Raw genomic sequence first — 144,179 nt, forward strand, 5'->3', positions numbered from 1 at the left:
ACTGTACCACCAGGAAAGTCTGACAGCTAGTTTTGATGAAGCATTAATGAAACCTGAAGAGTCTTCCATTTACAATTTACAATCATTTGTGATGATTGTAACAGTCTTCCCTAAATTGACTTCTGTTCCATTCATTATATTTTTTATTTTTATTTTTTTTATCATTGGTGACCAGTCATATCACTGCTTTTATTTTTGTGTGTGTGTAATCAAGTTTTATTAAAGTATAAAAGAGAGAGAGAAAGCTTCTGAGATAGACATCAAAAGAGGGCAGAAAGAGTGCCCCCCCCCGCTAGTCTTTTTTTTTTTTTTAATTTATGTGTTTTAATTGGAAGCTAATTACTTTACAATATTTTAGTGGTTTTGCCATACACTGACATGAATCAGCCATGGGTGTACACGTGTTCCCCATCCTGAACCCCCCTCCCATCTCCCTCCCCATCCCATCCCTCTGGGTCATCCCAGTGCACAGCCCTGAGTACCTCGTCTCATCAAACCTGGACTGGTGATCTGTTTCACATATGATCATATACATGTTTCAGTGTTGTTCTCTCAAATCATCCTACCCTCACCTTCTCCCACAGAGTCCAAAAGACTGTTCTATACATCTGTGTCTCTTTTGCTGTCTCGCATATAGGGTCATCGTTACCATCTTTTAAAATTCCATATATATGTGTTAGTATACTGTATTGGTCCTGAGTGTTCATTGGAAGGACTGATGCTGAAGCTGAAACTCTGGTACCTTGGCCACTTCATGTGAAGAGTCGATTGGAAAAGACCCTGATGCTGGGAGGGGACGACAGAGGATGAGATGGCTGGATGGCATCACCGACTCGATGGGCATGAGTTTGAGTAAACTCTGGGAGTTGGTGATGGACAGAGAGGCCTGGCATGCTGTGATTCATGGGGTCGCAAAGAGTCGGACACGACTGAGCAACTGAACTGAACGGAACTGATACTGTATTGGTGTTTATCTTTCTGACTTACTTCACTCTGTATAATAGGCTCCAGTTTCATCCACCTCATTAGAACAGATTCAAATTTATTCTTTTTAATGGCTGAGTAATAGTCCATTGTGTATATGTACCACAGCTTTCTTATCCATTCATCTGCTGATGGACATCTAGGTTTGTTCCTTTCATTTTAAACCTTGTTTCTCCTCCATCACTGACATGCTTCTGGGGTCAGTCCACAGGACACATTCACCTGGGCCTCATAATACAGCCTTTGACCACACACCTTTGGGTCATGATGCCCTAGTGCATTGGCACAGTGGTCAGTGGGAGAGTTGCTGGAAGCCACTGCCACACAGAACACCTACTAGTAACCTAAAGATAAATGTAAATGGCAAATTTTACAAAAATATATTTCTGTGGGAATACACTGCTAGTCCCCTTCCTATGACTTATAAAAGAATTGTGTAAGCAAGGATCAGGCATTTAAGCTTCTTCAGCTTCCCAGGAAATCACCCTCCATGTGCCCAAGAGTCTTTGGAAGTTCTCTTTTATTTTCTTCAGTTTTCAAGGTGAAATAACAATCAGGATGGATAACCATAAGAATGAGGAATGAGGTTGGTAGTTTGGGAAAGAAAATAACATATGAAGTATTATGAGAATGGAAATAGACTAAGGAAATATAATTGTTGAATGGCATTAGGACCTACTTCATGTTCTTGGGGAGGAATTTATAGAAAAACCAGTAGGTGTGACAGTGTATTACACTCTGGCCATGTTTAGTCACACAATTATAGACCAAAGAGTGGGTGGAGAACTGGATTTCAGCAGGGGCATCATTGCCAAGCAGATATTGCAAAGTAAGAGGGATCAAGGGGGAAGAAGATGATGCAGAGAGTGATTTTAAACCTGGCTTATGAATTTTAACCTGTGTAAGGAGAGGAGAAAGGTTATCAGAAGTTGATGGTTAGTGAAAAGTGGTAAAATCAATAGGTTGAGAGGGCTCGTGGATCAGAGGATTGTTAGAATTGAATGCACGAGGGAGTGAACTGAAAAGACATAGAGTGATGACAAGAAATGGGATGCATGGAATTGAGATACGGATGAGTCGCTGTTAAGGGCAGTGACAAAGCCTACGGGGTACCATGAGTGGGTAGGGTGGTGTTGAGAACTGGCTTACTAGGAGAGACATTTCAAAGACCTACAAGGACAGGATATTGAAAGCATCATTTATATGTGTATCAAATTCCCAAGCATTAAGACAGGAGTACAAACGAGTTGGGTGACAGTGAACCTTGGTGCTCATACCAACAAGAAATGAAGAAGAACATGGGAGTTAGTACAGGTAAGTAACAGTGAACAGCAATGGGTATGTAATCTGATAAAGTGAGATGCAAGTAATTGGGGGAATTAGGGAGTAGAAAAGAAATACCCAGAAACAGCAATGAGGAGCAGATAACCCACTTCCAGACCCAGTTACGGAAGAAATACAACCACCACCTGAAAGGGCTGAAGAGGCAGTTTATCCTCAAAAGAGAGCCTCATTTTAATTTGGAAGAAAAATTTCTAAAAGTACACTGGATTTTGCTAAGTATGGACTGGAATTCCAAAGGGCACATGTTCTAGTACCATGTCTGTGTCCAGATATAATTTCTGGGCTATGGTAGGGGGTAGGGGTTTATGTGGGCTGATGCACTGTGTTACACATTCTTCTAATAAATGGAAAGGGGAAGGTTAGAGATTATAGTATTACATATAAATGTATATACACAATATTTCTGATGGCTAACAAGAAATAAGTTTTTTCCTCTGGAGGAACTAAATAATGTTGGAGGGGCAATTTTACCTTTATTTCATACTGAAATACTGCAATGTACTGGGTCTTTGCTTACTATTTATTTGGCTGAAGTGGGTCTTAGTTGCGGCACATGGGATTTTCGTTGTGTCATGTGGGATCTCTCATTGTGGTGCAGACTCTCTAGTTGCGGCTCACTGGCTCAGTAGTTGCGGCCTGTGGACTGAGTCGCTCCGTGTCATGTGGGATCTTAGTTCCCCAACCTGGGTTTGAACCCATGTCCCCTGCAATGCAAAGCAGATTCCTAACCACTGGACCACTAGGGAAGTCCCTTGGGTCTTTGGTATTAAAGAATTATTACTTTCTCTTAAGTGTGACAAGGGTATTAGGGTGATGTTTTAAAAAGTCATAATTTAGAGATGCACATATATTTACAGATCAATTATTTGTAGGTATCAGCCTAAAAATAATATGAAAGGGGGAGTGGGTAAGAGGAATAAATAGGAGACAGATAAAATAAGATCATTCACAAGTTGAGTAAGGTTTAAGCTAGGTTATGTTTACGTGGAGTTTCATTACACTGTTCTGTCTACTTCTGCATATATTTCAAATTGTCTACAAAAAGTTATAGAAAATAACTTATTGAACATTGCAATAGGTAATATCTAATCAGATAAAATTTTGTTTCAATTCCATACTTTATTATTTGCATTAAATTTGGAGAATGAGTGAAAGTCGCTCAGTTGTGTCCAACTCTTTGCCACCCCATGGACTATATGGTCCATGGAATTCTCCAGGCCAGAATACTGGAGTGGGTAGCTTTTTGGCTCTCCAGGGATCTTCCCGACCCAGGGACCAAGCCCAGGTCTCCAGCATTGCAGGTGGATTCTTTATCAGCTGAGCCACAAGGGAAGTGCAAATTTGGAGACTGCAGTGATATAAATACTCAGCCCTAGTCTTTGTGTTATTTATAACTTAAAGGGGAAAATAAACTATTAGCAAACTTCCCCACCCCCCTGAAAAATTATGAGATGGGTCAAGGAGGGCCTTGAAAACAGTGTTGAGTTTGGGTTCTCTCCTAAAAATAATTAGAAGGCATCTCAGTGTTTTAGCCAGAGAAAAATATTATCTGTTGTCGCCATATTATTCACTCTAACAGAGAAACTGTTTGAAAAAGTGCTCAGAAGTTGAGAACTGTGATCAGTTACAAGACTATTATGATCTAGGCTTATATTGATGGACATTCATAATGTAAAATGTGAGTAGAGAGAAAATCAGCCAAGAAATTGAAAAGAAATGGTGGGTGAGTAAGTGTTCTGTCATAAAGCTGGAGGATGGTCTCAAGAGTCAAGTACCAACTAGGGGTTAATAAGCAGGATGATTATTTATTGCCTAAACCACATAAGCCATGGTGTCTGATCTTGCCATTCCATCCTTCTTCTCAGAAATATGCAATGGCTTACCCTAAGAATAATATGACTTTCTTGTTCTGGTATCCAAGGCTCTGCTCTCATCTCACTGTATACCTCTTTATGGGTTCCATGCTCAGGACACAACTGATTTGATTTGATGGGACAAGCTGAAACATTTTACAACTACTTGCTTTGGAAAACACTAAACAGGCTGGGCATGATTCTTCTTCTTTATCAAAATCTGTCTCATCCTTGTAAGTCTTGGCCCAAACGCCAACTCCCCCATAACTGTTGCTGGTCTATCCATTTCTCCTTCCTGCATGCTGCAACCATACTAGCTGGACCTCAGTTTTGCACTTAAGAAGTTCCTTCACTGTGGCTTTATGCAGTCGAAGTGGTTTTCATATCTTCTTGACTTCTCTCATAGCTCAGTTGGTAAAGAATCTGCCTGTAATGCAGGAGACCCGGGTTGGATTCCTGAATTGGAAAGATCCCCTGGAGAAGGAAATGGCAATCCACTCTACTATTCTTGCCTGGAAAATCCCATGGACAGAGGAGCCTGGCGGGCTACAGTCCATGGGGTTGCAAGAGTCAGACACGACTTAGTGTCTACACCAACCTCAATGAAGTTGGAAACCTCTTGAGATCTAACAATGTGTGAATTCAACTTTACCTTCTTTGATTAGCTTACCTATCTTTCTCAGTTACCTAGCCAATACATATTTATTGGAATAAGATGATTTGTTTTTAATCTTTCTTATTGGAATAGAGTTGACTTATAACGCTGTTAGTTTCCGCTGTACGGCAAAGTGAATCAGTCATACATATACATATATCCACTCTCTTCTCGACTCCATCCCCATATAGGTCACTATAGAGCGCTGATTAGAGTTCTCTATGTTACTCAGTAGGTTCTTATTAGTTATCTTATTTTTAAACTTTTTTATTTTGTATTGGAGTATAGGCAGTTGATAATGTGATAGTTTCAGGGGCACAGCAGAGTGACTCAGCCATAAACATACATGTACCCATTCTCCCCCAAACTGCCCTCCCATCTGGCTGCCACCTAACAGGGAGCAGAATTCCCTGTGCTTTGCAGTAGGTCCTTGGTGATCTGTTTTAAATATAGCAGTGTGCACATGTGGACCCCAAACTCCCTAACTGTCCCTTCCCCACGGGCAACTCTAAGTTCCTTCTCTAAGTCTGTGAATCTCTTTCTGTTTTGTAAGTTCATTTGTATCATTTCTTTTTCGATTCCACATGTAAGGGATGTCATATGATATTTCTCTTTCTCTGACTTCACTTAGTATGACAATCTCTAGATCTATCCATGTTGCTGCAAATGGCATTATTTTGTGGAATAAACTGATTTCTTATCTCCTTGTGTGCATATCACAGCAAAATCCAGATTGATGTTTCCATAGGAAAAAAACTGAGATTAGCTTAAATGCTCAATCAACCACATTATGAACATGTGTGATAACCTTAAGATATCAAATCACAGGACAACTTTGAGTGCATAAAATTCTTTATTTAGAACAATAAAGTATATGTATATATAATGTAATTTCAAATTCAAACCTGTATAAAAAAGGGTCAGGACATATACCTATTTTAAAAAGTACACATACAGTACATACACATACACATCACATTTTACAATCTTTTTTATTTAATTAAACTTCAGTCATAATAAAACTATAGAGTAGTGTTGAAAGACATTTATATTACAATATGCAAACTCCAATCTATGACTGAACTAGCAATATATCTATACATCCATCTAAATGTCTGAATACTTTTAAGTCCATTGATTAAAAAAAAAAAACAGTGGCAAGTGGACACTATAATCACACATTAACCCTTAGAATATAGGAGAATAGGATATTTTGATTGGAAACTTTTATTGAGTCATAGCTCAGAAATTAAGTAACTGAAAATACTATGGTTTTTAGTTTAAACAATGTTATTTTTAAAAAAGCAATATAATTAAGATGTAATTGTAGATGGCACTTATAAATAAATTTACAATGCTTAGGAAACATTTTTAGGATCATGAATATCCATTATAATATGGATTATTTCTAAAACAATACCTTGTTAGGAAATGAAAGTACCATTATTTTATCTTCACAAAGGGCATTTCCAGCAACACTATAAACACCACAAATGAAGTGGTTGGAATTTCAATCTGAATGTTTGTATTTTAATGCCAATTTCAAAATAATACTGTTTCAAAACAAGCTGGCTTTCTTTAAAATTCTTATCCCATTTTCCAATTTTAAAATTTAATTTATGGTTTACCCATCTCCAAATGGATTCTAAAGTATCTTTTGGCACTTAAAAACTTTATGAGCATCTTACATTTTCTGCCCTTAGCTTTTAAGAAAATGAGAGATTTAAATGCTTAATTTGGTGCACTTCCAAATGCTACACACATCTTATAGTATCTTTTCCTGGATAAAATATACTCTTGGTTTTCATTCTTCAGAGGTAATCCAAAAATGTTTATTTAAGCAAAGGAAGAAGCCATCTCTTGTGTAAATGGTTATCCAATTCAACCTACAGTAGACTGGATTTCACTTTTAAGAATGGACCATATTTACATTACAAACAAGAACAGCCATAGCTTTTTATGTTCAAATTGCTTATTCACAGAGATCATAGTTGGATATTTTGTATGCGATAGCTTCAGCTCCATTTTATCTATCATCTTTGTCATTCACATATCAATAGGTTTCCCTCACACCTATGGTGTGGACCTGACTTCACCACATAGATAAATACAAAATTGAGATCCAAAGAAGGGCAGTGATTTATCAATACAGGTTAACAGCAAAGTGGAAGCTTCTGACAATTTTCCTAACATCCATCCCACTATGTCAAACTGCCTCTTTGAAAAATGTATTTTTTAGTTAAGTCAGAATAGGTAGGCAATGGCTAAAAGCCCTATACTGGAGTTACATTTTGAAAGCAGAAACTAGCTGCATAAAAACATGAAGATCTATCTACGAATTCTGAATGGATTTTTCTATTAATTTAAAATTTCATCTGAACTAGAATATCAAAATATGCCACAAAGTTTCTCGAAAGTACTTTAATTCTTACTGAAAGCAAATGCTTTGTTGTGAACATACTTTATCATAAATTGTCATTTTCACATAGTCATTTTTAAAGAGAATAGGGTATTGTTCTATTAAAGTGTTGAAAAAATCAACGTCTCTGACTCATTACAAAGTGGCAGTGTGGTAAACACAACAGACTACAATACGAAATCCAGCAACACTTTGATGTCACTGGGCAGGCATCATTCATCATAGAGCGTCTCTCTGCAGACCTGCATTCTACCAAAGAGGTACAAAGCTTTTAGTGTAATTTAGAATCTGAAGACTTCTGAAATTATTTTAAAAGACAATTTTAAAACATTACAAAAGAAGACTATCAGATACATGGCACCAATTTAAAGGGTGATTTCACTGTTTAAGATGTCAGTTGTGAGTTTTCCATGATTTATGAAGGCTATTCAGAACACATATTGGATAAAATAAAGCAAAGATATATATATATATATTAATCTCCAAGCGGATATGACAGTTAATTCCCAAGCAACTACAATCCAAAGTAATGCTCAGCATTTTTCTACTGTTCGTGTATTTTATTGAATTTTAGTGTTTTAAAAATTGGTATCCATACAACTGTCAATGAACCAATATATTTAATTAGGCAGAATACATCTCCCCTCACCCTACCATGCCAGATTTCATAACTTGCTGAATTTATTTATTTAACTCTATTGATTTAGGACCATGTCCTTGAGCGTTAAAAACCCAGCTACCAGTTTGGAGAACAAAAGTACATTTATTGTACTCTGAAGCTCATTAAGCAGCATTTTCACATACCTATGAAAATCGAAACCATTGCTGAAATAAACTATTAGATTGAGATGTATCAATCTTCTCAATCTATACGTGACTTACACATACTCATGTTAATCTATGTCTATTCAAAACAGTATCACACACTGAGACAGGTCCTGACAGCCATTAGCTTGATCTCTTTTATTATACACATCATAGCTGTACCATGGGATATCTGAGGGCCTAAATAAATTAATGCAGCTTCCCAAAGCACCTGGGTTGTATCTTAGAGAAATGACTAGTATTTGAGGAACCACAGCACTTTAGAGAAGACAAGGGTCATAGAAATCATCTGAGCTCTTTGGTATAAAAAAAGAGCAAAGGCCACTTACTGGAGTTGTATTCTAATTAGCATTGAACATAAGCTAAAATCCAACTCTACTAGAAATTCTTGGACTAGTAAAGTCAAATAAAATGTAGCAGTTTTTCATGCCCTTCTGTGTCACTGCATTGAAGGTCATCTGATGGTGGTAGGATATGGCAATAATGTTATCACAAGGATGAAGTTAGAAGGAAAGCTTTGGATTCCTTTATGTTCATGACATATTGAAAGACTCTTCATCAAAACAAACCATAAGAAATCATTCTTTGACGTTAGTCAGATGTTCCTTTGATATAAAAAAAGAAAACTGGCAAGGGAAATTCACTTAATGTCTTTACAAGTTCTGGTTTAAAAATGCAATGTCCATCTTGGGAATTCCTGCCAAATTCACTTAATATGACAAAAACGCTGTCGCATATTTTAATAGCAAACTGACATGCATAACTACATAAAGCTCTCTTTTTATTTTTAATTCATAAACCTTAATGAATATAGAGTGCCTGATTTTAAATAAATGGATCCTTTAAACAGATAATGGTGATTATAGTATAAATAACTAAAGTTACCTGATTCCCTGCATTCTTGTAAAAGCCAAGTCACCTAATTTTCAACACCCATTATCAGCATGTGAGTGTGGTTTTCTAATCTTAGATACTAAATGTCGTAACTTATTTTTCCTCTCTCCCACAGCAGAAATTGAGAATGGGGCCTCCGTACATTCAGTGATTCCTCCTAAGTCCCTTTACATAAGTCTGTAGTAGTAGTTTTGGAATAGAAACACTTTGTAATGTATTTTGCAAGCACAATTTATACACTCTAGAGTCAAGGGCAAAGGCCGGCTTCACTCGGGGTGCCAGATGTCCTCCTTGGCAGATCACTAGGGGTGCCAGATGTCCTCCTCAGCAGATGGTTCTGCTGATCAGTGTCCACAGCTTCTTCATGTGACAACTCTCTAGGAGTCTCTTCTCTGCAAAGGCATCATGTCGTCATTCAGCACTGGCTAGCTTGTATGGATAGAGCCAGCCAACTATGTCCATTTGTCTCGTGGACAAATTTGCACCTTCTATGTCAGGAAGAGACCCAAGTTCAGACCCACATCCCTCACTGATCAGCAGGTATCAGGCTGACCTGCACCTACTCCCACACTGTTTCCACTGCTTTCTAAGTGCACAGTGGATGATGCTATTGAGTTTTTGTTTTTTGAACATTTTCTAGATCCCTTTGATACACATGATGACCCCCACCCCCCACCATCCAGGCTGAAATCTACTTGCAGACCAAGATAACTATGAACTGCAGGTTGTCACTGTAAAATAAAGCTATGTGGTTTTTCAGCAGTTAGATGCTTCTAGAGCCATGCAAAATTGTATGTGCAATCTGGGATACGTGCTTTCTCTCCTAATATCAGTTTGCAAGTTCTAATTGAGACCACAACTCTCCATAGGTCCTTAAAATAGAGTCCTGCTCCATACAAGTTCTTCTTTATAGATGATTAATTCAGTGCCAGTTTCACAGTAAAACACTTTGTTCCAATTTCTCAATCATCCGTAGAGAGTCATGGGTAGCAAGAACAGATAAAGATGCGGTCTGTCACTCCAGACAGAATAGGAATTTGTTTAAAGCTGCTTCATTTATGAAGCAAACATGAACTGTTACCCGCCTAGAGGAGAAAGGAAAAAGAGAGAAATTATATAGCATTTCTGCTTTCTGCCTTCTTTTCATTCTCAGTAGCTAAATCCCTGTGCCTAAAGAATGAGTAATAGATTTACAATGTATGCTTCACAGCCTAAAATAACTTGACAAATATTTTCCTAGATATTAGTGATCACTCTCTGATCTCTCTAGTAACATTTTACAAAATCTGAAATGATCTTTTTACTTAGTACGTCTTCCCATTAGAATGTAAGCCTTCTGAAGACATGGAGCTTTGTTGATCTTTTTCACTGCTGTATGCCAACAACTGAAACAGGGCCTGGTACAAAATCCATACAGTTATCCCCTGCTTTTTCCAAGTTCCCTTTACACTACTTTGCTTTTTACAAAAGACCTACATTAGTACCTGTTTTCAACACACGATAGAAATCTGAAGAGGATTTTTGCTTCTGTGAAAAAAGGTGAAAAGTGACATAGCATTCAGGGTTTGTTTTGCAATAAGCCTATCGGTAAGCGTGCAGCCCCATCAGTAAGAGTGACAAAGTTCTGGCGCCAAGTTCTTTCCCCAGAACTACACTTAGAATCTCAGCATAAAGCTACTGTATCTTTGAACTGTGTCTATAACCGTCTGTGCTTCACCTCAATTTATTTCGTGCATCCTGTTAGTAAGATGTGTCCTAAGATGATCCTTCTTTGCTTTAAGCCATTTTGGCTTAAGAAAGATTTCATAGGAATGCTCTGCTCTTGGATAGTGCTGGAGTGATCTGTTTGTGCATGCTCAGCCATGTCCAACTCTTGGTGACCCCATGGACTGTAGCTCACCAGGCTTCTCTGTCCATGGAATTTTCCAGGCAAGAATACCGGAGCGGGTTGCCATTTCCTTCTCCAGAGGATCTTCCAGACCCAGGGATTGAACCCATGTCTCTGGCATCTCCTGCATTGGCAGGCAGATTCTTTACCACTGAGCCACAAGGAAAGTCCCACTTATATTTGCTAAATATGTCTTGAATATGGAGTGGATGGATGAATGCCCTGTGGCTTTCCTATTCCCAGGCACAGCACGGATTAGCTCACTTTGTGATGAGAGTTATCAATCTATGTAGCCGTGAATTTCTCTAACGAGGCTATGAAAAGGCTGTAGACAGGCAGTGAGGTATGAGGGACAGTGGCGGTGTCAGAGTGGACAAGTGGAGTGGCATGAACTAGATCAGGGATCTCACAAATGGCAGCCTCCCAGCCACTGAGCAGCACCAGTGTGATGACTGCCCACCAGATTCTAGCAATCACTTCTACGAACCAAGGAAAGACCAGCAGCAAGATCTCCAGTACTGTGAGCCAAAAAAGAAACAAAGACATCCTATCACCATGTCCCGACAAAGCCTCTGGGGAAGTTCATTTGGCCTCAGAGCAGCTTATTGTACTTGTTGAATCATGAAAGCCAGACTCTGTTCTAGTTTTTCAGTGCTGGGGTTAAACCGCTGAGCTGTGGACTCAGCGTTCAGATTTTTCAACTTTTTATTGTTATTTTAATTAATTGATTTATTTTTGGTTGTGCTGTGTCTTCGTTGCTTTCTCTAGTTGTGGTGACTGGGGGCTAGTTCACTGCACTTCATTGCAGGGCGAGGACTTCTCATTGCCGTGGTTTCTTTTCTTGAGCAGCACAGGTTTTAGGCTCCTGGGCTTAGCTTCTCCATAGCACATGGAATCTTCCTGGACCAGGGATTGAACCTGCCTTGGCAGGTGGATTCTTATCCTCTGTGCCACCAGGGAAGTCCCAGGTTTTTCAACTTTCAACTTAAGTGTTTGTACTTCCTTTTATTTTTTTAAATTACAGGCAGCATTTATATGTTATCTTTAGTCACAACCCCTAAATAAATGTGTATTTTGCATTTAGTTTCTTCCCTGTGAAAAGTTACAGTGTTAGTGATTCTGTTGTGTCTCACTATGGACGACCCCCTTGGAGTGTAGCCCACCAGGCTCCTCTGTTCATGGGATCTTCCAGGAAAGAATACTGGAGTGGGTTGCCATTCCCTTCTCCAGGGGATCTTCCTGACCCAGGGATGGAACCTGAGTCTCCTGTCTTGTAGGTGGGTTATTTATCATCTGAGCCACCAGAGAAGCCCCCTACTCTTTACCTATTTTTGTCCTTATTTATCAATCCCAGAATCAGAGGTCACTGGTTTTAAAATGTTTGAGATCATTACATAGGCTATATTAAAAACTTTATAGTATGAGTGGTAAGATGTACAGTGTTTTTTCCAGTAATATACTAGATGTATATAATCTCTAGATGTAATATATTTTGTATATTCTCTAAATGTAATTTACTAAGAATATAAATATATAAAATGTAATAATATACTAAAAACTGTATTATATGACAATTTACCAAACTGAAAAATAGGAAAATTATATTTAGGAAAGCAGAATTAAATCCTGAAGGAAAAATTAACAGACATTAAGAGAAAATTTCAGAAATACAAATTACCAAGTTTGAAAAATAAAGCTTGGTTAGAAAAGCAGAAGGGACTAACAAAAGGCAAATTTTTTTAAAAAGCTATGAAGATTTCGAAATTCTAAACTTAAGCAGAGAGAAACAAGATTGGAAATCTCTTCTGACTTTGTCTTTGGATCATTTAAAAAAAAAAAAAAAAAAAAATTTAAAGCCAACAGCTGGTTTTCTATAGAACAAAACTACTATTTTTATAATGATACTCTGGGTTCTTACAACAACCTCATGAAATAAACAGGGTGAGCATTATTATCCTTTCAGTTATATTTGAAAAACCAGGGGTCAAAAACAACTGACTCATCCAGGAACCTATAACTAGTTAAGTTGCAGCTCAAGGTTTGAACCTAAGTCTAATTCCTTCTAATCCTCTGCATCACAATGTATCAACAGAGAGCAAGCTCCAAAACCAAACCTTCAAAGCTCTAGAAATTCTTAGGAAATACTTGGTAAAGAGTCACAGATCCTGCCCTTTGGTAACCAACCATTCCTGAGTCCTGTACATTAACTGTCTCAGCATAACTTGCCTCATCCCTATTCCAATTCTAGGATCTCCCTTCTGTCTTAGCTCAGATCCACTGGAAACTTCCAACTTGTGTTTCTTTTATAACTCTCTCTGCCAGCCTAATTATAATAAGAATTACTTTTTCCACTTACTATGCTGGGATGAGTCTACAAACACTGCTATCTGTGTGTCCACGGACTCATGCTGTTTACCCCCAACCAAACTGGGCTTTCTCCATGACTATGCAGCCCTTCCCCGAAGGTCTCAATTAAAATTCTTTGTAGATGACTTCCCAATCCCAAATCTACTATTTCCATCCCTGACTGTTCACTGAAGTTGCAACATATTTGGCCACTGGTTAATAATTACTAACGTCTCCTTCTCCCATTTTTTTCTAATGGTGCTGAAATCTGGTTGGTCTTATAGGCTCCAAATCATCAAGAATCCATGTGCCAGTGCAGGCGATGTGGGTTTGATTCTTGGGTCAGGAAGATCTTCTGAACAAGGAAATGGCACCCTACTCCAGTATTCTTGACTGGAAAATTTCATGGGCGGAGGGGCCTGACAGACTACAGTCTATGGGGCTGCAAAGAATCAGACATGACTGAGCACAGCATCACTGAATGCTATAATATCAAGCCTTACCTCCCATCAGGAACTAGGACTTGATTCTTTTACTGCTGTGTCTCCAAAATGGCCTGTGCTTTCCTATTTCCACGGCTGTGACCCTAGCTCAGGTTGTCATTCTCTCACATCTGTTTTGAAAATCCACTCCTAAGTGGACTTCCTGACTCCAATTCACCACCCCCATCCATCCAGCCACATCAGCAACTGATTACTTTCCTAAACCTCTGCTTTGACTGTATGACTCACATTTTTTCTAAACCCAACAACTTATGTGGCTCAATAGTGTGTAAGCCCTGTATATGGAATTCAGACCCTCTTTCACATGGATGTCCATCCTTTCTTAGCATTTAAACACTCTGTGTGTGATCTCCAGCTGTATAAACTCTTGAATACAGTCTGTACTTTTGATCTTCTGATTTAGCTTATGCCATTTGCAGTACCTTCCCTGCTGACAGTAAAATTTTACCAATCATTCAAGACCTAGCTCAGTACAAATGCCATCTCCATCACTTACACAATGAAGCTTTTGTCCTAGTTAAATAAGACAACTGTATCAGTTCAGTTCAGTTCAGTTAGTCATGTCTGACTCTTTGCAACCCAATGGACTGCAGCACACCAGGCTTCCCTGTCCAACTCCTGGAGCTTGCTCAAACTCACATCCATCAAATCAGTGATGCCATCGAACCATCTCTTCCTCTGTCATCCCCTTCTCCTCCTGCCTTCAATCTTTCCCAGCATCAGGGTCTTTTCCAATGAGTCAGTTCTAAGACAATTGTATGTGGGTGGTACAATTCTAAGGGGTGCCGTCCATATCATTCATTATCTAGAGTTATGTTGCGAGAACATTCTCTACAACCATAAGCAGTGGCTTTGCCTTTGATTCTTTACTGCATTTCTCTGTCAGCTCCTTCTGTTGATTTTTAACTAACACCTCCTTTGGTGCTTTTAAAAATAGATTATTTATACATATGTCTTATCTCCTTTTGCAGGCCATAAGCAATCTGAGGATAGAAATAGGTTATAGTAAGTTTTGCTATACCAGAGCTTGTTGGTATCACATCTGTGGTTAGAATGAAGAGGAATATGTGCTATGATCTACTCTATTTCTCTCTCCTAAACTGTGCTACAGGCAACCTAATAAATGAAGAATTCTGGGATGTCACATACGAATACTTGTCATCAGCTAGTTGACTAAATACATTTTTAACTTTTCACAGTGATAATTTCACATTTGATGTCAAATAATCACAGCTTTAGTATATTTTCTCCTAGAGGCAACTTCTTTTTGTTTCTGGCTCATTATCTACATTCCTTCCCTGTATTTAAAATATCAAGCCCTCCTCTTCATTTTCCAGTTATAGGTTGGAGATCTAACTATTCCATATGTTTTCTATTTTAGTGTTCCAATATTTGTCCTGGTTTAATTTGTTTTAGGCAGGGAGGAATTTTTGCTACAAACCCGAGTCTTTCCTTATACTTTCCCTTTTTTTGTTAACCAAGAAAATGTCTGTAATACAAATTATATCCAATTTTTAAAATATATAATTACAAGTTCACATTTCACTTCTATTTTGATACTTTTTACTATGGTTATTCTTATTTCTTGGAAGACTTCCTCTCCTACCATGCCCCAGCCTATCCTCCCTCCACCACATCCCTTTCCCCAAATTATATTCAAATTTCCTTGGCAGGTTTTAAACCTGTACTGTTACAGAGAACAAAGTTTTCTCTATGTAATGGGTGCTCAACAAATGGTCACAAATGATACACACACATTTTGACTTTGGGGTTTGCAGATTCATGATAATGAGCTGCTTTTTACTTCCTTTTATATCTATCTTTCCCTCAACATTTGAATTCTTATTTACTTCTACCTACACACATCTATTTTTACTGCATAAAATTTTACTACATAAAATTACTACATAAAACTCTCACATTATTGTAATTCTTTGATGCAGTCATCCATCTCTTCATTTATTCAACAGATACAGTCATCATCACTTGCATGTGCAAAGTATAAACTATATAGTTTAGTGGGATTCCATAAAGAAATTCAGAAACGAGTCGGATCCTCTCAGAGCTTATGGTTTATAAGAGGACACAAAACGTGTATGTAAGTAAATATGATGCCTTCCTAATTTATTAGTATGGTAAGAAATGTAATATAAAATATAATTGCGTGTGTGTGCTCAGTTGGGTCCCACTCTTTGCAACCCCAAGGACTGTAGCCTGCCAGGCTCCTCAGTCCATGGGATTTGCCAGGCAAGAATACTGGAGTGGGTTGTCATTTCCTCCTCCAGAGGATCTTCCTGACCCAGGGATTGAACCTGCAACTCCTGTGTCTACTGCATTGGCAGGTGGATTTCTTTACCACTAAGCCACCTGGAAATCATAGAGGTTACTTTCATTTGGAAAGTCAGCTTTTCAGAGGGGTGGTTTCTGACCTGAGCCTTGAGAGAGCTTTGCCGAGATAATGATGAGTAAGGTCACCTATTTCACACCAACTCCTCAATTATTATGTGATGAGTTTATTTCTAAACAATCCGGGGCTTCTTTAACCTGCTTCATTTTCATTCGTTTAATTATATCAGTAATATTTCAGATTCTAAGAAAATAAGTTAGCCGTTGCCTATATGACTATCTTCCCCTTGCTGTACACACTTTGCTGTCCTGACCAAAATCAGCAACTTAAACATACATGTATAAGATAAAAATAAACCTCACTGCACTTTTTAAAAGATTCTTCATCTTACTTTATTGCAGTAAGAACACTTAACACAAGATCCACCCTCTGAACACATTTTTAAATACACAATATAGTTTTTTTTTTTTTAAACTCTAAGCATTATGTTGTACATCAGATCTCTAAAACATACTCATCTTCTAAAACAAAAAACCTTTTAAAAAAGGTCATTTCCCAAGAACTATATTCCTTACCACTTAATAAGCTTTTCATTTAGGGTTTGTTTATTCCCTCAGTCACTCATTCAATAGACATCAACGGAGCGCCTACAATGCTTAGGCAACAAGTGAGGTGCTCGTGAGGAGATACAGCAAGAACCAGACAGCCTCGGTTCCTGTCTGCTTGTCCCCTGACTGGTAGACGTGTGTTAGATGCTTGACTACAGCCTTTAAAATGCTATCTTTTTTTTTTTTTCCCTCCTAGGCCAATGCCCTGGGCTTTTCATCAAAATCCATTCTCCAAATGTCACAGGACAAGTACCACAATTAAATACCACATGACTTGTGTACAAAAACAGGTTCCCAGTGATGCCATCCAAAAGCAAACCACAGAGGACATTACTTGAACCTTGAAGGATCAATTAACCACTTAACGTGGATGTCTGGCTTAAGGGAACTGAAACGGCAGATAGGGAAGAAGCAGTAGGTTTGTACTGGGATTCAAGGGCAGAGAAATTAAGTTTTTAGGAATAACAATTATTTCAGCTTAGGGAATACTGAGCCTGAAAATAGAGTCAAGTGTTCCTTTACAGTATTTGATAGGAAACATGAGTCTAGAGAGGGCTAGGATGGGAGCAGAAAAAAGAGAGAGTGCTATTCATGCACCAGACGTGGTGATCAAGGGCATGATTCAAGGTAAAAATGAAGTCTGCATAATAGCAGGGTTAAAGTGTGAGAGGCATATACGACATAATTACTATTATTATATGATGCTATTTTGGGTTTCTAAAAAATGATGTTTGATAAAAAGAGAGTTCCTGGAGGAGACAAGAGACTCTGCGACCCAGTTTCCCCAGGGAAGATTCAGTAGAGAGAGAAATCTCTGAATCTGGGACAGAAGGGAGAGCTGGAAGGACAGTGACATGAAAGTAAAAGGCAAAGCTCCCCAGAGACCGCGTCTGTAATAATCTGGGCAAGTAAATGATCCTCCAACCATGAGGGGGTGCAGGGGAAGAATGGAAGCTTTAGAAAAATGAAAGAACACTCATACCCCACTGGAATACATGGGAGTTCATGGGCAGAACAGATTTAATAGCCAGTTGGCAGCAGTAAAATGGGAAGAGCATGCATGATGATGGATCAGGTTAGTGCCATTCAGGGTGCGCCCCACACCATGTCTGCAACTATTTTGGAAGCTAAGGCAGTAGACAGGAGAGGGGAGAGGAGATGTAAATAACAGCGCCCTCCCAGTCCTATCCTCCTGGTCTTCCTTCTCCCCGAGCCCTCCACAGACCCACACAACCCCAACCTCAGGTATCTGTCCCTGGCTTGTATTCAGTGCGTCTGGGGTTCTAGACTGTGATGAGGCACAATGAGGACCAGTCATGTGGCAGGTGGCACCTTACCTTGATGCTTTCCCTCTCCTGACTACAAGGGATTTTGACCTCTACTCCTTTTCCTTAAAATAGCAGGGAAATGTTTTTGGTTTGCACTTGATTGAGCATTTAACAAATGAGATACGTTTCCTATCATGTTACAATAACTACAGTGAATTGAAATTGGTTTTATTTATACTTCTTCTATTTTATTTTAGTCCTACTTTGCTCTATTCCCCTTGTTTATTTTCTGGCCTCAAATATAAGCACTCAGGAATTCCCTGGCGGTCCAGTGGTTAGGACTTTACACCTTCACTGCTGAGGATGTGGGTTCAGTCCCTTGTTAGGGACCTAAGATCCCACAAGCCATATGGTATGGTCAAAAAAAAAAAAAAAAAAGGAAACACTCAACTGTTAATGTTTTGTATAACTCCTATACTAGATGGATCCACTAATCTGGAGTAACACTGCTTGCCTTTCAAAACTTGAGAATGCACAATTCAATGTAACAGTTTCAGCTGACATACTGACATCAGCTTGATAGAAGACAATAAATTCTGGCATCTAGGATGCTATGTAGTTCCCATTATATCTTTTAACTTGAATTCTAAAAACTTACCAATGTACAAAAGTAACAGTGTTGATAGAAGCCACAATTACACTTCTTGAAACTCTCTCTCTTTCTCTTGCAACATACTGAAAACCAAGAAACATGCTTATTTGCTTTAAGACAGATTCTGAAGTATATCATGATCTGGGCATTGTAAAGGGCAGTTTTTACTTTTCTATAAGTACAGGAGCATAAAGCTTACAAAATTGGGTGGGAAGTTTACTTTCATAATATTACTATAGGGAGGACTTCAACACATTCTCTGCAATTAGTTAAATTCTCTATGCATATGCAGATACATATACAAAAAATGCTTAAATGTGCTTAATATGTGAATGCATACACATGCAACATGATATAAGAGAAAATAACATGCCAAATGGAAAAACCATAACTGAATGTAAAGTCAAAGTATTGGTCCTGGGCAGTATGTGGAAAGAGTAAAATGGTGATCAGAAGACAACTATCATAAGAGGAAAGGTATCTTAAAACAAATTTTGTATCTGGCTTTAAAAAAATACTGAGTAAGTTGAAATATGTTAAAGGCTCCAAAATCCAGAGTGAGGTCAAATATATGAAGTGTGAAAGAGAAAAGCACTGAAAATATCTTGACTAGGAGGTGATATCAAGAATGGGGTTTATAGAAGGAGACGAAGGTGGAATTTAGAAGGGCCAAGGAAGGTTCTGTGGCAGCAGCTCAGAGAAGATGAAAATAATCACTGCTGCTAAAGAAGGAACTAGGCATGTCTTGGTTATAGTGTGGGAAAGAGGAGGGGAAATGTGCCTCCCGAGCTCCAGGACCAGGAACACAATGAGCAAGATTCTGCTGCTTATAGGAAAAGAGGGCGCATACCCTAAGAAGGGTCAGGAAGACAATTACAGGTAAGTGGAGATGTGGGACTGAAGAGACAATGGGAGATCAGAAATGGAGCTAAAAGTGGGAAGACATTGATTAGGAGCTGCCATCGTGAGGGTGAAACACTTCTTAAAAGATGTTATGAGCACATGCATGGTATGCGAAGTGGCGAGGCCAACCTTACTGATGAACATCTCTAGTAAAATGAAGTACCTTATTTCATTATCCTCTTCATTAATCTGTCTGTTTTCAACTGTCCTTGTAAGATTTGGTTGTTTCTTCTGGGAAAAGAACAAGGATATGTATTATAAAATTATCATGTCCTATTTAAGAGGTAAATAGTCTCCACTTCCATGTTTTTGTCAGCAGGCAACCTATGAAAATACTTCTGCAGTAAGGAAATTACGAAAAATGCATGGTACTATCACTCAAAAGTTTTCAGGATGTTGGAGATGAAAGAGGAGTAAGGAAACTGAAAGATCTAAATAGTAATCAAATTAAAAAGACATTTCAAAAAGGGGACTTGCAATCATTTAGCACATTTAAAAATTTCAGACAGGCTTCAATGAGAAGAGAACATAAGAGTAGAAATCCAAAAATAGCAGATCATACAAACGGCATTTCTAGCTAATTTTAAGCACATCATATATTTATTCCTTTTTATATTTAGTTCAGACTAATAAAACCAGTTTTCATTTTCTTAAGTATGTATTCTCAATTAGAGGAGTGGTCTTCAAAACATAAGGAGGAATGGGGGATCCTTTCTAAGGTTTATATTCTGTGGAGGCTATAATTTAAGACATATCCTATCTTACTGTTTTCTTGGTAGGATCCTTTCTTAGAAAAGGGCAGTTAACCATTTATGTAATGTAGAATGAACAAATAAATATGCAAAGTTTTTGATTAAGGAGAGAAAAAAAAAAAGAATAGCAACACTTACCTTCCAGTATAAGGCCCCAAAAGCAAACCCGATCACAAGAGAAAAGAATGCTGGCAATGCTACGGCTGCCCATTGTAGGTTGGAATCTTCAGTGGAATTTGAGGCCTTCCCTGTAATTTAAACAGTGCAGTGGTGAACACCACATACCCATATCCATGCCAGAGGTTTTGCTCTTAATGCTGTGGTTGTTCCCAACTGTTTCTGAAATGTACTCTGGACCTATCTGTTTAAAATATTTATCATACTGATTTTTCCGCTTTCAATACAAGTTCATGTAGTTTCTGAAAGATATAAGGTGAAAAAGAAACCCCACAGGCAGAAGGCTGCCTGACTTGGTTAATGTGGACCCACAGGGAACACAGATAACATATACCTGAAAATTATCTAATCAAGCAAATCCATCTTCTATGCCTTTATCTTCTAACACCTTTTCACTTTTTTACATATCACATCTTGCCAAGAAAATCTAAAGATGACATTCTGCAACCTGATCAAGGTCTTGATGCATCAAGCTATGTCTGGCCTGTCTCAAATTTTAAGTTAATATCTGAACATTATGCTTAGGGTATTTTCAGGGACCTCAAGCTTAGAATTACGGTGTCTCTTCATTGCATTTACTGGATACCAAGTTGGCATTTACTGGATACCAAGCAGTGCATTGCACTGTGCTGTGGACTAAAGGTTTCAATTTTTCAGGCTTTCTATGTTAGAAAGCCAGAGACTACTGAACAGGGAAGAATGGCTGGAAACACCAGTGTTTCCCCATGAAACTGAGAGAGAAAACCTGCACAAGACATCAACTTGGGACACCTCCCTTCATCCTGCTTTGATATTTCTCGAGAAGCAGAATGATTCAGGAATTAAACAATAAAACTTCCCTAAGGGTCTCTTGCTCCCATCACAAAACTTAACATTTTGACAGATTTTTCCTTTCTGTCTCCTTACAAGAAACAACTTCCTTGTTTGAGAACATGGACACGTGTGTGTCAACTTGTAAGAGTTAAACTTTCAGTTCTCTTTGGAAGATGTAATCCATTTATAAATTATATACTTTGAGCAGTCATATGATCAAAATGTAAGCCAATTAAGTACAAGTGACTGTTTGGGGCTCTGATATTTGGCAATGATACTTGGGTTACTGTGTCAGCCTACAGTCACCTATTTAATATTAAGTACCTAAAGTACATGATCTAAAAGAATCAAACCACTGTATGTGTATTAGCATTTAAGAGGGAAAAATAAACTTATAGATTTAACCTGGGAGGCAAGAAACAAATCTTATCTATTGTAGTGAGAATAGAAATTGCCCTTCTCCCTACCATTTGTAAACTTGGAACAGAAAACTCACTAATTCTACAATTCTTATGTTTCCAAAGAGGTTCTCATAATAGTAAGTTTGGGTGTGCCCTGGGGCAGGGTAGGGGAAACATGGTGAGTAATGGTGCCCCTTATACTTAAAGGAGATTGAGTAAAGAACTGGACTCTTCCATTCATGTAACTATGAATCACTTCCTAAGAGCAGACTGACAGATCTTCTGCCCAACCCCATGGGAAATATGTTTTAGGCATCTTAAAACTCAACATGAATTTTATCACCAAAATAAGCCTAAGTTATAAAATGGGATTCGGCATAATTGAAGGAACACTATTATTACAATAATAAAGCTATTTAAGGGTTATATAAGATTATATGTGCTTGTCTGAGATTTTGCTACTATTTATAAAAGTGACTTTTTTGAGGAAATGTGTTTGGAGTTACAGGCAATTCTGGCCATTTTAGAAATGTTTGTATCACTATTGGTAAATAATAATTTGGGTATTTGTGTTTGTATTCCAGTGACATGTTCGAATTCCCACTGATGGCCAACACTGTCTATTTTGATTGCAGGCATGTGATTATGATTTGGCCAAGTGACATATCCAGACATATACAGAGAACAAAGAAAGCTATGAATATTCTGTCCCCAGACTCAGTGGAAAACTAACCAGTGGGGATGGTGCTACAGAGAACTCCAATGCCTATGTTTGAGCAGCCAGATGCCCCAGAGTCAAGGCAGCTAACCATCTGTTCTTCCTGTTCTATCCAAAGGTCAAATCTTGAAGTATTATTAGTCAGACCAGAGGAAAGATCATAGCCACCAGCAGTAAGCCGAAAGAACTTGTTACGGAGTGAGTTGCTCTGGGATTCCCCACTCTAAATCTTTCTCAGCTAGGAGGACAGCCCCCAGGGATGGTGTTGAAAATGAAGCCAAGCTAGAGGAGCAACTGAAGAAAGCACACCTCGCTCTCCCAGAACACTGTGACTTGTTAACCAAAGTCCTACCCCTAGGACAGTGGCCCTGAGCAAAGTTCTGGACTTTGACTAACACCTAGCACCAGGCCTCCTGTATGAGAGAGAAAAGGAGATAGGAGGTGGTCAGATCCACAGGAGCTGACGTCACCTTCTACAGAGGCGTCACTTCCTTATTTCTACTCTTCATGTAAATGGTTTCACAGCTGGGCCTTGGGTCCTCTTCAGTGATCCTGCCATCCCTCTTCCAGGAGAGAAAATCTACTGCATTAGAAAAGGCTTGCTTACACCTCCAAGGCATGATTCCCAATACTTGCTACTGCTGCAAGTATTGACCCCATCAGGGGTCAATAAAATCTGAATTATGTGCCTCAAGGGCCAAATGAAGGGTGTGCATGTGGGCTAAATCACTTCAACTGTGTCTGACCCTTGCACCCCATGGGCTGTAGCCCGCCAGGCTCCTCTGTCCATGGAATTCTCCAGGCAAGAATACTGGAGTGGGTTGCCATTTCCTACTCCAGGGGACTTTCCCAAACCAGGGATCGAAACTGTGTCTGTCTCCTGCATTGGAAGGGGCATTCTTTTCCACTAAGGCCACCTGGGAAACATAAATTAAGGGTACTGGGACCAAAGTGTTGCTTTTATATAAAAATGCTTCTAAGTTTATGGGGGTGGGGAAGCTCATCTGGACAGGATTTGAGTAATCCTGAATTCCTGAGTTCTTATTAGTTGTTCTCATTATTATGAAAACTGTTCAGTGTTCAAAATTGGTGGGAACTGACTTGTGTGGTTTGACTAATAATGCCGGACATCTGTACAAACACAGACCACAAAAACCTGTGCTACAGTTCTGCTGAGTTTCTTTGTAGAGTGAGTCTGCTTATGGGCACCATGCCCATGAATATGTCTCTCTTCTCGATCCTTAGAAAACATGCAATTCAGTACTCTCCCCTTGATTCAGAGCTCACCGAAGGCTCGCCACTTACTGACCCAGCCTTGCTGCTTCTTAATTGTTCTAATAACTCTTGATGAACATGTACTATGCATCAGGCATGGTGCTAAGTACACATGTGCTAACTCATTTAAAACTCATAGAAAACTTATGAAGGAAAGATTATCAACCTCAGTTTGATCGAGGAGTCCAGAGCGATTAAAACACTAGCCCAAGATCACACAGCTAGCCAAGGGCTAGAGCTGGGCAGCGGTCATTCTAGAAGATGTGTAAGGTAATGTCAAAGTAAGGATCTTCTCTGTCATTTAAATATACTGTCTGTAAGGATCGCAAACTTAAACATTTTTACAACACACTTTAGCTTGGTATAAAGAATATTACCATTACTTTTAAAGCACGATTTCCTTTGGATAACTTTTACATGTTTACCTTATCCCATGAGTCTCCCTTATAAGCTACAGAGAGGGGACTTACACCTCTGGACTGCTCCATCATATGCCATAGTCCTCTGACCAGTATGGCCACAATTATCCTTGAAAACAGCACAGTTTCTTCAAATTTCCCTGACCATACGCCCCAAAACTTCTTACTTTCCTTATGCTACAACTAAAGACATTTACATACTTCTATTAAAAATAGTATAAATAACAAAATATGAATATTTTGATTTGTGTCTGCTTCTGAGACTATACACTCCATAACAGCTAGTCCTATCCATGGGTATCTAAATGCCATATTCATGAGTGAGAACACCTAGCCAAAAGCTGCTGATCGATCATGCAAGACCCACTTTTTTTTTTTTTAAAGAAGAAAGGGAGAAAAAGGGAAACAAAAAACAAGTCTGGTCATTCACATTGTCATTTAAAAACTACCGATAGTCTCAAAGGTATAGGACCAAACAGGTGTTATATATTCAGTTGTCATGTAAGTAGAAAAGATTTTGCATTCAACCCTGATGATAGCAATTTAACCTTCTCAACATAAATAATTATCATACTAAACAAATCATACAAGGCAACTACTTTCAGACCTTGACCAAAAGGCAATGCGAGAGTGTAATTCCTGGGAGAGGGAAAATGCAAGTGATAAGACCTACAACTGTCCCGATTTGCTGGCTGGGTGACAGCTTTTGACTTAGTAGCCTCACTGCGATAGGAAATCAGAGAATGAAGCTTAGGGCTGCTGCCTTAGCTGAAAGCAGGGCGGTTTGTGAGGCAGGGTTATTTTGGGGAGAGGAACTATGCAGAAAAGAAGTGCTACAAGTGTCTGGAGGAGACTCAATCATTGGCTGAATAATAAGCTATACATGCATAGGGAGAAACTTCACAAAAGCTGGCAATAAACAGTGTCTAGGAAACCATCACTTAAAGATCCTAGCAGTCAGTTCAGAGACAAAGTTCTGACAAGCAAGAATGGAGAGATTTTCTAGGCATTCAAGAAATAGCTCAGCGACCCCATGCCTTAGAAATAAGGCTACTCTCCCTCCACCCTCTAAGAAAGTTTAAAAAAAAAAAAGAAAAAAAGAAGCCTAGGAAGGAAGAGAAAGCTGATCTGCTAGGAACTGAACTAACTGCCTATCAGAACAAAACAGTCACTGAAGGAATGCTACAAAATCCAGATATTCAACAACATAGTACCTATAATATCCAGCATATGTTCAAACATTACTAGCCATCTAAAGGAAGATGTGACCCACAATCAGGAAGAAAAAAAAATCAGTTAATAGAAACCGTGATGGGATGACCTACATATTGAAATTTGAAAACAGGAACTTTAGATTTGCTATTGTAACTATATCCAAGAGCCAAAAAAGAAAATATTGTTATAATAAATATGCAGATGGAAAATCTCAGCAGAAAAATATAAAATATAAAAAGAATCAAATGAAAATTCTAGAACACAAAGTACAAATTTAGAAATGAAAAAAATGCACTGGATTCAAACCCATAGAATGGATAGCACCAAGAGTGAGCCCTATGTAAACTATGGACTTTGAGTGATATGAGGTGTCCATGAAGATTCCTCTATTGTACAAATGCACCACTCTAGTGGGAGATGTTGATAATGAGAGAGGCTATGCATGTGTGGCAGGGAGTATGTGGAAAATCTCTGTCTATTCACCTCAATTTTGCTGTAAAAAACTGCTCTAAAAATATAAAGTCTTAATTTAAAAAATTAATGGAAAAAGGAAAACTTACTGGAAGAAAAATTTAGCAGATGACAGAAAAGTCAGGGAACTTGAAAATAAGTTGAAATTATTCATCTTGAAGATTAAAGAGAGGTTGGAAAAAAAAATGAACAAAACTTCCATGATCTGTGAGACTGATTTTATCAATAATATATGTGGGATTATTATGTGTGTGATTGTACGTATGTGTGATTCTTAAACTTACATATCCAAGAAGCTTGCCAAACAAGAAAACCACTCCTAGGCGCATCTTATTTAAACTCCTAAAACAGAAGTAAATTTTGAAAGGCAGTGGGGGAAAATGACTCAGTACATATAAGGGAAAACATCATATAAATGTTGGCTGCCTTTTTGTCAGAAACAATAGAAGCAGGAAGACAATGGAGTGACATCTTTAAAGGACTCAAAGAAAAAACTCTGTTAACCCAGAATTTCGTATCTAGTAAAAAGCACCTGCAATACTGAAGACAAAGACATTTTTCTATTAAAAGAAAAAGAATTTGTTGGCAACAGATCTGCACTACACAAAATGCTAAAGGAAGCTCTTCAGCCAGAAAGGAATTAGCGCTAGACAGAAACTTGGATTTACAAGAGGAAATGAGGAGTAACAAGAAATAATAAATATGTGGGTAAATGGAAAATAATTTTTTTTCCTTCTTTTTAAAAGATGGGTTTAAGCAATAATTTTAAGACTGCATTGTGAGGTTTATAACCTGCGTAAATATATATGTCAGCACAGCACAAAAGATGGTTATAGGCAAGTGGAACTATCCTGTTGCAAGATTCTTACATTGTTTCTGAAGTGCTACAACATTAAATAAAGTTACAAGTTAATATGTATATGGTAATTCCTAAAGCAACTACAAAATGTCAAGAGGTGCTGTTAAAAAGACAACAGAGTAATTAAAATAGAGCACTAAAAGTCAATCAATCAATGAACACAAAAGAGGGCTGGAAAGGAGGAACAGAGGATCAGTAAGCATGTGGTGCCAATAACAAAATTGTTGGCCTACATCTAACCACACCGATAACTGTATTAAATACAAAATGGATGAAACAGCCTAATTAATGAAAATAAGGGACTAGATAAAATAGCAGGGCCCAACTGCATCCTGTCTATCAGAGATATACTTTCAAAATAAAGATAAGTAGAAAAACAATGTATATGAAAACAGTAAATATAAGAAAGGCTGGCTCTACCAATGTCAAACAAAATATGCTTCAAGAGCTCTAGGAGAGTTAATAAGGAATATTTCAGGAAAATGTAAAAGCCAATTACTCAGGAAAGATATAACAAAAATAAATATTTAAGTACTTAATAATCGAGCTGCTAAGTAGGTGAAGCAAAAACCTTAGAACCAAAACAAGAAACAACCAAACCCACAATCAAAAGGAAAGATTTTTAATGCCCCCTCTCAGTAAACGATTAAAACTCTGACAAAAAATGTAATAAGGACAGAAGATCTGAAAGTTATCAACAACCTGTATCAAATTTCAGAATGCTACACCTGAAACTTTAATATTCATAAAATGTCTCAATAAATTTCACAAGACTACAGGGTATGTTCTCTGACAGTAATGGAGTTAATTTAGAAACCAATAATAAGATATCTAGAAAAATCACATTTTTAGACAACAACAACCCACTTTTATATTCCCACGAACAAAAGAAGAAATCAAAAGGAAAATTATTTTTAAAGAAATATAATGGAAACACAATATATCAAAATATGTGGAATTCAGCTAAAGCTGCTTTTAAGGAAATTTGTACCTTTAAGTGCTTATTTTAGAAAAGAAGAATAGTTTAGAGTCAATGATCTAATTTTTCTACCTTGAGAACTTAAGAAGTTAGAACAAGTTGAACAAATTAAACCCAAGGTAGACATAGGGAAATTATAAAAGGTAAGATTATAAATCAGTGAAGTACTAACAGAATTGTAGAAGTCAAAAATCACTTCTTTGAAAAGATTAATAAAATTCTTAGTAAGAAAGACCTTAACATATATAGTGTCTTCAAATTTTTCAAATCCAATGGGTATTCAGAATTTTAGATTTCAGAATATTTCTGTCCTATAAATATTATATATTATATAATATCCTCAATGAGATATGAGTAGCACCCTATAGTCAAACGCATTAATACTTCTTAGTGAAAGGCATGCCTTAGTGAAAGGCATACCCACTTTTAGAGGGTAAAGATTATAAATAGCCTCATCAAGTCAGGTTTTGGTGGCAAAACTTCCCAAACAGATTGGATTTTAGAGGTTTTCCTTTTAATTTCTGAATTGCAGCATTGCTGTTGTGGGTTTGTATTAAATTGATTACTCTTTTTACAGAGAGGTCTTTGGTGCTCTTGAACATGTGAGAGTGTCCCATTACTAACTTTTAAGGGACGATCCTCTCAGCTAAGATCACAGGATGAATTTTTTCCTCCAACAGCATCCATGAGACTAGAGAGTCAGAATATTTAGTAAATCCAATGACGCTTATAGTGACCTCTGCCTAGGGAGGTAAGTTTAGTCTGTCAGTGTGTCCGACTTTTGTGACCCCAAGGATTGTAGCTCACCAGGCTCCTCTGTCCATTGGATTACATTTGGGAAAAAAAAAGGACATCAGACTTTCAGAAAACTGAATTCTTCTTCACGAACAAGGATAGAAATTTCAGAGAAAGAAGCATATTGTCCCCCAACATATAATTTTATAGTAAAATTTTTAAAAAATCATCAAATTTCCAAACATACAGTAGTAAATAGTGTTATACACAACAAAACAGAAGATATCCTTGGAATTTTACACAGCCAGCACCTGTATTTTCCATTTTAAAATTCCATTTTTTGTCAGGCAAATTCCATGCAGAATATATTTCGAGTCAACAATGAAAAAAGCTTAAGTCATCTAAAAGTAATTTCATGCCTTATTGAAAACTATCTTAGCAGAAAATTTATTACCCCAATTAAACATTATCTCCAGCTTTAGGGAAATCCAATTGTGCAAACCTAATTATTTAATTCTCAGGAAAATCATAAGAGGAAGAATAGTAAGAGAACAGAATTAATAGTGGTGATTGCAGAAATTTCCTTTAAAGCTCATGCAATACTCCTAACAGAAGCTAACTGGAGCCATGCATGCATTAAATTAGACATATGTACTTACTATTACTGCTACCGCTGTCATTCCTAAGGGAGCTGGCTGCAACAGGGGGTAACAGAAATGGTTTTGTGACACTGACTCTGGAATCTAAATAGAAAGCAATAATGTGTCAGTGTTGCATGGCGATGTACATAAATTAAAGAGTCCTCAAAAGGTGAAGTGCAATATTAGAGTACTTTCCAGGCCTGCTTCCCAAATCCTATTTATTCAGATCCTATTTATTTTATACTGGGTCCTGCTATTCTATTTTTAAGAAATTCACCAAAGTCACCTTACAGGACAAAGATTCACTGTCTACACACGCTAATAAATGTAAATAATGCAAACGGTTGGCAATTGGTCACTTTTTCAAAATAAGTGATGAAATTAAAATTTTGTATCATAGGGATGGTAGCGGGGAGGAAGTCTCAGCACAGGGTAAGTGGTGAAGATGAGAATTCATGACTCAGAGTTAGACCCTTAAGAAAAAGATTTGAGAAGGGGACATTAAGAAGACTGGAAGTGAAGAAGAATGTAATTGTAATATTACTAGTAAATATCAGGTGAAAATGAGTGACTATCTCATATATCATTTACCCATGCGCAATTCTGTACTTTGAAGATGGTTAAGTGTTGTCTGGGCTTGAACACCAGCAGATATGTAACTGTTTTTTTCTTTCATGCCACTGATACTAGCTTTTATATTAGACATACACACACACATGTCTTTTTTCTATCTACATATATATTTGAGTCAGAAGTAGATTCTTACCTACGCATAAAAGATTCAATCTTGCTTTTTACATTTATATTAGGAATGCTTGTATGTCTTACCTTTTTCAGGACTTGATGTTGAGGAAATCACACATTCACTCATTTTAGAAGCCACTATCTCCAAGTCCTTGAAGGCATCGATGGATTTATTAAAAATTCCAAAGAACTTCTCAGGAGTAAACTGCCTGGGTTCTGGGTTCTTAGATGATTTTTTTACATTCTAGAAGAAGGAAAAAAAAAAAAAGACAAGATTAGGTTTTTCAAATAGTCTGCAGATTTAACTAATGTCAAAGTAATAGACTACAAATATGTCCTTGACAGATTCAAGGGAAACCGACACTTTTAGACAACTTTTTTTTTAAAGTAACATTGTTAATATTTTAGGAACATAATCTATTGAGTTAAATTTGAATTAGATTTTTTAATCTTTTTTTGCCTCTCCACAGGGCATGCAGGATCTAGTTTCCCAACCAGGGATCAAACCTGCACTCCCTGCAGTGAAGCCAGAGTCTTATACCACCAGACCACCAGGGAAGTCTCTAGACAACTGTTTTACAACTCATAATTCAAACTGGCACTATAGGACAAATGATTATATGCAGTTCAGTCTGGGACTCAATTCTGGATAAAAGGAAGAGGGTGGTGGTGAGGGTGAATAAGGTGAAAGCAACATCATAACAACGAAATAATCCTAACAACAAATTACAAACTGTTCTCTTTAGAGATGTTCATTAAAATCATTACTTCTCATTAAAAATATACATAACACATGCTCCAAATATGCACTAATTAAAAAGTCTAATGATGATAAATACTGGCAAGGACATGGAGCAGAGGGGGTCTCTTATATACCAGTAGAATGACATAAATTGGCACTTTGATATTAGTAAGGTTGGACATGCTCCCATCCTATGACCCAGAAATTCCACTCCTAGGTAACTATAATGAAACTCTTGCAAGATGTACCAGGAGGCATATTAAGAAAGTTCTTGCCAGCAGTGTTTATAAATTCTTACACCACTCAACAGGAGAGTGGTTTAATAAATACTGGTATATTGAATCAATGAAATGTTCTATGAACAGTAAAAAAAAAAAAAAAATCAACTACAACTTTAATAATCAATGTGGATATCTTATAAACATAATGTGGAGTGAAAGAAGCAAGTCTCAAAAGCATAAAAAGAGTATGATTTTTCTATAAAATCCCCAAACAAGTCAAAGCTATATTTTAGGAATTCAGAAATATATGAAAAGTGAAACTCGCTCAGTCGTGTCTTTGCGATCCCATGGACTATACAGTCCATGGAATTCTCCAGGCCAGAATACTGGAGTGGGTAGCCTTTCCCTTCTCCAGGGGATCTTCTCAAACATGGTTATCTAAAAATAAACGCAGGTAATAACAATTAGAGTTAACACCTATGTACCACTTACTATGTACTACTCTAAGTGTTTTATATATGTTAACCTCTGAAACAACTGAGAAATACCACCTGGTATGAATCTCTTGGGTTCTAGCCAAAGTGCCATGGTTAGTAAATGTACACTTTTTGGTATCTGGAATGCTCTTCTAGATAAATTGTCATTTATTGACCAATTAATTCATCTTTCAGGCCCTAGGGCATATCTTATTTTCTTCACGACACCTTGTCTGGTATACTTTACTTTTTGTGACCTCTACTTATCATTGCCATTAGTATTTCATTCATACTGATATGATAAAAAGGGATGCTAACTCTAAGATGTCATTGATTATAAGATACATTCTGATTGGGAAATTAGAAAGCAAAACAGTAGAAATGATGAATTAGTGATTAGGTTACTGGCATTATGAGGATTTTAAGATTGGAGAGCACAAATGGGATGGAGGTTGGGTCTTAGAGAGTGACTGGAATTTGAATGGAGACAGACTATTACTATACAGCACCATGGTTAAAGCCTTAGGTTTGAACTTCAAGAAGGCCTGTAGGCTAAACCTTGGCTTGTGAACTCTATGCCAAAACAGGTGTCCCAAGAGGTCATTTATTATATAGACACAGTGTTATAAAATTAAAAAAAAAAACTGTTAACATTTTACTTTGCCAAATTTGGGGCTAAAAATTCATCATTATCATGTAACATCAACTCCTCTTATTGTTCCCATTTTATGCGTAAAGAAGGTGAGCAAAGCTATTACTGAACAAAGCCAGGATTTGACCTCCAGCATCTCATCCTTAATCTCTAGTGGGTACATGGCTTCTTTAATATGCTTTGAACTCAAGGCACTGACAGACCCATACTCTGAAGTGACAACTAATCATCAAATGACCCAAAGACGTTAAAATGCACTTCTTTGTTGTGATATAGTATTACTATAGATAAGAGATCAAGTGTTCATTATAGGCAATTTTCCATTTAAAGGTAAATGAACATTGGTAGAACCTTATCCATGAAATAAAGTCAGGGTTGTTTTTATAAGTGCATTGTGAATACATTTTATTTTTATATTAAGTGACAACATTTGTCTTAGTATACATTTCAGTTGTGATATAACTATAAACATTTATTCTCTGTGCTCATCTTCAAAATTTTTTAAATTACAAATTTATAAACTAAAAATCTCACAAACACGTCCCCTGCCACCACCCATCAGCCATAGGTTACAGAGACAAGTCATAAAAAGCAGTCCCAATACAAAGTTACCTCAGATGAGTGTTCTTCCATGCACTCCACAAGGTCATCAACTATTTTCACAAGTTTGTCTATGATAGAATAATTACTCAAGCCTTCAGAAATATTTGAAAACTTGTCCAGAAGATCCGTCAAGCTGACTGACAGTTGTTCCACCATCTCGCTTATCCAACAATGACTAGGCTGTAAGAAATTAAATGAAAAGAAGACAAAGCACCTGTTTTAAGTATAGTCACTGACTGCTGAACAAAAGATTTCCTTATATCAGAACAGGTTAGTTCTTAGGTTCTGTTTAAGTCATATCTAACAGCTGTTTCAAAATTTCCAAATGCATAAAGATCAGAGGAAATTGTTGATGGTAAAGATTTTGCCCTTCCATGGAAATAAAATTATGACAGAGCCCTTGACAAGGTTCAGATACTGTGAAATTTAATTCTATGGAAGAGTATTTATTTCTCACTGTATTCTAAAATGAATTTTAGACCCAGAGAAATTAAAAAAAAAGTTATAGTGGGAAAGATTCCTATTCTTCAAAGAACTTCCAGTCTTCTGGGGAATTGGAATATGAATCAGTGGATCAATAATAGCTTATTTTTCTCAAGATCTTGATAGATTTCAAAGCTTCTTCATAGCTGAGTTTCTGTGGGTGTTAAAAAAAAAAAAAATAGCCCTGACAGAATGTGGTCTGAGAGAGAAGCACTTTTGTTTTAGCGGCAGGACCAGGTACAGAATTTGTGGGGCTAGAAGCTCAAGCCTTGGAGTCAAGCAAAACTGGGTTCAATTCTGACTGAGAGAATCCTGACAAGCTACATAAATTCTCTGAACCTCATTTTGACTCCCTGTAGAAAGGGGATAATGGAAGTAAGGTAGTTTTGAGGAGATGAGGTATATAATTTGAATGTAAGTTTAATGAGGGTAGGGTTTTTAAATAATTGTGTTCCCTGTGGTGTCCCCAAGACCTAGAATAGTGTCTGGCATGTGGGAGTTGCTCAGAAACTAGTTGCTTAACTGATATAGAAGTGAAAAAAAAAAGAAAAAATACTACATAACAAGGGTCCCACATTTTCTGGAAAGGGCTAGATGGCAAATATTTTCAAGCTTTGTATGCTAAGAGGCAAAAATCAAGAATATTGTGTAGGTCCAGTTATACAAGAGAAAATGAATTTCCACCCATTCTTGTTACTGTTTAAAATGTAATGATTATAAATGGATATAATTTATTCTGCATAATTAATAATTTAGCTTCTTTTATAACACAAGTTTAGCAATAAGAAGAATGGAATTCTTTATTTTGGGTCAACATTTTTGTTCACTTAGGGTTAAAAGCATTCTCTACTATCAAGTAGACTGTAAATGTTCATCTGTGAAAAGACAAACTTTTTTAAAAATTTTTTTTTCATTTATTTTTATTAGTTGGAGGCTAATTACTTTACAATATTGTTGTGGTTTTTGTCATAGATTGACATGAATCAGCCATGGATTTACATGTATTCCCCAAGACAAACTCTTTTGTACATGTAATATCAGCAACAGACTGGATCTGGTCTATAGAGTGTAGTTTGCCAACCCCTCTTATACATTGCTGCAGATAAATAAAGGTTTAGATTATTAGGGAAAACTTTCCTAGTATATTAGGATAAATTATAACATTTTTAAAAATGAATGTGACACCACTTAAAATATAATAATTGAAAATTTACATACTTTGTATATTGTAATATTCTGTTCTCTCATAAAGAACTTTGAAGTCTAGGTTCTTATTTATAATTTTAACTCTGTTAAAATGTTATAATGAAAAAATAATATAGATATTAGACAAAGGTAAAATGGTCTTGGCTTCTTAAAATCTCACATAATTTTAAATTATTTCTATTGTAATAAAAATACATAATCAGAGAGGGTAACCGATGCCATGTAAAACAACTAAAACCCACTACACTTTATTTTTCTACTTAACAGCAGAATATCTATGTGGGAGAAAGTCATGTAAATCGTGTTTTCCAAATTATATAAGAGAGTCATTTTATATTTATTTAATAGAACAATTTCAATTAACATGACCCAGCCAAAGAGGAAACTGGTTTCTCTACAGATAGGTACGTTGCAATTTCTGGAAGCATTAAATGCCATTCAAAACTTTTAGGGAGTGTTGGCTCTGGCTTCAGATAAGTAGAACAAACAAACTCCTAGTGGGAATTAGTTCAATTTGGCCATTTCATTTGACTCACCAAGCAAGTTCTCAAAGACTAAGTGTTTCCAAAATATGCTGAGAATGAACTCTTTGTTATATAAAATTATGTTATCTAAATTGTGTTATCTAAAGCACATGCGAGTTCATATTTGCATCATTAACAAGTCTCTTTACAAGCTGTCAGTCTTTCTTTGGAGGCTGATTGCTCTCCCAAGCTTCCTTCCATTTAGACAGCAACCCATTGCCTTTAGATAGTCATCCCTATCAGCAAGGGGCAGATTTCCTAGGATATGGGAAACAGTACATTCTGTAAATACTACTTTAGTAGCATTTATATGGTAGAACAGCCTTCACCTGTTAGTTCATCCCACTGAAATTGTGCAAATTTTTCCATGGCAAGTACAGCTCAGGTATTAATCTTTTCAAACTCTGTCCTTGCTCCACTTTATGAATAAGCTCACCTGTCCTTCTCTCTGATCCTCTGATGTATAGGAACCAAAATCAAATTCCCCTATTCTGAATTAAGGTACTGTGGTCTGTGCCTTAAATGAACAGGTAGGTTTTTCTTTTTGCTTTCTGTCTGTTTGTTGCTTTTTTTGTGGTTAAAGCAGAGAGGAGCTTGTTTATATGTTTCTTAGTTTTAAACTGGGAACTCTGGGGTGCTTGCTGTCACTTCTGTTTATCTCTATCTTCAACTGAACTCTATGTTTACATTCCTCATTCAAGTTCTTATTTAGCTATGACTGCTTGCCCCATGGCCACCCACCCTTGTTTTCACATACCTAATCAACAGTCCAAGCAATCAACTTTTCCCAGAAACATTTTCAACCCTAAACCTGTAATTTCTTACTGTCAAATCATGGAAATCCTATAATCGAATCCTAGCCTAATATCTGCCCCTTTAAGGTTATGAAAAATTCATTGATATTTGACATAAACATCGAGACTACACTGCTGAAAACTACATTTCTAAACACCTTTAACTGTATTTCATTCATTATACATTCTTGCATAATTTTATTGGAAAAGACTATATAATCAATTCAAAGTTATTTCTTTTCACTAATCTGTTTAAAAGCTATATTTTAGCTTTTAAAGTTTATTGAATTTAGGAAAGATAAAACTGAGGTAAACAATATTAAATATCAGCCAGTTTTAACTTGTCTGCCGACAAGAAAGGAAACCAGCCTTGACTAGAACATCAAGCAGTGATGCATTTTCTTTTTAATTAAATGTAGTCAATGATTTCCAGACAGCAAAACACAGTGACCTAAATATTTCACTTGTGAGATGATATGAAGTCTGTTTTTCAACTCTCACAAGATTATTATGATTAGGAAATAGGTAATTAAAAGTGTACAATTCACAAATTTAAATTTTTCCTTTACCTTAATAAACAGGCATTACTGTCACTCATCTTTCAGAGACCATTTTAAACTAGTTTTATATTCATAGCTATTAACTCACAATATATATTAGAAGAATGTAAGATATAAATGATGTTCTCTATTTCACTAGAAGAATGTGAAAGATCAGTAAAGTTGATAGAGTCAGACAGGACGTCAAAGAGGATGTAAAGAGTATGTTTCAAATTCCTGAAGTACGTATAATGTAATGTTTTATTCACCCATATACACACAAAAAGAAATATAGTTTTTTGCTGTGAAAGGGAAAACTTGTCTGGATTTTCCTTAACTTCATACTCTTAATTTCTTACCTTCTTTTTTGGTAGCCTCTGTCTTACATTTTCTGGATCAATTATAACAGCTCTATTTAGGATTATTGGAGCAACATATGCTTTCTATTCATGTTTGTGTGTGTATATATAAATGATATATAACATGTATCATTCTAGAATGCTAACTGAATTAAATCAGTGTCCTTGACCTGCTCGCATGCCACCACCACAGAAGATCTGGGTAGAAACTATGAACTTCCTAAGGATTTTAAAGTACCATAAGCACCAAATTAATGATAAGATTAAAAAGAAAACTATGATTGAAAGCATTCTAAACATAATTAAGAATATGACCATTTCCAAAAACCAACAATGAAAACTCACACATTCACACAAATTTAAAATAGATGATACATGAATTTCACAGGATGTGTGATATAATATCTCTGCAGACCCAGAACTGGTAAATTTGAGACTGTGGCTGAAATAAAAACATCCGAGAGACTTGCTAAATCTGGCCTGCCTTCTTCTCTCCATCCCCTGCTTCATTTAAGAAACTGTTCTGGTTTATTAGCTGAAAACATTTGACACAGTATTCTGCATCAGTCTTAGATGAAGAGTCTCCAAGAGCAGTCCAGAAGCCTTTTGGTACTAGAATCTGAAAGTGGACAAAACACACACTAATGTGTCTTCATGGATGTACTTGGCACTGCTTTTCCATTTAGTAACTGTTCTTTGAGAGAGACGTGTCTGCTTCATCAGGAAGCCTCATGGAGTTAAGTGCACTGTGAGGGAATTCTCCACAAAGGAGCTGGGGTAAAATACCCATTAGAGATTCTGAGGGAACAAAGCCCTGGCTCATAAACTATGAGGCTTCTGAGGAATATTCATAATGAGTCTTCCACCCCATCTTCTAATCCAACTAATCTAATTACCAGCATTACCGCCCAGTTTGATTATGTCTGTTTTGTTTTCTTTAATGTGTGTCAACCTTCAATCTTGCCAGAATGAGAAGTATGAATGTCCGCAGGCTCAAAGCGCTCCTTTCTTTCCTCCTGTGCTTCCAGCATTTACCTCCTGGCTGATCAGTCAAAAAGAATCTAGCACCATGCCACTAGAATTGCAATGGTTTAGATCTGGAAGAAATGCTAAAAGACCACCTGGTCCAGTCCCACCAATTTCATAAATGGGAAAATCAAGGAAGGTCTTGAGCAGTGAAGTGGTTCACCAAGGTTACACAACAAACTTAAAACAAATATTAGAAACCAAGACTCCCAAGCACTTGCTTAGTTCTTTCTCATCAGTAAATACAGTCAAAACACACACAGCTGCCCTGTCTTCTGCTGGCTTCTCCAGGACTCATGTGATGCCGCTTCTGGACGAGACACACTGGTCCTTAAACTCAATTAAGAGATTACTTAGGAATTAGAAATGGCTCTGTATCATTTCAATGAATCCAGAACTATATTATAGGAGCCAGATTTCTTCCAGTAACTGTTGGAACCAAATAGCAAGTGCTAATTGCTTTCGGTGGGTTTCCCTGGTGGCCCAGCTGGTAAAGAATCCACCTGCAATGCAGGAGACCAAGGTTAGATCCTTGGGTCAGGAAGATCCTCTGGAGAAAGGAATAGCAGCCCACTTTAGTATTCTTGCCTGGGAAATCCCATGGGCAAAGGAGCCTGGGTGGGCTACAGTCCATGGGGTCACAAGAGTTGGACACAGCTTAGCGACTAAACCATCACCACCAATTGACTTTAATGGACTCTCCTTACTCCTTCTAGTTTTTACTTTTAGGACTAGAAAGCAGATACTCCTTGCCAGTCTCGAACATTTCATGGGCAGGCAGATTTAAAACATTCCTACAAAAAACACTGTAAAATATTGTGTGTTCATGTTAGGCTGTAGAGTCTCCAAAATCTTAATTCCTTTTTTGAGCTGGGGTTTGTCATGATTTATTTTAGTCCTCTCTCTAAACAATTAATTTGGGTCTTCAGTGTTCACTGCAGACATCTAACTGCATTTTCTCGCTTTAATTAAAGCGAGTAGAAACCTCAATCTGATTAAGATGGTAATCAGTCCAAACACTATAAATACATGTTGTTTCCCCAGGCAGGCCTATAAATGGCCTCTGAGCCAGATACAAAATAGCACCAGGGAGAAAGGTCAGTGTGGGAGATGAGGGCAGCCCTGATGAACTAGAGGCTGAGTCTAGTCCTAACTCCGTTAATACACTTTGTGATTTTTAGGCAAGTCACTTAATCTATTCAGAGCATCACTTTCTCTGTCTCTAAAATATCTCTGTCTAATCTGTGTGAGCCAAAAGAGGGGCCATTAGCCACCTTCAGCTACGCATCACTCAAAATGTGGCCAGGATGACTGAGGAACTAAAATATTAATTTTGCTTAACTAATTCAACACATTGAAAGTTAAAAAATCATTACCTGATTTGGTGACTGGAACACTTCTAAGAATTTTTGGAAAAGCTTAGGTATGTGAATCTGTGTTTTCAATTGCCAATTTTATAAAAATCTAAATGAGTAAATATTTCTGATGAAAATTTTGTGTCTGAACTAGAGTGTACTGTAGATATGAAATACACAGTGGATTCTGAATAAATATTAAAAATTAAAATATGTTGATAATTTTATATGTTTACAAGGTACATTGATAACATTTTGAATATAATAGACTAATAAACGTTATTACACTTTTTCATGTTCCTTTTTTTTTTTTAATGAAGCTACTGGACAATATAACATTACATATGTGGCTTCTGGGCTTCCCAGGTGGCTCCGTGGTAAAGAATCTGCCTGCCAAGATCTCAGCCGACACGGGTTTGATCCTTGGGTCAGGAAGATCCCTTGGAGGAGGAAATGACAATTCACTCCAGTATTCATGTTAGGAAAATCCCATGGACAAAGGAGCCTGGTGGGCTACAGTCCACGACTGAGCAACTTAACATGTGGCTTCTATGCTATTTTTTTCAGGTAGTAATGGTCTAGATGTTCTGAAAGTATCATAATGTAGTCACTTACTTATTAAGATGGGCCCTGTAGTTTGAGTATACAAAAGAGCCACCTAAAAAATAGTATTTAATGTTATGTTTTATTCATTTACCTAAGATTTTATGCTTATTTCTTTGAAAGATATACTATATGAGAGCTAGAAGTAGACAAGTACAGTGTCTACCTGACTGACTTCCGTTTCCATAGGAAGTATTTCGAATCGTAGGGGTGGATCCTCAGGATCCACAATTACAAAGCAGCCTCAGCTGACTGGCCAGTGGTGGCGTCGATCGGAAAGTCCCTCCCCCAAATAGGTAGTAGTGATAAGAACTGATAACTCGGTCTGAGCAGGGTCAAAACTGTAATATGTAAGTGTGGGAGCTCTGGGCCAGCCGTTAGGCCACCAGGTGACTGAAAACACACAATAATCCTGCACAGGCGAAGCAGAACGCGGCAGATGCAGAGAAGGGAAAGGAAAACCTGCAGGCTTCCCAATCCTGGATCGAGTCCCTTCATGAGGCCTGCCTGCATCCCTCCCCTTGACTTGAAACGCTATTCTTCACTATCCTTACAGTAATGGGACTTTTTTTTTTTTTTTTTTTTGGTGAAGCTTGAGTTCATTACTATTAGCGAGAACCAAAGGAATATAAACAAATAAGGTAGGCTCCCTCAAGATTTATAAATCAGACATTTTTTTGGCCAGCAGTTAAATGTTTACTGGTAAGTAGTTTTTGAGTAGCTATGACCTGCTCAAATGGTAAGGAAATACAACAAAGGTTTGGTCCCTAATCTTTAGATAAATACAGTAAAAAGAGAAAATATAACAACAAAATAATTGTGAGGACATAGAACAATTATTGCATGTACACTATATCTTGGGTTTTTCACATTTAATCATTTCTCACAACAATACTATGAGACAGATCCATGACACAAATAGCTGTGTAAGCAATACATGATCAACTACCCCAAATGATTAGTTTCGAGACAAATTCTATAGAAATTCAGAGATAATAAAGTAACAGATAAGGTCCACAGAACAGATACCACATCACTTTGTCCCACCCGAGCACCCAGCAGCACAGATTGGGGTGGTTTCAGTTTTCACTGGCCAATGATACAGGGAAGAGGGCATGTCTGGGACAGTAAGAAGTGGTCTTATGAGAAATAGGGATCTTAAGCTGACCTTGGAGGAGATGACCATTAAAATGCATTCAGTCCCAGGATACTGCATAATTCTCTGGATAGAATTTGGATGAGTGGGTGGGAGAGGAAAGAACATTCCCAGCAAAGGCAAGCTATACCATCCAGTCTTGGAATTAAGAATAGAAGAGAATGGCAACCCACTCTGGTATTCTTACCTGGAGAATTCCATGGACAGAGGAGCCTGGCAGGCTAATAGGGTTACAAACAGTCAGACAAGACTGAGCGTCTAACACTTTCAGTTCAAGTTGATTCTAGGAGGGTGGGATGCACCTGACTGGGTGACGAGTTTGTGTTGCAGAATAATGGGCATTAAGATGAGGTGGTTGGGGTGGGGCAAGGAGGTTATTATGGAAGGTTATGAACATCAGACTCAGGAATCTGGCTTTCAGCCTTCCATCATTGAGAACAATGAGAAAGTTCTTGATTAAGAAAATGACTCAATTAAAAGTAGTAGCATAACAGAAGGCTCATGGAAATCATGATTTCTCAAAATAGCATGATATTCCTTGTAGACCTAAAACTTTTTACAAAACGCATACATATCTAAAAGAAGATGAGTAAAACACTGAGGTGCGAATACTGTGTGGTAAGTTACAGTCATTCACTGCATCATCATCATCTTACAGATTCTATTTGATTGGTACCTCAGGGAAATTACAAGTGATTACATGTTAGAGAACTTCCCTCCTTCCTTCCATCTTCACTTTCAGCACATAAGTTCCTATCATACATTGAGTACAAAAGAAGCAGGGCAAATGCTAACAGAGTTTTGCCGAGACATACCCAGTTGAATGCAGAGTTCCAGAGAATAGTGAGAAAATACAAGTAAGCCTTCTTAAACTGAACAATGTAAAGAAATAGAGGAAAACAGTAGAATGGGAAAAACTAGAAATCTCTTCAAGAAAGTTGGAGATACCAAGGGAACATTTCATGCAAAGATGGGCAAAATAAAGGACAGAAATGGTAAGGACCTAAAAGAAGCAGAAGAGATTAAGAAGAGGTGGCAATAATACACAGAAGAACTGTACAAAAAAAGATCTTAATGAACCAGATAACTATGATGGTGTGGTCACTCACCTAGAGCTAGACATCCTGGAGTGCAAAGTCAAGTGGGCCTTAGGAAACACTACTATGAACAGAACTAGTGGAGGTGATGGAATTCTAGCTGAGCTATTTCAAATCCTAAAAGATGATGTTGCAAATTTGGAAAATTCAGCAGTGGCTACAGGGCTGGAAAAGGTCCATTTTCATTCCAATCCCAAAGAAGGGCAATGCCAAAGAATGTTCAAACTACCATACAATTGTGCTCATTTCACATGCTAGCAAGATTATGCTTAAAAAATCCTTCAAGCTAGGCTTCAGCAGTAAGTGAACTAACTAAGAACTTCCAGGTGTATAAGCTGGATTTAGAAAAGGTAGAGGGACCAGATATTAAATTGCCAACATCTGCTGGGATCATAGAAAAAGCAAGGGAATTCCAAAAGAAATCTGATTCATGGACTATGCTAAAGCCTTTGCTTCCATGGATCACAAAAAACTTGTGGAAAATTCTTCAAGAGATGGGAATACCAGTGTAAATCCATGGCTGATTCATGTCAATGTATGGCAAAAACCACTACAATATTGTAAAGTAACTGGCCTCCAACTAATAAAAATAAATGAAAAAAATAAAAATAAAAATATGGTAAGAAATTAAAAAAAAAAAAAAAGAGATGGGAATACCAGACCACCTTACCAGCCTCCTGAGAAACCTGAATGCAGGTCAAGAAGCAACAGTTAGAACCAGACATGAAAAAATGGACTGGTTCAAAATTGGGAAAGAAGTATGTCAACATTGTGTAATGTCACCCTGCTTATTTAATTTATATGCAGAGTACATTATGTGAAATGTAGGGCAGGATGACTCAAAAGCTGGAATCCAGATTGCCAGGAGAAATATCAACAACCTCAGATATGCAGATGATACCAGTCTAATGGCAAAAAGCTAAGAGGAACTAAAGAGCCTCTGATAAAGGTGAAAGGAGAGTGAAAATGCTGACTTAAAACTCAACATTCAAAAAACTAAGATCATGGTATCTGGTTCCATCACTTCATGGGGAAAAAGTGGAAACAGTGGCAGATTTTGTTTTCTTGGGTGCCAAAATCACTGCAGATGGTGACTGGAGCCACAAAATTAAAAGACACTTGCTCCTTGGAAGAAAAGTTATGACAAACCTAGACAGTGTATGAAAAAGCAGAGATATCACTTTGCAAACAAAGATCTGTATAGTCAAAGCTATGGTTTTTCCAGTGGTCATGTAAGGATGTCAGAGTTGAACCATAAACAAAGCTGAGCACTGAAGAATTGATGCTTTCAAACTGTGGTGCTGGAGGAGATTCTTGAGAGTCCCTTGGGTAACAAGAAAATCAAACCATTCAACCCTAAAGGAAATCAACCCTGAATATTCATTGGAAGGACTGATACTGAAGCTTCAGTACTTTGGCCATGTGATGCTAAAAGCCCACTCATTAGAAAAGACCCTGATGCTGGGAAGGATTGAGGGCAGGAGAAGGGGACAACAGAGGATTAGATGGTTGGATAGCATCACTGACTCAAAGGACATGAGTTTGAGCAAACTCCAGGAGATAGTGATGGACAGGGAAGCCTGGCATGCTGCATTTCATGCAGTTGCAGAGTCAGACATGATTGAGCAACTGAACAATAATAGTCATACTTTGGACAGTGAGGATGGATGAGCAAAATTAAACAATTGCTGCCCTCAGGAAGTTTATAGGTAAATAGAAGATTACAACTAAATAACTGCACAATTAAACAAAAGCACTACCATTCTGAGGAGTACTGTTAAAAGTTTCTAATATGAGGGTATGGCTTCCTCAATGAGAGCGAAGGCTTCCTTAAGTGAAATTGAAAATGAATTTGTCAGACAAACAACAAATGCTAGAGAGGGTGCAGAGCAAAGGAAACTCCCTTATGCTGTTGGTGGGAATGTAAGTTGGTGCAGCCTCTGTAGAAAACAGTATGGAGGTTCCTCAGAAAACTAAAAATCGAGCTACCGTATGATTTTAGCAGTCCCACTCCTGGGCATATACCTGGGCAAAACCACAATTCAAAAAGGTACATGCACCCCTAAGTTCATAGCAGCACTACTTACAATAGCCAAAACAGGGACACGACCTAAACGTCCATCAGCAGAGGAATGGATAAAGAAGATGTGGTCCATAAACACAGCGGAATACTAGTAAGTCATAAAAAAGAACAAAGTAATGCCATTTGCCGCTACATGGATGAAACTAGAGATTATCACACCAAGTTAAGTCAGTCAGAAAAAGAAAGGCAAATATCATGATATCACTTATATGTGGAATCTAAAATATGGCACAAATGAACCTACCTATGAAACAGAAACAGACTCACAGGCACAGTGATCAGACTTGTGGTTGCCAGGAAACGGGGAGGGAATGTGTGGTTGGTAGATGCAAATTATTACACTTAGAATGTATAAACAACAAGGTCCTATTGTACAGCACAGAGAACTATATCTAATACTCTCGATTAACCATAATGGAAAAAATATTAAAGAATGAATATATATGTAAAACTGAATCATTTTGCTATATAGCAGGGATTGACACAACATTTATAAACCAACTACTGTAGTTCAGTCGCTAAGTTGTGTTCTACCCTTTGCAACCCCATGGACGGCAGCACACCAGGCTTCCCTGTCCTCTATCTCCTAGAAATAATCAACTATACTTCAATTTAAAAAATTTAAAAAAAAAAAAGAAAAATCATAGAAGAAAAAAAAAAAGAAAGTGAAAGAGGAGTTATCTAAAGAAAAGGATTGACCAGCACACTAGGTTCAGAGAAGGACATGCAGGAAAGGAACATGTAAGGAACATGTAAGCCTGCAGGACTGAAAAAGAATCTGGAAAGATGCCAGATCAACAGAGTCTTGGAGGCCATGTTTAAGGAGCTTCTTTTCCTAAGAACAACCACTCAAAGTATATGAAGAGGAGGGATAAAATGACCAGGTGTATTTGTTTTGAAGAACCACTCTGTCTTTTAAAGAAGAGTTGAAATATCAAGTAATAAATCCTTGACTGGTGAGGGAGATGACAAGACCCAGAGGGGGCAGACCAGCAAAAAATGGTATGAATAGTTGAGAAAGTGAAATCGTCCAGAAGGGAGGAAGGGTGCGGCAAAGGGAAGATAGCTGGGAGCCATATTTTTAGAATAACATCATGTATTGCCAATGACTTCTTTGTTTAACCTTGACTTTAAAAAAAAAATAAAAACTGACATGACAGTAAAGACTGGTTCATGTAAAAATCAATCTACAAGAGAAACTTTGATGAAGAAATGTACATGGTCTTCAAGTATCTTCCCAAAGATTGCTGCTTAGTTGTTAATGAGTAAATACACAGGAATAGTGGGACACCTGAACCAGGAGGTTAAAACAATCAGCGCTATGGGGAGTGCCTCTGGGTGTGATAACTACTGGGGAGTGCCTCTGGGTGTGATAACTAGAGGACACATCATTCCTTAAGCATCACACCTTGGAATGCTTATTCTGACAAGATGGTTGGATGGCATCACTGACTCAATGGACAAGAGTTTGAGCAAGCTCTGGGAGATCTTGAGGAACAGGGAGGCCTGGCGTGCTGCAGTCCATGGAGTTGCAAAGAATCAGAGAGGATTTAGTGACTGAACAACAACAGGCTGAAATCAAAGTGACCACAGATTACATGGTGTTTCTTCTAGAGGCTCTATAGAAGAATCTTCTTCCTTGTCTTTTCTAGCTGCCAGGGATCTCCCACATTCCTTGGCTTGTGGCCCCTTCATCTTCAAAGCCAGTGGTGTAACATCTTCTCTCAGGTTCCTGAACTCCCTCTTATAAGGATTTATGTGATTAGATTGGGTCCACCTGGATATTCCCAGGATACCCTCCCCATCCTCAGATCCTTAATTAAATCTCTTTGCCATGGAAGGTAATATAGTCACAGCATGAGACATCTTTGGGGGACCATTATTCTGCCGATCATATATAGTATCAAAATGCAAATCATGATGCTAGATTAGATCTTGTACCAGAAGAAAAATGTGCCAGAAAAATTTGAAAAATTTGAAAAATTTTCAACAGATTGAAGTAGTTTAGTTACTGCTAAATTTATTCAAGTGGACAACTGTGGTTATGTAAGAGAAAATAGGAAACACACACTTAAGTATTTAGGGGTAAACAGTCATTTTGTGTACAACTTACTCAAGGGGTTTAGATAGGTGCATACAGAAGGCAAGCATTTATAAAGCAAATGAAGCAAAATGTTAAAAACAATTGAATCTGTATTAAAAGGTATATGGGTGAATATTCTTATAACCTTCAGTAAATTTGAAAGTATTTTCAACTAAAAAGTTAGATAAAAAGTGGTAAGTATGTAATTTAACTAAAAGTGGATTAACTTTATTATGCAAATACCACAAGTAACTCATAGTTGATATCATTTGAGAGGTCAGAATGACTGCAGATTCAGCAACTCAATTTATGTTCTTTCTACAACAACATGACTAGAAAGTGAAAAGGATCAGAAACTTTTAGGATTTTTAGGCTAAGAATTTAAAGGAAATCCTAAGTCTGACAATATTATAGTTTCAAAGAGTTTAAACTAAAATTGGTAATTATTGTTAGATTTAAATACCAACCAGTGGATCATACCTGGCTATTTGTGAGAGACAATCTGCTGGGTAATTTTCTAAAAAGGCACTTATAAAAGTAAACTCCCCTTTTCAGGAGTGTTCAGCAGATTTAAAAAAAAAAGTATTCTATTCTAGAGCTTTCTTCCGCTCAGGGCCTCCAGCAGAATTTTATTGGTTTGGCCCCAGACAATCTTTCTGGTACCCGTTCAGGCTCCCACTCCACCCTGTATTGTTTAAAGACAAAAGATAAGGCTGCCTGGACTCCAACCACTGACAAATAAGCCTGAGCCTCTCTCCACTGGGAAACTCCTCAGGTCTTGGAAGAAACTAACATTTTTAAATGAAGGTAAAACAAAGCATACGGCCCCCTGTTTCTACCCAAAGGCTATGTTCGGGTTTGTTTTTCTTGCCAACTGTGGTAGCCAAGAACACAGTTCCTCCAATTGTGCCAGGATGGTGTGCCAGGACCAAATAATAGTGGACTTTTCTCAATTACAGAAACAAGGGGGAAAAAATAGGTGGCTATGAATCAGTTTTATTTTTATGTTTAGCTCTTGTTAGCACCAGACAATACTCAAGTCTATGATTCGGCACAATCTATGATTATACCAGCACAGAAGAATCTATTTTGCTATTTTCAGTTTAACACATTGTTTTTCAGAGAGTTGCATGACATCTTTAAATGAGTTTGGCAGTCCCAGCCTAAGTGCTTCCATGGTCAGGAACAGGGTATGTCTTTATTACTTAGATGCTTCACTGAGGAGAACACTTTAGCTTGCCATTAATAGATACCCACATGAAGGGCTAAGAGTCAGATGACCTAGGATTTCTCTTTAAGACTATCACTTTTTAGTTGTTTAACCTTGGTCAAAATGCTTCTGGCTTATGAAGCTCAGGGTGTCATTTGTATAATAAGAATCACAGTAGCCATCCTGCTTTCCTATTTTTCTTAATCATCCAAGGAGATAAACATGTGAAATCATTTTGCAAATAGAAAAGCATTATGAAAAGGCCAGCTACCCCACCCCCATAATTACTAGTTTTTAAACGTAAGGTTAATTGATTTATGTTTGTTTGTTTCTTAAAGTGTCTCATAAAGCGCTGGCTCCATAGTTTTCCCTAAACAAATACTTGCTAAGTGAGCAGATGATTAGATTAATTAAGGTTCAGGCTGCTAAAAGATTTACATTACTATGTCCCAAGAACTTCCCTTATTCAATAGGACCAACATTGACCTAGACTTGCTAGGTCAACAAAGAGGATATAACTGGTTCAACAAGAAGGTAGATGTTCTAAGGAATTCTAAGGAATTTAGTAGATAGTAAAGATTTTAGCATGGACTAATGACAAGAAATATGCCTTTCAAGAGAATGCCCTTGAAATGACAACCTTACAAAGTTTGGAAGACTTTTTAAGCACAAGCACTTAGTGATGTGCTTATTTGACTTATATGCAGAGCACATCATGTGAAATGCTGAGCTGGATGAGTTACAAGCTGGAATCAAGATTGCCAGGAGAAATATCAACAACCTCAGATATGTGGATGATACCACTCTAATGGCAGAAATTGAAGAGGAACTAAGATCTCTTGATGAGGGTGAAAGAGGAGCCTGAAAAAGCTGGCTTAAAACTCAATATTAAAGAAAACTGAGATCATGGCATCAGCCCCATCACTTCATGGCAAATAGAAAGGGAAATGGTGGAAGCAGTGACAGATATCCTCTTCTTGAACTCTAAAAGCACTGTGGATGGTGACTGCAGTCATGAAATTAGATGATGATTGCTTCTTGGCAGGAAAGCTATGTCAAACCTAGGCAGTGTGTTAAAAAGCAAAGATATTACTTTGCTGACAAAGGTCCATATAGTGAAGTCTAGGGCTTCCCTGGTAGCTCAGCTGGTAAAGAATCCACCTGCAAGGCAGGAGACCCTGGTTTGATTCCTGGGTTGGGAAGATCTCCTGGAGAAGAGAACAGCTACCTACTCCAGTATTCTGACCTGGTGAATTCCATGGACAGAGGAGCCCGGCAGGCTACAGTCTGTTGAGTTGCAAAGAGTCAGGCACAACTGTGTGATTTTCACTTTCACATGGTCTTTCCAGTAGTCACGTACAGATGTGAGAGCTGGACAGTGAAGAAGGCAGAGTGCTGAAGAATTGATGCTTTTGACTGTGGTGCTGAAGAAGATTCTTTAGAGTCCCTTGGACTGCAAGGAGATCAAACCAGTCAATCTTAAAAGAAATCAACCCTGATTACTCTTTGGAAGGACTGATGCTCAAGTTCCAATACTTTGGCCACTTGATACTAGAGCTGACTCATTAGAAAAGACCGATGCTGGGAAAGATTGAAGGCAGAAGGAGAAGAGGGTGACAGAGGATGAGATGGTTGGATGGCATCACCAGATTCAATGGTGAACTTGGGCAAACTCTGGGAGGTGGTGAGGGACAGGGAAGCCTGGCGTGCTATAGTCCGTGGGGTTGCAAAGAATTGGATACGACTTAGCAACTGAACAACAACAATTTAGTGACGTGCTTATTAACACACTTGAACTTTTGATGGATGTGTCCACAGAAAGGACTCAAAGTCAGCTTGCAAGAAGTCAATGTGTAGTAAGTATTTTTGGTGTTATAGAAAGATATCAATTTGCAGAGCAGAGAGTAACCCAAGTGGTTTTAAATTAACTCAAAGGAACACAGTACGGTAGTTAAAGTGAATCAACGTGGAACATATTATGTGTTAAAGGCATGTTGCAAAATATGAGCAAGTTGTAAAGTGATACATGCATTATGAAGGTATCAACATAAAATATGAAAATATGCAAAAATACGGTATCTTATATATGGATGTAGAGTTTGCTATCAAAGTATAAGAAAGAGTAGGGCTACTGTGGGCTGTTACACTCAACACAATTCCAAGGGGATGGTATCCTCATGTCAAGCCCTAAAAACATGCATTGCAATGAGAAACTCCAGCTCAGAATACTTATTCCTAAAAGATAAGCTCTCCCTAAGAGAAAAAATGGTACTTAAGGGTATAGGACAGAGGCATATACGGGGCTTTAATTATATTTATCATGATTCACTATTAAAAAGTACATTTGAAACCTATTTCCAGGGCAAGAATAGAGATGCAGAAATAGAGATTGGACTTGCAGACATGAGGGGAAAGAGAGGGACGGGGAGGAAGGGTAGGATGAATTGGGAGATTAGGATTGACATATATACACTACCATATGTAAAACAGATAGCTGTGTAAAATATAGATATGTAAAAAAACAGATATGTAAAATAGCTAGTGGGAGCCTGCTGTTTATATAAAGCACAAGGAGCTCAGCTTGGTGCTCTGTGATGACCGGGATGGGTGGGGTGGAGGTAGGTGGGAGAGATGTCCAAAGAGAGAAGGGGTACATGTATACACATGGCTGACTCACTTCATTGTACAGCAGAAACGACAGTGTAGAGCAATTATACTCCAATTAAAAAATACAGTTGAAGCAAATATCGCAAAATGGTAACATCTGACAAGTTATGTGATGAGTCCACAGGCATTACATTAGTCCCTATATGTGAAACATTTCTTCATGCCTTAATACTAACACTACGTAATTAGAAAATCAATGAACATTCTTGGTTACCATCATAAAAGCATACCTATAATCATAGCTACATTTTTATTGTAAATTTTGAAGAATCAATCACACTGCAAATAAATTCAGAGATAAAACATTTTGTGTTCTCAAATTAAATAGGAGACTTATATAGGACCTTTTCAGGTATGAAAATAATTTTCATAACTTTACACTTGAGCCTTTGTTTGGAGGAAGGCTGAAAGAAAAAGAGAAGTCAATGGCTAGCTATAAAGAAGGTGATTTTATGTGCTTTGGGAGTATATGGGTAAGACACATGCTGAAATGTTCACCCCAAACCAAAGTTTAGCAGTTGCCTGAGGAAAAAATATAAATATACAAGTCAAATTCCAAAGATACCTTCTTCAAATTCTGACAATTAGCAAACTCTTAAATGGCAGATAACTTCCTATCTCAATATGAATGACCCCATTTCTTTTGTCAGCTACCACAACGAAACCCAGAAATGTACAGCTTACATACCAAAACGTCCATCCCGGGGACATATTTGAGGGTTATCATATAGTCTTTTGGAAGATTTGCCACCTACAGAGACCAAAAGAAAAAAAAAAAAATATCTGTAAGAAAATCCATACACATCAGTTAATCACATGTTTTTAGTGGCTTAGAGAAAAACACCTGCAAACCTAGTATGCTTTTAAATTACCACTGATTTTCAACATTTACATACAGAGTGATTTTTCATTCTTGATTTCCCTCTGCAATCAAAAGCACTCTCCAGAAATGAAGTAATAATACAAATCTTTTTTTATTCCAAATTCAGTTATGGGTGGCTAACTATAATCTACTGAGTTTGGAAACATGATTTGAATTTCAGCTTCCATCTGTGGTCTTGGAATTTCCCTTCAGGACTGCTTTCCTATTTGTTCCTCCAAAGGATCAGTAACGCAGTGTTTTTTCCTCATAAGTGGTTCTCCAAGTGATGTGTCAACGGCACCAGGGAACGAACCTGTTAGAAATGCAAAGTCTCGGACTTTGCACATCAGACCTACTGAATCTTCCTAAACAAGTCCTCCAGGTGATTCTGGAGGTGATTCTGGTGATCCAGGTGTGCTCAAGTTAGAGAACTACTGTTCTATGTTAATCCTAGGAAAAAAAAGTGTTAAATTTCAAAAGAACAATGATACTTATAAGCTGCAAATGCTTTATCAGTTAATTAATTTAGAAAGATTCAGTTTTGTGATATCATGTAACCTACTTGCCTGGGACTGAACGTGTGAGATGCCTCAAATGTTTAACTAGCTTCTTTTAAAGACTTTCAAAAAATATCTAACCCATTTCCATCAGTCACTGTGGCATAAGTTGAACAAGCACCTGATTTAGAACCAGGGAATTTAGAACAAATCTAAACTCTGCTTTGGTTTCTCTCATCTGTAAAGTGGAGATAAAAGTACCCATGTCCTACATACACTACCATGTATAAAACAGCTAGCTAGTGGGAATCGTCTATATAGCAGGGAGCTAGGTTTGGCAGCTCTGTGATGACCTAGAGGGATGGGGAGGGGGGTGAGACTGGGCGGGGTGGGGGTGGATATATGCATACATATGGCTGATTCACATTGTTGTAAGGCAGAAATTAGCACAATATTGTAAAGCAGTAGTCCTCCAATTAAAAAAAAAAAAAGTACCCGTGTCTAAGAGTTAATTTAAGAATTTAGATGAGTGTGCCAATTATCATAAACAATCAATCCATATTCTTTACTGAGAGCTATACTGGAAACTGACTTCCAAGGCACAAGTTCTAGTAAGTTACAGAGTTTTAGGTTCACTTGTCCCCTTTCCTACATATCACCAGCTCTGACATCTCACCCTTCAGCATAGTTAAAATTTCCTTCTGTAGAATATGGCCCATTTATTTTATGTATAAAATGACTTAGCCCGCTGGGTCTTAAAACAACAGACAATGTAAAAAAGTGGTTTTGCTCCATTATATCTTCAATGGGTCTACCTGCTCTGGCAGACTCATTATCCACTTTACCCTGTTTCTAAAATCATCACTATTCTCCATCGTGAGCTAGTACCTTGTGCATATTTTCAGGCTAGTTCATCTCTGACAAGACTCCCAGAACACAACCCTTATGTTTCTTCTTGGCTTTGCCAATAGCTTCTAGAATTTGAGAACAATTTGCTGAGAAAAGAATCTAGGTAAAGACATATGCAGTCAGAGGGGAGCCAAGGGAGTAGATAATCCCATCAACATCCAACATCCAATGGAACCACCTCACACTCATTTCAGCCTCCAGCCTAACACTTACCAAATACTTACCATGTTTTAGCACTGCGCTAATTATGGGCTTATGTTGTGTGATCGCATCCAACCCTCAGAATCACTTTCACATAGTATTGCTAAATTAATGAATGAAGAACTTAAGACTCAAAGAGGTCAGGTAACTTGACTGAGGTCACACGACTGCTACCTGTCAAGTCTGGACTAGAACTCAGGTCTCCGACAGCCAGGCCTCCGTTACCCCTCAGCTAAACTACACATGGTCACCCAGCTACTCTGCACACTTGTCCTAGATATTTTCCACTTGTGAGACTCACCAACATCCCTCCTCCTGCCACCCCCAAGAAAACAGTCAAGTCTGCACTGCTTACTGAGAACACATCTGGGCCACTACAGAAGGGTGACTTTTTACATTAACGTTCTTTCTCTTGGTCAAACTTCCCACCCTGCTTCCATGATTTCTTTTGTCTTGTGGATCTTCACCTCCGTATTTGAAAAGCAGACAGACCTCATCATTTTATGTAAGCCCCGGTGGAAAACAGAGCGGACAGCTTCACAGGTATAAAAGCTAGAATCAGAATGAGCAGCAATGTTCTGTTTTGTTACAAACCAACCTGGAAAGTGAAGGCCATTCCAGATGGAGAAGCATGGCACAAAATGGTGGGTGTTCTGAATACAGGTGCTTGACAATCTAGCCCCCTTCCTTAAGCACAATTAACATCATCGGAAAATAAATATAGAATTGACCAAATTAGTGTCCAGAACACTTAGGATCTGAATATGTACCAAGAGAGCAGAGAAAATGTTAAAAGATAGACTGGCCAATTCTGTTTTATTAATAATTTACATGTAAAAATTGGTGCAAAGAAGTCAAAGAAACCTCCTTACCACATGGTGGGGGGGGGGGGTGGTATATCATAATAACTTCTGCCTTAAACTGATTTACTGATATTTAGTTTCTAATGGAGCTGAATACTATTTTTGAAAAATGCTTTAAAATTTTAACAAGTTTTGGTACACAGTCTCTGCCACAACCAAGATATATATCATTGGGCCTATTTCACCGAATAACACATGGAGGCTCAGAAGGGTTAACTTGCATCTCAGGGTCACAGACATGAGGGGTACACGGTGCGAGTGAGCACACAAATCCTGGCTCTGAGCGCTGGTCTCAGCAGTTATCTGTCGATCAGTCTCCACGTTATTACTTTCTTGGATTGCATTGGTTCATTTCCAATCACATTTGGAAGAGAAATTAGGAAGTCAAGTTGTATATTTTTTATGGCCACTTCATGAATTATTATATTACTTTCTAAGCATTCATAGTATGTTGAATAGCATCCAAAAAGCAGAGATAACCTTGTGATAAATTCGGTTTCTCTTATGTATGATGAACACTGCAGAAATTTCAGAGTAGAGAGAGCCTTTGGCCTGGAACTAGGAAGATAAGCTGTTCCTTCGAGGCAGTTACTTTGATGAAGAACTCACAGCACAGGTCCTGGGGACACACTGCTCAGGCTGGATCCAGGTCCTGCCACGTGCTAATTCAGAGATCTTGGGCAACTTACCAAATCTTCTTTAGCCTCAATTTCCACATAGGTAAAATGGGAATCACAGAACTGAGCTGGTGGATTTATTAAGACTATACAAGGATAAATGTAACTTGTTTAAAATACTTAGTTATTTAGTGTTGTGTGTGAACAAGTACTTATTAATTGCAAGGGAGAGGCACATTCTAAATATAGGAAGGAAGGGACATCTTCAAAGACAAAGGCATGGTAGACCAGGGACGGATCATTCAGGCTCCAGCGGTAGGAGATAAGAAATACACAAGGAGACCCACATCAGTGAGGGACCTGAATGTTGGGCCACGGAGGCCAAGTGGGAAAGCAGTAAGGTTCAGCAAAACCAGTTCCACCACTAGATCCCTACAACAAGTCACTCCTGTCTTAGGCACATCGCTTCCTCCCTATGAACCTCTACCCCCATCTGTAAGATGAAGTGGAAGGAGAAAATTACTAAGAATTCAGTCAGATTTAGCTTCCTCATGTAAGCAGTGGTGCTACATGGAATGTGTTTAAGCAGGAGGAAAACATCACAGCCAATTTAGGACGGTTAGTTTGGAAGTATGGACTGAAGCGAAGAGAGACCAGGGGCAGTTTAGAAGACCAGTAGGAGAGTATGAACATGCGTTAAATATTTCTACAGAGATTAGAAGCTGAAAAAGCAGAGATGAGGCTTAGATCCCAAGGAAGCATCCTGCTGGGAAGGTTATATGGATACACAACCAAGGCTATAGATTTTGAAAACCTAACTGTCCTAGTAAAATAAGTTCAGGGCAAAAATTAAAATGAAAACCGAAATACCAAAAAAAAAAAAAAAATTAAAATGAAATAGACCCTAATTGACGAAAAATTTATCAAAGGTCAAGTTAGTCCAATCAAAGAAATGGTTTGGAGTGTGAGGATTTAAATATTGTGCCAGATTAGAAAATGCATAAAACTTCCAAAACAAGTCATTTTGTGATATGATGGGCTTCCCTGGTGGCTCAGATGGTAAAGAATCTGCCTGGGATACGGGAGATCTGTGTTCAGTCCCTGGGTAGGGAAGATCCCCTGGAGAAGGGAATGGCAACACACTCCAGCATTTTGGCTTGGAGAATCCCATGGACAGAGGAGCCTGGTGGGCTATAGTCCATGGGGTTCCAAAGAGTCGGACACAACTGAGTAACTAACACTTTCACTTTTACTCTATTACTAGACAGGCCCATTTGCTATCTTTTCATTTCTTTGGATATCTTAAGGACTGATCATACTCAGTGACACTAGGGGGGAAATGCTTAAGAGAAATAGCATGTAGAAATACTGGAAACTCAGCCAAGAAAAAGTCTTTGCAAGCCAAACAGTCATTGGCTGCTTATCATGCCTTGCAGGTATTTGGACTTGGGGAAAAAAAGAACTCAAAGTCAGAACATTTAACTCCCTCTCTAGATCACTGATCTAAAAGCTTTGGATCTCAAGATTCAAATGTCATCGAGGTCTCTCAGTCTTGTGAAATCAGTGGCTTTTTGGACATCCTTGGTGAGATACTTGTCTTAGCTCTTTCTGTCAAGATCTTGATAAGAATCAAAATGCACTGATAGTAACTCATGATTCCCTTGACCCTACATAAAATGGTGAACATAGTTGACCTTTCTGAGGAAAGAGTCCAGTTCTCAAAGTCTCTGAGACCCACAGAAGTTTAAGAATCACTGCTGATTCTTAGAGCAAAAAAGCCTTCTATGCTGTACTTAAAATACCCCAGTAATATCCCAGTTTACTCTCTTGCCACAGCTTACTGTAACACTGGTTATTCAGTCTTCAGAAATAACACAGAACAAGGCTTTTTGCCTTTTTATTTCCCCTTGTAAGCCATTTTTTGTTAGTACTGACTAAAAATCTAACCAGGTCAATTGCTTTTTTCTTTTTTAAATAATAACTCAATTAGTGATTTAGAAAAAATTAACATGACAACTCATAAGACTTTCTAGGTCATCTTTTCTCAGTGAAGAATACCTAAATAAGTTTAGATGATCCTTGTCTCCTTCAAATAAAAGAGATTAAAAACATTTGGTCTCTACCATCTAACACAGGGAACTCTACTAAATGCTCTGTGATGACCTAAATGAGAAGGAAATCTAAAAAAGAGGGGTATATGTATAACTGATTCACTTTGCTATGCAGCAGAAACTAACACAACATGTAAAGCAACTATACTCCAATAAAAATTAATTTTAAAATGTTGGTCTGCTTCATAAACACACCTTATGATGATGACTCCTGTTAAGTAGTACTAATTTACAATTTCCTAATCATATTATAAGGTGACTTCTACCTAGGAAATACAATTCAAGAGGATAGAATGATAGTTCTTAAATTGCAGTTGATACTGACATAAGACATCATAAATTATGAACTGGGTTCTTATGTTCCAGAGATGGGCAGGTATGGGTTCATACCTCTATTCATCTCCCAGTTTCCAGGTGAGAATCATCAGGTTACTAACCATCACTAGGCTTCAGCTGCCTAGTCAATACACTGGTGCATTAGTCAGGCTTCCCTTTGACCCAGACGGTAAAGAATACATGGGTGGACAAAATCATTACCTCCTAAGGTTGCAATGACTAAAACAGAGAATCCACAGACAGGGTTTTGCATGGTGCTTGGATGTTCACACAATAATATCTGCTGTAAAAAAGTCAAAGAGCAGGGGATACTGTACCTAAGTGGTTTATCTGACAAAGGAAGAACAACATTTTCTTTATGATAAGACTGATATGCTTGGCAACATAGCTAGTCAGTTTTTACAAATATTATTTCTAATATACTTTGTGCTTTGAATACTGTTTAAGTCCAAAATTTAGCTTTAAATAGAAAAAAAAAATCTACTGACTGCAGGAGCAGAAAGTTAAATGCTAAATACAGCAAATTAATAAAAAATCAACTTTAAAAACTATCCAGCTATCAAACCATTGTTCTTCAATGGTCAAACAAAACTATGGGGGACCTCTGCTTTTAAAGGGAAGATATACTTAGAAATAGGAAGACTCAGAGACTCCAATCCTCCATTTTAATGCAGTGGTAATTCTATCCAAAAAACATTGTCTTTGAAGAGAATAAAAATTCAGCACTATTCAAAACCATCCACTCGAAGTATGTAATTTGTTATCTAAGAATATTTTTATAACCCCCTATTATGTCAAACTGTATTAATATAATGTATTTAATATATACATGTATTAATATAATCTATTTAAAATAACTGCCTACCGCAAGAAAGCCACAAATTTCTGACTTTACCCTACTGGTCTATAGACTGACCTTGAAAAGACAGAGTGATTTCACTTTTACAAGATGAAGGCTGGAACAGCAACCTGCCTTAAACATTTTAAGGAAGACAAATAATTACCCAACAGATAAAGATAAAAATGTTTTCAAAAAGCAGCAAAGTCACATTTAATTAAACTCCCCCAAATGAAGAAAAATTATCATAAATGAAGGAAACAGAAAGAACAGAAGGAAAAACTAATTTGATCTATCTCAATGTTTGGATTCCTTTTTTATCAACACAATCATTAAGAGCTGCAGTTGAACCACCCCAAAGATACAAGTTTTTGAAGTTTGATTCACCCCCTTCCCAAATACCCTTCCTTTCGGTAGGTCTGAGTTTGCCACTTAACACAAGTCCTGCAACATTTTTTAGAAACAAAGCAAAATGTTCTGTAAATAGATGAACTATTATGCTGAGTAAACATGCCAGAAGGATTTCAAATGGAAACCATGGGGACTATAGGTGTAGTACAAAACGTCCAAGGAGAAATTAAAAAGAAAATGACAGTAAAGTCGCTTCTGTGACATGGGAGTCACCCCAAGCAAACAAACTTAAGGTTTGTGGGCAGAGTGCAAGTTGCCACCTACAGCAAAGGCCGAACTGGCAGCACTGGCAAAGGAATGATTTTAGCTGAATTAATTACAATGAGCAAAGGGTAAAAAAGTATTCTCAACCCACTTTCTTTTTCTCAGATAAAATGTACAAACGTTATACCTTCAAAGCAAGTAAATCCAATCTGATATAACCTCCTTTAGTTAAGGCATAACTGGATTATTCCAACATTTACAATCTGAAGAAGTAGGAGTATGGAATAAAAGAATCTCAGGGCTACAAAGCACCTCCCAAGTTATCCAATTTGGTAGTTCTTATCTTTTTTGGGGGAGGATTACAGACTTCTCTGGGAAGCAAATGAAAAGTTATACACATTCTTAGAAACACACATAGGGCTTCCCTCATAGCTCAGTTGGTAAATCATCTGCCTGCAACGCAGGGTTCAATTCCTGGGTCGGGAAGATCCCCTGGAGAAGGAAATGACAACCCACTCCAGTATTCCTGCCTGGATAATCCCATGGGCAGAGGACCCTGGCGGGCACAGTCCATGGGATCACAAGAGTCAGACACGACTTAGCAAATAAACCATCACCACCAGAAACACATAAGGCACACAGCAAGCGTAATTTGGATTCATTTGAAAGAGTTTGAAAGTTTATGAATTCTAGATTAAGAACTACTGATCATGTCCTAATTCCTCATTTTCAAAACCAAAAGTTGAATCCTAGAAAGGTTCAGAGATTTACTTGTCCAAAGGCACACAGCTGGGTAACAGCAGCGCTTGTATGAAACACCCCAGTAAGCCTGACCTACTTCAAGATGCTTTTCTGCTCCACTGTTCTCCAGAGAGAGGCTGTGGTTATCTGTAGCCATAAAACAGAAAAGTCACTCATGTCCCCCAAAATCAATGAGTTTTAGGCTAAGGATGGGGACGCCACTTCTTTTCAAATATGGAAACACCCCCAAATTGTAAGTATAATATTACAACCTCAGCAGTCCTGACCTGTGCAAATGACTATCACCTGGGATGCCAGTCCCACACATTAAGTTGCCTACATCTCATCTCCATGAGCTGCAATCCAGTATTTCTGAGGCAGGGCCCTGATGGCTATGCTTTTCATAAGGACCCTCAGAGAGTGTGACTGGATAGTTCCAGTTTGGAGACATGATTCACAAACATTTTTCCAGAAGCTCAATTCTTTGTTCCACCCAAGTCTTATTTAGAAAAGCCAGACACATCAATAAAAGCAGAGCTGCTGGGTAGTCTCTTAAAGCCAGTCTGAAAACCACTGTCCTAGAAGACAACACAGGTAATGGGACCAGGAGCTGGACTTCACCACTCATGGATCTCAGTTTTCCTATTTATGAAATTCTAAATTCTCTAAATTCAGCTCCAGTATCCTATAACTCCACAAACATCACTGCCATCACACTACCATTCTGCCCTCAGTTGCTAAGTATGTCCAACTCTCTGTGACCCTGGGCTGTATGGGCTGTAGCTCACCAGCCTCCTCTGTCCATGGGATTACTCAGGCAAGAATACTGGAGTGGGCTGCTATTTCCTCCTCCAGGGGATCTTCCCAACCCAGGAATCAAACCCCAGCCTCTTGCAACGAGAGATTCTTTACCACTGAGCCACCAGGGGAGCCCTATTCTACCATTACGAACACAATATTTAGCAAGCACTTGCGATGTTCCTAGCACCGTTCTTTTATTTAATCTTTAAAATCACTCTATGAGGTTAAGTACAGTAGATCCTTGAACAACACGTGTTTAAATTTTATGAGTCTACTCATACTCCTATTTTTTTTCAATAGTATTACAATACTACACAATCCACCGTTGTTGAATCCGTGGATGCAAAAACCACAGCTAGGGAGGAACCTTACGTGTAGAGGGCCAACTACAGGCTGTGAGATGATTTTCCACTGCCAGAAGGTTGGCACTGCTAACCCCTGTTGTGCTATTAATCTATTATAATGGTGAGGAAACTGAGGCTCAGAGAGATTATGTTACAATAACTGTGGTTTTATATATATATATATATGTAATATACACACACACACACACACACACATTCTCTTATTTAATTTACACCACAAAATTGGGAAGTAAGAACTGAGCTTTAGAAAGATAGTTTCTTATCTAAGGTCAAAGAGCAGGTCTGTCAGATGCTAAAATCCATTCTAACCAAAAAATTAGTACAAGTTGGATCCCATACTTTACTAGAAAACTTTTTAAATGGCATCCACTTTCATGTGGTTATTGTGGTATTAGTGATCTGCTTTCATATATTCATAGAGATGGCTTAGCCCCAAACTAGATTATAAACACTCTGAGACCAGGGATTATTTTATATCTTTCAATTTCCTACTCTATGAAATACTGGCTGTGCATTAAGCAGGTCTTTATTCAATCAGAAGTGATCTTCTAAATCCTTTTTTGTTATTAACTTGACTTTCCCCCCCAATAATCTGAAGTAAACACACTAATTTCATTTAGATCAACTCTTGAAATTAAAAAATTCCCCTCTGAGTCAGTTGCTGGAAGGGAGAAAAAAGACTTTTTTCAGTTTAATGATTTTTACCTTTGCCCCTGGGGAAAGGAATTATATTAATATTTTACTGTTAATAAGTATCTCTTTCCAGGCATTTCTTTCTCAAAGTTTCTTGCATTTTTTGCTGTATCAACTGATAGGTAACAGAGTGAAAATAAGCAGATGGTTAAAGACAAGAACAGAAAATCTTGGAAGGTGCTTATAGTACCTACTTATGCCACTTGAAAATATCGATTTGATATTTCACAGGAAGTGGGGCTCATTAAGTAATATTCTTCAAACAGCAAAAAATACTGACTACAAGTAATTTTTCTTAAATGCTATTTTAATTTTGGATATTGTCAGCCTGTGGTCAGATACACCATCACCTTCCATCTGTGACTCCTTGCCCACATATTTGAAATTGAATGCCTAGGACTACTTCTGATCTCCCCTGCTCATTGTAGCTCCATGGTTCCACAAACAGCCCCATAAGAGTTGTTAATTTCCCAGTTGTGACCTACTTTAAGTCTATTTTGGAGACTCGTTTAATCTAACATATATGTAAACCCATACAACACAGAAAAAGCTATGGTTTTTCCAGTAGTCATGTATGGATGTGAGAGTTGGACCATAAAGAAAGCTGAGCGTCAAAGAATTGATGCTTTTGAACTGTGGTGTTGGAGAAGACTCTTGAGAGTCCCTCCTTGGACTGCAAGGCGATCCAACCAGTCCATCCTAAAGGAAATCAGTCCTGGATATTCACTGGAAGGACTGATGGTGAAGCTGCAATTCCAATACTTTGGCCACCTGAGGCAAAGAACTGACTTCTTAGAAAAGACCCTGATGCTGGTAAAGATTGAAGGCAGGAGGAGAAGGGGACAACAGAGGATGAGATGTTTGGATGGCATCACTGACTAGATGGACGTGAATTTGAGAAAGCTCCGGGAGTTGGTGATGGACAGGGAGGCCTGGTGTGCTGCAGGTCAGGGGGTCACAAAGAGTCGGACACGACTGAGCAACTGAACTGATACAACATAGATAAAACTAGTCATAATAAAAAAAAAGAAAAAAAAACTAGTCATAATAAGAAATGAGGTTAAAGTAAGGGCACAATATTTTGGTCTCTAAACTTTGACAGCATAAACCATCTAAAGCAATGGTTCTTCAATCTCCTTTAAGGAATATCTTTTAACTGTAGATGCCTAGAGCTCTTCCTCAGATCTGTTTGCACAGTGGGGCCCAGACCCCTGTGACCTTCATGAACAGATAATTTTGATGCTGTACACATCCTTTGTTGTGTACACATCCTTTGATGGTGCACATCCTTTCTTCATTCATTGAACAAACATTTCATGAGGGCCTTTGACGCATACCAAATTTTGAATATAAACATTTTCTTCTTAGTGTAGTCCCCTGGCTCACAAACTAACAAGCAACTTGAGGAAAAGGATCATGACCTATGTTTTGAAAGAAGTACTTCCCCCAGCCCATCCTTAAACCCAGCTGGGCATTTAGGAAGCAAATGTTATACTGCTTGGATCACCAGCCCTTCCAATAAAACAGGTTGATACACCTTCAGATACTGCACTGGAGAATATTCGTAAGCCTGGACTTTGTAGGTATCCAAGGAAATCTGCATGGTGTGTGTATGTGTGTGCATGGATGTGTATATTCTTAATTCTGCATTGAGACTAAGCTAAGCGAAACTCAGATCGTAACATTAAACTTCTGTTTTGAAGTTTGGCTATGAACCCAAAATAACATATACACCAGGAAATGCATATCTAGGTAGAGAAGATAAATATCTCAACAAATATACTTTCTTTTCTTTTTTACGTACGACAACCCTCATTTCTTTCCTATTCTCATATCACTCTGCCCTCTAAACAATATTCAAATAGCTGAGTGCCACTCGGCTCTTTTAAACCAGGAACTTACAAAATGGCTTTTCAAACTTTGTTCATTCTGAAAGCACACAATGCAGCTCAAATGAACACGCAGTTGCCGCTAGATCGTGAAGGTTGGGAGGAGTCCATCTCAGAGGCTGTGTTACCGCCTCCCTCTCTGTGGTCTGCGTCTTAAGAGAAGCGTGGCATGAAGCTGGCAGTGACCAAGGGCACTAGTGAAAAGCGGCTCTTGCTGAGGGAAGGGTTACAACGGGATGGATGTGGGAGATGTGTCTGGTCAATGTTTGGGCAACAAATGACTCCAACTGTGCTTACTGAGGGGCAAACACCCACCCGCATGTAACGGAGTCTTAGAGCAGTTGGGAAGGGGAGCATGAGCCGCTCAGATCTCCTTTTGTTAGGCTCTTTAGAGAAGAGCAGGAAGACATGTGGAGGGAAAATGAAACATGAGATAATGGGGAACAAGCTAGTGCTCACACATCAGCAGACAAAGCACCCGCCAGTGTCCTTCACTGCCTGCAAAGGCGATGAAGAGACCAGCAAGGAAACAGTCCCCCAAAGGAGGCGCAGCGGGCCAACTTTACCAAGATGCTCCGCGACCGTAAATATCTCCTGACCTGCCCTCTACAAACCCTTCAGGACAACTCGGTGACATCTCTCCTGATCTCTGAAAGACACTAATCTGGGGCAAGAAAAAAAGGAAAAGTACAAGAGTCAGAGCAATTGAAAGCATTCCTTACCAATTTTGTAACGTCTTTCACATCATCAGTCACACGGCTCCCGCAGATCCCTTGAGAGTGGACGAGAGGATTAAATAGGAGCAGTTGAAGATAAATGCAAGTGATAATCCAAGTCTAAATGGAAAGAGAAAAAATGCTGGTGACCATCAGTAAATATCCATAATCACTCAAACTATTAACAACTAACATTTTCTGCCTTAATGTGGAAAAACGAATTTTTTTTTCTTTTAATGCTACTGGCTTAAATATAATTAAATGCCTTACACACAAACTATGCTAACCAAATTTCTTAAAAATTCTCAGTTAAAATACGGTTTGGATTTTTCATTTCAATGACAGTATCGTTAACTTTTGTCAAAAGCTGTCTATGGGCAATTTCCCAGTGGCAATTAGAAACGAACTTGTAGCAACATGAAAAGAATTTATCACTTAAGCTATTTTCTAAAAACTAGGGAATGTATAAAATGTGTGCCTTAAGGCACCAAAAAAAATTTCTCTACTTTAAATGTAGACTGTTTGGCAAGTAACAGCAACACTCTGAGCATTGCTTTAACCCAATAACCTACTAGAACACCCAGTTAAAGTGAGGGAGAGGTATTTTGATCTAGGAAAGAATTTAATCTAATTTGTGAGACATCAAAAGAATCATTGTTTTGAATCACAATTTTTTAGCAATTTAACAAGGAAAAATATTTTCTTAGTCAATGAGAAGACATTTTTGAACACCAGCATGAAGTAATCACACACACACACGCTACCTCTCTTTCCAAATAACTCTTTCAACCATGTTAAATAGTTACTTTTATGCATGGCTTACTTCTTATTACCCTATGTTTTATATTTCTAAAAATTGGGGCATCTATTTTTTTTTCCCCTCAGTATCTTTATAAGACATAACAGCACCTGGAATATAAAAAGCTCTTGCTAAATATTTGCTGGATGAATCAGTGATCAAGGTTAAAAAAGAGTCTAATGCTTCAAATTTGACACCTATTTATTGAACTTGTATGAGACAGAGACCGGAGCCAGCCAGAGAAACAAAGGTGGTAAGACTCCCCTGAAATGCAGACTCAGGGAACTAAGTAACACCCACACCCTGTGATAAATGTTTTGGGAACCCAGAGGAGGAAGCAATTAATCAATTAATCTTAAGGGAGAGAACTCGTGGCAGAAAGGCAGTGCCAAGAAAAGCCACAGAAAATATGTGACTCCAACTGGATTATGGTGGACAGAGGAGGAATTTGCAAGAGTTGACAGGGAAGGGATGAGCATTCCAGGAAAAATAAACAACAGGAGCAAAGGCATGGAGATGTGATGATATTTTAAAATGTGAGAATTCTTTTATGAGTTAACATTCATCTATGGCATCTTAAAATTACACAAAGGCCCATCTGTACATGGCTAGAAATCTTTCCTACTTATTATGTAACCAGCCATGTATTAAGTGGAACTGAATTATTATTTTCAGTTAATATCTGCCAGCTTAATAGATATTATACTGGACCAAGTTACAATTATCATTTACTAAAATTTCTAAGACTACAATGCTACCTACATAGATAATAATGTAGTGTAAACAAAACTAAAATCCCTTCATTGTTTTACCATTGTAATCTATGATTACATAGATGATCATAGGTAATCATTAGCAGTAATCCTGCTTAATTTTGTTTAAGGCTACTTTGAGCTTGGTGGGATCCTGCTTTTCTCCCTTGGGCCAAAATAAAGACTAAATTGTGTACATCAGGGGTCCCTAACCTCTGGGATCTAATGCCTGATGATCTGAAGATAAGCTGAGTAATAAATAATAGAAATAACATGTACAATACATGTAATATGCTTGGGTCATCCCCAAACCATCCCCATCTCTACCCTGGCCCATGGAAAAACTGTCTTCCATGAAACTGGGCCCTGGTGCTGAAAAGGCTGGGAACCGCTGGTGTAAATGATTTGTTTGGGGGATTCTGCTTTTTGGACAATCCCAACACATAACATCTCCTCTAAGAGTCTCCCTTCATGTGTGTAAATACAATGCTTAAACTCATAGTTTCTCTCATACTGTCACTACTAAAATCTAACCCTCCCTTGAAATATATTTCTCCTACACCCTCTTTCATGATCTGACTTTGGAATCTTCCCTAAGGATCTCTATAAAGAGCCAGTCTCTAATAACCTTATTCATATTCTAGGCTGTAAGAAATATAAAGGCACAGGGATGAGGGAGGGGGAATTCGATAAAGGTGATCAAAAGGTACAAACTTTCAGTCAAAAGATAAATCACTACTAGGGATGTAGTGTATAACATGATAAATATAATTAACACTGCTCTATGTTATATATGAAGGTTGTTTGAGAGTAAATCCCAAGAGTTCTTATCACAAGGAAAAAAAAATTTCTGCTTCTTTAATTTTGTATCTATATGAGATGACAGATGTTCAGTAATCTTAATATGGTCATCACTGCATGATGTATGTAAGTCAAATCACTATGCTGTACGACTCATATAGGGGATATGTCAATTATATCTCAGTAAGACTGAATGAAAAAAAAAAAAAAAAGAAATACAAGGGCAGAAATTCTGTTGATTTCTCTTTACCATGTCTTATGTCTGACACAGAAGAAACACTCCACAAGCATTTGTTCACTCATTCATTCAGCAAATATTTATTAAGCACCCAGTGCTACTGTGTGCTGGGCACTGTTCTAGATGCTGGGGATATATTAGTAAAAAAAAGAAAAGGCAAAAATCCCTGCCCTCAAGAAGCTTAACTTCTAGTGAGAGAAGGCAGACCATGACCAATAAAACTGGTAAATAGCCAGATTATATAGTATGTCAAAAGTGTGCCATGAAAAGAGAAACATTAGATCTCAGGAGAGCTACTGGGCTTATAATGCCTACTCTTCTCTACTAGCAGCAGGGTCTTAGGTTCCAGGTGACAGTTACACTCATGAGGCACTGGAGGCCTCATCCAGCATCAAGTGTATTACTGAGCTTTGAGAAAGGAAACAGGAGAGGAGACCAGCAGCATGCACAGCAGGGTAGAACTCATGATGACTCCTGCACCATCTCTAATATCCACATATCACTACACCCTTGGGGTACGTGGCAACGATTCACAATGCTGGCTGGGCAGGACCACTTCTCAGGCTTATGTCTCGCTAGTTGAGTAGCCCCATCAGGGACATGCCATGAGCTGCCACTCATTCTCCAGTATAGCTACTCCCACCAGTCTCCACAATAACGTGCATACTGGTGATTGTTCTGCTCCCTAGTAACTTCAGCAGGATTCTCTTGGGTGAAGGTTAGGTCTACTCCTATCAGTTACTTGAGATCTTGATACAAAGAGGAAGGTAGAGAGGTCAAATCCCCAGGCATCTCTGAATCTAGAGAAAAGGCCACAGTACCAGCTATTAACGCCACCTCTCTTTCCCCAGAGACTGCAATATGAATGACTGCAAAAAGAATACTTTTTTGGTGGGGCCCCATTGGGAAGGCAATGTTTTATCAAAGATTAGAAGGCACTAAGGGAATTATCCATGCAGATGTCTAGGAGAGTATTATAGACAGAGAAAGAGAAGCTACTGCTAAGTCCCTAAGGTCTATTTTGTTGTTTTCAATGGAATCTTTCAAGATATTTTATTATAAAAGTAATATATTATCATTACCAAACACTTGGAGAATAAGGAAAAAACCTACTTGGAATGCCACTACCCTGACAATTTTTAGCAAGTGTATCTCCCCCCGCCATTATAAAAGAAATTCGTACTCATTGATTTAAGGAACCTGCTTTATTTAAGGAAGAGCAAGAAAGCAGGGCTTCTCAGGTGGTGTTAGTGGTCAAGAACCCACCTGTCAGGGAAGGAGACAAGAGACTTGGGTTCTATCCCTAAGTTGGGAAGATCCCCTGAAGGAGGGCATGGCAACCCACTCCAGTATTCTTGCCTGGAGAATCCCATGGACAGAGGAGCTGGGTGGGCTACAGCCCATAGGGTTGCAAAGAGTTGGACTGAAGCAACTTAGCACACACGCATGCATGTGAGATTAAAGCACGGAGCAATGAAGAAGATGATGTCAAAGAGAACAAGTCAGATCATGTAGGGTCTTGTATACTCATCTGGATTTTTGACATTTACTGTGAACCAAGTGGGATTCGTTGCAGGATTTTCAGCATAGGAGCCAGATGACATATTATATAATAATAAAAAAAAAAACTGGTTGTTTCTTACAAAACTGAACATACACTTACCATATGATCCAGCAATCATGCTCCTTGGTCCTGTCCCAAGGAGCTTAAAACACATATCTTACTGATATATACTGCTTACTGATTTCTACAACAGCTTATTCAAAACTGCCAAAACTTGGAAACAACCAGAATGTCCTTCAGCAGGTGAACAGATGAATAAACTGTGGTATATCTGGGCAACGGACTTTTACTCAGCACTAAAAAGAAACGAGCTATGAAGCCATAAAAAGACATAGAGGAAATAAATGCATATTATAAAGTGAAGAAGCCAATATGAAAAGGCTCTACACCATTTGATTACAACTCCTCTGTCATTCCAGAAAGGGCAAAACTATGCAAACAGTCAAAAGATCCGTGTTGCCAGGGGTTGGAGCGGGAGGCATGCACAGACAGAGCATGCATGCGTGTGTGCTCAGCTGTGTCCGACTCTGTGCGACCCTATGGACTGTAGCCCACCAGGCTGCTCTGTCCATGGGGTTCTCCAGGCAAGGATACTGGGGTGGGTTGCCACTTTCTTCTCCAGGAGATCTTCCCAACCCAGGGATCGAATTCATGTCTCTTGCATTAGTAGGCAGATTTTCCTTTTACCACTCAGCCACCTGGGAAGCCCACAGACAGAGCAGAGGGTTTCTAGTGCAGTGGAAATACTCTATATGATAATTGTGAATACATATAATTATATGTTTGTTTAAACTCACAGAAGATACACCACCAAGAGTAAACCCTAGCATAGACTATGGGCTCTGGGTGATTAAGGTGTATCAATATAAGTCCATCAGCTGTAACAAATGCACCACTCTGATGGGAGATTATTGATAATGGGGGAGGCCCTGTGTGTGGGGGGGTAAGGGGCATTGGGGAAGTCTCTGTACCTTCAATTTTGCTATGAACCGCTCTAAAAATGTAAATTCTTCCCCTAAAAAAAAAATTTTAAAAAGATCACTTCTGATTGCTGTGGTTAGAATCGGGAAGACCAATTTGGGGATGCTGCTGTAATCCAAGCAAGAAAGGGTTGTCACAGTGTACGGCTTGAGGTGGTTAGCTCAGAGTCAAGGATGAGTCCAAGGACTTTGGTCTGAGCAACTGAATGGACAGTGTTGCCATCAAGTTATCAATACTGACTGAGGGGTAGAGAAGGTTTGGGGGGTCAGATCAGGAGAAAAGTTTTGAATGTCCTCCGTTTGAGATGTCTTTGAGACATCCCAGTGATGAAAGTAGGTCAGGATATTTGAATCTGGATTGAGGAGGGTAGTTTGGGCTGGATATATAAATATGACATCCTTTGATACATAAATGGAATTTTAAGCACAAGAGTGGATGAGACCATCAAAGGAGTGAATACAAATAGAAAAAGGAAAAAATAACTGGGTCCTATGGTGCTCCAACCCTAAGAGGTCTGGAAAAAGATTTAGAACATACAAAGGAGCCTGAGAGAGAGCCAGTGGAGGACGAGGAGGAACCCAAGCTAAAAAAAAAAAAAAAAAAAAAAACAAGAAAAAGTAAAAGTACCTTAAGGAGGTCAAACTATGAACTACGTCAAATACTCATGATAGATCAAGGAAGATGAGGACTGAGAACTGATCACTGAATTTAGCAGCACAGAGATCACAGGTGACATTAACAAGAGCATTTTTATTGAAACAGTTTGGAAAAGGCCAGCGAGGAGTGGATTTGAGAGATAGGGGTGAGCGATTAGAAATAGTACATACAGATAGCTTTTTAAAAAGACATGTCTTTCAAAGGACAGCAAATAAATAAATGAACAAGGAAATAAAAACAAAGTGAGAATGTAGTTAGTGAAGAATTAGGCTGGGATGGGAGGAGACTTTTATTTGTAAGATGGTAGAAATACCAGGATGCCTGTATACCTATGGGGACAATCCAGAAGGAGATACAACTGGCACTGTAGATCAGAAGAAAGGTACATTGGAGCAATGCTCCTGAGGACAGGAGGGGGTGAGAGCCAGGCCTCAAACAGAGGGCCTGGCCCTAAATAGACTATATACCGTAGGTCATCAGTACCACCAGGCAGGATGTCTGAATGTGTGCACAAATGCTGCTGCTTTCTGAACAGCAGTGAACACAGCTTTCACTTACTGAATATTTACTGGGTACCAAACATTTTGTCCAGCTGATCACAAACAAAATTTAAGATTTATCTATCTTAATTTTGAAGATGAAGAAACCAAGATAAAGAGAAATTCAGTGACTTCTACATGGTGAGGGCTTCCCTGACAGCTAAGCTGGTAAAGAATCTGACTGCAATCCAAGAGATCCTGGTTTGATTCCTGGGTTGGGAAGATCCCCTGGAGAAGGGATAGGCTACCCACTCCAGTATTCTGGCCTGGAGAATCCCATTGACTGTATAGTCCATAGGGTCACAAGGAGTCGGACACTACTGAGTGACTTTCACTTTCACTCTGTGGTGAGACCAGAATGAAAACTCAAGTGTGTCCAGTTTGAAATCCTATCCTCTTCACCATCTCACACTCATAACACTCCCAGGAAGCTGTTACATCATTGATGAGGACTCTGACACCATCTCTCAAAGACTTCAATAATTATTTAAATATAATACATATGAAGACAAGCTTGTTTCCAAGTCAAAGCTGAATATTTTACATTTTTCAGAACTTTTAATTTTATGATTTTATATGTTTTTGATAGTTTAAAAATATATATTAATGCAGACTTCTATAACCATTGCAAAGTAATTTCACCAGGGCAGCAATTTCTTCTGAATCAACTATATACAAACACCTGTAAACATGACTTTGCTCAATTTATTAGAGTCTATTTGGGTAGGACTAAACTTAAATCTGTTAATACACTCAAATATTCATGAGAGAATGTAAATTGGTGCAGCCACTATGGAAAACAGTACGGAGAATCTTCAAAAAAACTAAAGATACATTTTCCATATGATCCCACAATCCCACTCTTGAACATATATCATGACAAAACTATAACTGGAAAAGATACAGGCATCCCAGTCTTCACTGCATCATGATTTACAATAGCAAAGCTATGGAAACAACCTATGTCCATCAAGAGATAAACAGGTAAAGATGTGATACACGTATGGAAAGGCATACTGGCCATAAAATAAAACAATGCCATTTAAACAACATGAGTAGACCTAGAGATTATCATACTAAGTGAAGTAAGTCAGAGAAAGCCAAACACCATATGATGTCACTTACATCTGGAATCTAAAATACGACACAAATGAACTTACCTACAAAACAGAAACAGACCCACAGACATAGTAGTTGTGGCCAAAGGTGAGAGGAGGTGGGGAAGGAATGAGTGGAAGTTTGGGATTAGCAGGTGCAATCTATTATACATAGGATGGATAAGCAAGATCCTACTCTATAGCACAAAGAACTATATTCAATATCCTGGGATAAACTATAATGGAAAAAAAACAGGAAAAAGAATGTATGAGTGTAACTGAATCACTTTGCTGCACACTGGAAATTAACACAACATAGTGAAACAACTGTACTTCAATAAAATAAATTAAAAAAATAAAAAACAAGTATCTCTGAGAAACACATTTCATGAAGCACAATGTTAAAGCTGTGACACTAAAATTGTAATTTGATATTGCATGTACAGTTGGCCCTTGAGCAATGCAGCAGTCATCCATGTATAATTTACAGTCAGCCCACCCTATCCCTGGCTCCTCAGCACCCAGGGATTCAACCAATCTAAGACTGTGTAGTACCTCAATATTTACTATTGAAAAATATCCACATATAAGTGGACCCATGCAGTTCACACTCATGTTCTTCAAGGGTCATGTGCTTTGCTACTGATGAGTATTCATCTTTCATAAAAGTCAATCATTCACTCAGGCATAACTAAACATTAGGATGGAGGAGCAGTCAGGCTAGAAATGTACTGAGCATTCTAAACAGCAGAAGTAACACCTCCCTATCAGTATTTTTTGGAGAGGGTTGAAATGAGGTGCTTACTTCTTTAAATGGAAAAGTATTTTTTTCCATATTATTCTATGCAGAAATTATTCTAATATATAGTACACACACTTCCCTGATTTCCTAAACAGTGACTAGAAATATTAAACTTTGCTTTTCTTTGATGATTCATTCTCATCAAATAAAGGAAAGACTAAATGAAATAAGCCAGGTACAGAAAGACAAATATATGATCTCATGTATATGTGGAATCAAAAAAAAAAATGTTGAATTCATAGTAACAAAGAGTAGAACAGAAAGGTGGCTGGGGGTGGAGGAAAATGGGGAGATATTGATTAAAGGTTACAAACTTTCATTTATAAGTTCTGAAGGTCTAATGTACAGCACTTTGTCTACAGCTAATAATACTGTATTGTTTACTTGAAAGTTTCTAAGAGTAGATCTCAAGTGTACTCATCACACACACAGACATATACACACATATACACATGGGTAACTGTAGACAGTCTGACTGTAGTCATCATCTCACAATGTATTCATATATCAAAACATCCCATTATATACCTTAAATATACACAATTTTATTTGTCAGTCATACTTCAATAAATTTTCCAGTTTGCTGTGATCTACAGTCAAAGGATTTAGTGTAGTCAATGAAGCAGAAGTAGATGTTTTTCTGGAATTCTCTAGCTTTTTCTATGATCCAAAGGATGTTGGCAATTTGATCTCTGGTTCTGTGACTGTGTAGATCACGACAAACTGTGGAAAATTCTAAAGAGATGGGCATACCATACCACCTTACCTGCCTACTAAGAAACCTGTATGCGGGTCAAGGAGCAACAGTTAGAACCAGACATGGAAAAACGGACTGGTTTCAAACTGGGCAAGGAGTACATCAAGGCTGTATATTGTCACCCTGCTTATTTAACTTATATGCAGAGTACATCATGTGAAATGCTGGGTTGGATGAAGAACAAGCTGGAATCAAGATTGCCAGGAGAAATATCAACAACCTCAGATATGCAGATGACACCATCCTTATGGCAGAAAGCCAAGAGGAACTAAAGAGCCTCTTGAGGAGGGTGAAAGAGGGGCATGAAAAGCTGGCTTAAAACTCAATATTAAAAAAACTGAGATCATGGCATCAGCCACATCACTTCATGGCAAACAGAAAGGGAAGAGGTGGAAGCAGTGATAGACTTTCTCTTCTTGGGCTCTAAAAGTACTGTGGATGGTGACTGCACTCATGAAATTAGAAGATGATTGCTTCTTGGCAGGAAAGCTATGTCAAACCTAGACAGCTTAATAAAAAGCAGAGACATTACTTTGCCCACAAAGGGCTGTATAGTCAAAGATATGGTCTTTCTAGTGGTCAGGTATGGATGGGTGTGACAGCTGGCCAATAAAAAATGTTGTGTGCCAAAGAACTGACGCTTTTGAACTGTGGTGTTGGAGAAGACTCTTGAGAGTCCCTTGGACTGCAAGGAGATCCAACCAGTCAATCTTAAAGGAAATCAACCCTGAATATTCATTGGAAGGACTGATGCTGAAGCTCCAATACTCAGGCCACCTGATGCGAAGAGCTGACTCATTGGTAAAGACCCTGATGCTGGGAAAGATTGAAGGCAGTAGAAGGGGACGACAGAGGAAAAGATGTTTGGATGACATCATTGACTCAATGGATATGAGTTTGAGCAAACTCTGGGAGATGGAGAAGGACAGGGAAGCCTGGTGTGCTGCAGTCCATGGGGTTGCAGAGCCGGACACGACTGGGCAACTGAACAATAACCTCAATAAAGCTAGGGGGAAGAAAGTGTTTTGGTTATGTAGTTGTGACTGCCCTTCTCCAAGGAGCTCCAAATTACTGTACTTGTTTGAATGACTGCTTTTCAATTTTATTTTTAGTTTTGTTGGTTTGTGTCTTAACTTACCTATTTCTCCCATGTCATCAGGTAATGATTTGCAACATAGTTTTACTGTTAATATGCCTGTATCTAGCCTCTTGTAGTCTCCATGGCAAATACAACACACGTCCCATGGATGGGGCGGGGCGGTACTTATGGTAGACAGAATAATGGCAAAAAGATGGCCATGTCCTAATTCCTGGAATTTGCGAATATATTGCCTTATATGGCAAAATGGACTTTGCAGATGTAACTAGGCAAAGGACCTTGAGATGGGAGAGGTTATCCTCGATTCTCTAAATCCAACCTAACCATACTGGTCTTCACAAACTGAGAACCTTTCCAGCTGGTCAAAGAGATGCAATGATGGAAGAAGGGTCAGCAAGATGGGACACGATCAGGACTTGACCTGCCACTGCTGGCATTGAAGATGGAAGTAACAGGCTAGGACAGAAGCTTAAAAAAGGCAAGGAAAGAGTTTCCCTTACAGACTTCAAGAAAGCACAGGGTCTCACCTTGCTTTTAGCCCAGTAAGTCCCATTTTGAACTTCTGAATCTCCAAACCATAATATCATAAATCTGTATTGTTTTAGGTCACTAAATCAGTGATCATATATGTTCCAATAGCAATAGAAAAATAAATCAAAGCTCAATAAATTTACTTTCTGGATGAATTAAGCAATGAATGCAGCAGTATGCAATGTTCAAGTTGTTCCTGGTAAGGAAAATATACTGCCTCACCAAAATTCTGGGCCCCCGATGCTTGCTCTAAGCAAGCAGCTCAGCCTTTTTTTTTTTTTTTTTTTCTGTTCTATTTGTTCATGCTTCCGGGTAAGATTTTGTTTGAACAAAGGTTTCCAAGGACAAGAAAGAAAAAAAGTTCATGCTTTTGAAAACTTGTAGTGTGATGGCAGGGTACAGAAGGTAGATCCAGAAAAACCTCTGAGCCCCTCACTGTGTGACTTCAAACAAGCCAGTGAATCCTTCTGAGTATCTGTTTATCAGTGTCTACAATGAGAATCATTTTTGCCTCCATGTTCATGGACTGCTGGTGAGAATCAAATGAAAACTTTCCAAACCACAGGTGCTGTGATTTGTTGTGTGCCCTGTAGGTTTTGCATTGTCTAGGAAGTCAGGGAAACAACTGCTTCAAAACCATACAAATAAGAGTCCAAGAAAGGGCTTTATAGAATCAATCCTGCAAGAACGAAGAGCCTGATCTTTAGTGCATAGGTATTGTGACACTGACTTGGGGGTCAGATGGCTTTCTGAATTTATTTCTTAGTTCTCAGCTGTGTTGAGAGTAGCTTGAGTTAACAGACAATTGACTTCCAATGAAGTGAGGTGTTCCAATACATCGACAAAATATTTACCTTTGTTTTCTCTCCCTTCCTCTTTCTCTAACTTCTGGAAACTCCAAGGAGGGTATGCGGGTGCCTGAACGCGTGGGCAGGTGCGTACACACACACCCTATGGAGATAGAAAGTTGAAGCAAAATGTCCCTCGTTTGTGACTTCAGTTCTACAATGTATCTTTTTGGCTTGGGTAATCATCTCGATTTTTTTCCGTAACACTCTGCTTCTGTAGATGACATTTTTCTTTGGCTACTTTGTTTTAGCATTGTACAACTTTTCTCTCTAGGTCACGCTCATTGTATGATAACCCCTCATTTCATGATAACCTTTCACTGCACGGACACATTAAACTAATCTTATTGTCGGCTGTTTCTAGATTTTTTTTTTTTTAATTTGGAGGCATGCGTCAAAAGTGTCCCTCAGGTCCTCCCCACAGCACACAAAATTCCAATAACCCTTTCATAGTTAAAAGAACCCTCAGCTTATTTACATGATGAAAAATGAGAAATCTACAGGCACTGTTAGAACTAAAACACTCAGTAGAAAGAGTCCTAATAGCGGGCGGTAACAGTGACTAAAATTCACATTCAATTGTGAATGACAAGATATAGCGGGTCTTTTTCTGGAAGCAGGTTTTAACAGTGGCAGAGAGAACTGAAAAGGAACTTTAAAAGGGAAAATTTACAGGAAGATGAGGCTGGAGACCCCTAAGCAAAGGTGTTATCTAAATCTTGTTTTTGTTGAGAACCAATCTCAAGAGACTCTAAGTGGACTATTCACCCATTCATCAATTCTTCTGAAACAAAACAGCCTTCCTTACAATAAAAAGCCACAAGCCAGAAAAAGGAGCTGCAAAGCCCCCTAAAGCAAACTATCTACTTGATCTGAACATGTGTTATTACGTAGAAGTCAGGTTGCAGTCTCCTTTCCTTTAGTAGAAATTAACATGCATGCAGACCCAAGAACATCAGGGCAACATATGCTATTCGGGAAACCAGAAGATTCTAATTCTCTAAACTTGGAAAAAAAACAAACTTTTCTATGCATGTGAGAAGTGGTTTTAAAATATGCATTGCCAGGGTCCACATTACAGACTTTTCAAAGTCGAAAAGGTAAGCAGGGCGTCTATGTAGCTTTTTCTTTATGCAGAGAACTACAGAATGGTATTAGGACTGCCCCGAACAAAACAGCAGCTGCTGCCAGAAACAACATTCATCTCCTCTTTAATCTCGCCTGCCAGCTAGCCAAGCAGGCAGTTCCCTTGTAGCCCAAATGTGCTTTGGAAGACAGCCAACTGGCTCAGCCACCCAGAGCCAGGAAAGCAAGTTACCAAGATACAGGTATAGAAATGAGTCCTGAGTTCAGATTTTCTGAGGTCATACACACCATATCCTCCCAAAATAATCTTTACCTAAAGCAACAGCAGATTGTCAGTGAATAACCGTTTAGTTCTGTATGACTTCTTCCTTCAGATTTTTCATTGCTCAAGATTTTACCATCCAACATTATAAAGAAAACACAGAAGCATTCTACACAGGCTCAAATTCTTCTCTAGTGATTGTCTAGTAATGTCAAAGGGGCAAAAGAAACAGCAGATTGGTTGTTTTTACCGTTATCAGGAAAGGAGATGTTAGCAGGCCAGTTAAGTGAAACCCAAACCAGCTTGAAGTCCAAGTTGGTCCAATAAAATCCTTAAAGATATTCACTCTTCTCTCTCTCTCAATGCAGGTCTTTTTTGTGAAGTAGAATATTTTGAAATATGGGTAAGAATGCTCTTATAACAAAACCTGAACATTCTGAAGGGAACTGCTTAATAGAAAAAGGCAGACAATGGCTTTAAAGTAAAAGGAGAATTTAAGGACTTCAAGATAATCTATAGGAAAAAATGGGGGTGGGAGGAGAAATGCCCTGTGACAGTTCATATATGTATATGTATGTTCATATACTATATGTTCATACTTTATGTGTAAATACTATTTAAAAGGGAAAATGATTTACATGTATTGACTCCTACGAAGGGCCACACATTGCAATCTGCAATATTTCATATGACCTTCTCATCAACCAGGCAGATTATTATTACCCCATTTTGTAGGTAAGTGAAACATGATTCAGTGAGATTAAGTAATTTGTTTATGGCCACTCTGCTAGTAAACCCTTGAAACCAAGTTTATTCTTTTAATTTTATTGAAGTATAGTTGATTTACAATGTTTTAGGTAGACAGCAAAGTAATTCAGTTGAATATGTATATTCTTTTCCATTCTTTATTATAAGATTAAATATAGCTTCCTATGCTATATAGTAGGTCAAGTTTACCTATTTTATATATAGAAATGTGCATTCTATATACCATATTTTATGTGCATACTATATTTTATGTACAGTAATGCGCATGTATGGATGCTCAATTGTGTCCAACTCTTTGCACCCCCATGGACTGTAGCCTGCCAGGATCTCCTGTTCATGGAATTTTCCAGGCAAGAATACTGGAGCAGGTTGCCATTTCCTTCTCCAGGAGATCTTCCTGACCCAGGGATCAAACCCACATCTCTTGTGTCTCCTGCATTGATGAGCAGATTCTTTACTACTGAGCCACTAGGATAAGCCCTTACTTACTTCACTTACTATGAAAATCTTTAAGCCTTTGGTATAAATGCCTTTATGTCATTCTTCTTCACGGCTGAGTGATATTCCATTGTATATGTGTATCACATCTTCTTTATCCATTCATCTGTTGGTGGATATTTAGGACATTTAGGTTGTTGGCTCTCATAAATAGTGCTGTAATGAACACTGGGGTGCATTTATCTTTTTGAATTATCATTTACTCTGGATATATGCCCAGGAGTGGGATTGCAGGATCATATGGCAACTCTAGTTTTCTTGAGAACCTCCATACTGTTCTCCATAGTGGATATACCAATTTAGATTGCCACCAAGAATGTAGGAGAGCTCCGTTTTCTACACACCCTCTCCAGCATTTATGATTTGTAGACTTTTTGATGATTGCCATTCTGACCGGTGTGAGGTGATACCTCATTGTAGTTTCGATTTACAGTTCCCTAATAATTAGTGATATGTTGCATCATTTATGTGCCTGTAGGCATCTGTTGGAGAAGGAAATGGCGACCCACTCCAGTGTTCTTGCCTGGAGAATCCCAGGGACAGGGGAGCCTGGTGGGCTGCCGTCTACAGGGTTGCACAGAGTCAGACACGACTGAAGTGATTTAGCAGCAGCAGGCCATCTGTATGCCTCGACCTAGTTTAAACCAAGACCTACATTACACTGGAAAGAAAAACACTGGGCCAGTTAATAAAACTTCTGTTGTTGTTGAGTCACTAAGTCGTGTCCAACTCTTTGCAAACCCATGGACTGCAGCATGCTTCCCTGTCATTCACCAGCTCTGGGAGTTTGCTCAAACAACTTAATTGTTATATCTGATGAACAATTAAGTTTTATTTACTATGGCTTCCCTCACAGCTCAGTTGGTAAAGAATCCACCTGCAATGCAAGAGATCCCAGTTTTATTCCTGGGTCAGGAAGATCCACTGGAGAAGGGATAGGCTACCCACTCCAGTATTCTCAGGCTTCCCTTGTGGCCCAGCTGGTAGAGAATCCGCCTACAATGTGAGAGATCTGGATTCAATCCCTGGGTTGGGAAGACACCCTGGAGAAGGGAAAGGCTACCCACTCCAGTATTGTGGCCTGGAGAATTCCACGGACTATATAGTCCATGGGGGTCACAAAGAGTCAGACACAACTGAGCAACCTTCACTTCACAATGCCTATGCTGTGGACAGCATATAGGTCTCTTTAACTGCATCAATTTCAAAGTGAAACAACAATCTCAAATTATGACTAGGCTGGGTAGACAAGTAATGCAGGTAAATCAGGTTATGCTTGCCATACCTTAAAAAATTGCATAGCTAGAGGGAGGGGAGAGCTCAGAGAATGAAGTGATAAGTTGTTCCTTCTGATAAAAACAAAATTGAGTGCCTTCAGACTTCTAAGAAGAGCTACTTATTCATCATCATATCCATATGGAGTACCTGATAAGCACAGAAAGTAATGATACAGAAGATATGGTCATGGCCTCCAGGACCTCAAGCTCTTGTCGAACCTAACTAAATAATAGAGCATCTAAGAGGGGAAGGGCCCAGAGAGACCACTAAACCTGACTTTGGGTGGGAGAGTACAGGAGGGGCTCAGTGATAGCTTCTGGGAGGAGTCCTCTTTTTCAAAGGTGAGAGGAAGGTAGCCAGGTCAAAGACCTGTCACAGAGAAACCAAAGTAGCAGGTGCCTACAGAAGTGAAAGAGGCATTTTCATAGATCTTCATGTTTATGACTGAATGAAAAATGAGTCTCAAGGAATACGCAACAATAGACGAGGGTAGAAAGATAGGCAAAGGCCCTCCCAGTTTCGCTAATTGATTTGAATTTTATCTTAAAGGCAATGGGGATCTCCTGCTGGATTTTCAGCAAGGAGTATCAAGATCTGATTTATTTTTGAAAACTTTGTCAGTAATCAGAATAAAGGATAGATGGGGTGGAGGGGGGCAAGCAAGAAGCCTGGGGCAAGAGGTCAGTTAAAAGGTCAATGGAGTCCTCCAGAGGTCACCGGAGGAGGCCCTTAACTCACAAGGGGCAGTGGGAATAGAGAAACAGACAAGTTCAAGAGGATGTGGAAGTAGGCAGAAAGAAAGTGTGGGGTGTAAGGGAGGGAGTCACAAATGACTTCCACAGTGCTAGTCCCATCAGAAGTGGCAGCTGGGGATTGGAAGTTATCACCCAAAACCCTGGAGAATACCCTATATAAGAGAAAGAATTAGCTACATAGGAGATGAGAGAATGAGAAGTCAAATAGAAATGAGATGCATATTAGCTGCTTTGGGGGTACCCTGGCCAATAGAGGGAAAAAGTACAAAAGGGAGAATATAATCAATAAAACAAGCACTAAAAGATGTCAACTGGTTGGTTGTTGGAAGAGGACCTAGTGGAACTGACCGTGATGAGGGCTGTTTGCATGGTGGGAGACCATGGAGGGTGGACCAGAGGGGTCAATGAGAGTGAGGAAATTTCAAGGGCTTACCACAACAGAGAGTGGCTAAGGTCTGGAATGGCTAGAAAGTTAACTCCAGTCTTGGTAGATGAGAAAAGGCACCTCTATAAGAATGGGGTGGGACTTCTCTGGGGGTCCAGTGGTTAAGACTTCACCTTCCCCTGCAGGGAGTGAAGCTTTGATTTCTGGTCAGGCAGCTAAGACCTCACATACCTCAAGGCCAAATAACCAAATCATAAAACAGAAGCAATACTGTAACAAATTCAATAAAGGTTTTTAAAATGGCCCACATCAAAAAAATAAAAATCTTAAAAAGAAAAATAATGGGCTAAAATGAGTAACTAAGCCTTCTCCCACCTTAAATAGCCTGAGCATGGAGAACTCCCCTGTGGTTAATGAGAACCAAGTTAGCTCAGAGACTTTGCCCCTGTATGAAAATATCTACAAAGGACTTCTACCTCAGGCTAGAATCTGGGGGCTAGGTGTTCAAGTTTTACTGTCATTACTTTTAATAGAAGCACATGTGATAGAATAAGCTTTGTGCAGCAGTGGAGATTTCATTACAAACAATGGTAATAGATAGGTCATTGCTATTCATAAATATAGGTCTTCAGAAGTTACATCAATGCAGAGAGAAAGGATGTATTTTATAGAGATGCTAGCTGGTGACCTAATTCTAATCAATATTAAGAGGAAGAGGATATGTAACAAACCAAACTGGTCTAGAAAACCAGTGGGTGCTAGCTCAATGTTGAACCTAGATTTACACATCTGTTGCCAATTCTTTTTTGCTATCAGTGTTTTTTTGTTTTTGTTTTTTTTTTTCTTGTTTTTTTAGTAAGAGCAACAAACCCTCAACATTGGAAAGTATAGGAATATTGCAAGAAAGAGAAATTGTGACAGTTCTGAAATCCACATACTCAAAAATTCAGCACTTTACAAGCACTGATTCTTTAGGGATGGCAGTATTCACTATTATGTTAATTAATTGCTCTTAAAATTGAATCACCATGGCATACATTCTGAGGGTTTGTAGCTTTCCAAAAACAGTTACAAAACCTAAATCATAATTTATCTTCTTCCATCTATGTGACTCACCTCTGAAATTATGATCTCCTGTAAATCAAAGGTTCTGTAAAATCTGTACAATCTTTTGAACTCCAAACAATTCAGGGATGAAAATGAGCATGGGCTCCAGTTGCTCTCTGATTCCATGCACTGAATTTGGATCGAATGCCTGAGTTTCCTAAAACTTCTTGTGTTTCCCACCCCCTTTGGCTGTAATTAAAAGGGCTCAGAGGTCTTGTCATATCAGCTATTGGGAGTGTGACAAGTTTGGTTTCACAGGCCCTTTTAATTTTAAGAAGATTCAATCTGAGGAAACAGCTCAGGAAATCTCCGACAAAGTTTCTTTTCTTCCCCACCTGAGTTTTTGGACTACAAATAAACTAAATCTGTATACTCTGCTGGAACTACTCCAAATAGCATCAAAACCAGGAGGTCAAAGGCATGAGCTTAAAGAACACTCACAATCTTGATCATTTTCTCCATCACAGCAGATGACAAGCCAGACTTGCAAAGGTCACTGCATGAGCTTCCCTGATTATGCAACGTGTGCTGGACACACCAAATGCCTGTGGTTGAACTGAATAAACTGTTGAAATGTTCCCCCCACTTTCATGAAAGGTGCCCCAACTGAAAAAAGGGGAATTGCTGTCGTATGTTTAGATCAAAGTATAATCATCTGGGGGTATTTATTTAGAATGCAGGTTCCTGGGCATCATGTGGAATCCAAATTTCCGAGGGTCCATCTCAGAAATGTATACTTTTAACAAGATTCTTAGATACTCTCTGAAGTCCGAGATGTACTATTTTAGGCTGCCCTAGCTCATGAGTGCTATATCATTAGAGAAAATGAACATGTCTGAAAAGGTATGTGAGGTTGCATTTGGTTGGAAAGAAAATCCAGGAGAAGAGAAGCTGGATGGATGCTGGGCATGCATTTTGCTGAGAGGTGGTGGAGGCAGCAGGGAAAGCCTGCCCTCAGGAGCAGTCCTGGCTGGACCACACTGGCTGTATGTAGCTGCCTCACAGGCTGACTTGGACTTAACTGGGTTCTGGGTGTGGGAGTGTTCTGAAAGCTCAACCTGTTCTTCTAGCCCTTCCAGTGGTTTCATAAGCCATCAAATATACTTCAATATATCCCTTAATGTTTAAACTAGCTAGAGTAGATTGTATTACCTGCAACCAGACCCCAGGCAATGCTAGGAGAGAAACATTTAAGTTACTGAGCATTTATTTCTCATAAAGGTCAGTGTAAACTCTCCTTAGGAATTTTCCATTAATATTTCAAAATTCAAATTGTAAAATAAGAATCATTTAATTTTTTTTCTTTTAAAGGCAGTTTTTTGTTGGCAATTCATGAGACTGTTAATGCAATTCTACCACCTGGAGCCCCGCAATCATGTATCTATGGCATGCCTAAAACACATTCGTCTGGTAATTCTAAGACCTGAAGCCCAGCAAAGCATCTACTTTTGACATGCCCAGGACATGTTCCTCTGGTAACAGTATATTTCAGCTGCAGGTTCACTGCTTATGAAAGAGATGAGATGATGTTTAGAAAAGAAGAAAATCAACAAAGTAAGATATAAATTCAAATCCTGATTCTGTCACTTACATGCTGCAAACGTCAACAAGTGATGGAAACTCTGAGGTTCCTTTTGGTTTTCTCATGGTGATAACATTTCTTTGGATATTTGAAAAGATTAATCAGAAGACAGCGTTATATAAAGCTGTTATACAAAGGGCCTGGCACATGGTAGACCGAGACATGACTGTTAAAGCTATGCATGTGTGCACGCTCAGTCACGTCCAGCTCTTTGCTACCCGACAGACTGTAGCCTGCCAGGCTCCTCTGTCATGGGATTACCCAGGCAAGAATACTGGGGTGGGTTGCCATTTCCTTCTCCAGGGGATCTTCCCAACCCAGGGATTGGACCCATATCTCCTGTATTGGTAGGCAAGCTCTTTACCACTGTACCACCTGGGAAGCCCGTTAAAGCTATACTGGCATATCTTGGATTGTAAGGTCAGTTCTAGACCACTGCAATAAAGCAAGCAAGTCACACTAATAACATTGGTTTCCCATTATACACAAAAGTTGTATTTACACTATGCCATCATCTATTAAATGCACAATAGCCTTACATCTAAAATAATGTATAGAACTTAATTAGAAAATATTGTTAAAAAATGCTGCCTATCATCTGAGCCTTCAGCAAGTCAAAGAAGTCACATGAAACAACATTGATCACAGATCACCATGTTATAATAATGAAAAAGTTTGAAATAATGCAAAAAGCTGTGACAGAGACACAAAGTGAGCAAGTGCTATTGGAAAAGTGATGCTGAAAGCTATGGTCCAGGCAGGGAGGCCATAAGCCTTCAGTTTGTTTTAAAAAAAAAAGAAAAGCAATATCTAGGAAGCACAATAAAAGAAGGTATGCCTGTAGTTATTTTATCATTACTTCTGGTTTTTTAACTGTTGACTTTTAAATTAAAAACTGTAGTTTTTAATTTAACTAAATTTAATTTAACTAAACAGTGGATGTCACAATCCCTTTCATTTTCCACCTTCCCCATAGATTAAAGACCAGCACAGCAAGGTGATAAAAAGAGGTTGTGAAACTGACCCCTGAGCTTAGATTTGGGATCAGCTCTCCCAGAGTCGACAGGCTCATCTCCACCTGGAGCAAAAGTGAGACAGAATTGTTTGGGCAATAGGTGAATGTTAACCTGAATAGTCGAGTTTCAAAAGTCAACTTCAGCTTCAGTAATAATCCAAGACAGTTTTAGAAAACAGAGTGTGTTTACTCAGGCACAGAGAACAGTTATAGAGTTGGGGGGCTGGGAGGCAGTGATTCTACAATCAAGCTGCTCTAGATTTAATCTCTACTCTGCCACAGACTTGCCTCATGGCCTTTGGAAAGTTATCTTTCTCTGCTTTAGTTTCCTCACTGTAACATGGACCTAATAATGGAACTCACTTCACAAGCTTCTTGAGAACTAAAGTTACAAATGCACTTGGTATGGAATATCTCACAGCTAGCTCACCCTCCTAAATGCCCACTACTGTGGTTCTCAGTGCTGTCTTTTCAACCATACCTAGAACAAGCATCCCCGGTAATGTCATTTCCAGACCTGAAGCCTGGCAGATCAAGCCACAGCCCTGAGCACTATCCTTGATCCTTCCCATTCCCCTAGTTCCACATCAACTCTGTCAAGTCCTGTTAGTTCTACCAGCAAAATAAGTCTTGAAACACTCACTTCCCTCCATCTCATCTTAGCGCACTACCACTTGTTCCCAGCTCCATCACTCCTGCCTGGAAGACTCCAAGGACCTCCTAAATAGCCTCCTTTGCTTCCAAGTCTGCTACTCACAAGACTGTGGTCTTCAGGCAATGCAAATCACCACCACTTGCTTACAACCTCGGAATACCTTTCCATTACATTTATGATAAAATCCACATCCCTACCAAGGTCTCCAAGGCCCTATTTAACACAGACTTGTCCTGCTCTGTGCCCAGTCTCACCATGCCTCTCCCCTCACCATACTCCAGCTCCACTGGCCTCCTTTCTGGTCCTTAAACACCTGGGACATATTTCTGCCTTAAGCTGTTGCGCCACTGTTGCAAGCTTTCTCCCTCTTGGGCTGTGAATGAGGCAAAGCATTCTGATCATTCAGGATTCAGTTCAGATATCACCTTCTGGGAAAAACCTTCCCAGGTGACCTGCCTTAAGCAGCTCCAGCACTCTCAGATCACAGTTTTATTCCCACTGAAGCACTTTTCATCAGAAATTATGAGAAAACTGTCTTGATGGCCCAATTCATTTATTCTTATCTGCGTTCCTTCTAAGAAGTAGGAAAATGCGGTGAGGATGAGGATACTATTATTGTTGTTCATCATTCTTACCTCTAGCACCTTGAACTACTCAAGTACTCCTACCATCTAATTCTTTTTTATATAGTACAGACCTGGTGGGAACACACTCTAAATTGTTTGCATAGAGAATAAACTCAGGTATGTGAAATGAGGCACAGGTGAAGCCAGGATAGTGTCTGATTCAGTCCTTAGCAGATGGTGTCCTTATTCACATGAAACTGACCTTGCCCACCAGGCAGGCTTGTTACCCCCTGGAGAAGGGAATGGCAACCCACCCCAGTACTCTTGCCTGGAGAATTCCCATGGACATAGTAGTCCGGTGGGCTACAGTTCATGGGGTCACACAAAGTCGGACACAACTGAAGCGACTTAGCATGCTTGTTACCTGTCTCCTGCTCCTGAGTTTGAGCCCCATAAGGCAGGCACTTTCTGTCCCTCAATGTTTTGCCCAGGGTGAGTAGAGCACTGCTAAATACAGAGGAGCTTCTCAATAACATGTATAAAATAAATCAATGAATGAATGAAGGATAAAATGATGAATGAAGGATAAATGAAACAGATTTGCTCATCCATTGGGCATGAACCACTGTCCAGTAACTACCAAACCCTAATGATGACACATATGAATGTTGCAACATTTTCATAATAATCCAAAATGCAACATCAGCTAAATGCTTTTTCAGTTTGAACTTAAACCATTTTCTTTATACCTTTAAATACTTCTTTAGCCCCATGAAAATGGAAAATAAGGATATAAAACCAAGGCTACACTGTAAGCCCCATGAAAAGCAGGAATGATGTGTTTTGTTCACTACTGTAGCACGAGCCTCTAGCACAGTGCTCTGCTAAATGCTAAATAAACTGTTTTTAATAAAGAACCAGTGGAAAATGTTTTTACTGGCAGATTTGGTCAAAATGTGACAGTATCCCAAAGTGCTGACCTGCCTATAAAATCCCAATTCCCTTTCTAAAGGAACTAGATGAGTATCACGTGCAGTTACTTTCCTTTATTGACTCAACAAGGGCATTAAAAAATAAAAAATAAAAAAGACCTGGACTGCAGACACTTTCCTATAGTAAGTTCAGTGGAAGTATGTAAGAAGTGTACAATTCTAAACTCTTACTTAGAATTCAGTATAAGATGCATCTACAAATTTCTCCCTGTTTCCCCAGGCAGCTGCAATGCATCAAAATTTCTAAAACAGTCATTCATAAAAAGTTATTCATGGTGGCTTTGCACTGGGAAAAACATGCAGGGAATATGATTTCACTAGGGAGCAGGCAAGTTCGAAGTGATGACATAGGTTAAGCTTTTAAATGCTAATCTTATCTTTTCCCAAAGCACTGGTTGACTCTGTCATCCCTACTGAAGCAGGCAAAAAGAAAAAGAAAAAACCTCACAGAACTAAATGACTTTTTTTTATGTCATCAGACCCATTCCTAAGTTTGACTCAAGAATAAAAACAACTACCTTTTCTTCAGAGCAACACAGGCATAATATCACCATTTCCCTCTTGCAAGACTTGTTTGCAAGAAGCAGAAAGTTGCATGCCAGACTACACAGGAGTGGACTCAGATGACACTGCCCTCACCACCTCCCCTCCAAAATAGACAGTTTCATGCTAATAAGCATGACTACACGGCAAGCTCTTTTATTGCGATTTTTCACCAAGATATCCACAAGAGGTGTGCTTAGCATTCTCCATAATATGACTATGTAGGAAGAGACTTCAAACTCACTAGAGAAAGGAAGGTGTCGGACAGAAATAAAAAAGGAAAAGACTTTTCAAACAATGTACCAGGATGTGGTACACTTTTCATTATTACTAGATTTTAAAAGGTTCTCAGTTAACAATCTTCAAAGCAAATATCAACTATTTTGTGTTCTGAAATTCTTTCTCAGAGATGACCTGGGAGATGATCAATTAAGTTTCCTTGTATAATAGGACAAAAGAAGAATATGGAAAATGTACTTTAAACCTGTAAGCCTTAACTGTAAAAAAACCCTTGAGGGAAAAAAAAAAGAAAGGGATTTCTCCCTGGGTCAGGAAAGAAGATGAGTGAGTATCCATTGCAAGATTGTTCTTTGGACTTTTTTCAAAGCAGCTGTTTTGCTGAGGAATCAAAAGTGGATGAAGGGACACATATAAACATGGAGCGCGCTTGGAGAGCAAAGAGACTCTCTCACTATACAGGAAAGAATGGAAATCCAATTCCTCAGAAAATGAAGATAGGGCTGTGTATCCAACTAAATGAAATTTCAAAGATATGCTTCAGCTGCCGTATGATTCGAGTGCCAAATCTGCACAAGCCATTTTGCATGTCAACTTTATTGTTAAATTTTTGTGTCATCTCCCCTTCTCATATATGGTACTTTCTGGAGTTTTTGTTTGTAAATGGAGACAGGAGGTAGATGTTGCTCCTTATGATGTAGTATTATCCAAAACTTAAAAAGTTTTTACAGGTTTCAGAAATGCTAATCTTTCAGTTCTACACCCCAAACCAAGCAGCTTACCTGATTAGGCAAAAAAAAAAAAAAAGTAAAACTAGGGCATGCTATAAGGTTGCATAACTTTAACAACTTCAGAACTTTTGAAAACTTGGCATCAAAATACTTTTGTCTTTAAGAACTCCGTGTTATAAGTGGCATCATTGCCTTGGGTCACTAAGATGGTAGCTTCTAATCACAGATAAAATTTGAAAATGTCACTTCATGGTAAATCCTCCAACTTTCTTCCTGCACACTTAAATACATCTTTGATCCTTTGTACTGAAACATCATTTTTGCTAAATTCCTTAACCACATCAATCTTAAATCCACAAATATCACTTAGGTTTGACCATCTAAAGTTCTCATATTGTCTATTGTCTCATATTTCTTTCATCACTTTCTTGATAGAGATTATACATATCAGTACCTAAAGCTGCATAACATCCTTCCCTTGTCTATTGCACTGGCTAACCATTAACCAACACAAACTGTGGGAAGAAAATATGAAAGGAAGCTTCTTGAATGTGGGTAAGCTGGAAGGAATTTCATTTATTCTATTTATGACAGTTTTATTCATTATCATGTATCAAGAAAAACATCTCACCTAAGCAAAAAGAGAAAATGCCAGCAATACTAATGCCAAGCAAACAGACTGGGTTTAAGACTAACTAGTTGTAAGATGCTGAGCAACTTGCACAACCTACCTATTCCTGTTCTGTAAATGGAAGGGATCACATCACCAGACTCATAAGTGGAGAGATTAGTGCAGATCAAAGTATGTGACACGCTTAGGTCGGGACCTGGCACACCAAATGAGAATCAGAATCAGCATTTTCTTCATCATTATCAGCGGCAGTATCATCTACTAAAATTCCTTCTGGCTCTTAGACCCTGTATAATCTTGAATTAGCCAGCACCATCTCAACCTGCTACTCAACCTAGTGTGTTATTTCCTTAAAGATGGCCAGCAACTTGACCCACCTAATTCTGTTTTTAATCCAGTGTTTCTACCTTCTTCTACAACCCCAAGTGGCCCACTTCTCTCTCCAAACAGAAGTACGTTTGAACAACGTATGTCTGTGCCAAGTGGTACTGCATGCACGGTTATATGCATTTCCTAGGTATGACACCAATGCATGACTGATGTTCCTCCTACCTTCCAAATTGCCCTCCATGGTACCACCCCATGTGTCAACTGAGGTCAGCAGGCATTAAATTGATAAGCAGTCTGACCCATGCTTAAAATGCTATAGTCAAAGATTCAGTAAAAGATACAACTGATGTGATTCATTCACTCATAATTTGGTTCCAAAAACCTTAAGGTTTTGGTGTTGTACCACTAGCTGGGGATATCAACATGAACCAATTTAGCCAAGTAGACAGGCAAATAAGAAAAGTTTGTTATATTGTTTTATATATATATTTAATGCTATAGAAGCATGGGGTAAGATCACTAAATACAGGGGGAGTGGAGGCAGGGAAGAAGGGCAACAGACTTCAGGGAGGGCTTCTGAGAAGAGGAACCACTTCAGGTAGATGAACTGGAGGATGAAGAGGGGCTACTGGGGCTTTCAAGACCAAGTGCAGCATGGAGTATGTCACTGTTTCACTGCAGGTTCGTTAGGTGACACTGGCATGAAATTTACCACTGAGGGAGCAGTGGGAAGAAGCAACAGCCAAATCACAGAGAACCCTGTACAGTGTGTTGAGGGTTTGGACTTTATGCTGCAGGTAATATAAAGTCAGTGGAGGATTTTAACCAGGGCAGCCACATGATCAGACTTCTTTAATAATCTAGACTGTGTGCATTACAGAGAATCTTTAACATTACAGAATTCACTCATCATTTCGTTGAGTTACGAAATGGATGCCGTCAGAGGGACGAACTCTATATCAACACCATAGAGCTGAATTTAGGATGTGGATTCTTGTGCAGTCAGTAAAGTTCTTGTGGCAGGGCACACATTTTCAAGGAAAGATGAAAAAAGCCCCTTTATAATCTAACTCTCCTCTTAAACAACTTATAAAAATAACACACAAATCAATGATTCAGTCCCATTCCCCTTTGGGTCTTAAAAGAATGGACATACCTTTTTTTTTTTTTTCCCCCAACATTTAAAAGAGATCTTTTTGCTTTTGAGTTTCACTGGAGTCTTGCCTCAAGTTGTTATGTTAAAGCCTACTCTGAATTGAGCCCAAAGTTATTTCACGCTTCTCTGGATTGATAACTTAATTGTTGAAGTCGTGAGAGTCAAAGATTCAATTAAGAAGCATCTAAAAACAGTCTTCAGATTATGCAATGTTGGAAAATAGGAGCTGTTTTATGTCTTCCACAAGTCAGTACTCCATCAAAAGGAATATAACAGTTTAATGTTCTTTCCAAGAAGGGAATGCTTGTTTACCTGAAATAATGGAATGATAAAAGTAACTTGCGTCTGGTCTTGACTGATACACTTACTTGAAGATTAACCTCGACAATCAAGCCCTTAAACTCTAAAACACCATCACCCACAAGAAAATAAAACCTGAGTTTATAATGCAAACATCCCCAAACTGTTGATCCTACACCCATGCAAAGTCAATATATGTAGACAAAACCCAAAAAACACAACCAACTGAACACAAAAATGAATTTTGCTCAAAAGCAGCTAGCATTTACCTAGGTTTCCTGGGTATCTGGCATGGAACAGCCCTTCTCATGCTCCTTTAATTCTCAAAACCACCTGATGAGTTAAACATTATTATAAATGTCATCTTACAAATGAGAAAGTCAGAATGTTAGAAGAATTAATCGATTCAAAGACATTCCAATTTGAAGAGGTGACTCCATATCTATGCATCTCCAAAACTATTAATACATATTATATGAAGCAGTGTGAGGCTCATTTTGGGAGACATTAATAAACTCAAAACTTTCATTATTTAGAAAGTTGGACTTACTCATTACTCAGGACTTAGAATAATAGCATGACTGTAGGCCTCTGAATGGAACAACACAGTGTGAGGAGCACTGCTCTATTAATTATCTCTGTCTCACACAACAACTGGTGATGTAGTCAAGACGTGTGTCAGCATCCTTGGTTTCAAAGCAGGAGGCTGAGCCACATCCAGACCCTTACTAGTCTCGGTTCACAGTTACACAAGCCCATTTCCCATAATCTCTCTTTGCTTTTCTGCTTTTCAGTGACAACAGGTTTAAATAATTACAGCTGTCACACGAGTGGAGCAAGAGACAGAGCAGACTGATCCATACGGATCTGTCTGCTGGCATATTCCAGTCCCTAAAGATTAGAGATACCACTCATTGAACATCAGTTCTGGGTCAGCCAATTTCCATACATTATCTCATGTAATCTTTGTATTCTTCCAACTATATATTATTACCCTTACCATTCCATTACACAGATAGGAACACTGAGGCTCAGAGAAAGAAAGTGGGTCTTAGTGAATAACAAGACTAAGGACTTAAGCCTCATTCTAACTCCAAAGTCCATGCTCCTTTGAGTGTCTGATGAGGCCAATGAATCAAACACTTATACAATCACAATTTAGTGCTTAATACTATAGTGGGAAAACATGTGTTCAGTCTGAAAAGCACTTTTTTATTACAGTACAATTCTGTGAGTGACAATCAGAAAGCAGATATACAACACTATTTTTAGGTTAAAAAGCTGCAAAGTATTATTCCACTTTACGAGAGGAAATTCAGTTTAAGAGAAGGCTAAGCCAAGTTAAATAATTTGCCTAAGATCCCTTTGAAAGCTAGAATCAAGAGCTAGAGGTAAAACCTAGGTGCTTTTGACACAAAAGCCACGCTCTTTCCTTTCTCCCTCAACGAGTGGCTATATATTTCTGTTGATGCAGAAAAGGACTGCTCCTTCCAGAGAAGGAAAGGAGATCACTCACCGATTCAGGGGAAGGATTCATGGTCTGTACCCCCAATTCCAGGTAGAGCATAGAGCTTAGGAATGCAGGCTCTGGTTCCAGACCGCCTGGTTCCTAGGCCAGCTCCACCACGTGTTAACACTGTGACCTTGGACACACGATAGAAAGAAGTAACTTTGCTCTAGGTAAACTATCTTGCGACTATAATTAGACACATTTAGCTCTTCTTCAGTTTTTTGGTTAGAGTAGGGAATGAAAACAATTATTTAGGACAAAAGTGAATTTCAGGCCTGAGGTATTTGGATAAATTGCTTCAACTTTCTGTTTCATTCTGACAATGGAGATTTTGCAGTGAAAGTCACTTTAAAACATAAGGCTTCATTGCTATTGATAAGCTCGGTTGTGGTGGTGGTTGTCACTAAGTCATGTCCGACTCTTTGCGACCCCAGGGACTGTAGCCCGCCAGGCTCCTCTGTCCATGGGATTTCCCAGGCAAGAATACTGGAGTGGGTTGCCATTCCCTTCTCCAGGGGGTCTTCCCAACCCAGGGATTGAACATACATCTCCTGCATTGGCAGGCAGATTCTTTACCACTGAGCCACCAGGGAAGCCATCTGTTTAATATAAATATAAGTTTACCATTTGTTTAATGCTAATGATTACTGTGAATTATTTACTTAGGATTCCCTAGGTGCCTGACACTGGACTAAGGACTTTTTGTGGATTATTTCACGTAATTTTCACAACCACCTTTGAGAAATGTACTGCTGTCCCTTTTGGCAGATGGGGAAACTGAGGCTCAGGGGATAAGCCAACCAAAGCAGGCCATCTTACCTGCTGTTAGTTCTGTTTAGCTCATCACACCTCTGCTATGCTGTTTCTTTCACCTGTGTTCAAATGATCCCAGGACCTTTTATCACTAAACTGATAAGTTACAAAGTGATGCTGCCCCCAAGGATGCTCCAACAGTCATTTGTCGCAAAAAATCATAACATCAAAGCAGAAAACGAATTTTTACTATTCATGCAGTTGGATTGATAGGGAATTACAAAGCAAAGGTCACAACTTTAACAGCTAGTAGCTTTAGCAACTAGACATAAGCATAAAGACACTATTCAGTAGTTTTCCAAAAATGACCACAGTCACTGAAAATTGTCTTCATAAACAACATGAAAAGAGAGTCAGAGCAAATTGATTAAAGTAATCCTTGAAACAGCTTTCTTCTCCCAAGAAGTGATTTTGCAACAATTTTCAAATATTTAACAACCTTCCCCTCTGCCAACAAAAGTACCATTTTATTTGACAGACACCAAGAATTTGGCAGTGATTCTTAATTCCATAAAATAAAATGGCATTTTTCCAGTTAACAAGTGGCCTCCCTCACAATGGGTCAGCAGAGGCAAGCATCTGATGGCTAAGGAGACTGAGGACCAAGCCTGGGCTCCCAGACTGTGGGAGTGTTACTGAGCGTCACAGCCATTTACACTACTGGGTGGTCCTGAGAGCTGAGTCAGAAGCAATGCTTCACTCACCCCAGGAGCTCTGCTTTGCCTGCTCAGCCTTCCCCTTATAAGATTAAAAAACCATCATCTTCACACACACATTTTTTTCTTTTTAAAGTCTCAAGCCTTACAGATTATATGTATATTTAAACATAGGTGCATTCCATTGACGTGGTTCAGTGGAATCTAGTTTTTAGAATTAAACAGGCTTGGCTTCAAATCCAAACTCTTCCACTTACGTGCATTTTTCCCCACTTAACATCTTGGGCAAGTCCTCTTAATCTCTCTGAACTTTAGTTTCCTTATTTGTTGAAAAAATGTTATCAATAATGATATCTGCGTCATAAGATTTTGTGTGTGTGTGGCTCGAATCAAATGAGAAATTCCTCTGCAGTTTGTGGCCTGGTGCCTCAGCTATGGTGAGTAATCAATGGATACTAACTTATTAACTAGTTTTTTTATTTCCTCATTTTTCCTTCTGTTAAGCAGCTTGTCTTTTGGCCCATTTTGTATACCTGTTACCACTGTAGCAAGGGTAGAAATGAGGTGGAGGATGGAAAATTGGAGGAAAATTCTGTTTAATCTTCTAGGAGTGCTAAAGAAGGCAGACTGTGTATAAAGAAGGCAGTTAAAATAAAGCTTTATACCTTAACTTTTATGTTGGAGTAATAGTTGATTAACAATGTTGTATTAGTTTTAGGTATACAGAGTGATTCAGTCATACATACACATGCATCTATTCTTTTTCAATTCTTTTCCCATTTAGGTTGTTACATAATATTAAGTAAGTAGAGTTCCCTGTGCTATACAGTAGGTCCTTGTTGGTTATCCATTTTCAAAATAGCAGTGTGTATGTATCAATCTCAAATTCCCCAACTATCCCAAGCTCTATTATTTTAATTCGCTTACTCATGCAAGCCCTATACCCAAAGTCAGGAAATGCGAATAACGCATTTATGTCTTTCAGTATGTGGATTTGCTGAAAGGTTCTGTGACTGATTCACTCTTCTTGCTGAGAAGGAAATGGTTATTTACTAGGAGCAAGACCCTCTGCCGTTACACAGTCTATCTCACTTAATCACGATGTCAATACTACCCACGGGTAGTTATTTCTGCACCTATTTTAGAGACTGGGAAAGTAAAGCTCAGAGAGAAATCCTTACTGAAGAGCATACTGCTAGTAAGTGGCAGAACCAGTATCATGTTTGCTTCAGTCCAGTGTTTTCTGTATTCTCACATGCCCACCAGTTTTGCTTAGTAAATAGTGCATATTCACTGAAAATTAATGCTGTAAATGGGGACCGAAGTAGCCTTTCCAATCATTAATCAGATATTTCTGTGTATGACAGAGCCAGGACAGTAGTTAAAATTTGCCGTCTGTTAAAAAAATAGATAAAGAAAAAGGCTTCTGAAACAGGTTATTGGCACTTAACCTGATATCAGGCATGTATTCATTCTACAACATTCCATTTATTATCATTGAGTCTCTAGTATGAACCTGGAATCACAAAATTTTTGTTGCCAAATTCTATTACAGGCAGCTGTTTTTAATATCTGATTGTATTTGTTTTTAACTTAATGTTCTTATGAGCAGAACATGTATCTTTGAGGTTCTGAATAAGCTGCACTAATGGACTGAGGAAGTGCTAGCTGAATTTCTGGGTGTAATCATGACCAGAAAACCCTTTGAGTTAACAAGGAAAAAACTTTATCTTGGTTTCCTCATCTGTGAAATGGGACTGAAGAAGACAAGGTCTTTGAATTCATTCATCTGGGAACTGCTTTCTACTAAGTGCTATTTTGGCATAATCTTATTATCCGGGTGATCTGATTTTACAAAATAACCATGAAAGCTATTTAAAATGGCTACACATTTAAATGCCAAATGCTTGACACAAACTGTAGTAAATACCATTCCTTCAAGCCAAATCATTTATGTGTGACATTTATACGGAAATGCAAAAAATAAACAGTCAAATCAACTTGGGGGTTAGAAGTCTATGGAATTGTTTAATGTAAAAGATCCGAGTTTCAAATGGGGGACTATTTTTTAGAGTTCACTATTTCCTAGCTCTGTTCAGACATAGAGCACCATTATGGCTACAGTACCTTATAAACAAATGTGTCCTAAAGTTTTAAAATACCTTCCTGGGCAGGGGTTAAGAATTAGAAAAAGTAAAAACAATAGTGTTACAATTTGTTGCATAACAATGGAAGGATTAAATAAACCCTACTTTGTAGTTCTATACTTTTCTACCTAGAATTAATTTCATCCAGTATAAAAAACATTATGCTAATAACTTCTTTTGGATTCTTCATGAATGTTTTCTGACTTCTTTACTATCCCAGCATTTTAGCTGCCACTTTGGACCATCTGGATGCAGAAAGCACAGAGCCAGTTCCTGTAGCATGATAATAATATATCTAACAAGCAGTAGAGTGACCTGAGTTCATTCTCTGCCTAACAGAACACATCAGAGATCTCTGGGTGGGGCTGGCTGAAGGTAGCAGCTTTCTAAAATTGCCAGAGATCCAAGCAAAAGCAACCACAGAGGTTTCAGTCAGTCATCAAAAATGGAAATCCCTAATGCAGTGACTATTTCAGAAGTGTTAAACTGTAGGTTTACACAGAACCATAAATAATGATGTGCGACTGCTAGCGTTTGTTTTGCAATCCATCTCTACCCTTCCTCCCTCCTCCCATCTAAAGTTCTGCATTGAATGTCAATTTTAACAGCCATCTATAATTCCTCCCACTCCAATATACTTGCCTGGAGAATCCCATGGACAGAGGAGCATGGCAAGCTACAGTTCATGGGATTGCAAGAGTCGGACACGACTTCGCGCTATCTTTCTTCTCTTTCTTATAAGGACAACACATTCCAGGAGACAGGCAAGGCCTTTATAACACAACCTACTTTCTCTGCAACACTTCTTGGAAATCAACAGATGCGCGTTTTCATAAGGCATCTAGGAAGGCTTCAGAAAGGGACCCCAAGTAAACAGTCAAAAACGCAGCACAACAGAGTCCGTGACAATAGATTACCCCTATTAAGCTGTAATGTTTAGAGGCAACTTGGTTTACCACCACTGAAACACTGGCATTTAGAAGAAACAGGCCAATTACCAGATGTGATTCAGTCCTGGACTTTTGGTAAAGACACTTGAAAGGAAAGGTCCTTGCCTTCAGAGATTTCATGTCAAGGTGACAAAGAGGCAAAAGTGCTAAGCACCCACAGGGCTTTTAAACAAAAGATGAACTACTGCTCCTGAAAGGGCAAGAGAGCACGTGTGTATAAGACAAACAAGGCCCCCTCCAGGTCACGCTCTTTCTTCCCCGGTCTCCGGCGGTGACACGGTGTACAGTCAGGGTACGTTAGACAAGGGGGACACCCTTTCTGCAAAGGTGAAGGAGGCTGGGGCTTGCTTTCGCAAGTGAGCAGTGACGGAGCTTTGCACTTGCTCTTGTCTTGCACGCTCTTTTGCATGGTCACCCTGGAGAGCAAAGGCATTATTTGCAAGGCAACTGTCAGATTTCTGAGCTGCTGTCTGTGTGCCAGGGACACAGAAAAGGCACCCTAACTGCCCCTCTTAGAGACTACATTCTAATCAGCTGCACTCCAAGCCCCAAGGCAACAGCTTACACCTGCAAAGTCAAGTGCTGAATTCTTGCATCCAGATAACCGAAAGAGCCCCTGCTGCTTTGTCAAGCATCTGGATCACTGCCTCAATTCTGAACACGGTTTTACTAGGAAGCTCGCTAGATTTTGCTGATGCTGAGTGCAAATGGTACAATGTTGTCACTGCCACAGTTCTATTTTCTGCAGAATTTATAGTCTTTTGCCTGGAAGGGGGGGGGGGGGTCCAGTTGATCTTTGAATATTTTCATGTCAATCATGAGCCAAGTGGCTTCTGGCTGCCAAGGAAAACCAGCTGCTGGCTACCAGGCTAGTCCCAGGTTCCAACTCTGTCAGTCGGCAAGAGAAGCGAAGGAAAAGTGGCGAGGAAGAGGTGTTCCAGAGACCTGCAAAAGCCAGGGCACGGACAGGTTCAGATGGCAACGAGCTATCCTCAGGAACGGCCTCTCCTGGAGGCAGAAGAGCTGCTCCCTCCTTTCTCAGCCTCTGCGTCTCCAGCTGCAGACCCCTCTCCTCTTCACTGTCTTCTCAGGATTAACACTAGGGCACGGATACGGCTAAGACTCAGCGACTAGCCCAAGACTTGTCTGAAACTCGCCCAAGACTACAGAGACCCAGTGACTGGCCCTGGAACCGGAGTCTAGTGCAGGACCCACGCCTCTGATACCCTCCGCGCAAGCTCTTTCTATACAGGATCAGCTTCTCTCCATTTCTACTCCAGGCACACAGATTATTAGAGACCGCAGGGGCAGAAATGACAAGCTAATATGGGGAGGCAGGCACACATTAGTTATGTAAGAGGGCCTCTCTGGCTGTCTGACTTTGCCTTAAGATTCTTCTTCACTTAAGAGAATTTAAAGACTGGAAGAGAGAAAGGAAAGATCCCCTTTAACGAGGGATACTGCCAAAATAGGAAGGGTAAACACCATTCTTTATAGAAAAATGTCACGTAGTAGGTGAAAAGGCTAAAAGTAGAGCAGTCCAAAATGAAATCTCCTTCATTTTGCCCTACTGGATTTATTTTCCATATATATATATATATATATATATATATATATATATATATATATGTTCTATGGTTATATTCCATAACCATATATAAGACAATGGTTATGATTTCTATTCACACCAAAGCAATGACTACATGAGCCTCAGAACCAATGGAAGCTTAAACACTAACTGGTCCAAATTATCTATTTTACCAGAACCTTAGAAATAGAGAATTTTAGAAGTGTAAGACACTGAGAAATCACCTAATCCTACTTTTTCATTTTACAGTAGAAGAAACTGAGGTCCAGAGAGATTCAAATGCCTTCCCAAAGTCATATAGTATCTATGCTAAAAAAGAACTCCAGCCCCTAATAACCAAGTCAATGCAGCAACCTAGAAAAAGAGGAAAATACAGTCAAAAGACAAAAGAGTTATATAAAGGACAGTCTTCCTGTCCTTCCTGACACACATGGTGATTTTATAAAAAGGTCCCTGAGGCCTAGTTATAAGAAAATCGCATTACCCCCATCACCCCCATTTTTCTGGACAGAGGAAAATAGGCAGAGATAGATAATGACAATTCTCTCCCACTCCTAGTAAACAATTTTAGCATGCCCATAATTAAGTGAAAAGGCAAAAGCATCTCACTGCATCTATAAATCAGTAAGGCTACAGTCAATGGTTTCTATGAGACAAAGTCCAAACAAAATAATCCTGAAAGCAGCATATATCAGAAAAGCATCCTGGTGTTCCTTCAATTTGTTTTCTAAATTGTTCTGACTACACAGGTGACTAACAACAAAAAGACAGTCTCCTGCAGCTGCTCATGATTCATGTACTAGAAAACAAAGGTAAAAGATCAATTCTGACAGATTTATATCGAAATGCCTTACCCTAATTTACGAAAGGGAATGTTAAGGTAATCAAGGGGGAAAAAAATCTCCCAAAATTGCATAATTGGAAAAAAAAAAAAAATGTCACCGCATGTTGCCTGGTAAAGACAATAAAGAACCCTGCAGACATGAATGCTTGTCCTCACTCAGAAGAGCAAGTTCAGGAACATCAAGGACAAGAAGCTGACCCAGTCCCTTTAGTCTAAAAGGGAATAACATAAATCCTCAGATTTCATACTAGGGGGACTCAGAAAGCGAGAGTGAAGAAATATGAAAGTGAATCAGAGATAGTGATAATATTTCCTTTTTCTATTTTCACTCTCTCATTTTCACTTTTAAAGAAAATATTTTTAAGAATTTAGCACCTCCCATGCCATGGATAGCCTTTCTTTTCACACATTCTTGATTTGATGAGTACAGACACATATCAGCCTATAAAGTAGAATCCACAGATCCAGATTATGAAAATTTGGTCTCTATGCTTTGACGGTTAAGCATCATTTACCTGCAAAAGCTAGTTTTATCTCTGGCTTTTAAGAGAGCCAGGAGGCAACTTTCTTCTAGGGATAATAAATTTAGACTGTAACCACAGCAAGCCACTGTGCTGGGATACATAAAATCTCATTTAATCCTTACAAATCTTTATATCTATTTGATAATCATTGTACAGATTACAAAATGGAAATCCCAAGATGTTAAACCACATGCCTAGTCATTTTTTCTCACCAGTGGTAAAAGAGGAATTAGAATCAGTCTTGAAAAGCTAAGGTTAAGATCTCTTCACTATTTTTAGGTGTTCCCTGGACATGGATGGGGAAGGGCACATGGAGTGGGGCTGGCCAGACCATGCAAGAGCCTCCCATATTCAGACTAACTACTTGGGGAAGAATTTATTCTTTTTAACATTATTGATGGTGATGGAAAGATTTCAATCACCTATCATTATAGAATAAATGTGGCTCACAATTTGCTATCTCCAAATCAGCAGTTAGATATAAATAAAACTTGGCAATTTTAATTGGTTTGGCTCAGGCCTTCAGATTTACATATGGTTATTTTCCTTGTTTTATGTTAAACGTAATCGATTTAGCACTTGAGTTGCAAAGTTTTGGCAGAATGTATCAATTAAAAGCTACATAAATTAGGATTGTTCAAAGCACAGATTCCAAATGGAGTGATTTCTAAGGACAAGATTTAAAAAATGCTCTTTTCATAAATGTTAAATTTTTCTATAACCTTGTATCATAACCCAGATGACAAACTTCACACAGACAAAAAAAGGGGGGGGGGGCATCTTCTTTGGAAAAACAAAAGCTAATAATCATTCTATTTACTTCTTCTGAGAACTAATGTGTGCCTAACGTGGTCTTTTCTACACCATTTGCCAGATGAAATTTTCCTATCTTCATATTTCTAAACCCGACAGCAGTTGTGAAAACTCTCACAAACCATCTGAAAACTAAAATATAAGTACATCAACAAACATGGATCAGCCCTGTTAAACTGATAGCACTTTTCTAATTGGTCTTGCAAATTAAGATGTCCAATTGTTATTATACACCGAATATAGATGTTCTAAGCCAGAGACACAATTCCCTTCAGAAACTGTAAAACCACACAATAAGGATAAAATACATCCAGAAATCTGAAAAATGCAAAACACGTTCATTTCTGTAGACTTGTGATTAAAACTTAACCGTTCAAATTGCTCCTCACGACTCCTGCTGGGTAATTATTGCCCATCTGCTGGTCCACTGCATGTGCTAAATAAATGAAAGAATCGTTTTTTCACACCCCAAGTGGTTGTTGGTGGAATTTCCACATTTATTTAGCTTGACTATAAGGCAAGAATGCCTGGTGTCCCTGTGATTCTTGGAGAGCTGCATAATTCAAGTATATTATTATTAATTTCTCATTTTATATCTTGGGTAATGGAAGGGTACACAACTATTTGCTTTATAACAGAACTTGGAGTTGATTCCATCTTTATAAATGACTGTTTCAACTACCGAATATTAATAGCTATTCCACCTTTTCGAGTATAACATTAGATTGACTGGAACAATTGATCTCATCTCTTAATGCCAGATTACCTTATGCTACTTTCCCTCCATACAGAGTTGCACTAGGAAATTTCTTTGTAACTTTTGGATTAGAAAATCTAACAATATGAATGAGGACCTACGCACCCTCCCCCATTTCCACTGATTACTTCATTGATTTCATGTTATTTCCAGGGTCTCCTTCTTCAGTGGCAAGAATGTGGAATTGCTAGAAGTATCCTTAAAGGAAACCTTGAAGGTCATTAAATCCCAGGCAATGAATGCCTTCATTCACTAGGGCACTGCCCTCCTTTGCCTCCAGCCCTTCTGCATCAGCAAGTTCCCCCAAAGGGCTTGCACTTTTACTCAGCCTGAGCAGGTCACATTTCTAAAATACTTCCCTGTCTCCAACGTCCCTGGTCAGCAGTACTGATTCACTACCACCAAGGAGTTTCAGGCTAGTTCGGCCTCTTTCTAGCTTTCAATGGAATTATTCCATGTAATCCGATTTACACAGCTATTTAATCAAAGTGAGAAAGGAGATTACAGAGCTCACCGTTTGTTTTGCAAAGCAAGCAAGGGTGCAAGGATCATCAATCCTACAGAGTCTAAGTTGGCTTGATAGTACGGTCCCATAGGCCCCCTCCACCCCCACCTTTGGATTGTTGGTCATTAACCTGATCTGTCTCCAGAGATCCTGTTTAAATAGGAAGGTTTAGGCTCTTTTCCTGAACTGGAAGGTAGCAGGGTTCTCCACCCTGATCTCACTACTGCCATTCATGTGAGCAGATGCTACTGTAACAAAGAATTGGTTCCCCGCCCATGCTTATTAATTTCACACAGCAGAAAGCATGTATAAGTCAAGCAATTACTTTAAAACTTCTGTTGCCAGTCTTCCACATTTGCATTTCAACAGCCCGCTGCGGCGATCCCAGGTGCTCTGCCTATAAACTAACCTGCTTGCAAGAGAGAAACCTGCGCTGCGCTCCCCTCCTCCGCCTTGGGCAGCTGCCCCAGAGACTACACAAACCTTTCTGCCAGGCCAAGTCCCAAACCGCTGCCCTTCTCCACACAGTGTAATGGGCTCGGGTCTTTCTACTCCCTTCTGAATGCGTTGGTACCCTTTCCAGATCTAGACGTCTATTGAAAATGTGACACTGAGCGTGTCATTAAATAAAGCATTTTCAACACATTCTAAACTGAAGACGTGTACAATCTTTTCACCCGCCACTTCCACCCCTTCGACACGTTTCAAGAATTGTAGTCTCCGACAGAACCCCTGGGGGGTGAGAGGGCAGCCTTACCCAACCCGCAGCAGATAACAGAAAAATTCCTAAGGGGAGAAGTAAGAAGAGGTGAGACCTGGCGAAAAAAGCTGTGGATGGGAGTGCCGCGCTGGCCCTTTATCAAGGACAAGCCAGAGATATCTGCTACAAGGAAAGAAAGGGAAAAAAAAAAAAAAATCCCAACTAATTGTATCCCTGGACCGTGCTCTACCCTCTGTGCTTCTTGTGCATAATGCAAAATTTGCAGCACTGGGAATTACCTCCGTAACTACCACCAGAGGTGCCCATTAAAACACGCACGCGCGCACACATACACAACTTTTTCTCTTCTGTAATGGAAGAAAGTGGGTGCAACGTGGAGGTATTACCCTATCTAGAGCTCGCCTGGAGCCGCAAAACTGGCAGACGCCGCGGGAGCCAAGTTTTTCCCCGGCTGCTGGGGCAGGTTCTCCGCCCAGCTGAGTGCGGCGAATAAGGACCTCGCGATTGGCTCGGTTCCCGCGGCTGCACCGGAGTCCGCACGAGGCCGGCACCCACCCCGGAGCCACACAAAAATCTGAGTACGCGAGTGATCGAGCGTGGCGCGTGGGGGAACTGTTGTGTAATCTTCCCGAAATCCACGGGAAAATGTCTCCCGTGCAAGGACATGCCTTTCCGGAATAACTTCAACTCTCCGGCCAAAGAACAGATCTTTCTGTCTTACAGAATTGCCGGCTCCCGACTGACAGCTCCCAACTTACGGGCTATGGCTCCAAACTTGATGCCCGCTCCCTCTTATCCCTTCCACTCCTCCTCTCCAGGCTCACCCGGGCCGGGCGGCTGGGGCTCGCGCGCCGCGCCCGCCTCCCCCGCAGCCTCCAGGCTAGTCCGGCAGGCACAGCCCTGCACGCCGGGGCAGCTGGGGCCGGGACGCGCCGGCCTTCGGGCACGGTTTTTCTTGGAGAGCTGGCGAGCTCCCGGGCGCGCCCTACTTACTTGTGTCTTCTTCATAAGGAAAGGCAGCGCTGTGATCCAGCCCAAGCAGCGGTGTGGCAACTCCGTTTAGCTGTTCTGGAGCTCCGGCATACTGCATGGGCAGCGGCTGCAAATAGTCCACGCATTGAGCCCGAGCGCAACGCCCTCTCCACTGCCCGTGTTGGCGCGGCGATCCCCGTCCCGGCGCGAGGCGGTGAGCGAAGCCCTGGCCGGCGCGCCGCCAGCACTTTTATACGGCTCCCGCCCGCCTACTCCGGACACGCCTCCTTCCCTTCCGGAGCCCCGGGGAAGCAAGCCCGGGCTGGGGCAGGGGAGCAGGAGGGCAGACCCTGGAGGGCGGCTGGAGCCCCAGAAGTTGGACAGATCAAGCGAAGCGCATTCCGGCGCTGGGGGGCCGGTGCGCGCAAGGCTGGGAGACCACTGTGGCGCCGGGGCGCCTAGGACGAAGGTGAACACGCTGCAGCCGCCACTCGCGCTGCGCGCCGGGCGCGGAGAGTCTCTGATCTGCTTCTTAGCCTGGCACGGCCGGGGGGCTCACGAGAAACCTTGAGCTTGGGAGAGGGCTGGCAGTTCCCTCTCTACTGCAGAGGCGGGGCGGGAGGGGTCACTGGGGGCCTAGCGAAGAATTCACCTTGTCCTGCTTTAGGGAAAAAAAGCTTAATTAGGATCTATATAGTTAGGCCATTGTCCCTCTCCAATTTTTTTTTAATAATTAGTGAATGGATATTTAATCATCGAAATGATTGTTGATTCAGAGTTGAATGTTGCTAAGGGAGATGCTGTTTCCAGAGTGATTTACGGCTGCTGCTTTAGAAATTTAGATGGAAAGAGAAGCAGTAGGTAACAGGCAGGCCATAGAACCAGGCAGTTTTGAAACCTGTACTTTCTGTTGTTGGAGAAGGTTTTGGAGTCAGATAGTGCAACAACAATAATAGCTAAAACCACTGTATGATGCACTTAATTACATGCCAGGCGCTGTGCCTGTAAAGTGCTAGTACTTTATAGCGATTATCTCACTTAGATCCTCTCCACAAATCTATTATACAGGTCTTGTCATTTTTATTTCCATTTTATAGTTGGTGAAACAGTCTTAGGTCAACTTTCCCAAATCACAGCTAGTAAATGGCAGAACTTAACTTGAATCCAGAGTCCTGGCTATACAGCTTTTAAAAATATTTAAAACAATTATTGACTCTCTAAAGCCCCATTATATTTGTTCTTATAATTTTAGACCACTAAAAAGCATTTTATTAATTCTTTGAAGAAAATATGTACTAGAGATTAATGTCAATAATCTAAAAGAAAGAATATTATGTAAATTTAGAAATTAGGTATTTTAATGAGTAGGATTCCAAATTAATTCAGTGATTAATGAGTAGGATTCCAAATTAATTCAGTGAGCCTTTTTAAATAAATGAATATGCCAAACCTATAATCGTGAAAAATAAGAAACTAGGTAAAATATGAAGTATTAGTTTTCCATCACTGCTATAACAAATAACCAAAACTTATTCATGTTAAACAGCACGTATTTATTATCTTACAGTTTGGAGGTCAGAAGTCCAAAATGGATCTCTTGGGGCTAAATGTTAACAGGGCTATGTTCCTTATAGAAGCTCTAGGGGAGAATTCCTTTTCTTGCTTGTCCAGGGTTGTAGAAATTATCCAGAATTTTTGGCTCACAGACATCTTCCTCTTCAAAATCAGTTATGGTGAGTTGAGTCTTCATATCACCCACTCAGACCCTCCCTTCTGCCTCCTCCTTCTGCTTTGAAGGACCTTGTGATTACATTGGGCTCATCTGAATAATCCAGGGTATGCCCCCTAAATCATCTGATTAGCATCATTAATTCCATCTGCAATCTTAATTCCCCTTTGCCATTTAGCATAACATATTCACAGGTTCCAGAGCTTAGAACATTGATATCTTGGTAAGGGTTTGGGAGCAGCAGGTGCAGGCATTATTCTATCTGCCACACTCAATGTGAGCTTCCCTGGCAGCTCATCAGTTAAAAAAAAAAAAAAAAAAATCTGCCCACAGTGCAGGAGACTCAGGAGACACGAGTTCGATCCCTGGTTTGGGAATTTCCCTTGGAGGAGAAAATGGCAACCCACTCTTGCTGGGAAAATCTCGTTGACAGAGAAGCCTGGTGGGCTACAGTCCATGGGGGTCACAAAGAGTCAGTTGTGACTCAACATACACCACACTTAATAGCAAACAAGTTCCAGGAGAACATGGAGTGGAAATGTGGATTTATTTCACTATACATCCTTCATCAAGTGCTTTATTCCAAGCAGCCACAGATCTCTGGCTAGGAGACTATCTCCTCCATAGTTACGAAAATAAGTGTTTGAAAAAAGACCACAACCAAAGTTCAGAGTGTTAAATAATTACTTACTTTCAGTCAAAACAGTGCTATAAAACCATTTTAAACAGAGTGGAAGTGTGAAAACAGAAACAAATAGGACAGTAGAGGAAAATCATTTAACTAATGACTCCTCCCTGGCAATCCAATCTTAATATAACCAGCCTTTAGGAGTAATTTTGGTCTGCCAGAATCTTCCAAAGGGTTGCATATATTTACGCACTAAGGAGTTACACTCCTGAAGTGTATCATTATGGACCAATGGAAAGGGAAATGAGTTTGAGGAAGGTTGATTCTATTTCAGACTCTATGCAGGCTCTATGATCTTGTGTCCAATCAGGGATTTAACAGTGTGGCATGCCTAATTGTAAAGGTTCCCCAAGTGACTATAGATACTACATTTTTGTTTATCAAATGAGGATAAGTTGAAATGTGAATTTTTAAAATGTTTACTATATATTTACATGTATAACATATATAGGGTTTCCCTGGTGGCTCAGATGGTAAGGAATCTGCCTGCAATGCAGGAGACCTGGGTTTGACCCCTGGGTCAGGAAGATCCCTTTGAGAAAGGAATGGCAACCCACTCCAGTATTCTTGCCTAGAGAATTCCATGGACAGAGGAGTCTAGCGGGCTACTGTCCATGGGGTCAGCAAGAGTCTGATACCTCTGAGCAACTAACACACACACACACACACACACACACATAACATATATATCATATTAAATAGATGAGTCCAAGTTGACTGCTTTTTAGAAAAAAAAAATTAAGGGTCAATTTAAAAGAAGTTTAATTTATAACATTAAATAAAACTGATATTAAATGAACATAGATATTGACAAAAATCATCATGGTAGAATTACTGAAGCTTGGCCAACATCTATCTAACCATACTAATTTTATGAAACCAGTAAGAGGAAATGGCCTATAGGTTAGAACAGGTTTAAAGAAACCAGAGAATTTAGACCTAGCAGAAATTCAGTCCAGTTTCTTGTCAATCAACTGGATAATTCATCTCAGTGCTCAATATGCTCATCTCCTAGAATGACTCACTCTCGTCTCCATCTTCCTTCCTTCTTCCTTTCTTCTCCCTCTCAGTTCTGTTTTCTTCTTCCACCTCCACAGTCAATGGCTTTTTAGCTCCATTAACAGCATGATTGACTTTCTCATCGATAACTCTGTATCTGTTGTTTCCTTCATACGATGCTACAATTCTGATGGTGACTGCAGCCAAGAAATTAGAAGATGATTGCTTCTTTGAAGGAAAGCTATGATGTACCTAGATAGTGGTCACGTATAGTTTTGAGAGCTGGACTGTCAAGAAGACAGAGTGTTGGAGAATTGAAAGCACTGATGCTAAAGCTCCAGTATTTTGGTCACCTGATGTGAACAGCTGAGTCATTGGAAAAGCCCCTGATTCTGGGAAAGATGGAGGGCAGAAGGAGAAGAGGGCATCAGAGGATAAGATGGTCAGATGACCTCACTGATGCAGTGGACATGAACTTGGGCAAACTCCAGGAGACAGTGAAAGACAGGCAGGCCTGGAGTGCTGCAGTCCATGGGGTCCAGAAGAGTCGGACATGACTGAGAGACTCAACAACAACAAAAAAAGAAGATATCCAAGCAATTAGAAGAGCTAGCATACCAATCGAAGACTGTGGGCAAGTTCATCAGGAGGTCAGAAGTGGGTCAGAAAGACTCAGATCTTTCTTCAAGGTAGGCTTTTGAGAGAAAACAAGAGCCAGCCTCCAGCCCCTTAGCAGAAGGAAACCAGGGGCTACTTAAAAGTGAACAAGAGGTAAGGCTATGCCCTAAATGGATAGGAAGCATCAGGAATTTTTTCTTGCAGAATAGTAGTTTCCTGTTATAGGGTTCAGGGAGTTCAAGAGTTGATACACTGGGAAGAAAGTCTGTCCATGATTATCTAGTCTTTACTTGCATACATTCAGTGCTAGTTTGTCCATCATGCTGCTTTTGATTAATTGTTGGAAAGCTTTTTTTTTTTTCTTTTGAGCTTTAACATATGTTGTTGTTGATGTTGTTTAGAGATAGATTTAATTTAGTAAGTCTGGTAAGTCTTGCCTGCATAGGAAACACCTCTTGTTCATTCACCCCTTCTGGTTGCCCTCTGTTAGAAGTAACACTTTGATCACATAACCTCCTCTGCTGAGAACCCTGGTGGCTTGCCATTGCTCTTGGAATAAAAAAAAAAAAAGCAAAGCCTTTAAACCTTCTGAGGTCTGGCTTCTCACTGCCTCTCCAGAGTCAGTCCGTGCAGTGCTCCTGCTCCAGAGGCAAGAGCCACTTGATATTCCTCAGAATCTCTCCTACCGCAGAGCCTGCACTCATTCGGCACTCTTCCTTCTGCCTCTGCCTACACCACTTTGCTCAACTCGCTCCTTGTCGCCTAATAAATATCTTCTTATTCTTTAGATCTCAACTCAGTATTTCCTAAATTCCCTTCTTCAAGTAGGTTTTCCCCAACCTCTGATTTGATCAGCTCCCTCTTATTAGAGGGGCTTCTCAGGTGGCTCAGTGGGCAAAGAATCTGCTTGTGATGCAGGAGACCCAGGAGCTGCGGTTAAATTCCTGCATCAGTAAGTTCTCCTAGAAAAGGGCATGGCAACCTACTCCAGTCTTCTTGCCTGGAGAATCCCATGGACAGAGGAGTCTGGTGGGCTACAGTCCACAGGATTGCAAAGATCATGCATGACTGAGCGACTGAGCATGCAAGCCCTTATTAGAAGGTGCCAGTGGTAAAGAACTCTCCTGCCAGGAGACATAAGAGATGCAGGTTCAATCCCTGGGTTGGGAAAATACCCTGGAGCAGGGCATGGCAGCCCGCTCCAGTATTCTTGCCTGGAGAATCTCATGGACAGAGGAGCCTGGTGGGCAGTAGTTCATGGGGTTGCAAAGAGCTGGACATGACTGAAGTGACTTAGCACGCATGCACATTCTTACTAGAAACTCAAGTATGAATCCCCTCTTTTATAGCATTTATAAAACAGAGGCCATTTCACATTTGTTTGTGTGATTATTAAAGTCACTCTGACTATCCTCACTCATCATTTTACCTTCAATGTTTAGTGCAGTGAGCAGGACACCGTGAATCTCTTAAATATTATTCTGATTAGTTTGCTGATGCCAGACAGGAGGCAGTAATTGGACAAGGCCCATAGCTTATATGATATCACCAATTTTTCACAACAGTCATGTAAGGGAGATAATTTTTCTGTTTGATCAATAAGGAAACTGAGGACCAAGAAGATTAAGTAATTTATTCGAGATCCTCAGTTGGTGAGTGAAAAAGGCATGATCTAATTCAGGCTGTGGACTATTGTTAAGATTTTTTACCTACTCAGCACCTCTCCTATTCTTCCTTTGCTACCGGCATCCCACTTTCTTTTGTAGAAATCACACAAGATGATTCCAAGTCTTTCAGGAGGCATTGTCATCCACAAGCCTTTGTTCCCCACCTTCCCCCTTCACTAGAGGCCTGGGTTTAGAATCCTGGCCAGTCCTCTGATTGGTGAGGTATGGATACATCACTTGAGATGGACCAATCAGAATCCACTGAAATATTTTCCTGCTAAAGTTACTTGGAAAGGTTACCTTCTTCCTATGAATTTGCCACAAGCTACAAAAATGTGAAGCTTCCTTTGTCCTATTGATGTCAGGTTTGACCAGCCTTAAAAATGCTGAAAGATAACAGTTCAGAGTATTCTTTGAAAACCCAACAATTCTTATATTTAGGGAATACTATCAAACTCGTTTATTTTTTCTTGGTTATAGAATACAGATTAGAAAATATTGCCAAGGATAGGAAATACTTTTAATAATTGGTAGTCAGCATTCTTTCCCTTTACAGGTACCTGAAAATTAATCACAGTTCCAATTTAAAAACAACAGTAAATAATCACATTCCTGAAAAAAAAATTGTAGAATTAACTCATTTATTCATTAATGAATTCATTTGACAAATAATTTTAATGCTTTCAGTAATTATAACATAATTTTTAATTACCCCCAATAATCTCCTCTCAAATGTATCATTCATTTCAATCCTCACTACTCCACTTCAGAGCTCATGAATTTCATTTAAAACTATTTGAACAGATTCACCTAATGTCATCCCATCTCTGGGCTTTTCTTCTTCCCATCCACTTCATCATCACTGTCAACATCACAGTAGCATCTATAAAAATCTAGGCACAGTACCTCACGGTCTATAAATGTAGTCTGATTCTCCGTAACTAGAGAATAAAATCTGAAGTTCCCTGCAATTTGGCCACAATACATGTTTGTAGCTCCCTAGACTCATCAATTGTACTAGCTGCTTTCTTCCAACTAGCCATATTGGACTTCTCAACATTTTCTCTTTGACACCTTTGTTCCTGTGTTCACATTGTTCCTTTTGCATGGAGTAGCTTTTTCTCTATTTTATGCCTGAAATCTCCTTTTCATCATTCAAATCCTGGTTCAGATAACACTTCCTCTTAGAAGCAGAGTGGTTGCTCACTCCTTATAACATTCATTAGGCTTACAATTAATGAGAAAGTTATTTGGTAATCCATGAGCCCTCATTCAGAGAAAGAGAGAAGGATACTCTCAGTATGTGCTGAGCGAAAGAAGACAATGAGCTGTGGGAATTTGATGGGAACACTCAAGCAAGAGAATATGTACGTGGGGACTTGATAATAGTTTCATGTGATTTTTTTTTTTTTTTTACTAAAAGGTTAGCAAATATGTTTTGACTCAAAGTTTTATTTTTAATAGGTATAATTATTCCCTTCAACTTATATAAATGTTTTTGTGTCTTTCAAATCCTTAAAAACTTCAGAAATAGTTATTTCACGATTTCTAGGTTTTGAAACTAGAAAAGAATTTTGATAAATTTTGATCAATGTGGTTTACACAGTTCATCTACAGATGAAGAATGGAGGCCACAGAAAGTCTTATTTGAATGAGGAGGAGAACATTTGTCTCCATAAATGACTTATGAAACACTTTCTGGCTAGTCCAGAAGTACTACTCCCAAGAAATCCAGATCAAAGAGTAAATATTCTACCTTGTTTACAGTAAAGAGTGATTTATTAATAAGATAATGATTTTAAGATTATTTAGAGAAGAATTTCTAGAGAAGAGAAAAAAGTAGAATTGATTTTCTAATTTATGTGTATTTCTGGGAATATGCATTTCTATATACATATATATGTATATATGTATCCATACATATATATGATGATCAAATACCATGAGCTGTTAGAACTTTTAATATTTTACTACAAGTCCCTCTTCTCGATGACATTTAAAAAACATATAATTCCACATTTTTACAGAATTTCCCTTGATATGACATCGATATATGTCCCACAACTTTTATGTGTATTAGATAAATTAGGGTGATGTTTTTGTCAGTGATGTTATTCTCTTGACTTATCTGATTTAAAAGAGATGTGTGACTTGAACTGTAGCAGTGTTCTTTTACTCATTGTACTTTTGAAATGCGTTCTCTAATGAATCATTTAAATGAGAAGTTGCTAGCTAATGGCTTATTTCCTAATTGACAAGTTTGTTATATTCAGCTCTTGAATGGCATAGTCAGTGAACAGTATAGAGACATAGACAAATGTACTAGAACTTGGTAAAGCTCTATCATGAAATGTAATGTGACTCCCCTGGTTATCTCCCTTTAAAAATTATAAACAGGGAATGGCAGAGAAGTTGTCATGTATTTGGAACTTTCCTCTTCTTCTGGAGCATGGTGGGTGAAAAGAATTTGATATTAAGGCAGCTAGAGAACAAATAAACTTTACTCTTTATTGTAGGTTCCAAAGTCTGAAACAAGCATTGTAGATACTTTTTTTTTTTTAAAGTGGATGTGCAACTTGCTTAGACAAGTAGCAGATTTTTTATGTCTCCCTCCAGCGTCATCAGACCACTTATCAAGTTTGGATAAAAGACTTTTGTTAACAATGTACCTTATTGTCTGTGTTTTCCCTCAGCTAGAAACTATTTGCAATGACCCCATCTTTAGAGGTTATGCAGATCTTGACCACTTTTCAACCTAGTCTGCAAAGGCCTTGAGGGAAGAGATGGCTTTCTTAATCGAGAGATCCAAGCTCAGAATGGCAGTAAGCCCTAGCATTGTCATCTTAGTCATATACACCAGTCAGTCTCACCCACCTTCCCTAAAAAAATTTTTCCCCCATTCAGATCTGTTATTCCATACTATGGAGGCTCCCATGGCAAACCCTCGTAACCAGCTTTCTTGTTCTGAGGCCTGCACCCAACATGTGACAGTAGAAAAAATAAGATAATCATTGTCATAATCACTGATTTTTAAATATATGTTTTCTTTTTCATTTATAAAGAATTCACGCTTACATTGGATTGACTTTTGCTATGATATCTTTCATTTACCTTAAAAATATGCAGCTTAGTACTGTGTGTATGTTATTTGATGGAGAGTACATTCCACGTGCTGAAAACATCATATTCAAGAATTTTAGTCCAGGGCTAGCCAGCTAGCTTTCAAGCTAAACGTTCCATGCACTATGAGATGCTAATGTACGTGCTTCTATCATCCATATCTATGCTATCTAAATCTAGCTTATTTCATAGACGGCAAATAGGTTAGAAATAGGAATATTCGATATTATTCATAAACAGCATACAATATGGCAAATAATTTTTCAGAGGTGAAAATGCTGGCTTATTGATCAACATCATTAATATAAGAAGACAGTCTCATTGGTAAAATTAAAGCTCTTTAGGATATGTGCACTGACTAAAATTGTTCTAGAAGCATAGTCATGAACAGGGTATAATGAGGCAAGGAGGCCTGAAACCTTTAGCAGTAAAAATAATGCTTAAGACGAGTCCTAAACAGATTGGTTCCAGCTATTGGGTAAGAGAATTTCTAACGATGTGTTTGTTTTGAGTAAATAATTGGTGTGAGATGTTAATGGAACACTTAGCTGTACTAAGAGCTGGAACTTTATCAAGCTATAAAGAATACTTGGTGTGACCTGATTTATGTCTGTCATTTTATTGAGGCTTCCCTGGTAGCTCAGAATCTTCCTGCAATCTGGGAGACCCAGGTTCAATCGCTGGGTCAGGAAGATCCCCTGGAGAAGGTCTATATGTGTTGCACAATTTGGTCTGTGATTTGTTTTCAACATGATCTTGTAGCCACATAGCATAATCTACCATAAAGAATCTAAGAGTTGTGCATATTGAATTGGCTTGAGTCAGTTCGTAATGGTTTATGGAGCACTTACCATGTACTTTGCATATATTATTTAACCTCTATAGTAATCTAGACAATAATTCTCACTTTACTCCTTGCACAACAGTTATTGTTTGGTTTTGGCAAACCATCTATGTACAGGATGATGCTAATCATTGTCATTATTTGCAGAAAGAGAAGCAAGCTAATTAAATTGGGTCGGACACGACTTAGCAACTATACTACTACTACTATGAGGCGGGCATAATTACTTGTTTTACAGATAAGGAAACTAGCCATAGAGGAGTTAAGTGACAACTCAAGGACATACAGTGGCCAGTCTTGGATTTAACCTGTGCCTGAATAACTTTAAAAGCCCATCCTTCTAACCATGATGTCTTACTACATCCCCTAATGATTTTTTCTTGTTCATGGAATAATTTAGGGGCTAAGAAGTGAGTTAAATATTTCTGATAGTACAGTATCTACTTTGCAGAGTTTTCTCCTTGGGTCCAATGATAGAAAATAATTTGTCAAGTGTAGGGCATGTAGTTATCAGGACTCTGAGATAATTAGACACTTTTCAAAGCAAGACTCTCAGCATGGAAAATGTCCTTAGGGATTTTGATTCAAATGACTGATTTCATGACAATGAAGGGCTCCCAAAGCAAAGCTGTGTTCTTTTATGTAGAGCTCAGGAAATAGTTAGGCTAGCACTGAGTCTTTTCAGGGCAAACATTGGAAGCTTAAGATTATCTGTGCTGATTTTTCCCTTAATCCACCTTATCGGGTTTCTGGATACCCAACCTTAGTATAGCTTGTACAATATCATCTCTGTAACCTTTGTGTTTGTCGGCTTATCTTGATCAACTATCAGTGCAAAGTGAGAAGCTGCCTTTCATCTGGTTTCCAATGGTGCTAACTAGGAAAAAGAGAAACTAAAAAAGTTTGCTTGAGCAGAAATAAAGTACTAAAGGTATTAAAGCGCCAACAGCTAACCTAAAGAAGGCATTTTGAGGAAGGAAGGCTTCCTAGGGTGAAGGTTCATTTAAGAATATCGACAACACAGTGCGTGGTGAACAAAAAGGGTTGGCTAAAATCTTGATTATTTGCTGTGGTACAAAGTTTTTCTATTTGAACTTCAATAAAGAGTTTTTGTCAATTCATCCTTACACTGAAGCTGTTCTCCTAAATCAAATACATCTAAGATGTGGCTTTGTTAAGGAAGATAATCCTTGAACTCTTAGCAATATAAGCAGAACTGGTTTTAAAAAAAAAATAGAAGGTATGATGCTATATAAGCCTTTTTCTCTGAAAAGGAAACAGAACATGTATGACTTCTGGAGACCAGCTAAATCAGGTAGAAGAGCAGAGAGAGGCTTTGTAGCCAACAATGGAGGAAAAAATGAACAAGGAAGTTATAAAGTGCGAAATGATTGATTTTACACTGTGTATTATATAAAAAGAGGAAGTGTATTTTGTGTCGAAATGTCCTTCCTTTTACACTGTATGGTAATGAAAAGAACATTAGCTTTGCAGTCAGCAGACCTGGGATAAAATCCTGGCTTTAGTAGTTTTTGCCTGGGAAATTTAGGGCAGATTCTTAAACCTCTCTGAGCCTCAGTTTCCCCATAGGTTAAATGGAACTCCCAGTATCCATCACCCAGAAGTGTTGAAGCCTATATCTGTCATAAACCTTCTTTTTGACTTGGGAAACTCAACTTTTCTGAGCCTCAGAAGCTTCATCTGTAAAATGGGAATAGTCGTGTTTCCTGGCTGCAATCTAGAACTTTTCCTGCACAGATGGACGAAATACATAGGACTGACTCTCTTGGTTTTTTATCTGTCAAGTTAAAATAAAAATGACTACCTGGTAGTTGCCTTCTGAAGATTAAAGTATTACAGTTCAAGTTCATAGTTCATCAGTTCAGTTCAGTTGCTCAGTCATTTCCAACTCTTTGTGACCCCATGGACTGCAGCATGACAGGCTTCCCTGTCCATCACCGACTTGCAGAGCTTACTCAAATTCATGTTCTTAGAGTCAGTGATGCCATCCAGCCATCTCATCCTCTGTTGGCCCCTTCTCCTCCTGCCTTCAATCTTTCCCAGCATCAAGATCTTTTCTAATGAGTCAGTTCTTTGCATCAGGTGGCCAAAATATTGGAGCTTCAGCATCAGTCCTTCCAATGAATATTCAGAACTGCCCAGCTCCTAGTTCACAGAAGCAGGCAATAAATGATACACAACTAGGATGCAGTAAATGTTTGGAGTACATTGTTAAATCCACATTAGATCTATTGGTGGGACTGGCTTACTCAATACTTATTTTCATAGGAAAAAATATATGCCATAGCAGACAAAATAGACAAAAATTTCCCATATTTAAACTATGTTCACTACTTTTTGAAGCATAATCATATCCTTGTGGAAAAGGACGTATACATCATATTCTCTATTTTCCAGAAAAGAAGGCTGAGATCCAGAGAAATTTAGTGGTATTCTGCAGAAATGGTGTGATTCAGTAGGATCAAGGCTGGAATCTGGATTCCTGAATTCTGCCCCAGCAAACAATCTTTCCATCATAAAACATTCTCACTGTCTTATTTTTCTGGTATAACTTTCAAGGAATCTTGTTGGGATAAATTATAAGAGCAAGAAGTAAGCAATCAAGATAGGCTTTCCTCTAATGAGTTCATGATATGTTGATGTCCTTGGCTCATCATTTCATTTTTTTAAATGGAAAAATGATGATGAATTCTCTGTAACATTTAGAGAGGAACAGAGGACACACTTTGCTAAATTGAGTGGATTTGTGCCACTATCAGCTTTGAGACTTGAACTGATTTCAGACCCTTGAAAGCTGAAATAGCAAAATGTTTTGTCTTTCTTTGGGAAAAAAGATCAAAGATTTTAAGATCAGAAATCAAATTTCTCAACGTGAAATAGCAAAGAAAAAATTAATATTTTGATGAATAAAGCAATTGTAATACTAAAAAAATGATTAAAATTTCTTTGAAACAGAGGTCCTCTTAATGAAACATGGTTACTGACTACATAGAGTTTAAAAGCATTGGGTTTGTAAGAATAAAGTCCAAACTAACTTAGATTACTTAAAATAGTTTATTATCCTCAGTTAGCTACTTAAATACTTGATAAATTTTTTCTTTGCCATATTAAAATACTTTTAAAAAGTAACAGAAATAAAAAATGTGTAAATGTATATATAAAATATAATATATATTTTTGTTCAGTTCAACTGGCAATTGAATTCAACCTACAATACTCAAAGAGAACCTATTCTCTACGGCATGATACTGGCCCTGAGATAACACAGGGCCCTGTTCTTGAGGAATTCAGCTTTACGGTAATACAATTTTAGTTGCTAACTTTTATTGATCTCTTATTATGTATCAGCCACTTTGCCAAGAGTTTTGCATATGTTTTCTTTTCCTGTTTTGATTGGTAAGAAGTGGACTTATTCAGATACAGAGAGATGCACACTCCACAGACAGAATGTGGGCCATCGCGGAGGGAGAATGCAGTGGCAAAACGTGGTGTGGTTAGTGTTTAGGCTGGGTAATTTCACATGCTAATGGTGGGAGGATTAGTCCAACTATTTTTGGGAAGGGGCAGAGATTTCCAGGATTTGGGCTGCTGCCCATTCCTTGGTCTTTTAACAGTGCCTTGGGAACCCAGAGTAACCTCAGATATGCAGATGACACCACCCTTATGGCAGAAAGTGAAGAACTAAAGAGCCTCTTGATGAAAGTGAAAGAGGAGAGTGAAAAAGTTGGCTTAAAGCTCAACATTCATAAAACTAAGATCATGGCATCTGGCCCCATCACTTCATGGCAAATAGATGGGGAAACAGTGGAAACAGTGGCTGACATTACTTTTTTGGGCTCCAAAATCACTGCAGATGGTGTCTGCAGCCATGAAATTAAAAGACGCTTACTCCTTGGAAGACAAGTTATGACCAACCTAGACAACATATTAAAAAGCAGAGACATTACTTTGCCAACAAAGGTCCATCTAGTCAAGGCTATGGTTTTTCCAGTGGTCATGTATGGATATGAGAGTTGGACTGTCAAGAAAGCTGAGCACCGAAGAATTGATGCTTTTGAACTGTGGTGTTGAAGAAGACTCTTGAGAGTCCCTTGGACTGCAAGGAGATCCAACCAGTCCATCCTAAAGGAGATCAGTCCTGGGTGTTCATTGGAAGGACTGATGCTGAAGCTGAAACTGCAATACTTTGGCCACCTTATGTGAAGAGGTGACTCATTTGAAAAGACCCTGATGCTGGGAAAGATAGAGGACAGGATGAGAAGGGGATAACAGAGGGTGAGATGTTTGGATGGCATTACTCACTCGATGGACATGAGTTTGGGTAAACTCCAGGAGTTGGTGATGGACAGGGAGGCTTGGTGTGCTGACCAGTCCATGGGGTCGTGAAGAGTTGGACACGACTGAGCGACTGAACTGAACTGGGAACCCAGAGACCCCACAGAAAATGAGACATAACTGTGTTTGAGTGTCTCCTGCGGAGGTACAGGTCAGCAGTAGACTGCTGCAGAGGCAGAGGCTCTGGGAGCAGTAGACCTGGGTATGGCATAAGCCCTCTTGGAGGAGGTCACCATTAACCCTACCATAGAGCCACCTCTTGGAAGGCACAAACAAAATCTTGTGTGAACCAGAACCCAGGAGAAAGGAGCAGTGACCCCACAAGAGACTGACCCAGCCTTGCCCATGACTGTCCAGGAGCCTCTGGTGGAGGCGTGGGTCAGTGGTGGCCTGCTGCAGGGTTGGGGGCACTGTGTGCAGCAGTGTGTGCATGGGACCTTTTGAAGGAGGTTGCCATTATCTTCGTTAGCTCCACCATAGTTGGCCTCAGGACAAATAACAGGGAGGGAACACAGCCCTGCCCATCAACAGAAAATTGGATTAAAGATTTACTGAGCATTGCCATGCCCATCAGAACAGGACCCAGTTTCCCCCTCAGTCAGTCTCTCCCATCAGGAAACTTCCATAAACCTCTTATCCTTCTACATCAGAGGGCAGACAGAATGAAAAGGACAATCACAGAAAACTAACCAATCTGATCACATGGACAACAGCCTTGTCTAACTCAATGAAACTATGAGCCATGCTGTGTAGGGCCACCCAAGACAGATGGGTTATGGTGGAGAGTTCTGACAAAACATGGTCCACTGGAAAAGGGAATGGTAAACCACTTGAGTGTTCTTGCCTTGAGAACCCCATGAACAGTATGAAAAGGCAAAAAGATAGGACACTGAAAGATGAACTCCCCAGGTCGGTAGGTGCCCAATATGCTACTGGAGATCAGTGGAGAAACAACTCCAGAAAGAAAAAAGAGACAGAGCCAAAGCAAAAACAACACCCAGTTGTGGGTGTCACTGGTGATGGAAGCAAGGTCCGATGGTGTAAAGAGCAATATTGCATAGGAACCTGGAATGTTAGGTCCATGAATCAAGGCAAATTAGAAGTGGTCAAACAGGAGATGGCAAGAGTGAACACTGACATTTTAGGAATCAGCAAACTAAAATGGACTGGAATGGGTGAATTTAACTCAAATGATCATTATATCTACTACTGTGGGCAAGAACCCATTAGAAGAAATGGAGTAGCCATCATAGTCAACAAAAGACTCCAAAATGCAGTACTTGTGTGCAATTTCAAAAACAACAGAATGATCTGTTTTTTTCCAAGGCAAGCCATTCAAAATCACAGTAATGCAAGTCTATGCCCTGACCAGTAAGGCTGAAGAAGTTGAACAGTTCTATGAAGACCTACAAGACCTTCTAGAATTAACACCCCAAAAAGATGTCCTTTTCATTATAGGGGACTGGAATGCAAAAGTAGGAAGCCAAGAAATACCTGGAGTAACAGGCAAATTTAGCCTTGGCGTACAGAATGAAGCAGGTCAAAAGCTAATAGAGTTTTGCCAAGAGAATGCACTGGTCATAGCAAACACCCTCTTCTAACAACACAAGAGAAGACTCTACACATGGACATCACCAGATGGTCAATACTAAAATCAGATTGATTATATTCTTTGCAGTCAAAGATGGAGAAGCTCTATACAGTCAGCAAAAATAAGACCAGTAGCTGACTGTGGCTCAGATCATGAACTCCTTATTGCCAAATTCAGACTTAAATTGAAGAAAGTAGGGAAAACCACTAGACCTTTTAGGTATGACCTAAATCAAATCCCTTGTGATTATACAGTGGAAGTGAGAAATAGATTCAAGGGACTAGACCTGATAGAGTGCCTGAAGAACTATGGACAGAGGTCCATGACATTATACAGGAAGCAGTGATCAAGACCATCCCCAAGAAAAAGAAATACAAAATGGTTGTCTGAGGGGACCTTACAAATAGCTTTGAAAAGAGGAGAAGAGAAAAAGGAAAGATATACCCATTTGAATGCAGAGTTCCAAAGAATAGCAAGGAGAGATTTAAAAAAAAAAAAAAAAGCCTTCCTCAGTGATCAATGAAAAGAAATAGAGGAAAACAATAGAATGGAAGAGTAGAGATTTCTTCAAGAAAATTAGAAATACCAAGGGAACATTTCATGCAAAGATGGGCACAATAAAGGACAGAAATGGTAAGGACCTAATAGACACAAGATATTAAGAGGTGACAAGAATACACAAAAGAACTATACAAAAAAGACCTTAATGACCCAGATAACCACGATGGTGTGATCACTCACCTAGAGCCAGACAGCCTGGAATGCGAAGTCAAGTGGGCCTTAGGATGCATCACTGAGAACAAAGCTAGTGGAGGTGATGGAATTCCAGTTGAGCTATTTCAAATCCTAAAAGATGGTGCTGTGAAAGTCCTGCACTCAATTTGCCAGCAAATTTGCAAAACTCAGCAGTGGCCACAGGACTGGAAAAGGTCAGTTTTCATTCCAATCCCAAAGAAAGGCAATGCCGAAGAATGCTCAAACTACTGGACAATTGCACTCATCTCACATGTTAGCAAAGTAATGCCCAAAATTCTCCAAACCAGGCTTCAACAGTATGTGAACTGTGAACTTCCAGATGCTCAAGCTGCATTTAACAAAGGCAGAGGAGCCAGAGATCAAATTGCCAATATCCATTGGATCATCAAAAAAGTGAGAGTTCCAGGAAAACATCTACTTCTGCTTTATTGACTATGCCAAAGCATTTGACCATGTGGATCACAGCAAACTGTGGAAAATTCTTCAAGTGATGGGAATACCAGACCACCTGACCTGCCTCTTGAGAAATCTGTATGCAGGTCAAGAAGCAATAGTTAGAACTGGACATGGAACAACAGACTGGTTCCAAATTGGGGAAGGAGTACATCAAGGCTGTATACTGTCACCCTGCTTATTTAACTTCTATGCAGAGTACATTGTGCAAAATGCCAGGCTGGATGAAGTACAAGCTGGAATCAAGATTGCCAGTAGAAATATCAATAACCTCAGATATGCAGATGACACCACCCTTATGGCAGAAAATGAAGAAGAACTAAAGAGGCTCTTGATGAAGGTGAAAAAGGAGAGTGAAAAAGTTGGCTTAAAATTCAACATTCAGAAAACTAAGATCATGGCATCCAGTCTTATCACCTCATGGCAAATAGATGGGGAAATAATGGAAACAGTGCAAGACTTTATTTTCTTCGGCTCCAAAATCACTGCAGATGGTGAAATTAAAAGATGAAATTACAAGATGCTTGAAATTAAAAGATTCTTGCTCCTTGGAAGAAAAGTTATGACCAAACTAGACAGCATATTAAAAAGCAGAGACATTACTTTGCCAACAAAGGTCCATCTAGTCAAAGCTTTGGTTTTTCAGTAGTCATCTATGGATGTGAGAGTTGGACTATAAAGAAAGCTGAGCGTCAAAGAATTGATGCTTTTGAACTGTGGTGTTTGAGAAGACTCTTGAGTCTCTTAGACTGTCAGGAGATTAAGCCAGTCCATCCTAAAGGAGATCAGTCCTGAGTGTTCATTGGAAGGACTGATGTTGAAGCTGAAATGCCAATACTTTGGCCACCTGATTTGAAGAACTGACTCATTTGAAAAGACCCTGATGCTGGGAATGATTGATTGCAGATGACAGAAGGGGACCTCAGAGGATGAGATGTTTGGATGCCATCACTAACTTGATGGACATGAGTTTGAGTAAGCTCTATGAGTTGGTTATGGAGAGGGAAGCCTGGCGTGTTGCAGTCCATGGGGTTGGAAAGAGTTGGACACGGCTGAGTGACTGAACTGAGCTGAACTGGAACTGTTGTGGCACTTCTGGGTGTGTCATTTCACTTGCTGATTAAGGATCAGGATCTAGTCTTGTCTGCCATCTTGGTCCCATCTGATTCTAGTTGGTTTATATTATGTGCTTGGGCTATGTCATTCTTTCAAAAGTTGTGCCCTGCTCCTGTCCCTCCTGTTACATTCCCCCCACAGAGATTTTACTCCTATATTCTTATGGAAAGCAGAAGGGCCATCTTCTGTAATTGCTTCCAGGCTGAGTAGAGGCATCATCCCTACCTATCAGGGAGTAAAAATCCCTGGATACCTGATCTAGGGGCCCCAGGGACTGGGAAGCTCCTTGTTAGTCCACATGGGCTGAAATCCCTACATAGCCATCTTCTTGATGTAAAACTGTTGTAACTGGTTTCTTATTAGTCTTCTTATGTATCTTTTTGATGATGAAGCATTTTGTACCAGCACCAGTGTACAGAAATATCTATAAATGACAAAAGACTCAAAAGTCTTGGCCAAATATCTGATTACAATGTAAGATAAAGTTTGGTTACAATAACCAGAATTACAAATGATCACATTTAACATACCAAATAACCCTAGTTAAATATTTCTCTCTGAGATTCCTCAGGAGTCCTCTAAAACATCGCAAAGTTAATTTTTAGTCAGATAAATCATAAGTCACAGGGAGACAATACTTATTCCCTATCCAAAGTTATAAGGATCTCAAAAGCAAAGATAAGTCACTTACAGGTGAAGAAACTCCGCTCAATTTGTCATAAGTAGCATTTCAAGAGTCTTTTGAGAGAGAAACCAAATCCAGTCTTGTCTTAGCCCATTCCTAACAAAATCCATTTGCCCAACTAAATTTCATCCAATCTTAGAAAATCCTAATCAGCTTCATATAAAGCCTTGATTACTTTCCATTGTTGAGCTTGTGGAATCATAATCTTTTTACCTAACATATACTATTGCTTTGAATTATTAACCCCCTATTTTTAGCACAATGTTTTTCCTTGGTATAGCAAGGTTGTTGCATTTCCTCTACCCAAGCCTAGGACTTTTAAAACTGCCTGTGTTTTATCTATTGGTATGTAAGCTGCTTTCTTTGCTTCTTGGGAAACTTGGTGATTTCCCTTTCCAATTTCAGACCTAAGAATCTGAGTCTGATGTCTCCTACAGTGAACAACAGCTATTTCTTGGGGATCTTGTATAATAACCATTAGCTGGACATCTTTGGCTAGACCTGGGACCTCAGAATTCCACATTCCCGGGCCTAGTAAGTCTTCTATCTCAACTTCAGATTCAACCTGTCCCTTTCTATTTTCTGTTAAAATCATTTGGCAATGAGGGTGGCTCCTTTGCCCTTCCAGAAACAGAGTGGCCCCTAACTTAGTTAATAAATCTCTTCCCATTAAAGGGGTGGGACAATCAGGCATAACCAGAAATGAAGGTAAAAACAACTGACCATTAGCATTGCACAAAACAGGCTCCAGAAAATTGTGTCTGTTTCTTCCCTGACAACCCCATTACATATTTCTTATGATTGCTACGGTTTCCAATCCTTTGGGTTAAGGCTGAGAAGGTTGCCCCAGTGTCTATAAGAAATTTTACCAAGCAGCCGGCCACATTAATGATCCGAGGCTGGACATTTGTAATGTAGACAGTATCTCCAGGCAGAGCCACTTTTGGCCTTGGCTCCCATCACTCTTCTGATTGCAAAACCATCAATGGCTGAGGGGCCCCTGACAGTCTCTGGTATCTGGGGCATTCCCTCTGCCAATACCCTGGCTGCCTGCAAAGGACACATCGACCACAGTCCTTCCTCCAGTGCCTTTTTTTCTACACAGGGTATACCGGCCTTGTATGGGTACCCATGGGCCTTGTGGTCTGTCAGGACCAGATTGGTGGTCTTTGAGCAGACAAAGCCATTGCAATCATTTGGGTCTCTTGTATATTTCTCTGGGTGTGTTCAGCCTTTTCAGCTATATCCTGATTATTGAAAACCAAATGAGCCAACTGGATTAAATCATTCATTGGAATCTGAGGACCAGCAGTTGCTTTCTGAATTTTGTGCCTGATGTCTGGGGCAGACTGGGCTATGAAACGCATAACCAAAAGGGTCCGTCCCTCAGGAGAGGAGGGATCCATATTTGTATACTTTCTAAAAGCCTCCACTAATCGTCTTTGGAAAACTGTAGGATTTTCATGTCCCTGTTGGACCTCTTTCAGCTTTTCATAATTAACAGGCTTTACTTTAAGTTTCTTCATACCCTCTATTAAACAGTCATACGATCCTGTCTATCTCTATCAATAGAATTCAGCTGGTAATTCCACTGTGGGTTTGCCTAAGGGACAGCATCATTCCTCACCTGGTGCACCGCATGGTCCTCTCTGGCTCAGGCTGCCAATATTATACCCTGGTTTTCCTCAGGGGTACTGCAATAGGATAGTAAACTCTGTAAGTCCTCCCAGGTGAGATCAAAAGATCTCACTCACTAGTAGGGTAAATTCTTCTGTAAAACATTCAGGATCCTCAGAAAAACTTCCCAACTTGTCCTCTGCCATACTGAGATCAGATATTGACAAAGGTACATAGACTCATTGTTCCTCGGTTTCCATCAAGAACTCTCAGAGGCAAAACTGTTGGGGAGTTGGTTGGTGACTTAGATCTTTGACTGTGCTAGCTGAGCTAAGGATGGGCCCCTTGGGTAACTCAGGGTACAAAGAAGAGGTTCCTGAATATGGGTGGGGCCTCTTTTCCATCTTTAGCTGTGTCTCCCCCCAAGGCAATGTTTCCTCCCAGGAAAGGAGGTGAGGAGTAGCTGTGGCTCCTCCTTGCAAGGGATTTAATCTTTGGATGGCTCTAAAGAGTAAATCAGCTAAAACATCTTTTGTGTCCTTACTAGAATTATCCCTCAGAGCTACACACACCTTAAATCCCTTGTGGATCTAATACAAGGTCATGAAAATTCAAACATATGGAAGCTCACTCCATTTAAATTTCCTTCTACAATATAAATCTAGCTGCAATATAGTATCATAACTCAGGGACCCATTTAGTGGCCACTTGTCTTGACATCCTAACTCATATTATGGCCAAACATGATTACATAGCCTAACAAATTTCTTTGGTTTTAATCCCAGTAGTCTGAATCTTTCCCAATCCTAGAGGATGAGACCCAGGGGATATTGGTTGGGATTGATGCCGCCTGACCCATTTCAGAGCCAAATCAGGGATTATGTCTCTAATTCCTGTTCTATTCAAAATTTTACCCTTAAGTCAGAATCCACCACACAATTTGGTCAAGATTTGCACTTACGATTTTAGATGCTATCCCTTCCAAGGGGGCCTCCCAACCAGTTGTTAGTACCCAAAAGCTGTCACAAAGAAATGGCACAAAGACATCCCCAATGGTGTTGATGATGAGTTGGAGGTAGTTTAGCTATAAGTTGGGGATAAAGGGTCAACACTTGTAAGGGTTAGAGGGAGGAGAATGAAAGCAATCTTCTGGGGTTAACAGAAGAAACAGATCAGAAATGAATAAGAACAAAAAAAATGTAGGAGAAAAACCTCAGTCAAAGATAACAGTATAATTCTGTCCTGGACGTGTGTAAGCGTTCAGAATTGACCTGTCAGTCACAAATAAGCAGACAACAGCAGAGCATTTTCCTCAGTATACCTGGCTCAGGTGTCCTGGGAACCTCTTAAGGACCAAGACCTGACTTTAAACCTTTTCTTACCTTATCACCATCCCTTAGTGGTTGCCAGCTGAAGCCGTTTAACACAGATTGGGACTCGAACCCATGTGCTGGGACTCAAACCCAGCCAAAACCCACAGTACCTGGTTTTTAGGACCTAATGAAGTTCAGGTTCTTGATATCTCATCGCAGAAAGAATTCAGTGAGAGACAAAGTGATAGGTGAGAAGTGGATTTATTCAGATGCAGAGAGAAGCAGACTCCACAGACGAGTGTGGGCCATCACAGAGGGAAAATACGGCCATGTTTTCTTATTTAATCCTCCCACGTCAGTCCTTTAGAGACTGCACTTTATTCACCGATTTTATAGATGAGGGAACAGTGTTTTAGATTTAGGAATTTATGCTAAGACAGAGTTCATAAATGGTTTATTCTATTGACTTAATGTGTTAATACAAATATACAGACATAAATAACTCACACAAGTAAACACAAATACTTGCACATTCTTTTTTTAAAAGACTATGAATATATTTTTCCTTTTTAAAATGAAACAAAGGTGTTTGTTGTTGTTTCTCCTGTCAGCATCTGCTTAAATAATGACTATACAGTAGCAGTTCCATCCTTGTGTAGAAAGGTCAATGCATTTATAGTCACACAGAAGAGTGCTTAAGTCTCTTGTGGCTATTAACTCAAGTAGCAAATGCTCTGATCCTAATGCTGCACTTTGTTCATTTTTTTAAAAAAAAGATCAATTAAAACCAAAAGGCTATTTAAACATAGGCTCATTTCATAGTAAAACTCATCTTAAAGCATATTTGTGCTTTTCCTAGGGAACTGTGGTAATAACATGTTTTGAATATACTTGGAACTGTCTTTTTAAAAAGGATCACAAAGGACCTTAAACATAGGTGCCTGAGGAGCACAAGTGTAGGAGGAATATTTAGGGAAACAAGTGGACTCACTGGAAAAGACCCTGATGCTGGGAGAGATTTAGGGCAGGAGGAGAAGGGGACAACAGAGGATGAGATCGTTGGATGGCATCATTGACTCAATGGACATGAGTTTGAGCAAACTCTAGGAGACAGTGAAGGACAGGGAAGCCTGGCATGCTGCCCCATGGGGTCGAAAAGACTTGAACATGATTGAGCAACTGACCAGCAACAAATGAGACTTTACAAAAGACAGACTTATCAAAATTTTATTTCAACTTTTTGGATAGAAAACACTTGATAGAATATTTAGAAAAATACTGAGAGATATCTAATTCTGTTCATGCATTTAAATGGTAGATTGAGTGGCTATGTTAGTTTACTAGGCTGCCATAAGGAACTACCACTGACTGGGTAGCTTACCCAAGAGAAATGTAGTTTTCCTACAGTCCTGGTCACATCCATGGTTTCTTCAAGTCCATGGTCACAGTGTCAGTGGGGCTGGTTCTTCTGAAACTGCTCTCTTCTTTGCAGGTGTCCCCTCTTGCTGTGTCCTCACAGGGTTGTTCTTCTGTGCATTTGTGCCCTGGTTTTCTCTTTGTGTGTCCAGATCTCTCCTTATTATAAGGACTGGCTTCCCACGTGGTTCAGTGGGTAAAGCGTTCACATGCATGCAATGCAGGGGACGCAGGAGATGTGGGTACGATCCCTGGGTTGGGAAGATTCCCTGGAGGAGGGTATGGCAATCTGCTCCAGTATTCTTGCCTGGAGAATCCCATGAACAAAGGAGACTGGTGGACTACAGGCCATAGGGTCACAAAGAGTTTGACATGACTGAGCGACTGAGTACATTATAAGGACAACAGTCAGGGGTTCACCCTATTGCCCTCCTTTTAATGAGTCACCTCTTTACAGACCCTTTTTCCAAATACAGTCACATTCTAGGTATTGGGGATTAAGGCTTCAACATATATAACATTTTGAGGGGACTCTGTTCAGCTCCTAAGAGTAAACTGTAGCTGCAAAGAGCTCAGAGTTCTCTCAGATCTAGAATGCATTTTCTTCAAAATTTTCACTGCATGTAAATTGACCACCATTTAATTTGCTAGTATAATATTTCTTCTCAGGAGGCAGGTGAAGTGGTCTGGTATTCCCATCTCTTGAAGAATTTTCCACAGTTTGTTGTGATCCACACAGAGGCTTTGGTATAGTCAATAAAGCAGAAGCAGATGGTTTTCGGGAACAATCTTGCTTTTTCAATGATTCAATGGATGTTGGCAATTTGATCTCGGGCTCCTCTGCCTTTTCTAAATCCAGCTTGAACATCTGGAAGTTCACGGTTCACGTACTGCTGAAGCCTGGATTGGAGAATTTTGGGCATTACTTTGCTAGCATGTGAAATGAGTGCAATTGTCCAGTAGTTTGAGCATTCTTTGCCATTGCTTGTCTTTGGGATGGGAATGAAAACTGACCTTTTCCAATCCTGTGGCCACTGCTGAGTTTTGCAAATTTGCTGGCAAATTGAGTGCAGGACTTTCACAGCATCATCTTTTAGGATTTGAAATAGCTCAACTGGAATTCCATCACCTCCACTAGCTGTGTTCATAGTGATGCTTCTAAGGCCCACCTGACTTCACATTCCAGGCTGTCTGGCTCTAGCTGAGTGATCACACCATTGTGGTTATCTAGGTCACGTGGTTCTTTTTTGTTTTTCTGTGTATTCTTGCCACCTCTTCTTAATATCTTTTGCTTATGTGAGGTCCATGCCATTTCTGTCCTTTATTGTGCCTCCTGAGAAATCTGTATGCAGGTCAAGAAGCAACAGTTAGAACTGGACATGGAACAACCGACTGGTTCCAAATTGGGAAAGAAGTACGTCAAGACTGTATATTGTCACCCTGCTTATTTAACTTATATGCAAAGTACATCATGTGAAATGCCAAGCTAGATGAAGCACAAGCTGGAATCTAGATTGCTGGGAGAAATATCATAACCTCAGATATGCAGATGATACCACCCTTATGACAGAAAGCGAAGAAGAACTAAAGAGCCACTTGATGAAAGTGAAAGAGGAGAGTGAAAACGTTGGCTTAAAGCTCAACATGAAGAAAACTAAGATCATGGCATCTGGTCCCATCACTTCATGGAAAATAGATGGGGAAACAGTGCAGTGACAAATTTTAATTTTGGGGGCTCCAAAATCACTGCAGGTGGTGACTGCAGCCATGAAATTAAAAGACACTTGCTCCTTGGAAGGAAAGCTATGATCAACCTAGAAAGTGAAGTTCCTCAGTCGTGTCCAACTCTTTGCGAATCCATGGACTGTAGCCTACCAAGTTCCTCCATCCATGGGATTTTCCAGGCAAGAATACTAGAGTTGGTTGCCATTTCCTTCTCCAGGAGATCTTCCCTACCCAGGGATTGAACCCGGGTTTCCCACATCATAGGCAGACACTTTATCATCTGAGCCACCAGGGAAGTCCCTATGACCAACCTAGACAGCATATTAAAAAGCAGAGACATTACTTTGCCAGCAAAGGTCCATCTAGTCAAAGCTATGGTTTTTCCAGTAGTCCTGTAGGGATGTGAGACTTGGACTATAAAGAAAGCTGAGTGCCAAAGAAGTGATGCTTTTGAACTGTGGTGTTGGAGAAGACTCTTGAGAGTCCCTTAGATTGCACGGAGATCAAACCATTCAATCCTAAACGAGATCAATCCTGAATATTCATTGGAAGGACTGATGCTTAAGCTGAAACTCCAATACTTTGTCTACCTGATGCAAAGAACTGACTCCTTGGAAAAGACCTTGCTGCTGGGAAAGATTGAAGGCAGGAGGAGAAGGGGATGACAGAGGATAAGATGGTTGGATAGCATCACTGACTAGATGGACATGAGTTTGAGCAAGCTCCAGGAGTTGTTAATGGACAGGGAAGCCTGGCATACAGCAGTCCATGGGGTCACAGAGTCGGACACGACTGGGCAACTGAACTGAGCTAACTGCATGTTTTAATTTATTTATTAAAATGACATTCCTGCTTTCCTGTATTACCCCAAAAGGGGTCATACAGCGTTGTTCTGGGTTCCCCATGGACGTTAAAGGAAAAGGATCACAATGTTTGGAGCCCTTGATGTCCTGCAAGTGAGAAAGGAAGGTATCCTCAAATTGTTTGCAGCAGGAACCCACTTAGGTGGCACCAACCTTGACTGCTAAAGGGTCTATGAAAGGAAGAGTAGTGGTGTTACTTCTTACACCTACCGAGAGAAGCCTCCGCCGGCAGCTCCTGCCACAGCTGCCATCGGACACTGGGCTGATGTCAGTGTCATATCCTCCAGGGATACTGGCTAGCGATCTGGGCTGAAGATTTCTACTGCCACTGGAGCCATTCCTTCTGCTGGCTCCTTCTCTTCTGGAACCTTTCCTAACTCCATCCAGGCCTCCATTCCGGAGCCAAGACTTCTAGCGGTTACTGGCCCCGGGCTGATCTCGGAGGCGCCTTCGGTTAAGCGGTCTCTCATCGCCCTGTCCCGGTGACTCTCCTCAGCGCCATCCTCGAGCAACAACAATGCCGGGTGGATGCACGGTGAGAAGTTCTGCGCATGCGTGGCGCCGACTCCCGTGAGCACCCTCCGGGAGGTCAGCCTGATCTCTGGTGATGAGCTGGCTGCTGCAGGAAAGGCCTCGACTCGGGAGGAAGTTCAGGGTGAACGGAATGCTCCAGCGCCCAAATGTACTGCTACCTGACATGAAGTTGCAGATGGGTCTGCAGATACCCTCTGGGCCCATCCAGCATTTCCTACTGAAGACTGCCGCGCTCAGCCCAACACCGAGGACACGATTGCAGCTCCCACTGCTTGGGCCACTGAACAGGTAGGAACAACCACTGAGTGGTCTTAAGTTGCTCTTCCACAGACCCTTAAACAGGAAATGGAAATAAGACAGGCAGAAAATAAAGTTTCCAAAAAAATAAAAAAGACATTTCTGAATTAGCTATACACACAGATACATATATATGATATGAGGAGATATATATATGTGTGTGTGTCTGTGTGTGTGTGTGTGTGTGTGTTATATGAGTATATATATGAGTATATATGAGTGTGTTAAGGTAATAGAGAAATAGACAGCTGGGGTTACATCTGCCTTTTAACTCATGCATTTATATGCAAAAGTGTGTACCTATTTATTGACCAATTACACATGATCAAATGAATAACCAGAATCACACATTTTCACAATGTTAAAAGCATTCTGTTTAATAATGAATTTGAGTAAGTTTCTTTTTTAGATTAACCTACAATTTCAAGCTACATTCAACCTGGTTTTTGGATGCATTTGTAGAGACTAAAATAAATTATGTGGGGTTGTACTCTGAGTTAAAAGTCATCCCAAGTATGTTCAATAAGAGCCCCGCTGTTGTAGATTGTATTTTCCAAAAATGGCTGCAAGAACATGTCCAATCCTACAGCCTTTGGCAATTTCCCAGTCCAGAGGAGGAGTCTGTGCCTCTTTCCACTGCAGTCCTCCTCTTTAAAACTTGGTGGGCCCTTCCGACTGCCTCCATAAATAGAAAGCAGTAGAAAAATTACTATGGACTTCTGAGAACAGGTCATAAAAGGCAACATGGCAGTTTTTTGTTTTTTTTTAAATTTGCTTAGTTAACTATTTATAGATGGTTTTCAAATATATGTTTAATCTTTTAAATGATGCATATAGTTTAAAATTTACTTAATTTCTTAAAAATGATTCATATAATAAATATTGTTACCATTATATAATACATTTGTTTGCCTTTCTGTAAAATTTGGTTGTCTGTTTTTATTGTGGAAATAGTGTCTCATAAATCTAGAATTATTCTTCTACTGCCTTAAATTATGAAAACTTAATTAATAGTCTTAGGTTGGCTGTTTTTAACCATCAGTATTTTATTTCTCCAGAGAAGTTTCTTCATTTATTAAAAAATAGAAGGTTGTACCAAACCAGTATTTTCCAGATTGTATGACCATGAAATTACCTAAGACATTTATTATAATGTTCCAGGTCTCTCCCTGTGAAGATTCAGTAGGTCTGCTTAAGACCTTCTTTTTTTTTTTTTTCTTAACAAGACCCTGATATGACTCTTATGTTTAAGCAAGTTTGTAGGAAGATATCAAACTAAGTAGAACTACATTTAATTCATGATTATCATAAATAATGGGAGCAGGATGTTAATAATTCAAAGAAGTGTATAATTCCCAGGTTTTGTACTTTTAAATTCCAAATAAGTTCTGCATTATTTTTTCTACTGTTACACTGTCCTAATTATTCTTTCTCATTGAGATATAAAAATTAGTATTAATTGCCACCATATACAGTTTCATCAAAATTTAAATTACAGGGCAGAGTTCTTGAGGCACTAGCCTACTGTGTACCCCCTTTGCCTATTAAAGTAACAAAGTCACTTTTTTTCTCTTCCAAAAAAAAAATCTGATGTTACAATAAAATCTGTATTTTATAAAATAATATGGCAGCAAAATGTAGGAGAAATTGAAGGAAAGAAAAAATATATATCTATTCAGCTCCAAATAGTTTTTCCTTCGGGAAATTGTCACCTATGTTATCAAAAGATGCTTTAAAAAAATACTGCTTGAAGATTTTATATTTAATTAGCGTATGTCTTCACTTCTAAGACTTTCTTGGGGCCACAATTCAGCACTCTAAAATTGGGCTATGTACCTTGTAATCTCTGTGAACATTTCACATCGCATTTTTCTTTATCAGTGATGCCATGGAAGTTATTAGAAATAGGATGGGTGGTTGATGCGCTAATGACTCTACAGTCCACCTGTAACACTCAGTTTTACATACTCTGAAGCCAGATCATACTGTAGATGAGAGGGCTATTTATCTCCCCTGCTGTGGTAGCTTTTGGCAGAGAATATTCCTATGCTAAGACATGGGCACCAGCAGGATAGGGTAAGTTAAAAGGGGTGAGACTAAGAACTCACAGACAGAAAGGATCATGTGGGCATGGTGATACATCCATGGGAATTAGATACAGCAGGGATCTGCATGCAAGTTTTCCAGGTTAAACCAAGCAGTGGGTTGGTAACTGTAGTGGGGAATGCAGGAGTAGGGAAGGAGAAGAGAATCTGTAGCTTGTTCCAATTTCCCTGGTATAAATACTCCTACCAAAACCACTTTCAAGCTATCAAAATGAGATAAATGGACTTGCAAAGTGTTTGCACTTTTAACAACTCTTTGGTATGAGCTAGTATGGGTCAGCTCCAGCACACTGGCAGTACTGCCACAGAGGTTTATAACTCTAGATAATGGACCAGGAATCAGTGACTAGGGAGAGAGATTGCGTGAGAAGTTGCCTGAATCCAGGCAAATTATCTGGGTGATATGTACCAGTATCATCATCAAGAAAAACCTAGCAATGTCATTGAAAAATCATCTGAGCCATGGCCTCCTTATATTTTTCTTCTTCTTAAAAAAAAAAAAAAATCCTATGGGGGTAGGTTGGAGGCAGGTGGAAGCAGGTTGGCATATCTGCCAGCGTAGAGCCCATGTGGCAGGCCCTGCCTTCTTTCTCGCAGGTAGGTAGGCTGGGTTTCTGGGTTATTAGTGTTGCTGAGTCCAGAGTCCAAGCTTGTACTGCTCATGGGCCCAACAGGCTGGTAAATCGAGAGATGAATTGTTGGGGGCAAAGAACAGTGACTTTATTAGACAGAGAATGCCTGCAGACTCAGAGGTTGGTGGACTAGTGCCTCGGGTCCAAGCCTCTCTCTGATAAACTACCTGATCCTCTTCTCCAAAGCTCCCTGCAAGGCCCAAGGGCTTAAAGCTTTTCCTCTCTTATAAAGTCCAGAGGCTCTCCCAAGTATGAATTTATGACCCTAGGCCCAGATTGACAACACTTCTGTCCTGCTCCTTATAAATCCACACCACATGGTTGTGTGTTGGAGGCCTCTTTGTCCCTCTCTCCCTGTTTATTTATTTATTTATTTTTCCCTGAGAAAGAGCTAGGAAAGTAGTTTGGCATCCTCTTTTCTTGACTTTTGTAGGAAATCATCCTTGGAGTACAAATTAGAATTATGCCTCCCTAAGCCATTTCTTGACCTCTCTGTATAAATTGTCCCCAGTCAAAACTTTAGCTATACTCCCAGCATTTTTTCCCTTTTCAGCTTTATTTTCATCCCTAATATTCATCACTGACTGGAACGCCATACATTCTACTTCTATATTCGTCTATAGTTTTATTTTTTTTCCCCACTAGAATGTAAATTGCAAGAAATCAGTGCTTCTGTCAGTCTTGTTCATTGCTGTCTCCCTGGCACCTTGACTCATGGCATATCACAGGTACTAAACAGTTATTGAATATGTGAACACATAAAAGAATGAATGAACACATTCTGGAGGGCAGGACTCAGAGCTGGTAATAGGGCTCAAATCTGTTGTTTTCTAGTGTCTGGCATCATGAGAAATAAGATGAAGGTCATTTCCATGCACGGCTATTATTTATGTTTTACTCATTTATCCATTCAGTTTGTTGAGAGCCTTTTGTATACAAGGCTTGGTTCTATATACTGGAAGTTGGTTCAGAATTCCAGGATAGCAGGTTCATTAGGGCCAATAGGGTTTAGAAATGATATTACTATACACAGTTATGAGTGTTTACTTACATGCTGGCTGAAAGAATATGTGAACAAATGCTATCGTAAGTGTCCTGTTAGAGGTAGGTGCAAAGTGGGACCCAGAGAAAGATGTGAGTGCCTTGAAGGAGATGGTGGACAGGTGGGCATGAATTTACAGAGGAGAAAACACTTATTTTATGGACTAAAGGAGTTGTTGGCAGACTTCATGCTGGGTTGAGAGAACTGAATGGCCAAAACAGATAAGGAAGCTTATGGCATTTTGAGGGAATTGCTGAGTTATTTGTGACCAGGGATAAGGCTGGAAATGTAGATTGGGACAGGATTTGAAAATATGTTAAGGATTTTAAATTTATATGCAGTAGGTTATGGGAAACTATTTAAGGTTATTAAGTGGAGAGTGCCATATATATTATATATTTCAGAAACATGAACTCTTTTGGTGAAAACTGTTTGGAATTGGAGGAAGAAAGAGATTTCATACATAAATGCCTGCTAGGGAGCCATGACTTTGGTCCAAGTGGACATGATGAGGACAAGGGTAACTAATGGGAACAGAGTGCAGACGGTAGAGTATGTAGATATTCTGGAGGTATAATCCATAGGATTTGATGAAAAGAATAAGATAAAGGGAGGAATGAGGAAGAGTGATGGAGTTTCTGATTCAGGAACTGATACATTGTTTTATCCTTAACTGATAGGAGTAATATATAGGGTAGAGATGAGGCTGGTGGAAAGATGGGGAGGGAGACACCAGTTTGCTGTTTGACATGCCATATTTGAATTGCAGATGCTCTTCAGAAGGTGATCCCTGAGCCTAGTATAAAATGGGATTGTAGATGAAAATCCGGGGCTCAGCTGAGGCTGTGAGCACCAGCAGAAGATGTAGAGCCAGCATAAAAGCAATCCTAGGATAGAGTCCTGAGGTATACGAAGATTTAAAAGAAATTGCTAAAGATGGACAGTGAATACTGTTTCACTAGAACCAGAGGAGAGATAAGGTAGAAATGGTTAAATAAAAAATCCTGCAGAAGTCAAGAGAATAAGGTTCAGCAGTTAGGTGTCCTGAGCGACCTTAACAAGAGCCATTTCAGTTGGATTCTGAGAGTGACAGTTGCATTGAGGGATTTAGAAGGTGGGAAAGCAGACAAATGCTGTACATTTTGTATGAATGCACAGCAGCGCTCACTTTATGTCCTTGACCCTACCCCATGCAACCCTTCTCACAGAAGCAGATCCTCCGTCATGCAGGACTTGGAACCAGTTGAATTAATTTAGCACCTTGTGTTCGCATGAGAACTCTATAATAGTATTCACGCGTTTACACAGTGTGACTGCCCGCCCTTTCCTCTTCCTTTAGCATCCTCACAGATTTTTTTATATAGCTGAGGAACACTACTTACTGACCAAAATGTATTTGAGGAGGTGAGTGAGGTCCAGGAAGCCTTCATTTTTAGAACGATCAAGGAAGGATGCTGTAATTACCACTAGCAGTCACGTATCCTGAGATGTCCTTGATTTAAGTTTTGTATCCACTGTCACCTATATAATAAAAGAAACAATTGCTGAGATCATTCTCTAAGCAGAACTTTCCAAAAAAGTGCAAAAAACACACACACACGCACACTTACATATTTGTGTGTGTAAATGTATAGAAAACTCTGAAGGGTACTCATCCAACAGCAGTAAGTAACTTTGGGGAGAGGAGTGAGATTAGGGGAGGGATAAAGGAAGAACCTCACTTTTTAATTTACAGTCTTCTGCACTGTTTAAATTTTTGAATGAGTATATATGCATGCGTTACTTGAGCAATTCTTTATGTGGGAGATTGTCCTTTTCACACCTACCCCAACACAATACTACATGGAGTTTTAAAGCACTGAGGGTTTAAACATGAGTTCTGCTTGTTGACAAGTTAGTCATGAACCCATTGGTAAAGGAAGAATTGTGAAAGGTGAACCAAAAAAATGCAGAAAATGTGTATAAATATCATGAGCAAACTATGGTTTTCTTCTCAGCATCTGTTGTACTCTGTCCCCGAGTGGGGTCCACTTGCCTTTGAATCACAAAGAGGAGCTCAGTGGAAATACATTCTCAGATTCCATGCCATCTACCACCCAGGATGCTCTGAGGATGAGACCTAGGAGCTTAGCATTTTTCAAGAGCACTGCTGGTGACCCCAAGATATGCAAACATTTGAGGATCACTGATACATATAAAAGAGTACTAACTGGGAATCCAAGGACCTTAATTTTTAGTCCTAATGCTTACCATCGCTGTGGCCTTTGCACACAAGGCTTACGCTCTGAGTCTCACTTTCTTTTCTTTTCCTTTTTATTTTAAATGGATTTGTTTTAATTGGAGGACAGTTACAATGTTGTGATGGATTTTGGGGTACATCAGTATGAGTCAGCCATAGGTATACATGTGTCCCCCCCCACCCTCATCCTGAACCCCCCTCCCTCCTCCAACCCTGTCCTTCCAGGTTGTCACAGAGCATTGGCTCTGGGTGCTCTGTTTTCATATGTCAAACTCGCACTGACATATGGTAATGTGTATGTGTCAGTGGTATTCTCTCAAAGCATCCCACCCTCTCTTTTTCCCGCTGAGTCCAAAAGTCTGTTCTTTACATCTGTGTCTCTGCTGCCCTGGATGTAGGCTCATCAGTGCCATCTTTCTAGATTCCATACATCGCCTAAATATACAATATTTGTCCCTTTCTGACTTACTTCACTCTTACAGTAGGCTTCAGGTTCATCCCCCTCATTAGGACTGTGACTGTCACTTTCTAACCTGAACATCGAGCAGCCCCTTCCAGCTCCAGGATACTCTGACTATAAGCACGACAGCGCACCGTGAAGAGGAAACCCCCTTCCAGAGCAATCTCATCATTCATCATCGTGTTTGTGTTGGTGCCTGGTCCTCCCAAGTAGGAAGAAGGCTTTAATGAAATCATGTTTGTTGTTTCAAACTTTTGAAATCTGAGGTTATCAAGCCCACAGGTGCTTATCTCTGGCAGGAATTCCTGCTGCTAATGGTCATGGGGATCCATTATGGGGCAGGTCCTTGACAATGTGTACTAGAGCGGTCATTAAAATTTCTCCTGTTTCTTCCTCATTGGCAAGGATTTGGATGTAAAGTGTCTGGAAGTGGCTGGGGCAGGAGATGAGGTTGGTGGAGGATGCGTGGGGACTAGAGGGAGTGTTGTAAATTGAAAGAAGTTTAATTCCTTCTTAACACGGAGGTCAAGGAAACGCTAAGTTGCCTTTAGTGTGGATGTGGTACTCTGACCTCCTTACTATGTTTAGTGACTGGATAATGAGGTCTCCTGCCAGCTTGCTTTACTCATGTTCTGGCACTTTGGAAGAGGTTCCCCGTTTGCTGGCCATGCAGTGCTAGAGGGTTAACTTGGTGAAATGGCCTTGGAGTTCTACCGTAATATAAGAAAGTAGGAGCAAGCAGTTGGAGAGCGTTAGGATAGAGATTCTCTCTTTTGTTGACCTTTGCTTGGCCTCTAACCTAAAAAAGGTAAAAGAAAGAGGGAGGCCTGCTGTATATTTGGTATTTCACTGTATAGAATGCATGAGAATTTCTTATATTTGTTTAAAATTTTTTTTTCCATTTATTTTTATTAGTTGGAGGCTAATTACTTTACATCATTGCAGTGGTTTCTGTCATACATTGAAATGAATTAGCCATGGATTTACATGTATTCCCCATCCCGGTCCCCCCTCCCACCTCCCTCTCCACCCGATCCCTCTGGGTCTTCCCAGTGCACCAGGCCCTAGCACTTGTCTCATGCACCCAACCTGGGCTGGTGATCTGTTTCACCCTAGATAATATACATGTTTCAATGCTGTTCTCTTGAAACATCCCACCCTCGCCTTCTCCCAGAGTCCACAAGTCTGTTCTATGCATCTGAGTCTCTTTTTCTGTTTTGCATATAGAGTTATCGTTACCATCTTTCTAAATTCCATATATATGTGTTAGTATACTGTAATAGTCTTTATCTTTCTGGCTTACTTCGCTCTGTATAATGGGCTCCAGTTTCATCCATCTCATTAGAACTGATTCAAATGAATCCTTTTTAATGGCTGAGTAATATTCCATGGTGTATATGTACCACAGCTTCCTCATCCATTTGTCTGCTGTTGGGCATCTAGGTTGCTTCCATGTCCTGGCTATTATAAACAGTGCTGCGATGAACATTGGGGTGCACGTGTCTCTTTCAGATCTGGTTTCCTCAGTGTGTATGCCCAGAAGTGGGATTGCTGGGTCATATGGCAGTTCTATTTCCAGCTTTTTAAGAAATCTCCACACTGTTTTCCATAGTGGCTGTACTAATTTGCATTCCCACCAAAAGGGTTCCCTTTTCTCCACACCCTCTCCAGCCTTTATTGCTTGTAGACTTTTGGATAGCAGGCATCCTGACTGGCGTATAATGGTACCTCATTGTGGTTTTGATTTGCATTTCTCTGATAATGAGTGATGTTGAGCATCTTTTCATGTGTTTTTGTGCCATCTGTATGTCTTCCTTGGAGAAATGTCTGTTTAGTTCTTTGGCCCATTTTTTGATTGGGTCATTTATTTTTCTGGAGTTGAGCTGGAGGAGTTGCTTGTATATTTTTGAGATTAATCCTTTGTCTGTTGCTTCGTTTGCTATTATTTTCTCCCAATCTGAGGGCTGTCTTTTCACCTTGCTTATAGTTTCCTTTGTTGTGCAAAAGCTTTTAAGTTTCATTAGGTCCCATTTGTTTATTTTTGCTTTTGTTTCTAAAATTCTAGGATGTGGGTCATAGAGGATCCTGCTGTGATTTATGTCAGAGAGTGTTTTGCCTATGTTCTCCAAATGTGGTTTCGCTGTTGTGTGTAATACTCTACTGAATTCAGTCTAGGCTGGTATATCATAACCACAAGGAAAATAACCACATTCTTGTGCATACACGTACAAACTGTACCCTGAAACTTCATGATAGTATGTAGGATATCGAAGTCCCAGTTGTATTTTGCAAAACACTGTGGCCCTTTGCTGTGTTTCCTTTTTTTTTTTCCAGCCCTAGAACTTTCGCCCTCCCTTTATTTCTCCCTTTCTCCTTCCTTCTATGCCTCTCTTTCGTCTTCCTTTGAAAAGTGACATGACTTACTAACATGAGCCCCCAAAGCACTTTTTCATAGACTACAATGATTTGATACATCCAGTGGGCCAATATTATAAAAGAGCAACTATTTATGAATTCTATCATGGTGCGGGAGCAGGATTCAGTTTTGAGTGGTGACTCTTTTTTTTTTTTTTTTAAAAAAAAAACCCACCTTTACAGGGTTATTGCTTATGCAAAAAGCAAGTCCAAAGCATGGACTCTGATGAGAGAGGTTTGCAGAAAGAAAAAAGAAAATGCTATGCGAGATAGTGAAAAGGACACTGTTCACTGAGTAAGCAGGCAATTCTAAGAGGTTGTTAAGCTAACATTTTTTAAATGTCCTTAAGTTTAGCAATATCCTACTGAAAGTGATTTCATTAACTACCCTATGTGAGGTTATGGGGGTTAAGTCTTATCCAGATATAAAAGACCATGATAGGATGGCAATGAAAAAGATGGATATATTGGTAAGACTGGCCTCTTTAGAGGTCATCTAACTTTGAAAAGATAAATGGAGTCCACTTGATTGACAAATCTCATAAAAGAGAATTTTGATGGAAAAACAATCTGACTCTGTAATCAGTCACAGTGTGGTTTTTCACTATCATCCTGGAATTCTGCCACTGATACAATGCCTGTTTTGCAATCTGTTTTTTCTTAGTCACTGCTTTATTCTCCAAAATTCTCTTCATTAAGAAGTACAAAGCCACACTTAGTAACAGTGACTCACAAATAAAAAATTCTTGTTCCATAGTCCTTGTATAGCTCTCATTTTTTTTTTTCCTCTTGAGCTTTTCGGTTTAAAAATAGAGATGCTTCTAGGACAATTTAATTTGTGTTAAATTGTTGTCATCAAGTTAAAAATCATTCAGTTCATATTGGTTCATTCTATCCCAAACAGTGAGGGTATTATACATATTATTCATTCACATTAGTTAATTTTAATCTTTGGGGGAACAAAGAATCTCTAATGCTAGTCAATAGTCCAATGACTGGGATTAGAAGGTGAGTGTGGGTATTAATTGTGGTTGACACTGCACGCCCTACATCAGTGATTATATCAGGAGTCAGGGGCCTTAAAGGGAAATATAAATTGGTGCCACAGACCTGGCGCCAGGCACAGACAGGGCCTGGCTCTTAGTCATGACTGATGTTGGGCTGTCAGAGTGATTTCTGGATGTTGTGACCTATTACCAGCTCCCCTGCCCTGAGATGCACAGACAGTATTGAATAAACTTGGTACTAATTTGTCTTTCTGCTTTTGTGCTCCCTTAATTTTCTGGCTTCCCTTACTTCATTTTACTTCATCAGTGGTTAAGGGACCGTCATCTGGAAAGTAACTCTTGAGGAGCTGGCCTGAGGGGCTGTGATTGAGATCATGAAGTATCTCAACCTCAGAAAACATGGACCTTAGAATCTTAGGAGGAGGAAGGTATCCAGGAAGAGAGCTTGAGAGAGGAGGGCTTTCCTCACAGGATGTCAGGACAAAAAGGGACAGCTTGGGTGTCACCTGGGAAAGGGAAAAATCAAAGGGAAGGAGTCAAGCTGAGAAGGGAAAGAAGTGGGGAAGAACTGAGAAGAGTGAAGAGAAAAATCAAGAGGTTTGGACAGAAAGCAGGAGTACGCTTGAGAAAGAACCGTGTGCTGGAGACACTTTCAGAGTCTCCCCTAACTGAGGGCGCACACGTGCTTTCCCTATGTCGGAATTTTTCTGCAATCTAACAGCCTTCAAAGCTGCGGTGTTCCCATCAAATAATTAAATGTCTATAAAGATGTGTATTATGAAAGTTCATAAAAATAAATGGAATTATTAGATATGAAAATTCAATTTCCTTTTCTTCCTTATCTAGTCTTCAGAACCTAACGGAGAAGGGCCTCAGAGGATTTCTCTTAAGTTGTTATTAAAAAAATTCTGTCTTCTTTTCTCCCATGAAAGCCTTGCATGGCAGGAGACCAAGGTGCATTAGAGTTATTACAGGGGAGATGTTAGTGAGGAAACTTAGAGTAAAGGGGATGACCATGTTTCTACTCCCCTCTGTTCTGGTGGGTTTTAGTTTAGTACACTTATCAGCAGCATTTTTTTTAAAGCTGGATTTTCTGTGCATGTTCAATTTAAAATTAACTGCACAGGATTTGTTTACTGCACGAACTGTCTCAGATTCCTTTGAAACTTAATATCTGGATATTTCAACAATAATTGTATTGGTTTGTTCATTCATTTTGGGCTGTGCTGGGTTCTCATTGTTGCACCTCACCTCTGGTTGAGGAGGGCCTGCTCTCCACTTGCGGTACCCGGGCTTCTCATTGTGGTGGCTGCTCTTCTTGCATGGGCTTTAAGATGCTCAGACTTCCGTAGCTGCCGCTCCTGGGTTCTAGAGCACAGGCTCAGAAGTTGTGGTACAGTGGCTTAGTCGCTCCATAGCATGTAGGGTCTTTCCAGTCCAGGGATCAAACCTGTGTCTTCTGCTTTGGCAGATGGATTGTTTACCACTGAGCCACGGAACAACAGACTGGTTCCAACTCAGGAACGTACCCCTTTGAGTATGTCAAGGCTGTATATTGTCACCCTGCTTATTTAACTTATATGCAGAGTACATCATGAGAAACGCTGGACTAGATGAAGCACAAGCTGGAATCAAGATTGCCAGGAGAAATATCAATAACCTCAGATATGCAGATGACACCACCCTTATGGCAGAAAGTGAAGAACTAAAGAGCCTCTTGATGAAAGTGAAAGAGGAGAGTGAAAGAGTTCACTTAAAGCTCAACATTCAGAAAACTAAGATCATGGCATCTGGTCCCATCACTTCATGGCAAATAAATGGGGAAACAGTGGAAACAGTGACAGACTTTTTTTGGTGGCGGGGGTGGGGTGGCATGGGGCTCCAAAATCACTGCAGATGGTGACTGCAGTCATGAAGTTTAAAGACGCTTACTCCTTGGAAGAAAAGTTATGACCAACCTAGACAGCATATTAAAAAGCAGAGACATTACTTTGCCCACAAAGGTCCAACTAGTCAAAGCTGTGGTTTTTCCAGTAGTCATGTAATGGATATGAGAGTTGGATGGTGAAGAAAGCTAAGTGCCAAAGAATTGATGCTTTTGAACTGTGGTGTTGGAGAAGACTCTTGAGAGTCCCTTGGACTGCAAGGAGATGCAACCAGTCCATCCTAAAGGAAATCAGTCGTGAATATTCCTTGGAAGGTCTGATGCTAAAGCTGAAACTCCAATACTTGGTCTACCTGGTGTGAAGAGCTGACTCATTAGAAAAGACCCTGATGCTGGGAAAGATTGAAGTTAGGAGGAGAAGGGGACAACAGAGGATGAGATGGTTGGATGGCATCACTGACTCAATGGACATGAGTTTGAATAAATTCCCGGAGTTGGTGATGGACAGGGAGGCCTGGCGTGCTGCAGTCGCAGAGAGTTCAGGAACAACTGAGCGGCTGAACTGACTGAGCTGAGCGCCCATCGAAGCCCTTAGGGGTTATCCATAATCAATCAGAGCTTTAGAGTCAGAATTTCCTCCCGTTGTGCTGTTGATACGTAACCATGAAGAAGGCTATGGTGTGTGTCAGCAAAACATATGGAATTTTAATGTAAAAAAAAAAAGACAAAAACTCACAGAACATATAAAATCAAATACAGTGTGATTTAGGTTGTTCATGACTTGAAATTATTTGTTGTTGAAATTACTCCTCTTAATTAGCACAGATAACTGACAGTTGACCAAATTCCAGTGCCTGGAACTCATAGATAAACAAGAAACTATCAAAAACCAAAAACCACTGATAGATGTGTTCTTAGATGACCAAACATTTGATAGTTTTTAAGAATCACCCTTGGTCTCATTTTAAAATCCAAGCAATAGTTTTAAAAAATTTGTTCTTTCAACACTTTCTAGTTTTCTACTTATGATACAGTGGGTTAGATTATTACATACACATATTTGTAAAAATTGGATCACTTCTGCCAAGATAAATATTGTGTAACTTCAACATTGTCATAATGGCCCCAGAAATAAACTTACAACAAATAAAAGGAAAACAGCTCTTTGCAAAAACCATGATCAGCAAGGCAGACACTGCAATGTATTCTTGATAGACCTTCAGTGCATACATTATCTTAAATAAAATATAAAAGAAAATACTTTTGCTTATGTTTTAGAATAAGATCTAAGAAACAGCTGATACTTTTGGGTTGTTTAGTTTGCGCGTGGTAGAGAAGAATGGTATGTCATTATGGCTGCTTGACTGCTTTTGTTAACTGTATCTATAAAAATTAGCAGTAGTGTTTGAAGTTTTTTTTAATGTTCTCTGGACTATGATTGGATTCCCTTAAAAGTTTCCTTGGTCATTCTTCCACTAGAAGTTATTGTGTTGGTTAACTTTATATGTCAACTTGACTAGGCCACTTGACTGGGCCATGGGGGTACCCAGATATTTGGTTCAACATTATTCTGGATATGTCTGTGAGGGTGTTTCTCCATGAGATCAACATTTAAATTGGCAGACCAAGTAAAACAGACTGCTTTCCTTAACGTGGGAAGGCCTTATCCAGTTGGTTGAAGGCCTCAATAGGATATAATTGCTGAGTAAGGAAGAATTTTCTCTCTCTGCCTGACTGTCTTTGGGTGGGACATCAGTCATTTCTTGCCCTTTAAGTCAAACTCAGACCAAAACTTCCATTATCAGCTGTTCGGTTTCACTGACTTTCAGATTCAGACCGAAACTATTCCCTTGGTTCTCCTGAGTCTCCAGTTTGCAGATGGTAAGCTTCTAAGCCTACATAATTCCAATAGCTAGTTCTTTATAATAAAGCTCTTTATATATATCTTTTTGTTTCTCCTTTTCTGTAGAACTCTGACTAATACAGTCACCTGTTTAGTTTTCTCATGAGATCATCAATAAGAGCTATGCTGGCCTAAACAAATACAGGTTTCGAACATCTGTACCTTCCCTCCTTCAAAGTCTGTTCAAAGACAGAGCCATAAAGGGAAGTGAAGAAGACCCGTTCTCATTCATGGTAGAAACAGTCTTAGGTAACCTGTTTAAACAGACTGTCAGAGCAGGGAAGTGGCGCTCTGAACTTCCCACCTTGGACTTATTTCCTGTAGCTTTATTCGCCTCTGGCTTGGAGTCCCAAAAGCTTTTAGCATCTGGCAGTCACTTGATCAGTTCCCAGCTGCTTTGCTAGGCTGCTGGAGAACTCCCGGAGCCTCTGAAAGGCATCTTTGCTGCTGTTATTACTAAAGCCCTTCAATATGGTTGCTTTGCGAGCTGCTTCTGACTTCCTCAGGGGTCTTTATCCTCATAGGAATGGATGGGCTTCTGGAAACTCATGACATTAAAAAAAGTACACTATTTCCATTTTTTCCCATCAGATTTTCAAAAGATCCCAGTACTCCCAAAAGGTCCATTGTCCTGGGGAGTTGGTAGGCTGGCTGGTTCTTTTAAGCATTCTGGTTCTGTTTTGCCCTAGGAGGAGACATTAACTCAGTCAAAATCAGAATTTGTTTTGTTGAGCCCAAAGCAATTTACAAAACAGGGAATAGAGCCACAGATGTAGAAAACAAACATACTCACCAGGAGGAGAGAGTGGAGTTAAAGGGGGGAGGGTTAAATTGGGAGATCAGGACCGAAGTACAGATACTGCTGCTGCTGCAGGTAAGTCGCTTCAGTCGTGTCCGACTCTGTGTGACCCCATAGACGGCAGCCCACCAGGCTCCGCCGTCCCTGGGATTCTCCAGGCAAGAACACTGGAGTGGGTTGCCATTTGCTTCTCCAATGCAGGAAAGTGAAAAGTGAAAGTGAAGTCGCTCATTCGTGTCCAACTCTTCGTGACCCCATGGACTGCAGCCTACCAGGCTCCTCCGTCCATGGGATTTTCCAGGCAAGAGTACTGGAGTGGGGTGCCATTGCCTTCTTTGATACATATACTACAATATATAAAATAGGTAACTGATAAGGGCCTACTGTATAGTACAGGGAATTATTTCAATATTGTGTAATGACCTGTATGGGAAAAGAATATTTTTTAAAAAGTGGATATATGTATCCCTGATTCACTTTACCCTACAGCAGAAACTAACACAACATTTAATTAATTCATTAATTAATCTATTTATTTATTTATGGCCACAGCACATACTTTGTGAGACCTTAGTTCTCTGACCAGCGATTGAAACTAGGCCTTTGGCAGAGTCCTAACCACTGGACCACCATGGAATTCCATTTGAAATTTTAAATCATTTTAAATCATTTTAAACATTTTAAATCAACTCTACTCCAATAAAAGTTTTTTTTTTTTTTTTAAAGAAGTTCAGCAGTTTCTTAGCACTTTAACCGGTTTTTCTCTCTTTAACTGAGGAGGAGGTTACATATACTTCTTACTCAGGATGACATACATACCTTCTTAACCACTCTCGCATTAAGTAGCTCCAAGGTTAAGCACACCTGTAGACTTTTCAAGGAAATACTCTAGTGTCTAAGCTTTCAGAGTGGGGCACGCACGAGTTCACTGTTTATTCAAATTTTATACTATCTTGTCTTTTCAAAGCATACATATTAGTGAAAGATACTCCCCTCCCCCACGACTTCTAAAACATGTCTCCTCCCCCTCAGTCCTCTTTTTGGGGGCACTAAAGCTTAGTGATAGGGTTTCAGTGATTTCCAACAAATACTTAACTTACTGTCTCTCTTTTTTTAATGCCTAAGTTTTTACAGTTGCAAGCTACAAGATAGAGTTGCTGCCGTATTTCCCTGAGTAAAGGGGTAATTGTTGTTTCTCTAAGTTGTGTCTGGCTCTTCGCGACCCCTTGGACTGCAGCATGCAGGGGTGGTACTGAAATCCATTTGTGTTCTATCAATTTTCTGCTGTTGTACCATGATAACTTGGAAGGTTTATTCTTCATCGGGTTTCTGTTGCCTAACAGTAGGACTGGTCCTTGATTGCCTGAAGCTGTCAGTCTAGCAGGAGAAAGAGTTACAGGTATAAATTGCGATAATCAAAAGCAACAATGACTATAATTTTGGTGAACCACAGCCTGGGGAGCAGTGAACTCTGCTATGTGTGCAAGTGGAGCCAGGCTCGGGGAAGGTAGCAGGAGGGGAGAATTTTCTCCTGAGCCCGGA

The 144,179-nt window shown here is 39.4% G+C and overlaps 1 protein-coding gene across 3 annotated transcripts; it reads right to left on the bottom strand.

Moving 5' to 3' along the window:
- Positions 1-5,670: 5,670 nt before the first annotated feature.
- Positions 5,671-102,262, bottom strand: KITLG (KIT ligand). Of its 3 annotated transcripts, none has more exons than XM_070454309.1 (10): positions 101,785-102,262; positions 62,628-62,741; positions 50,256-50,318; positions 32,392-32,562; positions 29,773-29,932; positions 28,963-28,998; positions 20,380-20,489; positions 19,653-19,720; positions 18,593-18,669; positions 5,671-10,059 (listed from the first exon to the last, which is right to left on the bottom strand). In XM_070454309.1, the coding sequence occupies exons 1-9, from the start codon at positions 101,797-101,799 to the stop codon at positions 18,630-18,632; spliced, it is 777 nt and encodes a 258-aa protein (XP_070310410.1). In that variant the 5' UTR covers positions 101,800-102,262; the 3' UTR covers positions 5,671-10,059; positions 18,593-18,629. The 3 variants fall into 3 exon arrangements, with proteins under 3 accessions (XP_070310410.1, XP_020755903.1, XP_020755904.1); XM_020900244.2 differs by having other exon boundaries at positions 28,963-29,046; positions 101,785-102,257; XM_020900245.2 differs by lacking the exon at positions 28,963-28,998 and having other exon boundaries at positions 101,785-102,260.
- Positions 102,263-144,179: the final 41,917 nt, after the last annotated feature.

This window comes from Odocoileus virginianus, chromosome 24 (assembly GCF_023699985.2).
Source record: "Odocoileus virginianus isolate 20LAN1187 ecotype Illinois chromosome 24, Ovbor_1.2, whole genome shotgun sequence".
Lineage (NCBI taxonomy): Eukaryota > Metazoa > Chordata > Mammalia > Artiodactyla > Cervidae > Odocoileus > Odocoileus virginianus.

Coding starts and splice junctions, on each gene's coding strand:
- KITLG (XM_020900244.2), bottom strand. Junction 29,047..29,772: donor AACATCAAGTCCTGAAAAAG/GTAAGACATACA, acceptor CTTTCTATTTAG/ATTCCAGAGTCAGTGTCACA. Junction 20,490..28,962: donor TGACAGCGGTAGCAGTAATA/GTAAGTACATAT, acceptor TTTAAATTACAG/GGAAGGCCTCAAATTCCACT.